The following is a 120,249-nucleotide window of genomic DNA, read 5'->3' on the forward strand; positions in this document are numbered from 1 at the left end:
AATCGTTCAGGCTGAATCTTCAGTTTTTCTGGCCTAGTTGAGGCCAACTAGGCTCAAGGAGGAGGCCACTCCTCCTCCTCGGAGGAGTCTGGGTGAACATGAATTTGGGGGGGATGTCGTCCAACCCAGCACACCCCGCAGCTCTCCCATGTCATTGAGTGAGTCATCACCCAGTTCACACGAGGGGTCGTCCTTGACCCTCCCTGCCTCCTCACCTCCCCCACACATCTGTCCTCCAACCTCCAGCAGCTGTGTTTCCAGCGTGGACATTGCCCTCCGTCTCCACCTCTCCCACCCAGGCCCGAGCCACCATCACCTCCAGCTGGTCCCCTGCTACCACTTGGATGCCCAGACTGTCGTCTTTATCCAGCGGCCTGGACAAGCCAACTACAGCAACCACGTCACGACACTCCCCTGCTTAAAACCCTCTGGAAGAAAATCTAAACCCCGGCTCGACTGCAAGGCCTTAACTGAGGTGCTTCCTGTCCGCTCTCCCGATTCTGGACGGTTCTCCCCCTTGCTCACACCATGCCAGCCGCACGTGCCATGCCTGCTCTTCTGTGCAGAGGGGCCATCTTCTACCCCTCTGCCTGGATCAGCCTTTTCCCGGAGTCCTCCCCCCCCCCCCCCCCGTCTCCCTCACAGAGCCAGCACCCCCCACCCCCCATCATGCCACGTGAATCTGCTGTGCTTTCGCCACAATCAGACACTCTCCTCTTCATCTGTGTCTTCACTTGTTCATTGTCCCCCGTCCCCCCCAAACCTGAACAAGAGTAAAACTTCACTTTCTCCCTTACTATATCCCTGAGACTTAACACCAGCTGGGACACAGCAAGTGTGCAGTCGACACTTGCAGACAAAAAGAGGAAAGACAGGCTTCCTCTTTGCCCTCGTGAGGCTTCTGTGTGGAACCTTCCTGTTGGACTGTTCTGGAGACTGGCTGTTCACCACACCAACCACCCCAGAGCAGGAGTTTCGTCACCTCCAGACGAACACGTGAATTTCCAGGGGAGGCCTGGAGAATCTTTATGTGCAGACCACCGTCTTGGATGACCAAGAGCTGGTTCAGGTCAGGGTCCCAGGAGAGAGGCACGTCCCCCCAGTCCTGCGGCGGACTGTATGTGCTCTCAGAAGGACATTAACAGCCGTTGGCCATCTTCATTCATCCGGTTATCAATGCCTGGCACGCAGGGTGCACTTAAGAACCATTAGTTGGAAGGAAAATGAAATGAAATCTGTACTTGGCAGTCACATCTTTCCTGGTGGGGGCTGGACACAGTCTGGGAACCTGAATAACTAGGTTTGCACCCCAACATTGCTGCTTTCTCATCTATAATCAGAGAGTCCTAGTACTTAGACCACGGGGTTGTTCTCTTTGCTCAATCATGGACTCGTTCCTTCAAACGAATGTTGGGATCATCTGCATTCCAGGACTGAGCACAGGTGACATGGAAATGAAAAGGCAGCGGCCATCACAGGGAATAATGACAGATGTGTCCCCGGCAACAGAAATGCCCCCAGCCTGTCCCTGCTGGCCGCTGCGGTCTTGCTGAGGCCCCAGAGTGACGCAGCTCAGGCACGCAGAGCTCCATGGAGCTTTATTTCAGCCGTGATGTCTCCAGCACTGCGGGAACAGGCCTGGGACTTCCCAAGCCAGCTCACTGAGGCAGCTTCCCTGGAAGCTACAGGCCAAGAAAGACCACTTTCTAGACCACAGGCCTTCACTCGCTCATCCTTACAGCAAGTGCTTGTTGGGAACCCCCCGTTACCCCTCTTGGGAGCTGTAAAGGGAGCGCAGGATACAAAACAGCCTTGAGGGGAAGTAGAAGTTCGGCTCTGAGGGTGCCGCATTGGGGGGCGCTGTGGGGGGCACGTGCCTGGAGCCAGGGGAAGTCTCTGGGGGCTCCGGGGTCTCGGGCTCCTTGCTGTGCTCACTCCCTGGCAGGGAGCTACCCAGCATGGCCGCATTCACAGGCTGAGGTACGGCTGGCAGACGTCGGCCACGGGAGGCGGGCAGCTAACTGCACGCTTGTCGCTTAGAGATCTGAGCATCGCGGGAGCTGTGCCACACGGGAAGAAACACACCCAGCACCTGCCTGCCCTGCTCGCAGCACCGTTGGAGACACAGGATCTGACTAGCGTCTAGGCCCCAGAGGCCTAGTGTCTGAAGAAGAAATGACCATCTTTGCCTGGGTGCCCAGGAACACCTGGGGGAGAGGGTGGCACGTGGGATCAGATATAAAGAATGAAATACTGAGTGAGGAGGACCGTCGGGAGCTGAGACCATAAAGACTGGGAGTAATCAGGGCAGGCTTCCTGGAGGGGACGCTGGAGGGGAGCCCTGAATGCCCAGACACGTCTGATAAACGGGAAGTGCAGAGGAGACCATTGAGGACAAAACAGGGCAGACACTTTAGACTTAAACCAAGGGTTAAAAGAGTTTGATTTCCTGCCTCCCTCAGAACTCCGAGACACAAACCCACATCATTAGTTATGACCCTGAGGGTTGAAGAAGCAAAAGTCAGGATTACTTCTTAGAAGGATAATCCAACTATTAAGCACCTACTGGGTGCCTGCAGACTATGGAAGAGACAGAGGAAAGAAGAGGGAAAAGGCTGTGTGCTGCCTTCTGAGCCCTTCACAGCCATCATGACCCCGACCAGCCCTGCAGGGAGCAGCTGTGATTATCATCCTCTGTCTACACATAGAAAAGCCAGGACCCAGAAAGATAGCTCACCCACAGCTGGTGAGCTTACCTGGGTAAGTTGCCCACCACAGCTGCTAAGTAGCCACACTGGGATCTGAACCCACGTCAGGCCGACCAAACATTCTTGCGCCTTTCCCAAGCCATAGCTGCCCCCCACCGGCCCCCCCACCCGGGCATCACTCCCGAGCACTAAGTGCCCAGTCGCTGTGCTCACCCTTGTCCTTCACACAGCTATCGGGACAGTCCTACGAGGACAGGGAGGAAGTAACCAGGAGGCAGGTAGCTCCCGAGTAGCAGAGCAGGATGGGAACCCCTGTCTGCCGACCCCACAGCCTAGCCACCACCCTACAGTCTGAAAGCCCCAGAGTCTGGGCCTGGAAGGACAATGGAGACCTGGCGAGGTGTCAGGCTAGCAGCGGGCACTGAGGTGGCACGGAGCCAGAGGCGAGCCCTCGGAGATGCCTGGGTCGGGGCGGCTGGAGGGGAAGGACCAGCAGCCGGTCCTTGTGGCTGCACATGTGAGGTCTCAGTCTGAGTCTGTGCCCCCAGGCCCGACTGTGTCCCTGAGCCCCAGCTGCAGAGCCAGGAGCATTGCTGGCTCTACCCCCCCCACACTGAACGGGGCTGCAGGAGAGAGGGAGCAGGTGGAGGGAAGAGGGAAGCGGAGAGCAGCTGGGTCAGGGAGCGGGCCGTGGGGCCCAGAGGCCAGGCATGGACGGAGATCAGGACTCCACCTCTCGCACCGGCTGTGGACACGTGGAGGGGCCATGGGCTCGTGCCTGGTAGTCCTGAGGCCACACACCAGCTCCCGAAACCACCCTCCCCTTAGTTTGCTGTAAAATGGGACAGCCAATTCTTGTGAGGACAAAACGAGAGAATTGATCGTAAAGTACCTAGCACTAGGGGGCCTGGGGGCTCAGTCGGTTGAGTGTCCGACTTCTGCTCGGGTCATGATCTCACAGTTCATGAGTTCAAGCCCCGTGTCGGGCTCTGTGCTGACAGCTCGGAGTCTGGAGCCTGTTTCGGATTCTGTGTCTCCCCCTCTCTCTCTCTGTTCCTCCCCTGCTTGTTCTCTTTCTCTCTCTCTCAAAAAAAAAATTTTTTTAATAAAGATTAAAAACAAAATAAAAAAAAAAAAAAACCAAACGTAGCACCTCACAGAGGTCTGGCACATTGTGGCTTCCTCCCCCACCTACCCCAAGAAACGAGGATCAAAGAACCCCATCTGTCTGTCCCGGAGCCCTTTCAGGCTGGTAGGGGGAACAAACAATCCCACCAAGGGGCCCTTGAAACCCACAATCCCACCAAGGGGGCCTCTGGAGCCAGTCTCCCTGTCGAGCTGCTGAGGGACAGAGGGGAGGACGGAATATTCTAGCAGAGTGCCGGCCACTTCCACCTGCCTGGAGGGAGGGTCAGGGTCCCACCAGGGAAGAAACAGGCCACCAGGAGGGATGGGCCAAGGGATTTAGGGTAGGAAGTAGACCGCACGCAGCCGTGGTAGCGCGGGGACACAGAGGTGCCGGACCATCGGAGACGAGGTCACCAAGAGGTCAGTCGGAGAAGCCAAGTCCAGCCACCCTAGTGGGAAGCCCCAAGGGAAGCCCCGAAGGGGTCTGTGGGCGGCCGTGACTCCCCACTGTGAGCTGGGGAGCTCCCACACCTGCGGGTCTGCCCCGAAGCATCTGCTGGTGGCCTGGGGCCAGCGCCCGCCAGCAGGGCCAGCAGTCAGGAAGAAGAGCTGGACGCCCAGGGCACCAGTCCGCCTACCACTGGACATCAGCACGGCCGCCTGCAGTAGTAACGACTGCCTCCTCCCCCTTCCAAACCTCATGCAGATCCCTCTCTTGGCCCGCTCCGCCCAGAGCCAAACAGGGAGGGGGATTCTGGAAAATTCAGTGCCAGCTCAGCCACGCTGACACAGGATAAACCACACAGAGGACGAGTGCACCTAACAAGTCACTTTAGTGCGTGCAATTCATGGTATTTGGTGCGTTCACAGTTCGTGCAACCATCGCCCCCACCTACCCTGCCCACTGTCCCACTGTCACCACTGTTGTCATGGTCATCACGGTCATCACTGACATCACAGTCACCACTGTCATCACTGACATCATGATCACCACTGTCACCACTGTCGTCATGGTCATCACTGTCACCACTGTCACCAATGTCATCACTGACATCACAGTCACCACTGTCATCACTGTCACCACTGTCACCACGGTCACCACTGTCACCAATGTCATCACTGATATCACGGTCACCACAGCCACCACTGTCGTCATGGTCATCACTGTCACCACTGTCGTCATGGTCATCACTGACATCACAGTCACCACAGTCACCACTGTCATCACTGTCACCACTGACATCATGATCACCACTGTCACCACTGTCGTCATGGTCATCACTGTCACCACTGTCACCAATGTCCTCACTGACATCACAGTCACCACTGTCATCACTGTCACCACTGTCACCACTGTCACCAATGTCATCACTGACATCACGGTCACCACAGCCACCACTGTCGTCATGGTCATCACTGACATCACAGTCACCACTGTCATCACTGTCACCACTGTCACCACTGTCATCATGGTCATCATGGTCACCACTGTCACCACTGTCATCACTGACATCACGGTCACCACAGTCACCACTGTCATCATGGTCACCACTGTCACCACTGTCGTCATGGTCATCACTGACATCACAGTCACCACAGTCACCACTGTCATCATGGTCATCATGGTCACCACTGTCACCACTGTCATCATTGACATCACGGTCACCACTGTCACCACTGTCATGGTCATCACGGTCATTACTGTCACTGCTGTCATTGTTATCAGTGTCATTGCTGTCACCACTGTCATCATCACCATGGTCACCACTGTCACTACTGTCATCAGTGTCACCACTGTCATCACTGACATCACAGTCACCACTGTCACCACTGACGTCATGGTCATCACGGTCACCACTGTCATCACTGACATCACGGTCACCACAGTCACCACTGTTATCATGGTCATCACTGTCACCACTGTCACCAATGTCATCACTGACATCACAGTCACCACTGTCACCACTGCATGGTCATCACTGTCACCACTGTTGTCATGGTCATCATGGTCACCACTGTCATCACTGACATCACGGTCACCACAGTCACCACTGTCATCACTGACATCACAGTCACCACTGTCACCATTGTCATGGTCACCATGGTCATCACTGTCACCACAGTCACCACTGACATCACGGTCACCACTGTCATCACGGTCACCACGATCGTCATGGTCATCATGGTCACCACTGCCATCACTGTCACTGCTGTCATTGTTATCAGTATCATTGCTGTCACCACTGTCATCATCACCATGGTCACCACGGTCACCACCGTCACTACTGTCGTCAGTGTCACCACTGTCATCACTGTCATCATTGCAGCAGAACCCCCCCCCCCCAGTAAGGAGTCCCCAGTAAGACAATTTTAAGTAGAGACAAAATACAGGTGGGGGGGGGGCGGCCTGGGCAGCTCAGTCAGCTGAGCATCCAACTCTTGGTTTCAGCTCGGGTCACGATCTCATGGTTCGAGATTTCGAGCCCCGCATGGAGCTCTGTGCTTGGGATTCTTTCTCTCTTCCTCTCTTTCTGACCCTCCCCCCACTCTCAAAATAAATAAATAGAACTTTAAAAAAATATAAAGGTGGTGTTAAATGTGCTTTATATATATTTTTTTTAACGGGCCATTACCCTGAACACCTATTCCTTTATATTCCAAAGAAGGAAATTCAAAACAACATTCTTTTTTTTAAGTTTATTTATTTGTTTTGAGAGACAGAGATAAAGAGTGAGAAGGGGAGGGGCAGAGAGAGAGAGAGAGAGAGAGAGAGAGAATCCCAAGCAGGCTCCTCATTGTCAGTGCAGCCCTGACATAGGGCTCGATCTCACGACCCCGGCATCATGACCTGAGCCAATATCAAAAGTTGAAGGTTTAACCGACTGATCCACCCAGGCACCCCCAAAATGGCACTCTTAAAATGATTTATTTAAAATTTCAGCCCCAAGCCTTTCCCCCTTGAATTTAAGAAGAGTAGGACAGGGAGGGAGGTGATTATTCATCTGACTTCTTATAAAACGAGAAGAGAATTGGGGCACCTGGGTGGCTCAGTCAGTTGAGCATCTGACTTCAGTTCAGGTCATGATCTCACAGTTTGCGGGTTCGAGCCCCGCATCAAGCTCTGTGCTGACAGCTCAGAGCCTGGAACCTACTTCGGATTCTGTGTCTCCCTCTCTTTCTGCCCCTCCCCTGCTCGCACTCTGTTTCTCTCTCTCAGAGATAAACATGAAGAAGAAGGAGGAGGAGGAGGAGGAGGAGGAGGAGGAGGAGGAGGAGGAGGAGGGAACCAAGTGTGACCTTCCTTGAGATAAGTTGTTAAATCAAATCCAGAACACCGGTCAAATCTGAGTTTCAAATGAACAATGAATAAATATGTCCCCATGCTTATATCTGGGGCATATTTTGCTAGATTTGACAACCTCACATGGGTTGTGTGGAGAATCACTCGAGATGCCAGGAAACACAGCGTTTCTAAGTTTTGGTGCTTGTGGGGAGACAGCCTCTGGATGCTGCTTCCATGCCCCAGAGCAGCACCCTCCTCCTGTCCTAAGACTGGACCAGCACTAGACCCATCCCCCTGTCCCCCACCCCACCCCTGGCCTGGGGACTGCAGAGAAGTCACAAATGCTGGAGACTGCTTTAAGACTCTGCATGGCCTTCCCAGAGTTTTGTCCTGATCTTTTCCTGCTTCCTTTCATGCATCCCCAGCAGTGGTTGATCAGGTCTGGTTTGGAGGTGGTTTTGTTTGGTTTTCTTTTCCTTAATTTGTGCTGGTTGCTTATCACCTTTTTTCCCCCAAAATTTTACTATACACAATTTCAAACAAAAGAAAAGTTGACACAACTTGCAGTTTCAAAAGAAGACAGTACCCATCCATATCCTATCACGAATGCAGCCAAAACCCCTTGACCAAAGACAGAGAGAAGGCAGGCTGGCCAGGACCCTGCGTTTTCCTTCTGCCTGCTACACGCCCAGCTTGGAGCTAGAGAGGCCGGCAACTCGGAAACACCACTGGGCACAGACAGAAAAGTCTAACCATAAGGCTGTTCTCTGTAAGCACACGATGGGGAAAGGCATAGCCCTGCAAGACAGAAAGATTAACAGTGTCTGTGTTCTAGCCTCACACACCTGCCATTAGCAAACACCTCCATCCTTGCACCCCCACTGGGGAGGGTGACGGCTGGGGTCACTGAGGAAGAGTCTCCTCTCCCCCTCCCACCTTCCCAGCCAGACTGAGGTCAACCCTGCAGGCGGGCACCTGGGCGTCCACCCACCTAGCACGAAGATGCGCACTGAAATAAACTCCAGTTTCAAAACAACGCATGCGAATGTCCAGAACAAACCTAACACTCCCCCCCACCCCCCTGCCGTTGTACAAGCACCAGGAAGAATACAGTGTGAATGACAGAGACCAAAGGTGCCGGGGCACCGAGCTGACACGGACGCTACCACTCTCTCATCACGACTATCAAACAGCCTCACAAAATGTTTCAACCAGTGTTTCGACTGTGCTTGAAGCAAATATAAAAGTTAAAGCATGGGGCGCCTGGGTGGCGCAGTCGGTTGAGCGTCCGACTTCAGCCGGGTCACGATCTCGCGGTCCGTGAGTTCGAGCCCCGCGTCAGGCTCTGGGCTGATGGCTCGGAGCCTGGAGCCTGTTTCCGATTCTGTGTCTCCCTCTCTCTCTGCCCCTCCCCCGTTCATGCTCTGTCTCTCTCTCTGTCCCAAAAATAAATAAAAAACGTTGAAAAAAAAATTTAAAAAAAAAAAAAAGCAACTGATCTATGTTTAAAAAAAATAAATAAATAAATAAAATAAAATAAAATAAAAATAAAAGTTAAAGCATTTCACGGTGAACTGCAAACTACCCATCACTAGATTCACGATTAACCTCTCACGGCTCTTACTCGCTCGCCTCTCAATCCATCTGTCTGTCTGTCCAGCACGTCTCTGTGTCCCACCCGGAGCCTCGGGGGCAGGGAGACTTACAAGCCTCCACAGATGAGCTCTCCTTGGAGTGGGGATGGGCGAGCAGGCCTCTCGTGGCTGGATGGTACCCAAGAACACGTGTGCGCGAGTGTATGTGCACGCGTGTGTCCTGATGTGCACGTGTGCGGGCGGGCGTGTGCAGGTGTTCTGCGTGTGCATGCTTGTGCGCAGTGTTTCTTTCTCCATAAGGAGGAAAGGCTCCTCCACGTGGGGACCAGCACTGATGGGAAAGGCAGTGCAGGACGGGGGTGAAAAGGCAGGAGTTTGGAGCCCAGCCAGCTCACCACTATGACCTGGGGCTGGGGCCCACACCAGCAGCCACAGGCCTCGGGACCGACCCCAGACCCAGGGAGACTCGGCTGGAAGAATCCGCGCAGACCACGAAACCCACCACGTCACTGCAGATGGAGGAACCAGCCCTGGGTCTTGCTACAGGTTCGCGGCAGATCCCGCGCTGCTACGCTGTCGCTCTGGCCACAGCCTCCGCAGCCGGGCCTCAGCTGTGAGCCACCCAACCTCACCCACTGCCAAGGCGACTGCAGAGGGAGCACGTGGCGGTCGTGGGCAGAGTCCTGGCTAGGACGTCAGCCTGTCTGGACCATGGACGACTGCTCAGCCTGCAGCTGGGGCCAGGCCGTCCGAGGGACCAGGCATTCAGCAGGAGGGCCCTGCCATGTCCACGAGTCATTGTTCTCCTGGGCCCCACTCACCAAAAGCCACTCCTTTGACAAAAGACTTCAAACATACATAAATCTGTAGGAAATCCTATAATGAACACCTGGGTACCACTATCTGGCTTTATCAGAACTTACTAACATTTAGCCATAATTGCCATAGACCTTCTTTTCTTAAAGAGATAAAGCATTTTCTTTTTTTTTTTTCTTTCCATATTAAATTTTTTTTTAATTCCGGGGCACCTGGGTGGCTCAATTGGTTAAGCGTCCGACTTCGGCTCAGGTCATGATCTCGTGGTTCATGGGTTCAAGCCCTGCCCTTGGGCTCTATGCTGACAGCTCGGAGCCTGGAGCCTGTTTCAGATTCTGTGTCTCCCTCTCTCTCTCTGCCCCTCCCCCACTCATGCTTTCTCTCTCTCTCTCTCTCTCAAAAATAAATAAAAATAAATAAAATTTTAAAAATAATTCCAATATAGTTAACATACAGTATTCTATTACTTTCAGGTGTACAAGATAGTGATTTAAGAATTCTGTACATCGGGGTCAGTCGGACAAGCATCTGACTCTTGATTTAGGCTCAGGTCACGATCTCAGGGTTGTGAGATGAAGCCCCATGTCAAGAATTCCCTCTCTCTCCCTCTGCCCCTCTCCCCAGCTCGCTCATTCTCGCTCTTGCTCCCTCTCTCTCTCTCTCTCAAATAAATTTTTAAAAAGGAATTAATTATGTTATTAACATAACTCTAGATCAGGAGTCAGCAAACATTTTTGTAGAAAGGTAGATAGTAAGTATTTTAGGCTTTGCTACATTTGGTCTCTTGCTGCATATTCTTTGTTTTGCTTGTATTGTTGTTATTTTGATTTTTACAGCCCTTTAATAACGTAAAACCCATTCTTCTCAGCTCGGGCCTGTGCAAAACCAGGCCATGGGCCAGCCTGGGCTCTAGGTCCTATTCTAATGTATGAATATCCCACAGTTCATGCCTCCATGTTCCTACAGATGAACATTCCAGAGGCTCCCAACTTTTCACCATCACACACAGGACCATGTTCCCTTCTAAAAGTTTTTAGTTTTTCATTTCACAGCTAGATCTTTAAACAACCTGGCCATTTATCTTTGATATGATGTGAGCTAGGGATCTAACTGTATTTACTTTTCACATGGATAATCCCCTGTCCCAATACTATTCACGACGATTCCATCCTTCCCCACTGATCTACAAGGCAACCCCTGTCCATTTCAAGTGTCCGCATGTCCTGCGTCCATTGCTGTGTTCTCATTCTCTTTCCGTGGTCTATTTGTTCATCCCCTTGACAACACTTCACTGTCTTCACTTCTGTGGCGTTGTATCTAACTACTAACCACGTCTTAATAAGCTCCATTACCCACGGCCCCCATGTCACCTTTATTGCTTAAAAATGGATTCATTTGCGTTCCCCTAGATGCCGAGCCTGAGACAAGGATTTGGCTGCAAGGATTTTCTGTAGAAAGTGATCCAGGTGGACACACAAGAAGGTGGGGTCGTGAGACAGTGGAGGGCTGGGTGCCAGGGTGGGCCACGGGCTACAGGAATCACCCGAGGCCCTTTTAGATCCCGGACTCAGGCACCAATTCTGGCCAAGTCCACTGGTAGGGTTGGCTGCCCTGGTGGTCATGCCTGTCCCGTGAAGTCCCGAACCCCCAGGAAGGATCCCAACACCTGATGAGGACCACCAGGCTGGAGGAGAGAGTGTTTGCCCCCTTGAGTCACCTGAGCTGCCTCAGGTCAGGTCAGGTTGCAAGGCCGAGGCGGGAAGGGGAGGGGACACAGGCAGCCCACCCCGGGCTTTCCCAGCTCCCCAAGCTAGGTCAGGGGGCCCTGAGCTATTTCACCCTCCCCAATGGCACACACTTTTCCTGAGCGCCCCTTCGCCCCCGCCCCCTCGCCCGCGTCTGCAGAGAGCTGAGCCCCACTCCAGCCAGCTCATCTCTACTCCCTGCAACGCTCCTTCCTTCCGGCAAACCCCAGGGGTAGGACCCTCCTGGACCACAACCACATTCCCCAACAACGCAGGGGCCCCGCGCAAACGTCCCCTGGTCTCCCCACCGCACGAGCGGCGCGGGCGGAGTCCGACCCGCCTCGTGCGGGGAAGGCTACGCCGCCGGCGCTGCGGGGAGCCGGGTGGGGGCGACCACCCGCGGCCGCAGGTCCCGGAGCGCGAGCCGGCCCCGCCCCTCCCGGGTGGGCGGGGCTCGGCCGGGCTCTCCGCTGGGTCCTAGTGCCCGCCGGCGGCGCCGTCAGACTCCGAGGCCGGCACCCGCGCTCCCTCGCTGCTTGCGGCTCTCCCGCGCCCCGGTGGTCCGACAGCTGGGCTCGCCGAGGCTGCCTCTCCGGCCCCCGCCCGCCATGAGGAGTGCGCAGCCCCTGGTCCTTTTCTCCCTGGTTGCCCTTTGCCGGCGCGGTGAGTCTTTTTCGGGAAAGGAGGGAGGGGCGCCCGGGTCCGATGGCCACAGGTGGGAGGAAGGGGAGGGTGCCGGCGCCCGGGGGAGCGGCCGGAGGTCGTCCCGGCCGGACGGGAGCCTGGGCGGGGTGAGCCCACTGGCCGAGGCCTCGGGGGCGGGCCAGGGCGGTGGGTCTGTGAGGTTTGGGGCGGGGCGGGGGGGGGGGGTGGTGTGCACCTGCCCGGGCAGCCTCCACGGCGAGTACCTTTGGGCTGAGCCGGGACCGAGTGGCACGGGCCCCGCACCAGCGCGAGGGGAGGCTGCGGGCCACCGATTTCAGGTCCCAGCAGGCTTGTCGCCTGCCAGGTGTAGACGCCAGGGAGCACACCCCACTGCTCGGCCTTGAGAGGGGCTCCCTGCCGTTAGGGTAGAAACCAGGGAAACTCAGCCCAGGCGGGAAGGGACTTGCCCAAAATCTCCAGTTTTGCAGTTGCGGGGAGGGTCTCCCAAGAAACACACTTTTAAAACATCACTGTTCCTGGTCACTGACCCTTGGGGCTGGGCTGGCTTGGATTGCACAGGGTCAGACTGGGTCAGGCTGGCAAAGTGGACCCTCTCCAGTCTCTGAGGGCTGAAGGGGAGACCCAAACAGCCCTTCCCAGGCAGAGTCCAGATGTGATTTGGACTGCCTTCTCTGGGCCTCAGTTTCCCCGAGTTCCAACGACTCTTCCAGCTCCTATCGCCCCACCCAAGCTTGTCCTCTGAGCCCTAGTTAGCCTAGAAAACCAGGACTACACCTTCCTCGGACAGAGACACCCCACTGGGTGGAGGTAGGAGAGGACACATAAGCTCCTACAAGGAAACGAAGTTCTCGCCAAAGGTGGTGTCGCCACTCAATGTGTCTGTCTGGGCTCCGTCACCACTTGCTGGGTGATCCCATGCCATTCCCTTCTCTGGGCCTCAGTTTCCCCATCTGTTCTATAGGGATAATACACCTTGCCTACATACTTGAGGACTCGGGTGTGTCAGCTGCTTCTTAAGCATGGTCCTGGGGCCACCTGCATCAGAATTACCCCGTGCAGATTCTTGGGCCCCACCCTAGCCTCACAGCATCAGAGTCTCTGGAAATGGAGGCAGGGAACCTGCCTTTATACAAGCATCCAGGTGATTCATACACATGACTGGAGAAGCTACTGATAATATATGGTGAGCTTTTTGTAAAAGGTAAAAACTTCGATCTTTTTTTAAAAATCTATAGCCACGTTTTAAAAATACAAATCTCTCGTTCCTTTCGTCACTTAAGACCACACGCCCCAAACTGAAAATCACTCTGCCTTTTGGATGCCAACATGCCAAGGGTATGCTGTTGGTCTTTTCTTCCTTCCCTAGTTTGTATCCAAACGGTAGGTGTTATCTTTTCAGTTTTCCTATGTTAGATTTTTAAATCATGCTTTTTCGACCTGTATACGCATTCAACACAGTCTGGAATTCTAGCTATGGCTTCCTCTCAGACTTTAAGTCCCTTTCTGCTCTGGAGCAGTGTTTCCAGGAAAGGCCTCGGAAGGCCAGGCCCTGGACAGAGACAGGTCAGGCCTGGACTCATCAGAATCATTGGGTCATGACCGACCCCTAGTGGTGGCTTCTCTGGTTAACAGGGTATGCCCCAGGGCTGGGAGGTGACCCCCCACTGGTGCCCTGGAGGCTTCCACTCATTCTGGACCACCATTGTCATGTAGGGATGAGAGGTCAGTCCCTTGTCCTTTGAACTCAGAGGCAGAAAAGAACAGAGTGGAAAACCTAAATATGTGTTGTTCTGGGCTCCCACAGACTTTTGGGGAGTACAGTCCAGCCCACAGCAGCCCTGCTGGTCATTCCCACCCCCTCCTACACACTCACACATACAAGCGCAAACACAGGCATGGGCATGAACACACACTCGGCTTTGGTTACCAATAGGGCCTCTGCAGGGGCAGTCTCCTTTGGGGGGAACTAGCGAGGGCAGGAAGGAAGGCACTGGGGGCAGGGAGGCCCCCTTCTCTGAAAGAGGCTCTGAGACCTGGCTCTGCCTCTAACTTGCTGGGGCTTCCCCTCCGTGGTCTTAGTTTCCCCAGCTGAGAACCAGGGAATTGGACTGAACGGTCTAAGCTTTTCAAAACCTTTAGCCCATCCTCAAGACTGGGGAGGGTCTTTCAGGCCAGCTGAATGCCCAGGAGGCAACACAGCCCCAAAGCGGAGCAGCCGGAACGTCCCAACTGGGCTCAGAGCTGGAACACAAGCCCCCACGGCCCACAGAGCAGCGCCGGCCTGTCAGGAACCCGGTGGACCAGCCTCCTGGGGCTGCAGAGATGTGGGTTCCAGCGTCCCCCTCCTGTAGGGCCCGGAGCTGCAGATTCTGGCCCCAGAACTGCCTCAGAAATGCCAGATGGGCTTAAGCAAGTGATACTCCCCCACTGTCTGAAATGACAGGTCAGCCCAAAGATACAGACTAAAGAGGGGCTCTGGGAAGGACCGAGCTTTAGCCTGGGGCTACAGACGGGCTTCCAGGGTATTCAAACAGCTGGCCTCTGGGAGGGGTCAAGGGTTTGAGAGGCAGAGCTCAGAATCTAGGCCGAGCATCCAGAGGACCCCCTCTGGACAGCCCCAGGCAGTCGGGGGGAGGGATGGCGGGTAGCAGGTGCACCCGGGAGCATCTTTCACGAGGCACTAAGTATTGCATGTGTTCCAGATAGGCAGCGACTTGGAAAGTGCACAGAGCAGACCGGAGAGGCCGCTGCTCCCCAGGCCACGTGTCCAGCCCAGCCCCCACCCAGGAGCCCACCTCAGACTTGCTTAGCGGGCAATTCACACCACGGGCCCACCGGCCCCACCCAGAGGGAGAGATTTGGCAAAAAGCGAGCAGGCCCTGCAGAGAAGGATGTCATCTGAATCCCACCCTGAGGAGACCCAGCCCCTCCGGGCAGCCTCCCTATTCCCCGGTCCTCCTCCCACCTGCCCTCCAGCCCCCACTCTGCTTCCTCTGCACAACTCCTCCTCTTTCCCTGCTGCTCTCCTGCTCCAGTGTCCTCGACCTTCCTCAGAGTCTCTTTCCAGGGCACCACCCCCACCTCGGCCCATTGCTGACACATTCTCCCAGATGCCACAGTAAACAAGACCAAGTCCTGGAACCTCACCTTCACCCCCAGACGTGTGAAGGAGTTGGGACAAAGACCCACATACCGCTTGGCAAGAGATCTAGGGCCGCGGGGGCTCAGGGGGGCCCGTGGATAGGCCAGGCTTCCTGCAGGAGGCTGTATTCCCCGCGTCTTAATTACGGCTCTGAACCCAGGCCTCTCCTTTAAGCTCCAGACCAGGAGCCAAAGGGACCCCGACATTCGCTGTTTTAAAGGCACTTTGCACCCTGAAGGTCTGAACCCAGGAAATATCCCGTAGTCAGCCCTGCTCTCTCCTTGCGAAGGCACCACCATCCACCACACTCTGCACATAGAGCCCATAGTAACATCTCCCCACCACTGTGCTGGAAGCTGAGGCGGGAGTCATTTCTGGCTTTCTGCTTGGTGTTACCGAGGCACGTAACACGGTACCTGGCACAAGACAGGAGGGGCGGACGGGGAGGATGGACGCTTGGAGGCACCCAGTTTCTGGACTAACCATCTGCGTGCGGGCTGCCATTCATCCCAGAGGGAGGTGGGAGAGGAAGAGGCAGCTCACGGGGGACAGAGCTGAGCTCCACCTTGGATGCACGGGGTCCCGTGGAGGGGCGGGCCTGCCAGCACCTTGCTGCTTTGGCCAGCCCGGAGGGCGCCTGCACGCCCTGGCCAAGAGCTGGCCCCTTCACCGCCAGGACAGGCATCAACAGCTCAGGGCCCAGCAGGGCTGACTGTGTGTCTTCCCAGGGGACTGCCGCGTGGCCAATGCAGAGGAGAAGCTCGTGGACGACCTTCTGAACAAGACCCGCTACAATAACCTGATCCGCCCGGCCACCAGCTCTGCCCAGCTCATCTCCATCCAGCTCCAGCTCTCCCTGGCCCAGCTCATCAGCGTGGTAGGTGCCCGCAGCGATGGCTCCGCAGCCCCGGCTCCAGGCACAGGAGGGGGGTGGGGGGCAGAGCCGAGCCAGAGGGTGCAGGGTTTCACCTCCAGCTTTCCCAGACTCGTACACAAGCTCAGATTATTCATCCGCTCCTATTCCACATGCATAAATTAAGGAATCTGCCTAAACTCAGAAGGTCCCGACTGCCTCTAAGTCATGACTTTTTTGTTCCAGTCTGTGCCTTTGTGTGTGTTCTTTCTGCTGGGCGTGCCCTGCCCGTCTGTGCACACTAGTCCACAGCTTGGAGCCACCTGCTAGCCCATGATCTCTATATTGATGACAGTGCCTTAACTCCCCAGTCACAGGACATCCGAGTACAAGTGGCTAAAACAGTAAGGACAACCCAAGAAAAGAGCAGGCCAATGGTGTCAATGTCAGTGCCAGAACCCGAGGCTGCTGTCCGTGATGGCAGGATTCTGTGATTCTGTTTCTCCCCCATGATCGTAAGACTGTGGCCACCGCTCCAAACAGAAGATCCTCACATGATAACATCTGTGGCGGATCCTTTCTTGGGTGTCGCTTTCAGTCTGAGGAAAACAGTCCCAGAGACCTGCCCTGTAGGCACCCGGGGCTACAGCTCACGCCTGGGCCTTACCCGGAGTTGGCTGAGACTTGTGGATACATGGCAAGGAGGCTGGAGAAGGGTCCGTGAAGCTCATGAGTGTCCGACATCTAACAAAGTCATGGTTTTGTTAACAAAGGAGATGTGGAGGGGGAACGACCGTTGGGTAGACAGCCAACGGGCTTGCCATTAGCAGATGGGCCTCCAGCATGGCCAGAAACTCCTCCTCGTCCTCGAAGCTCTACCCTATTATCGCCTCCCCTGGCCTGTTCAATAGATGACCTCACATTCCCCCACTTGTTGGGGGAGGTGGGTGCTGGGCTGTGGGAACTGCCTGCAGAGGCCCAGGTGGGACAGGACCAGCTGCTGTATGGGCCCAGCCAAGTGGGTGAGAGTCCGGACAGAGGAGGGCAGCTGTGCAGCCCTGGAAAGGAGGAACGGGTTGCAGAGTTCACACGTAGGTTGTCAGCTCTTGATGTGTGGGTGTGGGGCAGGTGTAGGGGTGCTGAGGAGGCTGAGATATCAGGGAGCTCCCCTTCCCCCCCTGGCCTCTGAGCTGGGGGTGTCCAAAGGAACCATGGTCCACAGTTAACCTTCCCTGTGTGGGTGCGTCCCCACCCACGGGCTTGGACCCTGTCCCGAGCAGTAGCTCTGAGGGGAGCATTGTAAGGCGCTGTGTCTCATGGGAAGGAGATAATCGAGGGGCTGAACCTCCTGGGGACAGGTGGCTGCCTTCTCTCTCCCAAGCATAACCGGCCCCCACAAACCCGGCCCCTCCAAGCAGAGCCCTGGGAGGAAGCAGAGCCCGAGAATGGGGGAAGGACAGAAAGCCTCTCTGTCCTCCTTCCCTCTGCAGGCCGACTGAAAAGAATAAGGGCTTCAGGCCAGGCCCAGGCTCGTGTCTGTTACCGTCCAGCCAAGGGCTTTTTGCTTAATGGGGTGAGCCCAGCTGCCACCATGCAGCTGTTGCCCTGGTTAGGGGAAGCAGGCAGGTGGCTCTGGTCATGCTTTCAGGCTAAGGCTGCCCCCTGCCAGATCTACTCTGTGGGCCCCGTGACATAACAGAAGTTACCAGAAGGAGGGGACACAGCCTCCAGCCCTACGCCTGGGAGTGTCCCCCTGTGTGCTGTTATCACCCTGAAAGCTGTGCACAGAACGAATATTCAGTTCTAGGGGTTTTACCTTCTGTATTCCAGGGTCTGGCTTTCGAGGAGGGAGGATTATGGGCATGACCAGTTTAAAGATGGCAGTTTCTAGAGGGAAAGCAAGGAGTATGTGTTGGGTGAGGCGGGCAGGTCCTCAGAAGCAGCTCCCTGGGGTGGCTGGGGTCTTGAGCTGGTATCCTCAGGTGTGTTCAGCAGCCACTGGGGAGTGAACGGGAGTGAGGGACAGGAAGAGGTCCACGACAACTTTCTGAGTGATACGTCTTGAAAGGAGACGGGCTGTGTGGGTAATATGTTTGTTAAAAGTCATCAAACTGTACAGTTAAGACCTGTGCGTTTCACGGTGTGTAAATTATGCCTCAACTTCAAACAAAAATGTTTTAAAAGACACCTTGTCCATGAGAACAACTAGAAAAGCTGTGCAAAAATGCCTCCCCCTGCAAAAAACCGTCTGAAGTTCTTGAGAGCTCAGCCAGGACTTGAGGAACCAGGTTCTGGGAGGGGATCCTTCGGTCTCTGGTACTTTTCCCCACATACGAAGAGCGGTAAACAGCCCAGGGCTGAGGGGCTAAGAGGTTGGAAGCCAAGTTGAATGTCTGGTGCTCTCACAGGGCTGGGGGACACATGCCAGAGTTTGAGCCCCATGAGATGGGGAGATGGGGCCTTGGTGGAGACCCTGCAAAGACCACCCATAAGAGTACAAATGAATCAAAAATAGACCAGACCTCGCAAAAACTAACCCTGCTTTGAACCAGCTCAGTCACAAACTAGATTAAGATGATCTACTCCTCCTGTAACTGCCTGCCAATAAGCCAAAGTCAGTACTCCCTGGAGGCATATAAAGTCAGATAAAAATGGACCAGGTACACAAAAAGACAAGATGAAATAAGAAAAGACAGAAAAAAGAAGATAATGGAAACAGACCCACAGACGATTCAGATATTGGGCTGATCAGGCACACACTTTGAAACAACTCCCATTAGCACGGCAAATTTTATGTTATGTGTATTTTACCACTATTAAAAATAAATAAATAGTAAAGAAATTTAATAATAGGTTAATTTTTCTAAGTAAATAAATATTCTTAAAAGGAAAATAATACTTATACCTTCAAGAAAATTATAATATGGAGAATTTAAAATTCATTACGTGTTTTTTTTTCTTAAAGATTTTGTTATCTTTAAGTAATCTCTACACCCAACGTGTAGAATTACTTAATCTGAAACTTACAACTCCAAGATCAGGAGTCGCACACTCCACCGACTGAGAGCCAGGCACCCCCATTGGATGAGTTTAATAGCAGATTGGTAATGTAGCACAGGAGAAGGTTAATGAACTGGAGGAGAGGCAAATAGCAAATAAATCAACAAGTGACAGAAAAAAAGGATGGCAAACACAGAAAAGAATATAATGTAGTACACGACAAAAGGGTCAGTTCTGTCACATGTATTTGGAGTTACAGGAGAAGTGAAAATAAAGAATAAGACAGAAACAGTGTGTGAGTGACGCTGGCAGAATTTTCCAAAACTGGCCAAGGACATGAGGCTACAGATTCAAGAGTCTCTGTGAACCCCATGGGGGATAAATGTAAAGAAAACCATGCCCAGGTTCATCTTACTCCAACTCCCAACAACCAAAGACAAAGAGAAAAACATAAAAGTGGTCCCCGCAGGGAGGATGGGGGCAGGGTGGGGGCAATAATAACACCAACAGATAAAAACGGAAGCCAGGAAACTGAATGACATCTTAAAAGTGTTGCAAGAAAAAAAACTGCATGCCTAGAAGTGGATACCCAGTAAGAACTTCAAAAATGAGGGTTAAGTAAAGATGTTTTCTGAGCAAAAAATAGAGAATTTAACATAAGAAGACCCAGTATAAAGGAGGTATTAACCATAAAGGAAAATGACCCCAGAAGGAAACACAGAAATGTAGGAAAGGATGAGCACAACAGAAAGTGTAAATGTATGGGCGAATTTAAATTAATATTGACAGTATAAAACAATAACTCACAAGGTTGTAATTAAATACAGAAATTAAATAATGACAACATTAACCCACAAGTCAGGAGGGGACAGATGGAGCTGAAATGTTCTAAAGTTCTTGCCCCTGTTCTGGAAGTGGTAATCACTAATCTATATTAGATTCTAACACATCAGGTATATGTGTATTGTAGTCACCAGGGTAACTACTAAGAGTCATGGAGTGCCTGGGTGGCTCAGTCGGTTGAGCATCCGACTTCGGCTCAGGTCAGGATCTTGTGGTTCATGAGTTCGAGCCCCACGTCAGGCTGTGTGCCAACAGCTCAGAGCCTGGAGCCTGCCTAGGATTCTGTGTCTCCCTCTCTCTCTGCCCCTCCCCTGCTCGCACTCTGTCTCTCTCTCAAAAATAAATAAAAACATATACAAAATTAAAAAAAAAATAAGAGTCATGTTAATATACAGAGAAAATGGGGCGCCTGGGTGGCTCAGTCGGTTGAGCGTCCGACTTCGGCTCAGGTCACCATCTCGCGGTCCACGGGTTCGAGCCCCGCGTCGGGCTCTGGGCTGATGGCTCAGAGCCTGGAGCCTGCTTCCAATTCTGTGTCTCCCTCTCTCTCTGCCCCTCCCCCGTCCATGCTGTGTCTCTCTCTGTCTCAAAAATAAATAAACGTTAAAAAAAATTTTAAAAAAATATACAGAGAAAATGGCATAAAATAATTAAAATACAGCAAGAAAAAGAAAAGGGAATGTACAGGAAATAGATGGTAGGTTTAAACCCAAATATAATCAGCACTACATTAAACGTAAATGGTCTAAATACTCTAACTAAAACAAGACAACTGGCACGCATCCTTCTCTTGCTTCTTCCCACCTACCCCTGGAATGTGGACACAATGGTTGGAGCTCTAGCAGCCATCCTGAACCATGCACTCTAGGTGTGGTAGAGAAGAGAGTTGGAAGGAACATGGGTATCTAAGGGTTCCGTAGAGCAAAACCACTATATATGTCCAAACTGTAAACTTTCTCTAAGCTGGTGTTACCCTGGGTCTCTGTTAGTCACAGTTGAAACTCATCCTACTGATATCTTTACCCAGGTGGGGGTTCAGGAAAGGCTCTTTGTGGAAGTGACTCCCAAGCTGAGATCAAGGTGCTAGAAGTTATCTCGGTGAAGAGAAGGCAGGGAAAATGGTATAGACTGTAAACACATTCACAGGGAGAAGGAAGGCCAGGGGGTGGGCAGAGCACAGAATAAAGGGGCATGGGGAGGCGAAATGGGGCCGAGACAGTTGGCAAGGCCTTGCAGACCCTCTGAGGGAGTTAGATTCTTATTATGTATGTGAAGGAAGCCACAGAAGTGACTCGAGCAGGGACAGGATTGAGAGGGAAAGTTTACCTGGCTACACAGGGAGGACGGATGTTGGGAGTGCGGGGTGCAGAACAGACACAGACCACTTGGGAGGGTCTTACGGTGGTCTAGGTGAGAGATGGATTATGGTGGTCTGAATGACTGTGGTAGGACTCTTATGCCCTTCAGAAAATATTCATCAAGTATCTGACACATCCCAGGTAGCCCTCCAGGTGCCCTCTGTCCTCAAGGAACTTAAATTCTATGGCAGAGAGCACACACATAGATGGCATCCAGCAGCCATGGTGTCCAGAGCCATGAAGAAAAATAAAGCAGAGTAAGGGGGAGAGAGACAAGGTTCTGTGTTGTGCAGGAAGGTCAGGGAGGACCTGAAGAAAGTGAAGACATTAGCTGCCTGGGTTTCCAGAAAGAGGGAACGGCAGGAGCAAAGAAAGAAGCTGAAGCAGGATGAGCAGATGGGAGGGCATGAGGTTCTAGAGCTGAGGGAGGAGGGCGGGGAGGCAGACGGAGAAGGGCCATGGGGCCCTGAGCAGGACGTTGGCTTTTACTTTGGGTGGGATGGGAGGGAGTGCAGGGTTTCAGTGGAGCAACATAGTCTGAGACGTCGAGAAGAACCTTTTAAAAGCATCACCCTGGGGGCACCTGGGTGGCTCACTCAGTTAAGTGTCCGACTCTTGATCTCTGCTCAGGTTGTAGTCTCGGGGCCATGAGTTCAAGCCCCGCGTTGGGCTCCATGCTGGGCGTGAAGCCTACTTAAAGAAGAATAAAAATAAGAATAAAAATAAGAAAAAAAAGGATCGCCCCTGCTGCTGAGTAGAGGCTAAAGGCAGGCTGGGGCAGAGCAGGAGGACCAGAGGGAGGCCACTAGAGTAGTCCAGGTGACAGATGGTGGTGGCAGCCAAGACAGGAAGAAGCAGACCAGTCTGGCTTGTGGGGGTCATGGCTGGGGGTGCCGTTCACGGGGAAGGCAATGCCAGTGGACGACCGGATCTGGGTGACCGTCACAAGCTTTGTCTCAGACGCGCTGGGTGTGAAACCCTTCTGAGCCACCCGGGAGGTGGTGTCGCTCAGGGGGAGGGGGGGGTGCTCACACAGCCCTGGAGCGAGCGTGAGGCCCCTACCTGCGAACTCATAGCCCCATTTCCCTCCCCAGAACGAGCGGGAACAGATCATGACCACCAACGTCTGGCTGAAACAGGTAAGTGTCCTCCGGGCCCCGCAGCGCGGGGGACGTTTCCTCCAGGGCCGCCGCTCGGTGGCTCCGGACCTCCAAGTGACAGGGCCTTGCCTGTCTGCCCAGGAGTGGACCGACTACCGCCTGGCCTGGAACAGCTCCCGCTACGAAGGCGTGAACATCCTGAGGATCCCTGCAAAGCGCATCTGGCTGCCTGACATTGTGCTTTACAACAAGTGAGTGGCAGGGTTGCCGAGGCGGCGAGGGCCAGGCCGGGGCAGCAGCCCCAGCCCCTGGGGGTCGGCAGGTCGTGAGTCAGCCCCGGCCTCCGCTGTGCTCCCCTCGCTCCTCTAGGCTGTGAGGCTGGAAGAGGAATCAGAACGAGCAGAGCCGGCACCCTCTGTCGCCAGCGGGGAATTGGAGGCCCCGAGAAGCGGAGGGCCTCGCTCGCTCATCCAGCACAGCTGGGGGGCCAGGGCTGGCATCTGCACCCCACCGCAGGGCTCTCCCTGCCCTCCGTACTGTCTCGTTGACCCTCAGTTGCTTTGTCAACGTTGGGCGTTGGGAGCGTTGGCTGACGATGCGTAAATAGCATACAGGGAGCAAGAGACTCTTGTGAGGTCAGCGTTACCAGTGGACGCACGAAACACGTTTGTGGTCTGGGGACGACAGACCTGAGTTGGGATCCTAGCTGGTAGTCTCACTTCACTTCCCCGAGCCTCGGTTTTCCCATCTGTAAAATGGGGTAACCACAAAACCCAGCTCCTTGCTGTGAGGCTCACTAAGCTCATGCACGTGAAGACCCCAGCCTGGGGTGGGGAGTGAGGGGGGTGGGGGGGGGTGGGGAGTGTCGGGGGTGGGGAGTGACGGGGGTGGGGGGGGTGGGGAGTGACAGGGGTGGGGAGTGACGGGGGTGGGGAGTGACGGGGGTGGGGGGTGGGGGGGTGGGGGGGTGGGGAGTGACGGGGGTGGGGAGTGACGGGGGTGCGGGGGGTGGGGAGTGACGGGGGTGCGGGGGGTGGGGAGTGACGGGGGTGCGGGGGGTGGGGAGTGACGGGGGTGGGGGGGTGGGGAGTGTCGGGGGTGGGGAGTGACGGGGGTGGGTGGGTGGGGAGTGACGGGGGTGGGGGGGTGGGGAGTGATGGGGGGGAGTGACGGGGGTGGGGGGGTGGGGGGGGGGGTGGGGTGGGGGGGTGGGGAGTGACGGGGGTGGGGGGGGTGGGGAGTGACGGGGGTGGGGGGGGTGGGGAGTGACGGGGGTGCGGGGGGTGGGGAGTGACGGGGGTGGGGAGTGATGGGGGTGGGGGGGTGGGGAGTGACGGGGGTGGGGGGGTGGGGAGTGTCGGGGGTGGGGAGTGACGGGGGTGGGGGGGTGGGGGGCGTGGGGAGTGACGGGGGTGGGGGTGGGGAGTGACGGGGGTGGGGGGGGGGGGGGGAGGGCCTTCTGGAAGGCGGCCTTTTCGGGGAGGGCACCAGAGGCTGGAAGGAAGGATGGCCGGCCCGTGAGAAACGATCCTCAGGGCCAGTGGGCGAGTTCTGAGAGAAGGCCAGGCCTGCGGACTTCACGCCGTTCTCCTGTCCACGCCTCTAGCGCCGACGGGACCTACGAGGTGTCCCTGTACACCAACGTGGTGGTCCGCTCCAACGGCAGCATCTTCTGGCTGCCGCCCGCCATCTACAAGAGCGCCTGCAAGATCGAGGTGAAGCACTTCCCCTTCGACCAGCAGAACTGCACCCTCAAGTTCCGTTCCTGGACCTACGACCACACGGAGATCGACATGGTTCTCAAGTCGCCCACGGCCAGCATGGACGACTTCACGCCCAGCGGCGAGTGGGACATCGTGGCACTGCCGGGGCGAAGGACGGTGAACCCGCGGGACCCCAGCTACGTGGACGTCACGTACGACTTCATCATCCGGCGCAAGCCCCTCTTCTACACCATCAACCTCATCGTCCCCTGCGTGCTCATCACCTCGCTGGCCATCCTCGTCTTCTACCTGCCGTCCGACTGCGGCGAGAAGATGACGCTGTGCATCTCCGTGCTGCTGGCGCTCACCGTCTTCCTGCTGCTCATCTCCAAGATCGTGCCGCCCACCTCGCTGGACGTGCCGCTCATCGGCAAGTACCTCATGTTCACCATGGTGCTGGTCACCTTCTCCATCGTCACCAGCGTGTGCGTGCTCAACGTGCACCACCGCTCGCCCGGCACCCACACCATGGCGCCCTGGGTCCGCCGCTGCTTCCTGCGCCGGCTGCCCACCTTCCTGTTCATGAAGCGCCCGGACAGCAGCCCTGCGAGGGCCCCCCGGCCCGGCCAGCTTCGCCCGGCCAGGCTCGAGGCCGCCAGCACCTCCAGCCTCTGCGGGAGCTCCATGTGCTCTGCGGCCCCCCAGTCCCCGGGCGGCTCGGGCTCCCGCACCGCAGGCCTCCAGGATTTCCGGCCAAGGTCCTCCGGGAGGTTCCAGCAGGATGTGCAGGAGGCCTTGGAGGGCGTCAGCTTTATTGCCCAGCATATGAAGAGTGATGACCGAGACCAGAGTGTAAGTCCCTAGCCCGGTCCCTGTCCCCGCCCGTCCCCCGCTCCCCGCGGCGCAGTCACAGGGGACGAGAGAGCCCCATCTCTGGGCTGGAGTACGGAGTCCCAAACTGGCCTGAGTTTTATCGCAGCTCCGTGCATTGGGAAAGAGGAAGGAAGTACCGGGGCTCCCTTTTTGTTTCGGGTCCCCAAAAGCAGACACTGAGGTGAGGGCCTGGACACACGTTACCTGAGAAGCGAGCTCAGGAAGCACAGTGAGGAGGAGAGAGACTGCGGAGGGCGGGCCGGTCGCTGGTTACCGCCCCGGGCTCCGGGGGGCTCAGTCCACGGGAGGCCCTCTGAGGGGGGGCATCAGCACCCACCCCTAGGGCCGAGGGTGGCCCCAGGGCATCAACTGCCCATCGCTTCCAGGCTGTGCAGCCAGCAGCCCCGCGCTGGAGAAAGCCCCGGGACGGAGGAGAGGCAGGAGCCCCAGGTCAGCCCCTTAGGGACGAGGGCGGGACGGACACCAAGGGCACCGGCTCCCATCCTCGTCTGGCTTGCCCAGAACCCCTGCAAACACGAGGGCTTTCAGGAGTACAGAAACATCGATTAGAACGTTATCATCGCTACGTTAATAACGTAACGGTGTCAGGTAGGGCGATGACAATTACAGACTTTAAAAGGAGGTGGAGTTGGCTTTCCCAGGGCGAAGCAACAGGCGCTAACGCGTAGGCGTCTCGAGCGATTTTGCTCTGAGCCAACGACACTTCACAGGATGACCCTGTGATCACCGAACGCAGAACGCGATGGCGACGGCCGGAGGCCGTCGCACATCCCCACACATCCCACGGTGCCGGGAACATTCTCACTTCAACACCTCCTCAGACCAGGCTCTGAACAGGTCTGCACAACGGGCACACGGCTGCACAGACACAGAGGGCACATCCTAGTCTCAGCCCCCACTGGCCGCACGCTCGAGGGGCACGCTGGTCTCCAGTAGCACGAGGAGACAGGAGCAGGCCGGAAAACCCCAAAATCACACCGTGACACAGGAAGGAGAGAATCGTAAGCAACAGAAAGCGGGACGTGAGCGTGAGCGGCTCGCCCTGGGGTCCTGGGCGTGAGAAACGCAGCCCCGGCCCCGCTGACACAGAGCTGCGTGTTCACCGGATCCCACGAGGCCACGAGCCCACGAGGCCACGAGCCCACGAGGCGCACAGCCCGGTGCCTAAAGCCCCAGAGGAGCATCAGATTCCACCTTCTCAAACATTAATTTGATTGTGCTCCCTTTAAGACCACTGGGTGGCTCAGCATCACCTGATTTATTGGGTCCCAGATGTTAATACACAGCATGGGGCCCTGCTGGCTGAGTGAGAACCTCTGGGTGACTTTTCACTATTCGGGGCCCCCCCCCACCCGGAGCCACGCTCTGAGTGGGCCAGGGCCTGTGCAGGAGGCACCCAGAGCCGGCATTTTAAAGCAGACCCCCAGGGGTCCCGGTGTACGTGCAGGTCAAGCAGCACTGGTCTCCCGTGCACCCGCCCTGAGTGCTCTCTTCTGAAGCTCTCGCCACCTGTGACACTCAGGGCCCTCTGGCCATTTCTAATTCAATTAATTAAAAGCCTCTTGTGGGGAGCAGCCAGGCAGGACCCCCCCCCCCCCCATCATCATCGCGGGTCACTGAGCTGCAAGCACACACGAGGGGCCCTGCCAGGACCTGCCAGGATCCCTTGGAAGTGGCACGTACTCCGACCTCATTTCACAAGGGGGAAAGCCGGGTTCAGAGAGGCTCACTGACTTGCCCAGGGTCACACAGCCGGCACAGGGCGGAGCCAGGCTCCACATGCAGATCTTTCTGACGTCCTTCAACTTCCCTCCCCTGCACTGAGCACACGTGCACTTACTGGGTGGTCCACCACGTTCTCATGCTGGGCTTTCTTCCGCCCCCCCCCCCCCTCCCCGAGCACGGCCACCCCAAAGCCGGCCCAGGCTGCACAGCTCGTGCTCAGCACTTCTACCCGCCTGGTAACCAACTGGTCACTATAAATAGCACACAAATATAGAAAGAGGGGAAAACACGCACACACTGAAAAGGAAGTCATCCGAAATTGGGGCTGTCAAAACGAAACCCAAGAAAGCCAGAGAGAGCCCGCCTGGAGAGCCGCTGCTGTTGGGGACAGGCGGCGTGAGCGTGGCTGGGGTGTGGGGGCTGCCTGACACAGGACTATTCTGCAGGGCAGACGCACACCCCTGAGGCACCTGGACAAACTGGGTCACTGACGTCAGCTTGTCCGCTGCTGCCCACATCTCCAATCCCAGAGCCTCTGCTGGGTTCTGATCAGGCCGCTTTCCAGCGGGGAAGACAGGCAGAGTGGCCACACGGGCAAGGCTGTGAGCCTGGGGCCTGGGGGGGGAGGGCGTTCCGGGGGGACAGAGCAGGCCCCGGGTCCCCCAGGCAAAGGTGGCGGTGCCTCTGGAGGCCAGCAGGGTTCACAGCAGGCCCCACACCCCACAGCGGCCTGAGAAGATTCCGTGGAGGCAGAGGCTGGGCCCCAGTCACAGGAACTAGTGAGCAGATTGAGCAGCAGGGCATCCAGGGGTCCTGCAGGCCCCACTGCCTGCCCCCCACACGGCTCAGGGTGAACGTAAGAGAGGGGGCCTTGCGTTCCCGGGCCGCGTCCCTCTTATTTACAACAGATTTGGGCTCTCGAGTCACAACGTGTGGTATTAATAACCTTTCTAGCCCAGGCTTCCTGGACGGTCGGGGGCCCTGCCATGCTGGGGGGAGGGCATTGAGGACCTGAGAGGCACAGAGGTGACGCCGGCTGCGGGGGAGGGGGGGCGGGGCCTTGCCCAATAGTGAGGGCCCAACTTGAACGAAGGAGTGGAAGCAGGGAGGTCTGGGCACCTGTAACCAGCCCCTCTGTCCGCCCACAGGTCGTTGAGGACTGGAAGTACGTGGCCATGGTGGTGGACCGGCTGTTCCTGTGGGTCTTTGTGGTGGTGTGTGTGCTCGGCACAGTGGGGCTCTTCCTACCGCCCCTCTTCCAGACCCACACACCTTCTGAGGGGCCCTAAGCTGCCCTGCGCGCCCCAGGGCCCCGGGGTCGTGGGGTGAGAGGACATGAGCGGCCACGTGGGCAGTTTCCCGCTTCCTCCTGAGTGACGGCTGAGGAGGCCCCAAGTACCTGAGTCCATCAGCCATCAGCCCCTTCAAACAGCCACGGCCGGGGGAGGACAGATGGGAGCCCTGGACTGTCCTCTCCGAAGGCCTTGGAAGAGCTCTTGCCACATCCCGCCCACCTCTCACCCCATCACCCTCCACTCCCCCAGCCCGCGAGGCTCGCTGGTCTTCTCTCAGACCCTCCCAGCTCAAAGCCCTTGCATCTGCTGGACCTTCTACCCAGACCTTCTTCCCCCGGTGCCTCCCAAGCTCCGGCGGTGGCTGCCCCGTCCAGGGCCCTGCTCCGATCCACGCTTTGTGCCCCAGTCACCCCAGCTGCCTCGAGCCCTCCTCAGCTCATTGTCCACACGTCACCCACTAGAGCCTGAGCTCTGTCAGAGCAGGAACCTGGACCTTCGTTCGCGTGCACCGTCCCCAGGGCCTCGGACGCGGCTCCGCACGCAGCAGGTGCTTAATAAATGTCTGTTGAGTGAATGGATGACTCCTATTCCTCCTTCAAGCTCCGATGCCCCTCCCCTGAGCAGCCACCCCTGGCTCCCCTCCTGGAACAATGGCCCTCCGCACAGCTCTGGTCACGTTCCGCTTTCTATCAAGGCCAGGTTCAGGGGTCTCGCTCCCAGATGCTCTGACTGGTCCTTCCACCTACTGCTTTTGCCCAGTGCCTGGCACGTGACAGGCTCTTAAAGTATCCGTGGAATAGAGGAGGGCTTTTAAAGATTCCATTTCTTAAATTACATAATAAAAGTGGCTTTCTATGTGTCGTTCTCTGAATGTTAACACGTGTGTAGATTCGTGTAATCAGGACGCAGGAGGGCCCCATCACCCAGACGCCTCCCTCCCCGCCAAGCCCCTAGCGACCACTGACGCCTCTCCATCCCTGTGGCTTGGTCCTTCCGAGAATGCCATGCCGATGAGTCGGACGTGTGTAACCTCTAGAGAGTAAGCAGCTTCTGTCCCTCGGCACCATGGCCTCTTTGAGACTCAACCACGCTGCTGAGGGTAGCAAGGGTTTGTCCCTTCGTCTTGCGGAGCAGCACTCCGTCCCGCGAGGGCCGAAGCTCCAGCTTTCGGCAGCTACGAAAAGAGCCGCTTCAAACATTCACACGTGTGGGAGTTTGTGTGAAGCGGCGTTCTCATTCCTCAAGATAAATACCCAGGAGTGCGATCGCTGGGTTATACGGGGACGTACGCCTAACTGTCACTCTGTCACACTACCTGCTGTTGCAGCCGCGCCAGTTTGCACCCCCACCAGCAAGGTGTGAGAGAGACGGCTGCTCTGGCCCCTGGTCTGCCCTCCGTTTTGATTTGTTTTCGCCATCGCAGTGGCCGCACGGTGGTGCATCAGCCAGGTTTCCATTTGCTTTTCCCTAATGGCTGATACTGAACGCTTTTCATGTGATCTATTTTATTTATTTAGCCTATGTATATCCTCTCCGGTGAAGTGTCCAATTCTCTTTTTGCTTATGGGCTTTAGTTATTTTAGTGTTGAGATTTTAAAAACAACTTTATCAAGGTATAACGTACATATTATAAAACTTGCCCATTTTAAGTGGACAATTCAATGAGTTTTAGTAAGTTGATCACCATGATCCAGTTTTAGAACATTTGCACCCCCACCAAGACCCTCATACCTATCTATTCTTACTTCTGAGTTTTGAGGACTCTTTATATCTACTGGGTACAAATCCCTGGTTGTATATCTGATTTGCAATCTTTTCCAAATGAAGGGGATTTTGCCCTGAGAATGAGAACGCTCCAAATGGGGGCCTGAGACATTGGCCCCAATTCTTATATTCTGAGTCCCGTACGATGTCTCCTTCTGTTTGGTTTTAATGGGGGTAAGCAACCCATTCTGGACTCACCTGCAGGCGCCGGAGGTGGTCCGGCCCTGGGGGGGGGGGGGGTCCGGAGGCCTGCTCACCGCAAGCCCTGGGGCAGCGCAGTGTCGACACCGAGGAGGCTCTGCAAGCCCCGCGCGCAGTGTAGACGCGGAGAAGGAGGCTCTGCAGGGAGCGGGGCGGGAGCGCAGGCGCCGCTCTGATGGCTCCATTTCGAAGCCTCATTTTTTTCTGTGTGTCTCTCTCCTTTCTCTTTACCGTTCATCAAGGAACATTCCAAACGTATTCGAAAACAGCGTGGCCTAAGAACCCGCAGGTGCTCCGCGTCGAGCCTCCACTGTTACCAACTCAGGGCCGACACTGCTTCCGACGCCCCCGCCCCCGCCCCCTCCTAAACTACCGGCGAAACACGAACCCCAGTATCGCACCCAATACACCTGGCACTTACTGAACGGCGGCGTCGGAGCGCGGAGGCCTCGTTCGGGGGGCGTGTCCGCGCGCAGCTCCGGGAGGGGGTGGGGGCGCGACCCCGCGGGAGGCGGACCGAGCCCGCCCCCCGCGCGCGCGCGCGCGCCCCGTCCCCCGCCCCCCGCCCGCCTCCTCCGCGGAGCGCAGCCCGCGGGCCTCGGGCGCCCACGCCGGCGGGAGGGGCCAGGGCCGCGCCCCGCGCCCCGCGTCCGCGTCCGCGTCCGCGTCCGGCTCCGAGCGGGCGGGCTGCGCCGGGAGCCGCCGGGGAGTCCGCCTCCGCCTGGCCGCGCCCGCCCCCCGCGAGCATGGGCGCCCACCCGCGCGCTGCCGTGGTCGCGGGGCTCCCGCCGCCCCGAGCGCTGCCGCTGCCGCTGCTCCTGCTCCTGCTGCTGTCGCCGCCAGGTACGGGCGCGGGGCCGGAGGGCCGGAGGGCCGGAGGGGCGAGGCTGCGGGGGGGACGGGAGGGAGGGCAGAGAAGGGGCGCAGGCCGGGCGGTGCGGGGTCGGGGAGGCCCGTCTCCCCTCCGGCCACCCCTCCCCGGGTCGTCTGGGTGCGAGCCGGGAGGGCCGTCGGTTCAGCTGTCTGCATCCCGCCCACCCCCTCGTCCTGTGAATAGATGGCGAAACTGAGGCCGGAGAGGGCTGAAGACTGGGCGGGTGTCACCGTCGGGAGAGGGGCGTCGCTTCGCGGCTGGGGGGCCGGCGCGCCCGCCTCTCCGCGCCCCCGGCGGCGCCTCCCTCCGGCTGTCGGGTCTCGGAGAGGGGCGCGTCCCGGACGAGCCTGCCCTGACCCCGCCGGAAGGCCTGCTGGCGGTCTGGGAGGGCGGCAGACACCGAGGGGCCCGGGATTTGGCTGCAAGGGGAGCCTGTCGGGAGCGCGCGGTTTCTGACCCCTGGACGCTGAGGACCCCACCACCGCTCGCGCAGCTTCTGTGGCCTCTCCCGGGTGTGGGAGGGGGGAGCGGGCAAGACCCCATTTCAAGATTAACCCGACTTCCCTGAGGATTCCCCTCGTCCCTCCCCCCCCCCCCCGCCCCAGTTTATCCTCAGTTCTGTAACTGGGAAGGCACACAGCTGACTCACGTGGCCTGGGGTGTGGCTAATGAACAAAGGGGGTCCCCAAGGTTTCAGAGAGGTAAGGTCTTTGCTCAGCCTGTAAAGACACACTCAGCAGGAACCACGGGTCTCAGTTCAAGATCATGGGGGCCATGCAGACACCCAGTTTCTCAGAGAGTTGGTGGCCAAACGTCCATGGGGTCCTGGGCAGATGAAGGACAGCCCCAGACCTGGGCTGCAGAACATCTGGCCCCGGGTGACCCTGGGCGGCCCTGGCGTGCGGAGTGGACTGGCCATCTCTCCATCATGGAGGTAGCAAGTGGCCGGGCCTAAGCTGGCTGCGTTTGCATCCCACCATGCCCGTAGTGACGTTGAAGGTAAGGGTGGTGCTTGAGCTCTTACGGCGTGCTAGCACTGAGAACTTCACTTAGAACGACCCTGTGAGGTGGATGCGTTTTTACAGGCAAAGACAGCGAGGCTCAGAGAGGTTAAACCCCTTGCCTGAGCTCACACAGCTTTCAAGTAGTTTGGCAGGATTCGCACCAGATCTTTCCAAATTCCAGCCCAGGCTTGTGACCACAGTTTCTCCCTGGAGGAGTGTGACCTCATGTGTCTTTTGGCCTCAGTTTCCCAGCCCGTAACTTGAGGGAGTGGGGCTCGTCTGGGAGTCCGGAGCTCCACAGAGTACCCCCAGCACGTGGTAAGGAGGCTGTAGGTGGGTGGTGTCCCTGGTGAGGGGAAAAGTGACCATTACTTCCTGCAGTGGCCATCGCCTCCGAGGCTGAGCACCGTCTGTTTGAGAGGCTGTTCGAAGATTACAACGAGATCATCCGACCTGTAGCCAACGTGTCTGACCCCGTCATCATCCAGTTTGAGGTGTCCATGTCTCAGCTGGTGAAGGTGGTGAGTGCTGGCACCGCAGGCCATGGCCATGGGGTGCGGGGCTTCTGGAAGAGGCTTCCCCAGAACCAGCCTCCTGTTTGAATTCACTGTGCACTTTTTCTCTCTCCTTCTAGGACGAAGTAAACCAGATCATGGAGACCAACCTGTGGCTCAAACAAGTAAGTGAGCGGACCCTGGGCGCTGCTGCCCCCTGGTGGTGTCTTTTGTATTTGCTGTGCGGGACCCACAAAGAGCCCAAACAGCCAGCTTCACTCTGGTGAACCCAGGTCGGGGTGACTGCCTAGTATGTCTCTTCCTGGGCTTGGAGTCACGTGCACTACTCCACGCTCCTCCTGGAAGTCAGCCCCCCAAGTCACAGATGACAGATCGCAGCTTGGAGGGAGAGACCTCCTCAGCAACACAGCAAACTAGGACAGACCTGGGCCTGGAGCCCAGCCCCTGACTTTGGGCTGGTGCCTGAGGCCACCTCCTTCCCTTCTTCTTGCCAAAAATTTGCCCTTCAGTTCAAATCAGATGCTGTTGCTTTCTTTGGTAGAGTGGGAGCAGGGGCTCTGGATTTTCCTGTCCAGATTGAGGCCAAAGAAACAGGCTTCCACATGCCCCCCCCCCCCCCCCCCCACCCCGCCAGGAAGACTTTGCCCAGATCTAGGCAGATACCTCCCTGGACCAGTGTGACCCTTCGACAGCCCACACAGCCTTTCCACACCCAGAAGGCTGGAAAGCCAGGAGGGCATGGTGCCCGTTCAGCACTCTGTCCACAGGCTCACCTGTCTCTCCTCCCATCTCCCAGCCTCTATTCCCACACACTTCTCAGGCCCCGGTGGGACCATGGCTCCTTCCCCAGAACCCTTCAGACACCAGCCCCACTTAACCTGGAGGTGGAAGAGGGCTGTGTCATTAGCACCCTGCTCCTGCCAGTGGGGAACACGTCTGAAAAAGCTCCCGGAGAGCTGTTTCAGGGACGTAAATGGCAGGTGCTTACGGCACGGACCTGGCCAGCACCAGCACTGACTGGAGGAAGCACTAGTGACCCTCGCTGGTTGGTGAGGGGCTGGGCTTGCCCAGCCACGGAGGCAGTGTCTCCGGGTAGCCGGGAAGCAGCTCGCACACCCAGCCCAGTGCCATCTCCCCCACAGGCGCCCACGTGAGAAGTGGGGCTCCTGGGGTCTGCAGCGTGGAGGTGGGGGCTTCCCCAGAACAGCCGGTTTCCAGGAAGGGGACCGTGCTGTCCTTCCGCTGCTGCCTCCTCTCTCCCTGCCTGCTCCCCGCAGATTTGGAATGACTACAAGCTGAAGTGGGACCCCTCTGAGTATGATGGGGCAGAGTTCATGCGTGTCCCCGCACAGAAGATCTGGAAGCCGGACATTGTGCTGTATAACAAGTAAGGGACTGCCTGGCCTTCCTGGGACCTTTCCCAAGAGGGCTTCGTTGATGTGTTAATTCCACAGGTGTTTACTGAGCACCTGCTATAGGCCAGATGCCGGAGAGAGCCACCCTGACTCCAGGACTTCACCACACACCGGGGGACAGGCATGAACTGTGATATCCAAATGTGCAGTAACAGACCAGATTGGGGCGGGGGGGGAGGAAGGGCGGTCTGCTGCCAGGGCCCTCACTGGCACTTGCCCTTCCCTGTAGGTCAGGACCACGGACCACTGGGTTCCTCTGCCCCCGCTGACTGAGCCCGCAGTTTCAGGAAGCCTCTCCGCTGTATCTCACAGCGTCTTCCTCTCCAGGCGCAGCCTGCCCATCATGGTGCCCCCTAAACTGGCCTCTTTCCACATTTAAGCGTTGTTATTCGGCAAACATAAAATTTAATGGATGTTTTACAGTATGTACTAGTTTGTTCTCTGGGTATTGAAAAACATCATTTTTATACCTGTGCTTTATCTCTAAGGTTATGTTTTAACCATTAAGCACTTATCAGCAGAGCACTTCCTATAGAATTAATCTGATTTTAACGATTGAAAGCATTTCCATGTTTAGGTTTTTATGCCATATTAGTACAAACTCATATGCTTTAACTATTAGGACTGCAGAAGCTATGTTTTTGGCTGAGTCCCACTTTCTGGTCACTGACTAAAAGAAGGGTCTTTAGCCACTCCAAAGATGGGCCGTGTTTTATTTATTGGCTTTCCAAGGAAATACATCATTCACAAATGTTTCTTTCAGGCAACTTGTATTTATAAATTTAGTCCTCACAGAACTGGGACAAGGTAAACTCAAGTGGTTTGCAAAACATGAGCAGTCTTACCAGTCTTCTGATCCACAGGCTCTTAGGGAACTGGGCAGAGTGTTGAGAATTTTAGCTAAGCTAGAATTAAGAAAATGTGCAAAAATTTTAATGTCATGATTTGAATTTTTTTTTTAACGTTTATTTTTGAGACAGAGAGAGACAGAACATGAACAGGGGAGGGTCAGAGAGAGAGGGAGACACAGAATCGGAAGCAGGCTCCAGGCTCCGAGCCATCAGCCCAGAGCCCGACGCGGGGCTCGAACTCACGGACCGCGAGATCGTGACCTGAGCCGAAGTCGGATGCCTAACCGACTGAGCCACCCAGGCTCCCCGTGTCATGATTTGAATTTTGTAGCTGTTTCCTAGCCGGCAATCTTGAGTGAACAGCTGGAGGACTTCAGGCTGTGAGTTTAACGCTGCTGCGTCACAGTGAAATGATTCAAATTGAATGTGGTGAGGAGCAAATAGCGTAAGGAATTTCCTTTGAGTCTGAAACTGAAGATAGGTTGTAAAGAAAGTCACCCAACCCCTCCAAGTTAGAAGTCGTTTCTCGGGACCGATCCTCCGTTGAGAGCCTCTTCGTGTTGACAGGAGAAACACCTTTTACGTCCTCGTGCCAAAGCTTCCCCTATGGTTTGTTTTCTCAAGTTCATTCTCTACCAGGATCCTCAGAAAGTGCTCATGGGCACAAGATGCCTTATGTTCTTACATGTTTATAATTCACTGCAGCCTTTTTAGAGAATATGTTCAGGTTACTTAGCTGGATAGAGAAACTCCTTGGCTGAAATCTTCCTTCATGAAAATCTTCTAAAAATGCCGACTGCTCCAGTATGAAGTGTCGCTGTCAAAATCTGATGCCAGTCAAATTGGGTGACATTGGAAGACAAGGGGGACTCTGCCGATCAGCATGTGGGGACCACAAAGTGAACCAGCTCTGTCCTGGGCGAACCGGGAGGCACAATCCTGGCAGGGGGTGTTCTTTCAGCTCAGGCACCCAAAGGCTTCTTCCTTCATCTGGAAAGTCAGCTGTTTGACTCTGTGCCACAGATGTGACACGTCTTTACTCCAGGAAAGCTGGTTTCAGGTTCTGGGTCTTAGGATTTGTTCTTTTGCTTTGGCTTTTCTCTCCAGGAACTCCATCTTTGTGTACGTCAGAACTTCACCCACATTCTCTGTTCTTGCTCAAGTTCTTGTTTCTGTTTGATGTAAAACTTGCTCTCTCTCTCTCTGGTTTCATTCCTGTGACTGCGCTTTCTCTGGCACCTTGTTTCTTTTAGCCGTTGCTTCTAAGATGGTTTTTGACTCTTTCCTAAGTTGCCGGCTCTTGATACACCTGCTGTTGTCTGGCCAGGTTATTTAACATTTTCTGATTATGCTGCTCCTTCATGGCTTCCAGAGATCACTTAGCACTTCTTAATCTGTAATCCCAGGTAGGTTGTCACTGTCACCTGTTCTGGGCCTGTCCTGTTGGGGTATGGCTTCTCTGCTTGTGATTCAGATATTCATCTTCACGCATTTCTCACAATATTTCTTACAATACAACCTAATCCTTTTCCACTGCTCTTGTTGAAATAGGTGGCCTTTGCTAAACGTTTAGGACAGGCTCCCAGACGGAACAGGGTGGGTGGGGGTCTCTTTTCATCAGCTTGAGGGCCCCTGGGAAGGCAGGCTTCTGGGCCTGAGCCCAGCCGCTGCTGGATGCCTGCTTCTCTAGCTTGTAACCCATATTTCTCTTCTCAGCCTGTTTCTGACCTGGTTTAACTTGGGTCCTACCCTAAGCAGTGTTTTTCTGGGCGGGTCTCAGTCCTTCCAGAAGGGAGTCTGGGCGGGGCGGGGGGGGGAACCCTCGAGCCCACACCAGCCCCCGAAGGCCTTCCCTGCAGACCGCCAGTGGGCCCCACCACCTTTTTGGTTCCCTCCCCAAAACTGGAAGCTGTAAGGCCTGTGTTTCACTGTTCCCCTTGCTGAGGAGTCAACGCAGACTGAGGTCCTCTTTTCTGAGGGACAGATGCTTCTTGGTGGCTTCTGTGCCTGGGGCTCTTTCCCTGGCGGCCACCACCTCCAGCTGATCCTGCGTGGTCCAGGCAGGCTGCCCTGGGGTTGCTCACTGGACCCCACCCGCTCGTGGGAGGCTGCATGTAACCTGGCTGTGATGACATGGTCACAGGCTCTTCTTTGCTGGGAACTTGGAGAATGTTCACACCACTCACCACCCTTGCCTGCCCCGAAGCCCAGTCTCCCTTAGAATGAGCCCTCAGCTGGTTGTGTGCACCCTCCTGGGCGTCTCTTTTTTGACAGCCTCGCACATGGGCTCCTGGACCCCTCCCACACCCGCTGGCTCTTACTGCCGACCATCCCCTGGACACCCCAAGGGCGAGACCATGGATTTTCTGGTCATTCTTTTTAGTCCACGAGACCCACCAGGTGCCCTGTCTGTGGCTGAGGCTGTGCCGCACCCCAGGGCCCAGCAGGGTCTTGGCCTTGCCCGTCTACCAGTGGCAGAGAGCAGAGGCCCTGCGCTCTGACCTTTTGATCCCCGGTCAGTAAAGCGAGGGGCTGGACTAAGGCAGGTGCTGGCATGGGGCTCCTGTGAAGGACTGGGTCAGTGTTTTACATCTGTGGGCTGGCCTCTGCCTCTGAAAGCAGCCTCCCTGTAAATGTCTTCACAGAAGGGGCAGGCCTGCGGGCCGCACTAAGAGGTCCCCTTCTGTCCTGACGTTTTGTTGACCCAGGACACTGTCTTCCAAGGCAGTGAGGGCTGCGTGGGCCCTCCCCGCACCCCTCCCCTTACCATGTGAGGACGGAGGGCACAGCAGGACTGTTGTCAGGACCAAACATGAACAAAGCCAGCAGGGCCCCTCTGGACGAACCGGCCGACCAGACAAGAGGGAGGCGGCAGCCTGGGGTCTTAACTGGTAGCATCTGTCCTCCACGGAGGCACAGGAAGGGGAGGGCCAGACAGCAGATGGAGGACATGGGCAGGACACGTCCCCTCCTGTCTCCACGTGTTACTAAATCACGGCAGGAACACACGGAGATCCCTGCATGTTTGGGTCTGTCACGCGCGTCAGCTCTTCAGGCAGATGGGTGGTGGCTCCTTCTAAAGGGTCTGAACTCTATGCCGCCAGCAGAGCTGACCCAGGGACATGTGTGGAGCCTGCCCCGGGCAAGGCCACCACTTGAGGGCCGGCTGCTCTGACTCTCAGATGCAGGACTTGGTACATCGGTCTCTGCATAAAAGGAGAGTGTGGGTATTGCAGGGAGACGAGACCTGGAGAGAAACCAGGGAAAGATCAGGAAACTGAAGGCACGGGAGCCCGTTGTGCTGGATTTGAAAGACAAGGCATCAGAAAACATGATTGTTCAACCCGGGGGGGGGGGGGGGGGGGGGGGGACACAGGGTCACAGTTCAGGTCTGGTGGGAGCCCATCTGCCAGGGCTCAGTATGGTGGGAGTGGGCTCCCCACAGCTGGGCCTCACGCACGTGTGTGCACATACACAGGAGGTGCCCACGCGGAGACTGAACGAGGCTTTAACGGGATCCAAACTGCAGCAGAAGGAGGGCCAGATATCCCCAAAGGTTTCCTGCCTCGAGGACAACATTCATCTCATTTCTTTAAAGGGGGAAAAATCCCTTTCTGGCACTTGAGACGGTCTCTGTCGATATCAAGGCCAAGTTATATTGAAAACAAACCAGTGACCTGCCAGGGGTGGGGGAAGCATGTCCGATTGTTGCAGGAATGGAGCCTCGGGCCTCAGTGTCCCCGTCGGTCAGTGGGGAGGTGAACCGGGTGACCGTGCATGGCACATGGGGCTCTCCCGTTCTGTGGTTTTATAAGCCACCACTTGCTGCCTACTGCGGGTGGTGTGAGAAGCTGGCCCGGGCGACCGCACGGTAACGACTGTGTGTCATTTGCCACCTGTCTCTGCAGTGCTGTTGGGGACTTCCAGGTGGACGACAAGACCAAAGCTTTACTCAAGTACACAGGGGAGGTGACTTGGATGCCCCCCGCCATCTTTAAGAGCTCGTGCAAAATCGACGTGACCTACTTTCCATTTGATTACCAGAACTGCACCATGAAGTTCGGCTCCTGGTCCTACGACAAGGCAAAAATCGACCTGGTCTTGATCGGCTCTTCCATGAACCTCAAGGAGTACTGGGAGAGCGGCGAGTGGGCAGTCATCAAAGCCCCGGGCTACAAGCACGACATCAAGTACAACTGCTGTGAGGAGATCTACCCCGACATCACGTACTCGCTCTACATCCGACGCCTGCCCCTCTTCTACACCATCAACCTCATCATCCCCTGCCTGCTCATCTCCTTCCTGACCGTGCTGGTCTTCTACCTGCCTTCCGACTGCGGCGAGAAGGTGACCCTCTGCATCTCGGTCCTCCTCTCGCTGACCGTGTTTCTCCTGGTCATCACCGAGACGATCCCTTCCACCTCGCTGGTGATTCCCCTCATTGGCGAGTACCTCCTGTTCACCATGATTTTCGTGACCCTGTCCATCGTCATCACCGTCTTCGTGCTCAACGTGCACTACAGAACCCCGACCACGCACACCATGCCCGCATGGGTGAAGACTGTTTTTCTGCACGTGCTTCCCAGGGTCATGTTCATGACCAGGCCCGCGAGCAGCGAAGGCCACACCCAGAGGCCAAGGCCCTCCTACAGTGCTGAGCTCTCAAATCTGAACTGCTTCAGCCGCACGGAGTCCAGAGGCTGCAAGGAAGGCTGTCCCTGCCAGGACGGGATGTGTGGCCACTGCCACCACCGCAGAATAAAAATCTCAAACTTCAGTGCCAACCTCCCGAGAAGCTCCAGTTCTGAGACTGTCAACGCTGTGCTGTCCCTATCTGCTCTGTCACCGGAAATCAAAGACGCCATCCAGAGCGTCAAGTATATTGCCGAAAACATGAAAGCACAAAATGAAGCCAAAGAGGTAAGGATGTGTTATTACATCAGTCGTTTGTTCATTCGACAAACATCTGAGGTGGGTCAGGAGTCAGCAGCCTGTGCTTGGACCGGCCCCTCCATTTACCAGGTAGGGGTCCCTGGACGTGTGCCTCACTTACCGGAGCCAGTCCCCTCGTGCGCACAGTGGGACAACAGAGCCCGTCAGTGTGCCCTGGCGTTGGCCCCTGAGCTGCCAGCCGTCTGGGCCATCAGGACAGTGCCAACACACTCGGTCAGGAGATGAGCCGGAAAAGGGCACGAGACCAGCCGGTTTGACAGCTTTTACTTTCTGATTGTGTTTTTTCCCTTACTGAGGTATAAAGTGTATGCCTGTTAAGTGTACACGTCTTCACATTAGGTGTCCTCCCATGTAACCCTGAGTGCAGCAAGCACATGGGATGTGTCCCGTGCCCCTTCCCAGGCAGCAGCCCCTCCCCCTTGCTAACCACTGATCTGACCTCCTCGATTGGTTAGTTTTACCTCTTCTTGAACCTCATGTAGATGGAACTCCATAGTACAGACCCTTTCACATCTGACCTCTTTCATTCAACAAAATGCCTTGAGGCTTATCATCTTCGTGGTTTTTACTGGTGGATAGTATTCTACGCTAGGGCTGCGCCACCTTCTGTTTGTTTATTCTACAGTTGTTGGACATGGGCTATTTCTAGCTTGGGGCTGTTGTGAGGGAAGCTTCCATAAATATTCTTACACGTCTTTTGGTGAACACGTATACTCATTTCCCCCGAATGTACACCTAGGGGTGGGATTGCTGGATCACTGGAGATGTATTTTTAACTTCAGCGGCTACTGTAAGGTTTCCGAAGCGTCTGATGCATTGATACCCCACCCTGGGCAACGTTTGAGAGTCCACTTGCCGCACATCCTCACCCACATGTGTGAAGGGGTCCCTCATCGCCGTTTAATTAGCTTTTCCCTGTTGAGTAACGATTAGGAATCTTCTTCCTATGCTTACTGGCCATTTGTACATCTTCTTTTGTGAATTATCTAGTCAAACTCTTTTGCTCATTTATTTTAATTGGGTGAACTTCGATTTCCTCCGAAGATCTTATGCTAGAATTAATGTCAAGTATTAGGAATAGCGAAGTTTTACACTTAATAATATCAAATGTCTGGCTGCTCCCTGACCCTGTTTACCCCCAAGGTTATCAGAATCAGATCTGATAATTTTATGAGAAGTTTTGCTTTAAAATTAGTTGGCTCTGCCTTAAGCTGCTTATTAGCAAAGAGCTAATTAACTGATCATTTCAGCTCCTCACACACTGTAGGTGATTACCGTTGACAGGGAATGACTGGGGCCTCTTATTATACCCTGAATGGCACATGAAAGTGAAGGAAACAGGAGGGAGAGAGCAACAGCTGTCTGTCCATGCACCCCCCCCACCGGCACAGTTGTGAGCCCACCATGTGACTCTACAAAGGCAGAGCCTCCTGCTGAGCCTGTAATTTAGCCAACAGGTCAGGCACACCTTTAACTTCAGCTGAAGCAACCGCTGGAGCGTAAGTAAATGATCCGTGAACATCTCTCGTTTGTGTAACACTGACAACGTTTGCAGGTGCTCTCTACCCCTTTCTTTGTCCATCTTGAAAAGAATCATTCCAGGTAGCAAAAATTTAATAAAGATTGAGATCTAAATACTGAAGACTCCATCAAGTTACTAGAAATTAACTCTATTTCAAAAATTACTTACTAGGCACCTGACAAAGTGTTAGTTTCACGAGGGTCTAAGACCTATTGTACAAAAGGACATTTTAAAGATCGTTACTAAAAGGGAAGTCACAACCAAATGCCAAGAAGATACATTAGTGGCAAACTGTGGCAAGTGGTTCATCTCAAGGGGCAACCACAGCTCATCTCTGGTCATCTGTCACCACAGGGGACTTGGGCCCAGTCATAGCTCTCCCATTTTTCCAGAAATAGAAATTGGCCCACAGGCCAGCAGAGCGCAGTCTGTCCATGCTGAGAAGACTCGAGCTATCGGAAGAAGGTCTTCTTTGCCTGTGTTGTGTGACTGCCACGCCACCAACACGGTTTTCCAGAGAGGCTTTACCTTCCTGGGTCTACAGCTCAGCATGGCTGGTTCGCACTGTGCGTGGCCCCCAGGAACCTCACTGAAGGGCTGCTTTCCCAGGCCGCCTCCTGAGGGTGTGGGGAGCCCGTGTGTGACTGCCATGGCCCTCCCGGCAGGGGAACACCATGGTGGCTGCCTGCCTTGGCTGTTCCCTTCTCCGGGCTGTTCGTGTGGGTCACTGCTTGCTCACGTTTGGCCGTATTAGTAAGAAGTTTAATTACTGTTAATACGCAAACTGGGGTCGCACGGAAGCGCTCTTTGTTGGCGGTGTGTCTTTCACCCTGGGGCGGGCTCCACCATGTGAGCAGTTCTCTCAGTCTTGGAGGTGTGCCCAGGCCAGAGCCACGGTCTTCTGAGCTGACATTCTGAGATAGCTGGCTTCCTGTTGGGCTGAGACACACATGCAGACACACACAGATACGCCTCTGCGTGTCTACATCTGTATACAGGTGTGCACGTGTATCTCTACGCGCATATTTTCATTCCTTCCAGAGTCTGACTTTTGATCAGTGATTTGGGAGTTCCCATTTGTTGTAACTACTGTTTGATCAAGGCTGAATTTCTGTCATCTTACTGCATGTTTCCCACTCATTTTTCTTCTTTGCCTCAGTTCGTGCTGAGCACTGGGAAGTCTGAATTGTTTCTGCTGGCTGGAAAGCCATGTGTTCCGTTTCTGTTCTGGAAGCTGTGCCTCAGAGACTTAGACCCACGTGCGAGCTCTTCCAGATCAGTCTCCTCACTCCTTTGCATCTTGCCCCTGACCCCACTGTCCTCCCCTCTGGTCTTCCTACTGCCCGGCCACACTGGATATGACCAGAGCTTCAGTTGTGGATTTGGGGGAATACAGCTTTGGGTTTTGCCAACCCTTTCTCTAGTCTATATCATTTTTTTTTTTTTTTACGTCATCTTCACTAAACCACTGACTTACCCCCCTGCCCTCCTGGCTTTCTCTCCGCACTGACCCACCTTGATCCCAAGTGTTCATGGTTAAACCTTCTGAGGCCTGTAGGCTTAAAAGTGTAAAAACTCATTTTTAAGGGAGTTTAGCTGGATACAAAATTCTAGAAGTTCTTTTTCTTAAATACTTAAAAAACCCTCCTCCGTTGCCTTTTTGCTTCAGTATCACTAATGAAGTTTTAAGTTAATCTGAATGCTGTTTCTTTGCGATGAATCGATTCTATCTGGAAGCTACTGGAATTTGTAGAGAAATCCAGTGACCTCAAACACAGTCTGTTGGTGTGGATCTCTCCTAAACTGTTCGGCATCCTTAGGAGCCATTTTATCCTGAGGTTTTTCATCTTTGGTTCTGAGGGAATCGAGGTTTCCTCCGTGAAGATTTCCCATCCCCCATGTCTCTCCCTGAACTGCACACGTCTGCTTCCAGCCCCCCACCTCTTCCTTCCTGCCACCCTCACCCCTCCTCACGGGTTCCTTTCTGCCAGCTGTCCCCATCCTGAGTCTTTTCCTCCACTTTTCTGTCACATTTTTACTTGGTTCTTCTGTGACATTGCTTCATGTTCCCTATGCTCTCTCTGATCTCTGGGGTGTCCTCTGTAGTTTAAACCCTTAACCTGTCTGTCCTGTGAATTTCCTTCCAGATAGTTATGTTTGTATTCTGAGGCCTGTAAACTCACTTTTTCAGGGGCATCAGCCTTGCTGGATGGTATTTGGGGAGGCTCCACAAGGCAGGAGGCCCATGTGGCCAGACTGGACTAGGCCTCCCTTCAAAGGTGCTTCCTTCCCTCCAGGTGACCTTGTCCCTCAAGGGATGTCTCTCAACCTCCCAGCTTTTCACCTCAGCCAGGCTGTCCTCACTCACACATTACCTGCGTCTCTGGGCTGGGACCAGGCAGGGAGCAAAGAGGCAGAGCCCAAATCTCCCCGACCCCCGCCCTGTCCCTGAGGCCCTCCTCTGGCCCCCCCTAGTGGAACCCGGCGGGTGCCACAGCCTCTAACATATGGGCTCCCCTTGCTTCTGGGACATCTCTAGGGCCAGGCGAGGAGAAGGAGCCAAGAGCTTGCACTAGTTCACCGTTTTGCCTGACGCTTCTCTGTTATCATTAGTCCCAAAGTTTCCGGGCCCATAGGATGCCTTCAGGACTTTCAGAGTTAGACACAAATTGTCACCCAGCTGTGTTTGTGCAGTACATTTGTGCTCACGTGCAAAACTCGAGTCCCGTCTGTGTTCGCCAGGCAAAGCCGTGCAAATTGCTGTCAGAGGAAGATCTGTGGTTGGATGAGGGTCATCTTTTTTTTTTTTTTTTTAAATCAGTGTGACTATCGATAGGTACTATTCATTAAGGACTCTGTGCCAGAACATTATTTCACTTAATCCTCATCATAACCCTCTGAGGGGAGTACTGTTCTTATCTGCATTTCACAGATGGGGAAACTGAGGCAAAGAGAGGTCACATAACTTACCCAGGTTCTCAGACGCTGCGATGAAAATCAAAGCCTACCTGCTACAGCCTTAGGAGGGTTAGCTGGTAGGGGTGGGTGGGAACCACAGGTTCATTGTGTGTTTGAGGCACTTCGAAACCAGTCTTAGGAATTCACACAAAGTACTAGCGTTATAATTCTAATTTTAGCCAAATTCCTTAGTATCTTCAGGAGGACACATCTCCAGTTCGTGGCAGTAAAAGAAAATCCTTGTCTCCCGGTCCCACTTCAGTGTATTTAATTAAATCACTAAATCACATGCTGCCTCTTTTTTATGTGATTATTTCTTCAAAATCAGTTGATTCATTGGTTCTCTCTTCCTCAATTCAATTACAGTTTCCTTGTCTTCCCAGTTGTCTAGGAGTGTAATTAACATACAATTCTCCTTCCTATTTCAAGCCTGAATTAGGGCTGTATTATAGACAATTAGTCTTGCTCTTTCTACCGTCTTTTACTTTATTGTCAGCAATTATTTCTGATTTTCAGCCTGTCCTCTCACTGTTCAGAGTTCCACGATACTTTGGCCTTAGTGTTGAAGAAGATATTTGGTTAGCTGGGCAGGGCCAGGGGGCAGAGGGAGAGAGATGATGGCCTTGCCCTGCTTTACTTATTTCCTTTTGGAACAGATGTTAAATGGAAATTAGTATCTAACACTGGATAAGAACCAGCACTTTGAAGCAATGGTAAACGATGGTTGGATTGTATTAGTTATTCTAACAAAGTCCAGGAGTCCACAAGTCAAGTAACTGGTTTTCCTAACTTTATAAATTAGAATACAGTTTAGAAAAAAATAGGTTATGTATACATGAAGACATTTCTGGTTGTTTCATTTTTTGTTTATTTTTAAGTAAGCTGTATGCCCAACTCAGGGCTTGAACTCACAGCCCTGAGATCAAGAGCTGTTACACCCTACCGCCTGAGCCAGCCAGGCGCCCCAAGAAATTTCTGATTCAAAACAGACCGAATGTGAATATTTTATACCTGCCTCTTGTAATGCATAAAGGGGGACTTGAGAACAGTGTTTCCTCAGACTCCATTAGGAAACAGGGTTTCTTGCAGAATGGCTTCCGCTGCCACCACATATTTATTCGCTATTCAGTTCTGAAAATGTGTCCACTCTGCCCTTCCCTTCCTGCTTTACGTTTTCCTCTTTCACAATTTTTGCTTTTGTTTTTGTTTTCCAGATTCAAGATGATTGGAAGTATGTCGCCATGGTTATTGATCGAATTTTTCTGTGGGTTTTCATCCTGGTGTGCATTCTAGGGACAGCAGGATTGTTTCTGCAACCTTTGATGGCAAGGGATGACGCTTAAGCACCAAACTGTGTTTGCCAGAGGCCTCCTGGCATGCAGAGGGGCACTCGTTTGTTTTTATTGTGTAAAATACACTTGGCCATAAAATGTACCATCTTCACCGTGTTCAGGCCCACAGCTCGGTGGTGTTAAATAGTCATCGTTGTGCAGCCGCCACCGCCATCTCCAGGACTCTTCGTCTTGTAAGACCGCATCTCCGCACCCACTGAACACTAACTCCCTGTCCCCTCTCCCCCTGAAACCCACATTATACTGTTTTGACTACTTTAAGTACCATATAAGCAGAAGTGCACACTATTTGTCTTTCTGTGATCGGCCAGTTTCATTCAGCATCATGTCCTCCGGGCTCACCCATGTTGGAGCAGGCGTCAGAATCTCCTTTCTTTTTAAGGCTCAGCCGTGTTCCATTGCACGTCTATTCATGTTGCTTATCCGCTCATCTGGCAGGGGACACTGGGGCGGCCCCCACATTTTGGCTGTTACAGATACGTGTGCATCCATGTTCACAGCAACATTATCTGTTTGAGACCCTGCCCTCGATTCATTAGGATATATGCCCAGAGGCGGAATTGTTGGGTCCTGTAGTAATTCTATTTTCAACTTTCTGAGGAACAACGTTTCCAGGATGGCTGCACCAGTTTGCATTCCCACAGGGGCTCCAATTCTCCGCATCCTCATCAACATTTGTATTCTGTTTTTTTTTTTACAATAGTCATCCTAACGTGTGTGAGGTGGTATCTCACTGTGGTTTTGATGTGCATTTATGTAACGATTAGTGATGCGAAGCATCTTCTCCTGTGCTTATTGGCCGTTTGTGTGTCTCTTTGGAGAGGTGTCTGTTCAGGTCCTTTTCCACTTTTTTTTTTTTTTTTTAAGCTTATTTTAAAGAGCACAAGCAGGTGAGGGGCAGAGAGGGAGGAGACAGGATTTGAAGCCAGCTCTGCGCTGACAGCAGAGAGCTCAATGCGGGGCTCAAACTCACAAGCCAAGCTATTGAGATCACAACCTGAGCTGAAGTCAGACGCTCAACTGACTGAGCCACCCAGGCGCCCTTTCTTTTCCACTTCTCAATTGGGTTGATTGTGGTTTTTAGTTAAGTTTTAGGAGTTCTCTATATGTTCCAGATATTAATCTCCTATCAGAAATAAGATTTGCAAATATTTTCTCCCACTCTATGGGGTGCCTTTTCACTCTGTTGATAGTGTCTTCTGATGCACACAATTTTTAACTTTTCATTAAGTCCAGTTTATCAACTTTTTGTTAGCTGTGTTCTTCTGTGTCATATCCGAGAAATCACTACCAAATCCAGTCTTGTAAAGAATCTGTCCTGTTTTCTTCCAGGAGTTTTACTGTTTAACTCTTACATTTAGGCTCTTTCTCACACTTTCTATCATCAAGTTACTGGCACTGTTTTTAGCTTTCAAGGTTTACTTATTTATCCATTTGTCTTGGTTTTTATCAAAAGAGATTCGTGCAAGAAAAAAGTCGAGAGTATTTATTATAGATAACTGAACATTTAACCAGCCTTTTTGGTAAGGTAGAGAAACATCAAAATATAGTTCTGCAGTGTGAAGTAATATACTCTACTAAGGAATATGTAAATATGGGCTAAATATGAAAACTGTTTCCCCTTTGTGCTGGTTGAGGCATAATTGGACAGGAAAACTTGCTGCTCACAAATGTGGAAATCCATCTGGTTCAGTATCACAACAGATTTCCCAAGGGTTTTCTCACTTGGCCTGTGATCTCCTTGAAGTTTTGTACCATTTCAGCAATGCCCCACCCACTACCATTTCCTCCCATGCACTCCTTGTTCATCATTGGTTTCCAAGAGTGTGAGGGCCGTGCCTCCTTCACAGAACGCCTCAGCCTTTATCTCGCATCATCCTAAGGAACTATGCTATGAAAAGGTATGCCCAGTCACACATTCATTGCCAGTAAACCTTTGGAGCAGCATTTCTCAACCGTGGCACTATTGGCATTTGTGGCCAGATAACTCTGTGCTGGAGAGACATTGTAGGATTTTTAGCCTCCATCTGGCCTCTACCCACTAGATGCCAAGAACATACCCCCGGGTCCCTTGCCAGTTATAACAACCAAAAATGTCTCCAAAAATTAAGTGGTCCCTCAAGCACAAAACTGTGCCCGATTGAGAACCACTGCTGTAGACAGATTATTAAGAAGACAGTATTCCAGTATGGAGTACTGCAGTTCTGAATCTGAATAGGTAGGAGATGAGGGTTTGCAGAGACCATTTTAATCTTCTCACTAGTCATTTTGATGTTTTGGCTTTGCGAAAATAAAACTGACAAAATTGCAGCCAACTGTGACTCATGTTTTGGTAAGTCAAAGGAAGATTTCTACAAAATTTACTCACCTATAGAAATTTTAAGTAACAGTAACAGAGGTAGAAGAATCAGGGATATATACGTGCTAAGAGATCTAACAGGCATTTAAACTCATCAAACCAGACTTTCACTCATTAAATGACATTACACATGTACCTACAATAAAATACAAATGAGACAGGATCCCCTCTGCCTTCCAAAGAGTTTTGACCTGACCTTAGATGGGTTACTTACTATAAATAAGGCATTTGTTCTCTCAAGGGCTAAGAGTTCCAGATAAAATGCAGAGCTTCAACAGTGTTTTATTCCTGATCGTAGCTGAATCAGGGCATTCAGAGATGGAATCTCACTTGTTTACCTGTGACGCGTGCCACTACGGTCCTGAATGAGCAGTAATCAGTGAGACTGCACCACACCTAGAGGCCCTGCAACTCTATGGCTCCAGTACTGTGACTGCTGGAAAGAAGGAGATGAACCTATACGTGACAGCCATGTGACAATGAGCTTCCACCTAATTAGAAACCATCTTCAATCTTGGAAGATGGTTTTTCACAGTATGATTTGGTGGCATCCATGGACGTGTTTTTAAAATGGGATTCACTTAATTGTAGAGGACGCCTTCTAAGATGAAGGGTACAGAAATGCTACGGTTTATATAGAAGATGGTTAATTGTGGAAAATGTGGATAAGGGGGTTGAAGTTAATGTTAAGAAGATACTAGTGCATGTCCACAAGTTACCTATTGTGTGATTTTACAATTGAAGGTAAGCTACAAAAACAGGTAATACAATAATTGTTCAGTTTAAGCATCTAAGAAATAAAGTAAGCTTTAAAGGAATTCCCATGTTTCATTTTTTACAAGGTTGGCTATAGAAAAGCAGCATCACATTAAATTGTTATCATACCAAGGAGTTAGCTTATTTAACATAGCAGTATAATATTATGCAGAGATTGGCAGTTACTCCGTGGATACAGGACAGAAAGAAAGAAATTTAAAATGTGTACCTTTACCAAATGCAGAAAAAGTCCTGAAATCAGTCTTCAAATACAACAGGAACTTTCCAATACAATCAAAAGATGAGCTTCACCGTTGATTACGAATTGGTACTGTTTGCCGGGACACCAACATTAGGTTTTCACTAGTACAGTTCAGATAACATTTTGCTGCTATTTTTAGCTCAAATGCTGAGTCAGCTATCACTTCAGTCATGCGGGTAAAATGTTCTCAGGGCAGTCTATTAAGATAAACCAAAGTTAGCAACTGTTAATCTGACAAAGCTTGCTTCAAATTTTAAACACAATTTCCATTTTCTAATTTTAAGGGTGCCAGAGGCATAGGTGCCTTTGGTAACTAAATTCCTACTAGGACACCACTACGGAAGGATCACTTATTTGCATCTCCAATATGAACTGGTACTATTATATTTGCCCACTTATAAATAACAGGAACGAAAAGCCCAAGAGATCCAACAATTGAAACCAGAAGAAAAGTCCATAGAAACATCCGATCAAGCACCTGTGCTATGAATTTCCAATCTTCAACCACCTGTTGCAATAAAAAAAAAAAAAAAAATTTTAAATACATAATTTAAAATTGTGTAATTACTTTAAGATATCACACACTGAGTCAGAGGCCAGATCACTTTCTGCCTCCCGCTACTGCCTCACAACGTAAGTGACCTTGTACTCGGAGCTCAGGGACAGACACTCCCCTGACAATCTAGAACATAGAGCCTCCACAAGCTTTCAGAGACGCTACACAATCTATTAATGTAATTCTTGACTTGTAATATATTACAAGTGACATTTTTTATAGACTTTTAATAAAATTAGAATATTTATACTACTTGGATATTTTATAATAAACTAAAAAAATCACTTTTATTCATATTACATACAGTTATTTCTGTCATTTTTTCTTGTCCAGCAGTGCTTACTTATTTTAATTTCCAAAAGAGAATCCAGCCTGGGATTAATCTCAAGCCAAATTAACAACTGGTTGAGAATGATTAGAGGGCGCCTGGGTGGCTCAGTCGGTTAAGTGTCCGGCTCTTGATTTCGGCTCATGATCTCACAGTTCATGAAATCTGACAGTGGAAAGCCTGCTTGGGATTCTCCCTCTCTCTCCCCCCCAAAATAAATAAACTTAAAAAAAAAAAAAAAAAAGGATAATAGGCATTAGCTATTAATCTTCTCACCCCACCATGTGCATCATTTAGTTTTGGATTCCCCAGGGGCTATTTTAATCTAGGCTCGAGAATCCAGATCTGCTGGCTGGACCTCATTTCGCCCCCGCTTTGCAGCCTAAGCAGGGAGCCGGCTCAGCAGTTCCAAGTGACCTCGAAGGAAGGGCTGAGACAGGCCCTGAACGCCAGAGGCTCCCCTCACAGGGCCTTCCCTGGCCCCTGCCTTTACGGAGCACGAGGTCCCCCACAACAACGCTGCCCCCTCAGCTATGAGAGAACGTGGACTCTAGGTAGCCGTCGACACTCTACTGCTTTTCTAAGTACCCCCTGAAGACAAATGCCATTTGCTGGCCCTAGGGGGATGAGCCCTGGCCCTTCGGCACAATACTTTGCAGACATTTATTAACCCAGATATTATATAATCCGGATCATTATTTAACTAATATCTATATTTTAAAGACTCCATCGATAGCTTCAGACCTTATATACTAATCGTACTACCATGAAATAGAAATTTTACAAATCCACAAACATTTAAAGTCTTTCAGAAATCGGTTATATGTTCTTTCTGTGAGGAGGACTGTAATTTTACCAGATTCACTTTGCTTCCCAAACCTGCTAGAAATTTTTCCATTTAAAAAAGGTTTGGAAATGAGAATTCATACAATTGTAATGGGGACTATTCAGAGCAAATTCAATTATGAAAATACTACTATAGTCCTAGCTTTAAAAATATCACACAGTAGGGGGCGTGTGGGTGGCTCAGTGGGTGAAGCCTCAAACTTCAGCTCAAGTCATGACCTCACAGTTCATGGGTTCAAGCCCCGTGTTGGGCTCTGTGCTGACAGCTCAGAGCCTGCTTCAGATCCTCTGTCCCATTCTCTCTCTGTCCCTCCTTGCTCTCTCTCTCACACTCTCAAAAATAAACATTTTAAAAAATTTTTAATAAAAATATTACGCAATAGAAATATAGTGACGAGATTAAAATTTGACATGTTTTGAAAGAAAATTTAACATCACATTAGTAAAATGTATTCATGTTCAATTCTTACATTGTAAATATTGATCTTAAGCCAATGAGAGTTATTTTTCTATAATAAAGTTTTAAGCAAATTTTTGGTTTTAAGCAAATTAAGCATATTACTAAGCACTATTTCTAACTTTCACATGAACACTTTGACATATGATATATAACATCCAAGAATATCTTACTGCTTTCAAGTTCACTGACATTCTCTTATAAATGAACAAGAAAAAGACATATTCTAGAAAAAATACCTTGGCTGAAATTTATAGAGCCTACATTAGGCTCATTTTTTAAAAAATAAAATAGCTTTTGATAAATTATAATGCCCATCGTGCCTACAGATTACAACAGAATTCAGAAACAAAGTTACAGAAGATAGAATTAAAATAATAATGTCAGAGTCAAAAAAACAAATGGCAGTATTACCACTCTTTAGAATAGAGTAACAACAGTCGGCACAAGGCAAAGTTGCTAAGGGGAATGGAGAGGTGAGATCTGCATAGATGCCCACTGGCAGATGTTTTAACTGAAACAGATTTTGGTAAAGATCTTCCACCAAACAACGTGTCAGCATTTCTGGCCCTCAACCTACACTGAGTCTCAAGGGCCACGCTGATTACTCCCAAACTCAGAATGGAAGCGGATGAGCATCTGTAAACACAACATGTCACAAACCTCACGGACGTCATTCTCCTTCATGACGTGTCTTGTAATGTAGCGGATGGAATCAAGCGCAGCTTCCAATGCGTTTCTAGAAGACTCTGGTCTACTACCGCCCTCAGTTTCCTCTTTCTGAGCGAAGTACCTGTCTACGTGACTCCTCATGCACAGCAGTTTGGGAAGCTTGTGGAGAAACACCTTGCGGACCCAAGGTGCCATTGCATCGTGTGTTGAGGAAGAACGATGATGGATATTGATAGCGAAGACAGTCACCATGATTGACAGCGTCACAAAAATCATGGTGAACACCAGATACTCTCCGATCAGAGGTATTACTTTGGAAGACGAGGGTATGATCTCTTCAATAACCAGAAGGAAGACAGTCAGAGAGACCAGGACTGACGTGCAGAGACTGAGCTTCTCACCTTCGTTTGAGGGGAGATAGAAGACAAGCACGGTTAAAAACGAGAGCCCGATACAGGGTATAATAAGGAACAAGGTGTAAAAGAGAGGCAGACGCTTAATTACAAATGAGTAGGTGACATAAGGGTACCAGCAGGAGCCATCCGTTCTGTTTCCTTTGCTTCCCGTTGCACTCACAATCTCCCATTCTCCATTGTCAAAAAAATCTCTCTTGTCCACATCTTGGTCCTCTAAAATTAGATCAACCTGTGATCCATCGTAAGTCCAAGAACCAAATTTCATGGAGCAGTTTTGGAGATCGAATGGGAAAAACGTGACATCTATGGTGCAAGAACTTTTGTAGTTTGCCGGTGGAGTCCAGGTGACCGTGCCATCATACCTGATGACCGCTTTCGTGCTGGCCCCTTCAAAACGTCCATCTGCACTGAAATAAACACACGCACGTGACAATGCAGAGACTGCACAACGCAGGCCTTCACAAGCCTGAGATGAGAGAAAGTCGACACCATGGTGTGAGATACTTTTTAAACTATTATGCTTGAGATATACCTGCTATGTGCAGGGGACTCTGTTTTAGGGACATCTTATGTAAATATCCGACTTTACTAGAACTGAACTCCTTCCACATCTACTCCAGGACTGACAGTCGATCTCTATCTCACAGAATCCTGAGATTTTAGAGGCCGAAAGATTTCCGTTTACATACAAAATATAATTAGGCTATTGAAACAATAAAATATTGGCCAGAACCTGAATCCACATTTCTAGGCTCTCCACACAGTGCTCTTCTCCTCCATCACAAATACTGGACAGTTACTACAGGGGCAGGAAGGAACATTAGCTCTAAGCTGTGCCTCTCGAGTTCTGCCCCCATGTGAGCTCCTATACTGGAAAAGTCTAGTAGGAACATAAGATTTCTATAAAATACTGTTTTTTATCTTAACACTCATGTGACTTTCGCACACTACTGTTTTATACACTCATGTTTATGTAAAAATGTTTTTCAGAGACTGGGGCGCCTCAATGGCTCAAGTCAGTTAAGCGTTGGGCTCTTGATTTCAGCTCAGGTCAGGATCTCCCAATGCGCAAGTTCAAGCCCTGCATCAGGCTCTGCACTGACAGTGCAAAGCCTGCTTGGGATTCTCTCTCTCCCTCTCTCTCTGCCCCTGCCCCACTCACATGTGTGCGCTCTCTCAGAATAAATAAATCAACTTAAAAAAAAATGTTTACTAAGACCTAGAGTAAAATGGTGCTCTGGGAAGCTATATCCTGCTACCTTATAGTTTTGTTTCCTCTTTACCTATTGAGAAACATGGAGGAAAAAGGTGTTTAGAGACTAATATTTTTCACACAGCATTTGCTCTGTCTTCATGCCAAATGCCTGCTTGCAAATAATACACGATGCTTTAGGATAAGCACAAATTCCCAAGATTTACCCTGGGGTTGTCCTAGAAAAAAATGAAACTCACACCCAGAATCATCCTTTCCCCAAGTTAAAAACCATCCTCAAAGTACACCTAGGTAGGGTGCCTTTAAGATGAGTTCACTCAACATTCCTCATCATGGCATAATCATAATACAGAATTTGAGCAAAATTAGAAGGATGCACATTTGAACATAAAGTATGACTTCAACTATTTTTTCAACGCCCCAAAATCTTGAAGGCAATCTGCCAAATATATAGTCTATTAAATAGGAGGATAAATAGGGATGCCAGGCCGCCCTAGTGTGAACCCCACCCTGCCACATGCAAACGGTGCGACCTTGGACAAGGTTATAATGCCCTCACCTGTTGGACAAGGTTATAATGCCCTCACCTGTTTCCTCCTCTGTCAGAAATGCCATTTTAAAGGTACTGTTGGGGATCAAATGAATGAAGCAGAAAGGTACCGCACATGCGGCCAGGCACAGAGTAAGTTCTATGTGTGAGCTCGTGCAAATGGCTGCCTCTAATGCTGGAATGAATAATGCGACCGATTATAGGTGACACCCCTCCCCCAATTTTACACCTTTCTAGACTTCCCAAACGTTTTACACATTTTGGAAAGCAAAGAACACTTTAATGATCAGGAAAAAGACACCAAAAACAGGAGAGGACCCAAAGAACCTATCTGGAGGTTCACAACAGAACACAGATCAAGTCTTTTGATTTTATACGTAAACAATTTTCAGAAGGAAGAAAAATTACTAGTGGCTAATATATAAGCGTTTTCTTTTGAAAACATCAAGTAATATTCAGTAAATAAAAACCTACTTATCAAACAAAACAATGTCTGGGGTCCAGAGAGAGTCTGAAGGGACGCGTGTAACTTTTATTCCGCCATAGTCGCCAGGGCGCCATCTTAACTTTACATCTCTCCACTCCTGCAGAGCAAAGACAACAGGCTCAGTTTCGATGAAATTGATAGTCATGAGTCATAAAAACTTTACTCTTTGTGCCAAGTCCAGAAATCCTAGACATAAAACCATCTCTACTCGCCACAGAGAAAATTCACCTCCACGTCCTCCTTAAGAGTACAGAAGCATAGCCCTGCCCCCGTGTGGTGACTCCAGCCCCGGTCCTCCTGAGACACAGGTGTGCGCCGTGGGTGTGTTCACAGCTCTGGTCAGCACCTCCTCTCACACCAACTGGCCACACCCAGGAGCCGCAGCCATGGGCATCTAAGGTCCAGGTTTAAGGCCTTAAACCTTTTCCGTTGTCTTTTCCAGGTGCATCGTCGTGGGCTGGACTGGTGCACGCCAGGGGAACTGGATTTATTACATAGCCCACGTTTCAACACCTTGTCCACGCTCCACATGGTGACAATTCTGTGATCACGTCAAGTTAGGACTCGCACACCAAGAAAAGCATACGTGCCTCGTAGGAGTTAGAGTCAGGGAACTGGTAGCAGGTACTAAAATTAGGGATGATAAAGAAAGAGCAAAGGGAAGCACATAACAGCAGCTGAGGACAAAGCTATGATGGCATCGAAGAAAAAGCAGTCTTTTCTAAAAAGGGGCTACGTACGTAGAACTCATTCATCGCCCATTCCCATCCAGCTCCAAGTAAACACCACAATCCTCACAGAGGCCTAGACGCTGCCTACACCGCTGGCTTGCCACTGCTTCTCTGACCTCATCTACACACCCCTGCTCACCTCTACCCACAGCGAACGTGTTCTTCTCCAAGCCTGTCTACTTCCGAGGCACTGTAACAGCTTACCCGTTCCTCTTCCCCAACTCGAATGGAGTTCTTGCCAGCCGGGACTTCTGTCCATTTTGTTGCCCGTTTCCCCAGTGCCCAGAACGGCGTCGGGCAGACGGCAGCCACTCCAGTATCGCCTGAACGAATACGAGAACCCCACCCACCCTCCACCCTCTGCATCCTGCCGATCCACCAAGACCACACGCTCGTGTTTCTCTGTGCTGCAAACCCTACAGGCACAACAGCACCCGTGATCAGTCAAGTGCCTTCTGAGCTTCATACACACCTGTTTCAACCAGACATTCGTTGTCATTAACTGATTTTTCTCATCCTGTGAAACAAAAATTTAAATAAGGCTGATTATCTCAAGGACAGAAGCAATACTTCTTCAAATACGAATTTTCACAGTTTTACACAAACATGCCTGTCCATATAGTACCTATATCCTGTTCATTGGTGCGGCTGTCTGGAAACGCAGGATCGTTTTTCCAGCCTAATTTCACATTATCCCTTTCCAGATGCTCTGAATTTCAGCTGAACCGCCCTGCAGTACACACCGCTGGCATTAGATTTAACATTCATACACTCCACCACTCTACATCCTGAAATCTAAGATACAATCTAAGAAACAGGCGCGCACATTAGTTTATGTACTTGGCACTAAGAAAGGAAAAGGCTGACAATGAATTTTAAGTTGCCATTAATTATAATACACATCCTGATTTCAGAAGTGCTGAAATGTGGAAGAGTGTGCACATCAGAATGAGAGATACAGTGTTTCTGTGCCTTCCTGCGGGACTGTAACTTGCAGTTATGTTCCTCTGCTGAGGCAGGGATTTGAATCTCTGAGGAGCTGCTATGTAGAAAAAAAATACTGGGGCCACTGTCCGGAGTGGCAGCTTCATAAGCTTTCACAGCCTGCTTTTCTAGAAAACTGGGGTCTTTGATATTTGCTACTTACACCTTTCTGCCATTGTATCTTTGCTAAGACCAGTTTTTCACTGAATTCTCAAGGCCTAATTAAAGAGATAGCTCAGGACGCCTGGGGGGCTCAGTCGGTGAAGCGTCCGACTTCGGCTCAGGTCATGATCTCACATTTCGTGGGTTCGAGACCCGCATCGGGCTCTGTGCTGACAGCTCAGAGCCTGGAGCCTGCTTCAGACTCTGTGTCTCCCTCTCTCTCTGCCCCTCCCCTGCTCATACTCACTCTCTCTCTCTCTCTCTCTCTCTCTCTCAAAAATAAACATTAAAAAATAAAAATTAAAAAAAAAAAAGATAGCTCTTCCATTACATTTTACTGAAATATCATGGAGCCAACTGGACCAGTACAAGACCATCATGATGACCAAACACAATTCCACCGTGGGCAGGACAGACCCACAGAAGGATAAGGCAATCCCCATGGCCGGGGACAGAGGACAGAGGTTTAGATGGCTCATTCCAAAACACATGAGTGGCCCAGGAGAAAGAAGGAAGACGGAGGAAGCACATCCCTTGAGATAAAGACATCTGTGACGTCCCTACATGGGAACAATTACTAGGAAATACAGCATGGCCATCACTCTTACACTGTGGTTCCAAAGGGCAATTGTCCTTGAGTAAAACACTAGAGCTGAAAAGGACCTATAGATCTCATCTACTTAAATCATTCATTCTGCAAAAAGAAACTAGCCCAATGAGGCAACTTGCCTAAAATCACTCCACCAATTGGTAGTAGAACTAATGTTAGACTTCAAAGCTCCTGAGTTTAAACTCTGTGCCACCAGCTCTACTGTCTATCCCAAAGGCACACACCATCCAGAGAAAGTGCTGACCTCTGCATCAGAATATTCCTAGTAGGCAAAAGTTCTAAACAGAGGCATTAACAATTAGGAAAGTTCCGGTATACTTATTACCTGTGACGCTGTAAGGCAATAGGTCATCTTTGAGAAGCTAATGAAAATTATACACCTTTTCCCCAGAAAAATGTGAACACACATAAATTTTGCACTATAGAGTAGGACCCAGTCAATACTTAGTATCCTCAACAGGAACACAGATACAAGAACAATACCTAAGTTCACAACTGGCCCCAGATGTGAGGGTTAGCCACTACCTTAGGGGATACAGCCTAACTTAAGGTGACCTCAGGTATCTCCCAAACACCTATAATGTGCTCAGCACAATGCAGGATGCAAAAAAACAAAACCAAAACAAAACCTAGGACGAAGGACAAACGCAGGACTGCACCCAAGAGGACGAGGCACATTAACACAGAGATGTGCCCACACGTAAGTAGAGCAGAAAAGTTTTAGGGGTTTTTTTAAACCCCGAATAGATTTTTTAACCTGACCATAAAACTAACATCCAACAAGCAAGCCGGCGTGGGGATTTGAGAGACAGAGAGAGTTCGAACATGTAGGAAATAAGGCAGGAATCTGAGCGAACTTTGAGGAGGAGCCCCCAAACATGACCACAAGCCAGAGGGGTAAGAGCTTCTCAGTTAAAGGGACATAAAGCTTCTACTCTCCATGTCCAGGGCCCTCGCCTCCTCTCCCTCTGCTCTTGTCCTCTTTCTCTCTCATCGTCACTGACCTTACACGTCCTGGGCTCTTCTCACAGGAAGCAACCCATCCCCGACTTCTGTTCTGGGCTCATCCTGCCTTCGCCACCTTCTATGAATGTTCCTCAGGGATCAACTTGCCTGCATTCCCTGCTCACTTTAAAACTCCTCAGTCCAATGTTTTCGATGCTCAGCTGGGCCAGGGTCTCCACACTGACACCCTCAGCTCCTCTCTGCCCACAGAGCCAGCATTGACTTTCCAAGGGCCTCAGGAATGTGGCACAATCACCTGCCATCACAGCGGAGAGCATCATCTTCCCTGTCCTACCCCACAGCAACTGATTCCATCTTCCAGATCCGTCACTCTTCTCTTCTAACCACTCAGGCTTCAAAATCTGATGCCTCCCTCGGTGCTCATTGGTCACGACCTGCTCTTGCTTCTGCCTGGCCTTCTAACCAGCCTCCGAAGCTCCTCTCTCTCTCACTCCTCAAAACCACGTATTTAACTGACCTGCAGCCCTTCCCAAAGCACTGCTGTGACCACATCTGTTGCCTGTCACATCTGCCACTCACTCAGCAACTGCCATGTGCCAGGAACCACTCTGGGCTCTGGGACAGAAGCAAGGGATGAAGCTTAGCCTGCTCTGAGGGTGCCGTGCCAGGGCACACAGGTGCCAGCAGTGCAAAGGGCTACGTGAACAGAGGAGACTGTCTTAGGAACTCTGGAAAGATTTCACAAAGAGTCAGACACATAAATTGGGTCTTGAAGGATAAGTGACTTCTTCCAAGAGGTAAAACTCTCCAGTCGAAAAATGGCAGGAGAGAAAGCACAGTGCAGGCCCCTCCACCACCCATCAGATGATCCCAGGGAGTGGCCTCCAACAGTGACCTTCTGATCCGAACAGCTGAACAGAAAGGCTCCGTCTCACTGCTCAGCCTAGATCATACTGCTCCTTGTTACCCTCCTCTCCGCGTGTCCGATCCTACACTCCAGACAAGGCCGGCTGGAGGGCCTCCGCCTGTGTTCTTTAGTGACCTAAATAATCGAAGTCTGAATCCCCAGACTTTTGTGGTATCACAATTTAGTCCTGCAATGTCCTATAGTCACTCCACTTACTTGCTGATAGTCCCAACTGGAAAGACAGGTCTTTGAGAGGGAGCCCCACTCATCCTCCTACTTCTCTATTTGTACTTATATTGAAAATCTCCCAGCAGAGGGTGAAGGACACAACACAGTCCATATTCACGGATCTTTCTGGAGGCAATTAAGGTGACATCATCAACACACTAGACTTTTTAAAATGTATATCCTTTGGGGTGCCTGGCTGGCTCCTTGGTCAGAGCAGATGACTCCAAGCCTCATGTTGGGCATGGAGCTTACTTTAAAAAATAAAAATAAATAAAAAAGTATATCTTTTGATTCATTAACTGGCTTTCTTAAAGAAAGGAGAAAACCAGACATTTGTGTACAAATATATTCATCATTGTCATTTATAATAGGAAATCCTGGGAATTAACTTCTGCCAACAAGAGAATATTTAAATAAATTATAAATGGGATATCATATAGCCATTAAAATTATATTTGAAGATTATGTAATGACATAGGGAAACGTTCTTCATTTAACAACAAGAGAGAAAACGAGCACTAATACATAGAAGTGTTGGATCACTAGATATTGCATACCTGAAACTAGCACTGTATGTTAACTAACTGGAATTAAAATTTTTCAATTTTGGAAAAGAAATTGAAGGGAAAAGATTCTTCATTACGTCTAAATTAATACTCCAATTTTAAAACATACACACAAAGAAAAAAACGGCAAGAGAAACAGCAGAATGTTATCATTAGGCATCTTTGGGTGGTAGAATTGCAGTCAATTTTTATTTCCTTATTTGTATTTATTCGCACTTTCCAAATTCTCTACAAAAATTATGTAGAAAATAAAGGCATGCCTATAAGTATTATTGTACAATCTCTCTCTCTCTCTCTCTCTCTCTCTCTCTCTCTCACACACACACACACACACACACACACACACACACACTGTTTTGGGAACTCAGCAGGGAAATAACTATTGACTGACATGATCAGAACAAGAAGGAACTAATTTAACAATTAGCATGAACTTTTTAGTTTAAATAGAAAGGATCTCTTGACAGTCAGAACGAGTTACAAGGGAACTGATACTCCCTGGAGGATGTCATACTGAAAAATCTCTGGTATAGTTTAAGTGTGATATTGAAACAATGATCTGAGATACTGTTTGGTCCTAAAAATCTACAAATCTACTCTTGGACTTTTTCTCTTTAAAATGTTGACTTTTTATCATATCTTTAAACAAATTTAATAAGAAACTTCCATATAAAATGTTTAATATCAGGGCGTCTGGGTGGCTCAGTCGGTTGAGTGACCAACTTCAGCTCAGGTCATGATCTCTCACGGTTTGTGAGTTCGAGCCCCACGTCGGGCTCTGTGCTGACTCTGTGTCTCCCTCTCTCTCTCTGCCCCTCCCCCACTCATGCTCTGTCTCTCTCTCTCAGAAATAAACGTTAAAAAAAATTAAAAAAAATAAAATGCTTAATATATTTCAACTTATTAAAAATAAACTTATTACTTGGGGCACCTGGGTGGTTCAGTTGGTTGAGCATCCAACTCCAGCTCAGGTTGTGATCTCACGGTTTGTGGGCTTGAGCCCCACATCAGGCTTTGCAATGACAGTGCAGAGCCTACTTGGGATTCTCTGTCTCCCTCTCTCTCTGCCCCTCCCCTGCTTGTGTGAGCTCTCTCTCAAAAATACATAAATATTTTTTGAAAAATTTTTTAAATTGACCTATTACCAAGTAAATGATTTCTAATATACAATATTATATAAAAAGTGTATTTCTATGTCTATTGAGTAATAATTATCCTTCCCTGCTGAGTTCCTTTAGGAAAATGACTACGTCTCGTTCTCCTTTGTAATCCGTGCCTCCCAACACAGTGCCTAGACACCCGTGATGCTCTCAGGAAGCCTGTATGAAATTGAGTATGTAATGATATGCACACCTACCACATCCACTAATTGAGATATTGCCAGGCCAAACTTTATTTTTATTTTGTCATTCAGGTGTTCCACAGGACGAACCCATCTTTCGTAGTCTTGAAATAAATCCTTTAACAAACTATCTTCATGTTTTGCAACAAAGGATGGTTCAGCTAACCCTGTACAACAAATTTTGAAAAGTTAGTGTATCAACTTCTCTCCCACCAAATACCTCTACTTTAAAAAATGTTTGGCTTTATCAATGAACCAAACTATTATTTAGGTTATTAATGGAGCTCTTAAAATAAAACATTGATACAAATGTTTATGACCAATAAGGGACGCTGTGGTTCAGATACATTTCTTAGTTAAATCAGATGACTCACATGGAAGTACACTGAGTTCCTCAGGAAACATTCAGTACTTAATACAGAGTACTGTAATAAAAGATTTTAAGCTTTTAAATAAGTTACCAGGGCTGGAGGGGTTGCTTGTCATAAAATTCCAAACCTAGAAAATAGATGTTCCAGTAAAGTATCAACTGTAAATATAAAATACATAAGCTTTAATTTACATGATTTTAATATACAAACATACAAATACTGAATGAATTATTCAGATTCGTCATACCTTTGTTTGCTTTCCATTTGTATAAAATTACCTTAGGACCTAACACTTAAAAGAGAGAGAAACAAAATTTTAAAAATTTTAGATGCCATAGCCAAAGACTGGTTAGATTTATGGGTCACAGTTATGTTCAGACTTCTATGGAGCTTAGTTAAACATCTCTGAAGAAATGAGAGTTTCAGTGTTGAATGGGTTGGAGTCTCTGTTAGGATACCTGAAATGTGTGAAATTCAAGCTTGACATTGACTCAAGACCCATGATTTTACAGAGAAAAAACATTTACTTGAACCAAAATATCATTGGCTTATTTATCATAAAGTCCACATGCAGGGATTTATAGCTCATTACGGTCCTTCCCCAACCTCAACAAAATGGTCTGACAGAGAATTAGCACTTTCACAGAATCTTCTCTCTTTATTCTAACAGACCATGTTTTCTATGTGCAGCTATCAAAGAGCATCTCACTCCTCCAGCCAGAGGAAATGCCTATTTCTCCATCAGGAATGCAGCTTATTCCTAGAGCTTATGTCTTGCTCCCCTGGGCAATTTAGGATACTTGATTTAATCCCTAAATACCATAGATTTTGCACCATGCCTCCCATAAAAGACTCCTTATGTTAAAATGCACAGCGTTGGTGGGGTGCCTGGGTGACTCAGTTGGTTAAGCGTCCGACTTTAACTCCGGTCATGATCTTGCGGTTCATGGGTTCGAGCCCCTCCTCAGTGTCAGGCTCTGTGCTGACAGCTCAGAGCCCGGAACCTGCTTCAGATTCTGTGTCCCCCTTTCTCCCTGCCCCTCCTCTGCTCTCTGTCTCTCTCTGTCTCTCAAAAATGAATAAACGTTAAAAAAAAATTTTTTTTAATGCACAGTGTTGAAGAGATTTCAATTCAACTAGAATGTTTGTATTAGAGAGTCATTCTTTTTAATGTTTAAAAGCCATTAATTTTAGACCTTCATGTTAAAATACCATCACTGGGGTACCTGGCTGGCTCAGTGGGTACAGCATGTGACTCTTGATCTTGGGGTTCTGAGTTCAAACCCCACGTTGGGTGTGGAGCCTACTTAAAATTTTTAAAAATTTTAAATCAAATAGAATTACTGAAACATTTCTCCTTTCCTAATCCTATTTAAAAATTTTATGGACTCTGAAAAAAAAAATTATAGCCTCTGAAACACCAAAAGTTTGAGGTTGTTTGAAGGATAAAAATAACAAATAATATGTATTTTCATACCACCTAAGAACCTTTTGCCTTAGGGGAAAAGATACTAGCTTGAATAGCCACTTCAAATCTTCTTTGGAAGAAAGAAGATAGGACATAAATAAATTGATAAATTAATCCCAACATTCTACTAATGATAACCCTTAAGATACTGCCTTGTAAATATCTTCTTAGTACATTCAATATTATAAATACCATTTTTTAACACAGTTTTACACAAATGGCAGATACTAATGTCTGTGGTATTTTAGCACAAAACCTTAATCATGCATTCAATTCTTAGAGAATTTTCAGCTGGCTCTAAATGTTTTAGGTTTATGCTGCTCATAAACCTCAGAATGTTAAAAAGGAGAAGATCCAGTTCATTCCCCTCACTTCAAAACAAGGATATATGACCAAAGATGCCAGGACTAGACAGCTGGTTAATGGCGGAGCTGTGAAGGGTACGCAGGGCTCCCCTCCGCCTCTTGCTCCTTCCGCCCTAACCTTTTCCACCTGTGACAACTCTGTCAAAGTGCTTAGTTGGCGCTGCACTCTCTGAGAGCTCCAGCCCATACTAATTTTTGCTCATTCAACAAATATTTATTGGACATGTGCCTCATATTAGGCACTATGCCAAGTGCTGGGAACACATGGACAAACAAAGACAGTAGGAAAGACTGACAAAGTATGTGTGATACTGTATGTAAGCTGCATTCTATAGAAACCGAATCAGGGGCCTGGGTGGCTCAGTCAGTTAAGCATCCAACTTTTGGTTTCAGCTCAGGTCATTATCTCACAGTACGTGCTTGGAATTCTCTCTCCCTCTCTTTCTCTGCCCCTGTCCCACTCACTCTCTCTCTCTCTCTCTCTCAAAATAAATAAACTTAAAAAAAATTTTTTAAAGAAACTGAATCAAACGGAAATATTCTTTTTAAAAACTTGTTTTGAATAGTTAACATTTGCTCATTCTACTCAAAATAAATGGCTTAAATCAATTACTTTTGAACCTCGCTTCCTCAGAGTCCCAGGGCATTTCTTTTTCATACTATTTTTGACCAAGATTGTATACTATTTAGCATATACCGTTCTATGCTGTTTTCCAATTATATCACATAAGTCTTGGATCTCCAAAGAAACCAATGTCCTAAAAGGTAAAAATCATTTCTATACTTTAGCATTTCTACAGCCCTAAGTATAATGCTGATCACAATAGTTCCCTTAATACATTTTAGTTTTCCTTCCCTTACTGACTTAAAAAGAGAACTAGGAGAAAGTATTTGCAATCATTTATATAAGGGGCGTATATCTAGAATACATAAAGGACCATTACAAACCAATAATAAAAAGGCGAAATAACCCAATTTTAAAATGAGTAAGGGGTCTGAATAGACATTTTTCCAAAGAGGAACAGCCAGTAAGTATCTGAAAAGATATCCAACACCTTTACCATCAGAAAAATGCAAATCAAAGCTACCATTTCCCACCCAGTAGGAGGGCTGCAGTCAAACACGGAGACAGCAACAAGTGTTGGAGAGGGTGTGGAGACACTGGGACCCTTATACACTCCTGATGGGAATGTAAAATGGTGCAGTTGCTTTGGAAAACATTTGGCAGTTCCTTAAAAAGTTAAATATAGGGTCACAACACCTAGCAATTCCATTCCTGGTACCCACCCCACAGAAATGAAAACAGCTGTCCACACAAAACTTGCACCCGACTGTTCACAGCATTATTCATAAGAGCCAAAAAGTGGAAACAACCCAAACGTCCATCAAATGACAAATGGATAAAATGTGGAATATCCAATGGAATATTAATTTGCCATTAAAATTAATGAATTAATGATACATGATACAGGTGAACTTTTTAAGTATTAAGTATTATGCTAAGTAAAAGAAGCCAGTCACAAAGACTATATATTATATTATATGATTCCATTTACATGAACTATCCAGAATAGGCAAAGAGGATGGTCTGGGGGAAGAGGGAGGAAAAAAATGTTCAAATGTCAATTTTGGTGACAGTCACACTAGCCTGAATATACTAAAAATCAGTGAATCATGCACTTTAAATAGGTGAACTAAATGCTGTGGGAATTATATATGGATAATGCTGTTACTAAAAAGAGAAACTTACAGCACTTTGGTGGCTCAGCCAGTTAAGCAGCCTACTCTTGATTTTGGCTCAGGTTGTGATCTCACGGTTTGTGAGTTCAAGCCCCACGCTGGGCTCTGCACTGATAACGCAGAACTTGCTTTGGATTCTCTCTCTCTGCCCTTTCCCTGCTTGTATTCTCTCTAAATAAATAAATAAACTTTAAAAAAAAAAAAAAAAAAAAAATATATATATATATATATATATATATATATATATATATATATATATATATATAAATAAAAAGAGAACCTCTTTATGACTGAATTATGACTGGGAAATACATGTACAATACAGCAGTGAATCACAGTTGAGAACATGTAACAAGCAATATAACTATAACCTTTGGAAAATTTTTATTTGAATAGTTATTCCACAAGTTTTCCTTTGCAAATAATAAAAATAAAACCAAATGTGCAATGCCACTGCACTTATTTTCTTTATTTCTTTCTAATATTTTACACCTTTCCTAGTAATAGTCTATTTTTTTTTTAAATTAAGACTTTATTCCTCTAAACAAACACTGGTGAATTCTACCAAACATTCAAAGAAGAATTAACACTAACCCTTCTCAAATTCTTTCAAAATACAGAAGAGGAATAAACACTTTCAAATTCATTTTCCCAGGCCAGCATCACCCTGATACCAAAACCAGACAAGGACTCCACAGAAAAGAAAATCCAATCCAATCCAAAGATCAATATCCCTGATAAACACATATGCAATAATCCTCAACAAAACACATTAGCAAATTGAATCAACAACACATTAAAAGGATCATACACCATGAATGGGTGGGATTTATTCTAGGGATGCTACATGGTTCAATATCAACAATATCCACAAATCAATATGATAAACCACACTTAAAAAATGAAAGATAAAAACCATCCGATCATCTCAACAGATGCAAAAAAAGAATCTTTTTTTTCAACATCCATTCATGATAAAAAAAAAAAAAACCTTTCAACAAAGTGAGTAGAGAGGAAGCATACTCAATATAAGAAAGGTCATATAAAGGAGAGCCTGGGTGGGTCAGTCAGTTAGGCATCTGACTCCTGATTTTGGCTCAGGTTATAATCTCATGGTGAGTTCGAGCCCCATGTCAGGCTCTGTACTGACAGTGTAGAGCCTGCTTGGGATTCTCTCTCTCTCCCCTTCTCTCTCTGCCCCTCCCCTGCTCGCTCGCTCGCTCTCTCTCTCTCTCTCTCTCTCTCTCAAAATAAGCTTTTAAAAGTGAAAGTCCATATATGACAAGCCTACAGTTAACACCATACTCAAAAGTGAAAAGCTGAAAGTTTTCTTCTCTAGGATCAGGAAAAAGACAAGGATGTCCACTCTCACCACTTCTATCCAAAACAGTACTGGAAGTCCTAGCCACAGCGATGAGGCAACAATAAGGAATAAAATGTATGTAAATCAGGAAGAAGTAAAACTGTCACTATTTACAGATGACATGATGCTATATATAGAAAACCCTAAAGACTCCATCAAAAAAATGGTTAGGGGGCACGTGGGTGGTTCAGTTGGTTAGGCATCCGACTCTTGGTTGCAGCTCAGGTCAGGATCTCAACAGTTTGTGGGTTCAAGCACCACATTGGGTTCTGCACTGACAGCACAAAGCCAGCTTGGGATTCTGTCTCTCTCCCTCTCTTTCCACCTCCCTTTCTCACTTTCTCCCTTAAAATAAATAAATAAACATTTTTTTAAAAATGGTTAGAACAAATTCAATAAATCAATATACAAAAATCTGTTGCATTTCAATACTGAACTGATAATGAACTATCAGAAAGAGAAACAAGTAAATAATCCCACTTACAACTGCATTAAATTATAGTTATAAACTTAATCAAGGAAGTGAAAGATGTGTACACTGAAAACTATAAGATATTAATGGAAGAAGTTGAAGATGATACAAATAAATGGAAAGATATTCCATGCTCATGGATTGTAAGAATCAGTATTGTTAAAATGTCCAAACTATCCAAAGCAACCTACAGGTTCAATGTAATCCCTATCAAAATTCCAATGGTCTTTTTCCACAGAAATAGAATAAATAATCCTAAAATTTGTATGAAACTACAAAATACTCTGAATAGCCAAATCAATCTTGAGAAAGAACAAAAAAGCTGGAGGCATCATGCTCCTTGATTCCAAACTATATTACAAAGCTACAGTAAAATATAATCAAAACAGTGTGGTCTAGGTATATAAACAAACATAGATATCAATGGGACGGAATAAAAAGCACAGAAATAAATACATGCAAATATGATCAATTAATTTATGACAAAGAAGCCAAGCCAAAAATATACAATGGGAAAAGCACAATCCTTCAGAAATTGTGTTTGGAGAACTGGACAGCCACATGCATAAGAATGCTACTCGACCACTATGTTACACCATACACAAAATTAACTCAAAATGTATTAAAGATTTGAATGTAAGACTTGAAACCATAAAACTCCTAGAAGAAAACATAGGTAATAAGCTCCTTGTCATTGATCTTGGCGATGATTTTATGACCTCAACACCAAAAGCAAAGGCAACAAAAGCAAAAATAAATAAGTGGAACTACATTAAACCAAAATTCTTCTGCTCAGCAAGGGAAACCATTAACAAAATGAAAAGGCAACTACCGAATGGGAGAAAATATTTGCAAATCATATATCTGTAAAGGGGTTAATATCCAAAATTTAATTTAAGGAACTCCTACAGCTCACTAGCAAGACAAACAATCCAATTTAAAAATGGGCAGAGAATATGAATAGACATTTTTCCCAAGAAGACATACGGATCACCAACAGCTACGTGAAAAGGTGCTCAACATCACTGACGATCAGGGAAACGCAAATCAGAACAATGAGATACCACCTCACACCTGTTAGAATGGCTATCATTAAAAAAGTCAAGAAAAAGACAAGCGTTGGCAAGGATGTGGAGAAAGAGAAACCCTCATGCAGTTGGTGTGAATGTAAATTAGTGCGGCCATTCTGGAAACCAGTATACAGATTCCTCAAAAAATTAATAATAGAACCACCACATGATCCAGCAATCCCACTTCTAGGTATTGATCCGAAGAAAATGAAAACACTGATTCAACACTAACCCAACCCAACTCCGAAGAAGGAAATCTTGCCATTTCTGACATCATGAATGGACCTTGAGGGAATTACACTAACTGAAATAAGTCAAAGACAATGTATGACCTCACTTCTATATGGAATATTTATTTTTAAAAGGTCACAAATGCAGAAAACAGATTGATGGTTAACAGAGGCGGGGGTGGAACGGCTGGACAAAATGCATAAAGGGGATCGAAAGTACAAGGCTTCGGATATAAAGTAAAATGTCATAGTGATACAATACGCAGCACGGTGACTGTAGGTAATAATACTGTGTTGCATATTTGAAAGATGCTGAGAGGGTAGACCTTGAAAATTCTCATCAGAAGAAAAAAAATTGAAAGTGTGCGTGGTGAAGGATGTTAGTTAGACTTATTGTGGAGATCATAAAAAATAATTTAAAAACTGTTTTTAAGAGATTATTTTGTAGAGCAGTTTAAGGTTCATAGCAAATTTGAGGGAAAGGGATAGAGATTTCCTACATATTCCCTGCCCCCCAACACGCACAGCCTTCCCGTTACCAACATCCCCCACCCGAGTGGCACATTTGTTACAAATGATGAACAACACTCATACATCATTATCGCCCAAAGTCCGTGATTCACATTATGATTCAGCCTTAGTCTTATATATTCTGTGGGTCTGGACAATGTATAATGGCATGTATCCATCATTACCACATCAGAGTGAGTATTTTCACCGCCTTAAAAATCCTGTGTTCTGCCTATTTGGCCATCCTCGCCACAACCCCTGGCAACCACTGATCTTTTTTACTGTCTCCATAGTTTCATCTTTAACAGTCTATTTTTGAGGACTGTTTTGACAAATAGAAAATGACATTTGCTATGGTCTGAATGTTTGTGTCCCTCCCCCTCCCCCCACATTCAGGTTCAAATCATCACCCTCAAAGGTGATGGTATGAGCAGGCAGGGCCTCTGAGAGGTGCTTAAGTCATGAGGGTGCAGCTCCCATGACTGGAATTAGTGCCTCATAAAAAAGTCTCCAGAGAGCTTCCCAGCCCCTTCTGCCACGTGAGGGCACAAGACGTGTCCTGGAAGAGGACCCTCATCTCGGACTCCCAGCCTTCGGAAGTGTGAGAGATACATCCCTGTAGTTTACAAGCTGCCCAGTCTGTTACACTGTGTTACAGCAGAGCCAACCGGGACAGCACAGGAGTCCCGAAAATGTCATCTGCACACTCAACGTCAACAGCAAAAGCGCAGACACCCTTCACAGGTGAACAGGCTGAAGTGTGAGAGGTTGCCCAGGATCGTACACCAAAAGGCTGGGAGGCTGACTTGTCATCAGGCTGTGAGGCCGGATTTGTCACCAAAGCCCATGTTTTCCCACATCAACTGATTGCACCTGCTTAGGTTAAGTGCCAGTTAATAGAACTCTGCCACTCAGGTCAGTCCTCTTTCCTCTTAGGTTTCCTGAGATGATAGAAATTTGAGAATAGGGATTCTTTATGCATTTAAATGTTAAGCACTAACATATATAATGATATAGAGAAATATCTTTATGTTTTTTAGTCATAGATGTGATCCCTCCCCTGGGAGGGGATCCTGATGCCTTCCCGATGCCAATTGTCCCAGAATTACATAAAGAAGAATACTATCGCTCTCTCAAACATTACTGGTACAAACGACAGTGTTACTGCCTCTTTGAAAAAATAATCTTGTAATATTTCAATCTTGCAAAATGTATCAGAAAGTATATATCCCTCTGATCCAGCAACCCCACACCTGACTCCCAAAGCAATAAAAGCACCGATACATTGGGACACGCTTACACCAAAGTTTACCTCCGTGAACATTACAGCAAATACCTGGAAACAACACAACCAAAGAGAGTGGGGTTTGTCCATGACATACATGATGCAGTTGTTAAAAGGCTTACAATGGTGTCAAGACCACTCATAATGGGGAAAGGACAGTTTCTTCAACAAATAGTATTGGGAAAACTGATATCCACACACAAAAGAAGCTGGACCCTTACCTTACACCATATATAAAAATCAAAATGGATTTAGTTACATTTAAATGTAAGAACTAAAACCATAAAACTCCCAGAAGAGGGGCACCCAGGTGGTTGGTTAAGCCTGATTTCAGCACAAGTCATCCACCACCATGAGACTGAGCCCCATATGAGCTCCGCGCTGAGTATGGAGCCTGCCTGGGATTCATTCTCTCTCTCCCTCCCTCTCTCTCTCCCTCTCTCTCTCTCTCTCCCTCTCTGTCTCTCTCCTTCTCTCTCTCCCTCTCTCCCTCTCTCTCCCTGTCTCTCCCTCTCTCTCTCTCCCTCTCTCTCCCTGTCTCTCTCTCTCTTTACCCCTCCCACACTCTCTCTCTCTGCCCCTCCCCTGCTGGTGCATGCGCTCTCGCTCTCAATCAATCAATAAATTTTTTTTAATTTATTAAAAAAAAAAAAAAACTCCTGGAAGAAAACACAGGGCAAAAGCTTCATGACACTGGACTTTGTGATGATTTCTTGGTTATGACAACAAAAGCACAAGCAACAAAAACAAAAATAGACAAATGGGACACCTCTAACTCAAAAACTTGTGCACATCAGTGGGGGGATAAGACTGATAGTGCTCAAGGGTACAAACTTGTAACAAGCAGTAAATAAGCCATAGAGATCCAAAGTAAGGTATGACACATATAGAGGATAGTACTACACAGTAATTTTGTCATGTGATAAATATTGCTTATTACAACATATAAATGTATCATAGTAACATCTGTACATCCTCAGTTTATACAATGTTAAATGTCAAACTCAGTTAAAATAAATATCTTTTTTAAAGTTTCAAAATAAAACTACATCAAAGGACACATTCAACAGAGTGAAAAGGCAACCTACGGGATGGGAGAAAATGTTTGCAAATCATGTATCCACTAAAGGATTAATATCTAGACTACAAAAAAAACTCCAACTCAACAACCAAAAAAACCCACAAATAATCTAATTTAAAGATGAGCAAATAGACATTTGAACAGACACCTCTCCAAAGATGACATTAAAAAGGGAAACAAGGGGTGCCTGGGTGACTCAGTCGGTTACGTGTCCAACTTCAACTCAGGTCATTTTCTCACGGTCCGTGGGTCTGAGCCCCAGGTCCTGCTCTGTGTTGACAGCTCAGAGCCTGCTTTGGATTCTGTCTCCCTCTCTCTCCCCCTCCCCCTTCTCAAAAATAAACATTACAATTTTTTTAAATGGTGGGCAAGCATGTGAACAGATGCTCAATATCACTGATCATTAGAGAATGCAAATCGAAATCACAAGGTATCACCTCTATCAAAAAATAAGGAAAGAAAAAAAGAAAGAAAAACATGTGTGGGAGAGAACTGGAGAAGTTGGAGCCCCAGTGCCCCGTTAGTGGGAAAGTGAAATGATGCAACAATGTGGAAAATAGTATGGAAGTTTCTCAAAAAATTAAAAACGAATTACAATAGCATCCACAAATCCCACTTGGGCATATATATCCCAAAGAACTGAAAGCCAGTCTTGAGATAACTTGCACACCCACGTGTAGGCAGCACTAGTCACAAGAGCCACGTGACGGAAGCCCCCCAAATGTCCATCTGCAGATGAAGAGATGCACAGAATGTGGGGCACACAGCACACTGGAATATCATTCAGCCTTAAAAAGGAAGGAAATACGGACACCTGCCACAATGCGGATGAATCCTGAGGACATTATGCTCAGTGAAACAGGCCAGTCACAAAAAGACAAATACTGCATGATTCTACTTTTATATGAGGCATCTGAAGCAGTCAAACTCATAGACACAGAAAGTAGGATGTGGTCACCGGGGGCAAGGAGCGGGAGAAACGGAGACTTTTTGTTCAGTAAGTACAGAGCTTCCATTTTGCAAGAGAAAAAAGTTCTGGAGATCCATAGCACAATGTGAGTATACCTAACACGCAGTACTGAACCATATATTTAAAAATGGTTATGATGATAAATCTTATGCTATATGGGTTTTTTTTTTACAAGTAAATACTTTTTTAAACTCTTTTTTAAAAACTCTAATTGAAACTATCACCCACACAAAAGACATCTCAAAATTCAAATGCAAAAGAAGTTTGTAATAAGCCGCAAAAAATAAAAAAATGACAAAGCGCAACAAAAGGCCGAGATGAATTTCCATGAGGCACTGCTACAGAGAAAAAGGTACAGAAAAGACTTGTAAAGCCATCCGTGATTAAAATCCACCTAGCTCTATGATTCTACATGCCTGAAGAAAAAGGAGGGAGACAGAAGAGGTGGGGAGGGGGGAATACAGACAAGAAAGGGGGAAAATACTGCACTAAATTAAAAACATAATTCTCAAGCAGTCACTCTTCACATAAGCTACAAGTTTCTTAAACCTTCCCACACCTTCATATGTGCTCGGCACACAGGCAAAGTGCTAAGTTTAGGTAAATTTTAGGTATCAGTTATTAGGAGAAAAGTGAAGCAGAATTTCTACGTAAGAACTGGACTTTAGGACTGAGCGGATGGCCCCTTCCTCTCACATGCCCAGCTTTATAATGGTGGTTTGAGCCACGGCTCAGGCTTCTGCTTAATGAATACCCTTTCCTACATTGCATTTCTACTAAGAAACTTCTAACTCATAACTATGTGTTATCAGGAACAGAAGCAAGTGGTGGTAGATGTGGAAATTCAACTCAGGTCCCTGAAGAGTACTCTGAGCCCGCGTGACGCTTAGATTGGCTGTCATCCCAGCGTCCCCTCGGCCCAGGGCCTGCACACTCCGGTGCCAGCATGTATCCTCTCGCTCTCTTCTCTCCTCGGTCTTTTCCTCCGCTCAGCAAGGGAATTATTTTCTCCTGTCAAGTAGCAGCTTTGTTCTGATGAGTAGTGAAAGGGTTAACAGCACGCAGGGACAGACAGGGGCCCCGGGGAGGGGGACTGGCTGTGGCTGTGGGTGGGGGGCTGCAGGGCAGCAGGTTTGGGGGAAGGAAAAAAAAAGGATAAATTCCACAGACCTGCCTGTGCTGTCTGCCATGAGCAGTCTCACAAACTGTTATCCAGTTCCTGATAAGGTCCCCAAAAAAAAGGGACAAAAATCCTTGGCATCAACCCAGTGGGGACCCCTGTAACTCTCAGAGTTTTGTGCTTTCGCTCAATAAACTGCCGCTTTGCTCACTCTCTGCTGTCCCAACATTCACTCCTCGACCCCAGAGACAGGGACCAGCGTCTCTCCCACCCTCCTGTAACACTGCCATTATAGCGTGTGTACCAAGTCCCTTCTGTTCCCCATGGCAGACTAGGTTTTAGAAACTAAAAAAAAAAAAAAAAAAAAAAAAAAAAAAGGCAAATTTTAACTCCTTATGTCTGTTTGCTGTCACATCCTGCTTCATCTCAAGTATGAGCACAGTACTACCTGACTGGAGCAGGTAGGAGGAAGGGCCAAAGCGTAAAAACAAACAAACAAACAAACAAACAAACAAACAAACCAGGAACAACATAAAAGGGGCATTTCATATTTCAAAAATATTATCTGGTCACACTGATCTCCTCAAAACTAAAAATCACATTTTGCCCCTCGAATACCCAACTCTACCTATCAAGAAATGACTGGATCAGTGAGCTATGCTACTTCCAACATTTGAAACCAGAAAAACGGCTTTGTCAGTGTCATGAAGAAATGTCTCTCTCAAATCCCCCAAGTTTAAGAACTGGCGTGTGCACTTTCCCCTGGAGAGTCGGGGTACCTCCGTGTGGAAAAGCAGAGGCTTGCATACAGCGCCCGCCTCTTCCTGCAGCAGTGACGGACACACTTGGTGCCTGTGACTTGACCTTATTTTCAGTTCCTTATTGTCTCCGACACGGTCAAAATCAGGAAGCACACTGTTTCCACCAGCTGCTACCTGCGAGTGACGGCACACGACGGGCATTCCCGCGCAGCCACCTCCTCGTCCAACAACGCCCTTCCCTGCTGCCCACAGAGCCATTCTCAACACCTTTCCAGTCTACACCAGCGATCACAAACAATCCTAACTAAAATCAAAATCTCTTATTCTAGGAGTTCTTACTGATAAAAATAAAATGCTGTCAGGCACACCTCCTTCGTGTACCATGAACAAGCCAGAAGGTGATTCACACTCTACATTAGTGGTTTTGTCTGACCAAAAAGTAAAAAACTAGAACACACACACGCGTGACAGTAATAGCTCTCAGTCATAGCGTGCTAATATGATATCCAACATGTCACTTAATAGAGGAATTTTGTCATTAGTCACTCCTGCTTTCTTTTCAAGGAGAATAACTTTGTGCCTGGGTTTATGACCTTCTTACCTACAGTAGGCCTTAAACCCAATTTTGTCACATAGAATTCATTCTACTTTGAATGATGTCTCTGGGATCTTGGTCTCTCTTCTTGCTTTGGTAACAAAATTCATCAATTTTATATTATTTATTCAAGAAAAGAATTGGTTCACCGGAGAGGGCACGGTCTTTTGCAAACATCATAAATGCTTTCTGGGCTGCCATTATTTGACAAAGTTTCACAGTAAAATAGCCCTAGGGTACTGGGGAATGGATTACTGATATGGTTAAATCTGATTTTCAGATAAGCATGGTTTTGCTTTCCTTTTTGGGGAGTACACGTGACATCGCTATATTTGCAGACTGATTTATCTGACCACATACAGACTTACACTCTGTATGCACACTGCATTTATGGCAAAATTATGAATTGTACATTACTATTTATTTTCACTGTGTTAGCCACAGATCCTTCTCATAAAAGGGGATATATGCAAAACGATAGTAACAAAAAAAGCAAACTAAGCTAACGTCAATAATAATCTTTAAATTACATGAAGTCTAGCTAAACTCCACACCATTAACGTGTTAGGTAAGACAGTCAATTCACTCAACGCACATTCCTTAAGAAGGCAAATACTAAGAACACAAAAAGGGAAAAACCATAGCTAATCTTACATTTCAAGTTTGTGAGTGGTTTGCAAAAAACTCTAATTCCAGTGCTGACCATCGGACAGACCTCAGAAACGCCGATCCAGCTACAGTCTCCCGGAAGCTGCTGGCACGGGTGCCTCCAACCCTTACTTACAGAGACTTTTGTTTCAAGGTACCCAACAATTACTTGCAGAAACGTTTTAGGAGGCCTGTAAAATCGCACTCAGCAATGGAGATCCTAAGAATTCTACTCTAGCTCTCCATTTATTTATAACAGACAATCCCAAAAGGTCATTTCCAAGGGTACTGCAACTAAAATGAACTTAAGGAAAGACCACTCGTGAGGCACCTGTGTCTCCGACACAGAGCGCTCCTCTGAGTCCACACCTGAATGTCCATTTCTCATTCAAGATAGTGAAACCACATACAGTTTCAAAGAAATGTAACCTTGCTCCCTCATTTTAGCGTGCTCAAGAGGGAGGGATGCTGCAAAGCCAAAAACCTTAATCTGCACACTCGGCACCGCTAAACCCCCCGTTAACCTCCATTTGCCACAATTCTCTAATCTGTGTGAAACAGGCACACGGTAAAGGGACCACAGACTCAATGTGCACATAACCAAATACACGACCTTCCCTGTCCTGCCCGTTGCAGTGAATGCTTCCACCATCTGCCGAGTTACAACTTTAAAACCTAGGAGTCGTCCTTTACATGACCTTCTCCTCACGTGCATATCCAACCCATCAGGAAACCGTTGGTTTCACCTCTAAACGTTTCTCAGATCCGTGCATGTCTTCTCACCCCACTGCCGCTGTCCTAGCACGAGCTGTCTGCGTCTCTCATCAGGGCCAGAGCAAGCCTACTGCCCGAAGCAGGCTCCTCAGCCCCCGCAGTCAGTTCTCCATGCAGACAGCCAAGCCATCTTTCCAAACACAGATCTGACGGTACCTCCTTGCTTAAAACCCTTCCGTGGTTTTCATTAAGGCAGACCAAATCCTTAAGGCCACATCCCACCCGGTCTGTCCCCACCAGCCTCTCCTGGCGTGACTCTCCCCTGTGCTCTCTGCTCGAACTCACCACGGGCTTCCCTCCAGCAAGCAGTGTGCTTCTTCCCTGTCAGAGACACTCTCCCTCCCCCTCACCTACCCAACTCCCACTGGGCCTGCAGGTGTCAGCCCAGGCATCACTTCCTCAGGGATCTTCCCTGCCCCCAAAGTCTCCATTAGGATCCTCTGCATAAACCATGTTCCTTACCTGGGGTGCACTTACACAATCCTGCATGTGTTTGATCAATGTCTGTCCTCCCCACTATGGTGTAAATTGATGGCAATGGGTGGTTTATTCATCATATCCCCAGCACCTGACAACATAGTGGCACATAATAGGTGCTCAGTGTGTTGAATATATGAATGAATAAATGAATCAGCACCATCTGACAATTCCCATTTATCTCTAATGATTCAGCAACGATTACACAGCTACACAAATTTGCTCTTAACCACCGAGTCCCTAGACATAGCTTCTTGAAGTTAGAGATCCCACAATCACTGATTTCTACCTAAAACTTCCTCAATACCCCAACAAAGATGATCTTCCTGCAGACTACTCTAGGCAGTAAAACCTTGCAAAAGCAGAAGGAAGCAGTTTTCTGTGCATTGAGCACTCTAGACACAGTGCAATGACAGTTCAGTTAGAAGCTTTCCTCAAATCTATATGCTGTAAAGCTAATAATAATAATTAGAAAATCAGGGGCACCTGGGTGGCTCAGTCGGTTGAACATCCAACTTGATTTCAGCTCATGTCATGATTTCACAGTACATGGGTTCGAGCCCCATGTTGGGCTCCTGGACAGAGCCTGCTTGGGATTCACTCTGTCTCCATCTCTCTCTCTCTCTCTCTCTCTCTCTCTCTGTCTCTGTCTCTGTCTCAAAATAAATAAATAAACTTAAAAAACAAAACAAAAAGAATCTTCTCCCCCCCCCCAGGAAAAAAAAAAGAAAAGAAAAGAAAAGAAAGGAAATCAACCTATGTAAAGATCCTAAGTCACATCTCAGAAAAACAAAAGGAACCAAGGAGTGAAGCACACTAAAAATAAGATAAGAACAACAACAAAAAACAAATGGAGCGACCCTTCCAAAGTAAAGATACAACTAGTAAGGGAAAAACTAAATTGAATACCTGAAAAGTACAAATATGGATAATGTAACATTCTGAAGGATTTAAATTTGGGTTTTACAAATTCAGTTTTAACTCTGAACATCATTACTCCAGTATTGTCTCAAGTTGGAGGAATTATGAGAATGTCTTACCAAAAGAATTTCACTTTCAAGTTACCCAACGAAACCACATACATTTTCAAAAAAACGTAACCTTTCTCCTTAATTTTTAGTCGGATGAATAGGAGAGGACACAGAACTTCAAAGCTGAAAGACTCAGTCTACATACTTGACACTAATTATCTGTTAACCTCCATATGTCACCATTTTCTAAAATAAGGATATCCGTTGGCAAAATGTCAATAATTGTTAAAAGTGTATGGTGGCATGCCTGGGGCTCAGTCAGTTGAGCGCCTGACTTGGTTTGGGATCAGGTCACGATACCACAGTTTGTGAATTTGAGACCTGTGTTGGGCTCCATGCTGATGGCACGGAGCCTGCTTGGGATTCTCTCTCTCCTCCTCTCTCTCTCACTCCGCCCCTCCCCTGCTCACATGCTCTCTCTCAAAATAAATAAATAAACTTAAGAAAAGAAAGTCTACGGCAAAAACTCTTCAATCCATTATTCTTGAATATTCTTGTGTATTTTTCAGCTTTTCCACTATAAAACATTATAAAAAGAATACCTTCCGCTTTGCTGCCTCACTGTTACGCAAAGTAAAGTAATGTACATTATTTTTTTTTTTTTTTTAATTTTTTTTTTTTTTCAACATTTTTTTTTATTTATTTTTGGGACAGAGAGAGACAGAGCATGAACGGGGGAGGGGCAGAGAGAGAGGGAGACACAGAATCGGAAACAGGCTCCAGGTTCCGAGCCATCAGCCCAGAGCCTGACGCGGGGCTCGAACTCACGGACCGCGAGATCGTGACCTGGCTGAAGTCGGACGCTTAACCGACTGCGCCACCCAGGCGCCCCAGTAATGTACATTATTTTACAAAGTCAGGCAGTGTCTACAGTTTAAAATGTTTTTAAGGGGCACCTGACTCACTCAGTTGGAAGAGCATGCAACTCTTGATCTTGAAGTCATGAGTTTGAGCCCCATATCGGGTGTGGAGATTACTTTAAAAATAAAAATAAATTAAAAATAAATTAAAATAAAATGATTTTAAAAAGTCTTCACTAAATTCAGTATGCAGCCCAAAGATATCTAAGGCTAATGATTAAAAAAAATTTTTTTTGGCAGGGGGTCGGGTGGGGCGCCTGGGTGGCTCAGTCGGTTGAGCAACTGACTTCGGCTCAGGTCATGATCTCACGGTTTGTGAGTTCGAGCCCCACGTCAGGGTCTGTGCTGATAGCTCGGAGCCTGGAGCCTGCTTCGGATTCTGTGTCTCCCTCTCTCTCTCTCTGCCCCTCCCCTACTCGCACTCTGTCTCAGAAATAAACAAACATTAAAAAAAATTTTTTTTAATATTTTCTAAGTTTATTTTGAGAGAGTGCAAGCTTGAGAGGGGGAGTGGTGGGGTGGGGGAGAAGTTCGAACTCATGAACCTCGAGATCATGACCTGCGCCAAAATCAAGAGTTGGACACAACCGAGCCACCCAGACGACCCTAGATAGCTAGGGATTTTTAAAACCGATTCTAGGGGCGCCTGGGTCCGAATTCAGCTCAGGTCACGATCTCACTGTCTGTGAGTTCGAGCCCCATGTTGGGCTCTGTGCTGACTGCTCAGAGCCTGGAGCCTGTTTCAGATTCTGTGTCTCCCTCCCCCGTTCATGCTCTGTCTCTCGCTGTCTCAAAAATAAATAAAAATAAACGTTAAAAAAATTTTTTAAAAAAATTAAACCGATTCTAGAAAGATAAGACACAATAGTGTCCTTTACTGACATTCTTTCATGAGGAAACATGATTTTCTTATCAAAAGGCGTTGAGAAAAGTGAACCAAGGTGTTCTACAGCTACATATGTATATCAGCAGTATTTGTCAATCCTCAACTGAAGATAAATTAGCAGACATCATCTGCTATAATTTTAAGTTTCTCCTTAAATTCTTAAATCTTCAGCATCTGCTCCAACCTGAGTATAATAGAGCCTATGTGGGATATCTAGTTAAATTCCTTCATTCGTGTGGCTGCTTAGTGTGCCAGCCTCTGGGCAAGGTGCTAACGATAAAGCAGAAAACTCCAGTGCCTGCCCCCTGGGGTACAAATTTGCATGTTTATTTTTCATTTGATAATAACTACAACGTTGCATGGTGTGCAGAGATTTCCTCACAGTGTGAATGGCATTCCCTGAAACGGTCAGAGGCACAATCTGCATACCTGAACATGGCTGTAACCCTGCAGTCTGACACAGGATTTCTTAACTCAGTACCTCCCACATTTGGAGCTGGGTAATTCTTCGTTACGGAGGGGCCGTCCTCTGCACTGCTGCACTGCGGGAGGTTTGGCAGCATCCCTGGCTTCTACCCGCTACATATCCCTCTTGACAACGTGACAACCAGAAATGTCTCCAGACGATGCCAAATGTCGGATGAATGGCGAAGGGGTGTTGCGAAACTACCCCAGATGAGAATCGTTGGTCAAACACAAGTAGCAGGGGTAGAACTAGGACCCAGTTTGTTTTCGATTTTCTCAAAATAGTCCTTTAATTACAAAAGTAATATATGATCATTGTCAAGATTCAAACCTGAAGCACATAACAAGTAGGAATTCTCATCCTCCTCCCCATATCCCTTCTTCCAAGGGTAAACACTGTTAAGTTTGATGTGTACACTTTAAAAAAAAAATTTTAATGTTTATTTTTGAGAGAGAATGAGAAAGAGAGAGGGGAAGAGAGAGAGAGAGAGACAGTATGAGTGGAGGAGGGGCAAACAGAGCGGGAGACACAGATTCCAAAGCAGACTCCAGGTTCTGAGTTGTTAGCACAGAGCGTGGCACGGAGCTCGAACTCACAAACCTAGAGACCATGACCTGAGCCAAAGTCGCACACCCAACCGAGTGAGCCACCCAGGCGCCCCTATGTACACACATTTTTAAATACACACGCAAAAGAGCAAATGTTTTCCTCTTTTTAAGTCCTGTGACTTGCTGTTTTCATCCAGTATTATACATCAATATAATCCTTCTCCACTCTTCCTTCTCCACTCCACTCTTCTCCACTCTTCTCCACTCTTCCTTCATAAGCTGCAAAGCAGTGTGCATTGTGAGTGTATCATAATTTATTTAAGCTTTTACCATTGATGGGCATCTGTGTAGTCTTCAATTTCCGGTTATTTCTAATAACACTCCAATGGGAAAAATGCTGTGTTGGCATCCTTGTACATCTATTTTTCCACACTTATACAAGGGTTTCTATGGCATTGACTTCTTAGAAGTAGAACTGCTGAGTCAGGGGTATACACATTTTAAATTTTGCGGAGTACTGCCAACGGCATCCCTTTCTTCTTCACAGGCAGCCACAAGAATGAAATACGATAATGCCCCTAAAGAGGCTTATAGAAGTGACGTACAATGTATTTACACATCCCTAGTTCATGGTTAAACCATTGCTGGGGCAGTTAATCCACTTTTTCAGGCTCCTTGTACTGTTTAACTTAACAAAAAGTGACTTGTATTCCTTTAAAAAAAAACAAAACAATAAACCTCTTTACAGCAGTCCTAGGAGGGTTATTTTAAGCAATAGCAAGATAAAGCAGTGAACATAATCAATCATTTTGTAAATGAGAAGAAATGTGTGCTGTATCCAACATTCTCAATGTGACAAGTAAGTATGCTTACCAATCACTATTTTAAGGATTACAGATGAAATGCAGAGGATTTTTTTCACTCCAGGAATTTCATTACATTTTCTATTGATTCTTATAACAGAATTATAGGATAAAGTTTCTCTGTAACTGGTAAGCTTTAATAAACCTAATTTAACATATTTCCCTGACTCTCGGAAAACCTGCAGTAAGAAAATGACCTTAGACAGTGTTAAATTTAGGTCCAGTCAATAGTTCTCAAGGAGAGAACACACTTTCACACAAAAAAGAAAGTTTGAACATCATCAGATCAGGTAAATGCAGAGTTCACTGTCTTAATTTGACACCCTAAACCTCTCAACAGGCAAAGATGTGTATTATGAGCTAGTGTGTTTACAGTATTATAAATTATAGCACCTGGTGGTATATGAGTTGCCTCAGTTTGCTACAGTCTAGATGACCTTGATTTGATTCTTGCAAATCTCCTCCTCAGAGCTCTCTAATTGTGAATGAACATTGAGGGCTAGAAGGAAGCAGGGAAAAGTGAAGGCAGCTGCTATTTGTTAGGATGGAGGGATAGTGCTTGTTTTCTTGGTTTCCATTGGTCTCATGTTGTTTGGGCTATAGTTTACTCTAAATTCACTATTTCCATAATTATTGTCATCGGATCCTCTTGAAAATTCACTCAATTGAGATGATGGAAAGCTATCGGCGAGCTTGCTAATCGGTGTGGAAATCTGACCAGCAGCACCCACAGCCCGAGTGCTCGTTAGAGATGCGATTCTCGGGCCTGCCTCCACCTACCGAACCAGCATCTGCATTCTCTCTTCTTTTGTTTGTTTTTGTTTCAGTTTTTATTTAAATTCTAGTTAGTTAATATATGGTGTAATATTGGTTTCAGGAGTAGAACTTAGTGATTCATCACTTACATACAACACCCAGTGCTCATCCCAACAGTGCCCTCCTTATTGCCCATCTCCCACCTAGCCCATCCCCCACCCATCTCTCTCCCTCAACCCTCAGTTTGTTCTCTATTGTTAGAGTCTCTTACGGTTTGCTTCCCTATTTTTAGTTTCTTCCCCTATGTTCACCTGTTTTGTTTCTTAAATTCCATGAGTGAAATTACATAGCGTGTCTTTAACTTATTTCACTTAGCATAATACACTCTAGTTCCATCCATTTCATTGCAAATGGCAAGCTTTCACTCTTTTTTATGGAGATATATATACGTTTATACACACACACACACACACACACACACATATATATGTATATAATCACATCTTCTTTATCCATTCATCAGTCAGTGGACATAGGGGATTCCAGTGCACATTGTTTGGGAAGCCATAGTCTGCAAGACTTACAGCAGTGATTCTCAAAGGGTAGGGGTGAGGTGAACAATTTTGTCCCTTAAGGCACATTTAACTATATCTGGAGACATTTTTTGGTGGGTGCTACAAGCATCTTGTGGATAGAGGCCAGAAATGCCACCTCACAATTTACAATGCACAAGATTATCTCCCATAAAAAAGAGACTCTGACTTAAGAAAAAAAAGGTCTTGCCCAATTCCATTTGTACACTGTTGATCGTAAAATAAAGAGAAGTAAAAACATCAAGGGTTCATACTGTGAGGTTCCAGTTCACAATAGTGATGTAGGAAGATCCTGCACTCACCTCCTCCCACAGACACACTGAGTCTACAGCTGGATATGGGACAATTTCTTCCTAAATAAACCTAAAGGCTGGCTGAGTTATGACTATACATAAGGCAAATGAGAAGAAAACCACATCCAAGAAGGCAAGACAGCCTGGGACACGATCTTGCCATCAACCCCAACCCTGCAGAGCAACCCATAACCAGGAGAAAACTCAAAACCCAGAGCTTCCCCACAAGGAGCAAAGGATTCAAATCCCACATCGAGCACCTTAACATTTAGACCCTGCAACTGAGAAATGAGCCCCCAAACATCTAACTGAAAACCAAAAGGCCTCACACGCTGAGACCCACAAGACTAACAATTTGGAAGACAGCTCTCATCAGGGCCTGTGCAAGCAGACTTACCCACTCCAGGGAGCAGCTCAGAGGCAGCCCATTGCCCAGACTTAAAGTGAAGGAGCCTCACTGGCTTAAAGCACTGTTCTGATGGGTAGGCATCTGATGTAACACAAGCACCCGGAGGCTACTGGAATAGTCTCCAGGGATGCAGACTGCCGGGGGCCATCTTTGAGCTCTCCTGTTGTCGTGATGCAGAGCAACAGTACCGTGGTGCGTGCACGCATCTGGTCTCCCCGTCTCTGTGGCTGCCACCCAGGGGACGCTTCTTGACTGCCTGGCTCTAAAGGCCAGTGGAGCCTGCTCTCCTGGTCCCGTGGGGCTGTAACAATTGGTGCCACCCAAAAAGTAGTTCATACTCCTGTCTGATAACCCTGATTTTTGCAGCTACTGACAAGGGACATCTGTTCATCACCTGGCTCTGGTGGCCAGTGGGGCTTGTGCTGGTGGGTCCTGCAGGACTGTAAACGCTTGAAAAAGAGTTCTCAAACAGCTACCGCCCCCAAGCCATAGCAAGAGGCGACAGAACCGTGAGCTTAGTCTTCCTGTGAAAGAGGCCTACTAGCTAACCACCATGGCTATGGCCTGAGAGGCAGATTTCTCATTAAACACTCATCTAAGGGCTGACTGTGAACTCTTCCAGAGACCTCAGAGGGGAGGCACTATCTTTGCTCTCTCCCTCTGTTGCACTCCAGAGGACCAGTGTCTCATCTCCTGGAAGGAGGCTCTACACATGGCCGGTGACCTTTTACAGCTGGTGCCCAGTTTTTGCAGCTGCTGCCCAGAGGATGCCCCATGATCACATGGCTCTGGGCGAGGGAAGAGGTGAAGAGTGTTGCATTCCTGGGTCTCATGGGACCATGGCAATGGAAGAGACAGTTCTTGGCAGACCACCACCCCTAGGGCACTGCCCAGACAGCAGACAGACAGAAAGACAACATGTTCCCCCAGTCTTTCCGTGAAGGAGGCCTCTTTGCCTCTCCCAGAGCTTTACCGTAAAAGACAGGCTTCAGGTTTAGCATACACCTAGTGGACTATGGATGCTCTTAAGGAACACTGGCTATGTACAACATCTTGGTTCTCTCCCTCTGCCTTGCTCCAGATGGCCAACATCTCCCAGAAAAGAGCTGGTACACTCATACGGAGCCCTGGTTTTTACAACTGTCACCCAGGGGACACTGCCAGATCACCTGGCTAAAGGGGCTAACTCTTGTGGTCCCACAGGACTATATATATTAGCATGCTTTTAAAAGCTGCTACCTGAGAGGCACTTGGCTGGCTCAATTGGTAGAGCATGTGACTCTTGATCATGAGTTCAAACCCCACAATGGGCATATAGCTTACTTTAAATAACTGAATAAACAAATTAGTTAAATTATTAAATTAAGTTAAGTTAAGTTAAGTTAAGTTAAATTAAATTAAATTAAATTAAATTAAATTAAATTAAATTAAATTAAATTAAATTCTGCTACCTGAGGGTCTGGCTACCAAACACTCTGAATGTAGGTACTAAGATCCTCCCCTTAGGTATGCTGACAGGTCTTGGGCACATCTTCACCTACTGGAAGCTATTAAAAATATAACAGGCTGCTGGGGCACCTAGGTGGCTCAGTCAGTTAAGTGTCCAACTCTCAATCTTGGCTCAGGTCTTGACCTCAGGGTCGTGAGTTCAAGCCCCATGTTGGGCTCCCCACTGGGCATGAAGCCTACTGAAAAATAAAAAACAGTGGCTCTAAACTCCCCTAACCTGGGGAAGGAAAGAGACATCCCAATCCAGGAAGCCCAGAGAGTCCCAAACAAGCTCTAGCAGATTTTTCAGCAGAAACTTTGCAGGCCAGAAGGGAATGGCATGATATATTCCAAGTGCTGAAAGGGAAAATTTTCCAACCAAGAATATGCTACCCAGGAGATTTATCATTCAGAATTAAAGGAGAGATAAAGAGTTTTCCTGACAAGCAAAAGCTAAAGAAGTTCATGACCACTATATCAGCCTTACAAGAAATGTTAAAGGGACCTCTTTAAGCTGAAAAGAAAGAGCACTAATCAGTAACAAAAAAATATATGGAAGAATAAATCTCACTGGAAAGATAAATATGTAGTAAAAACAGTGGATTTACTTATAAAGCTAGTATGAAAGTTACAAGACAAAAATAGTAAAAATAGCAATGTTTACAATAACTAATTAAGGGAAACCCAACATAAAAAATCGTAAAATGTAACACATGGGCCAGGGAAAGAGTGAAAATATTGAGCTTTGGAATGGGATCAAACTTAAGTTGTTATCAGTTTAAAATAGACTGTTATACACATAAGTTGTTTTATGTAAGCCTCATGGTAACCACAAAGCAAAAACCTATTATAAATATATAAATGCTAAAGAGAAAGGAATATAATATACCACTAAAGAAAATCATCAAACCACAGAGGAAGACAGCAAAAACAGAGAGGAACTACAAAACAATCAAATACGATTGTTACATAATGATAAAGAGTACAATCCAAAAAAGGATGTAACATTTATTAATATTTATTCACCCAACTTTGGAGGACCTAAATATATAAAGCTAATATTAACAGATCTAAAGGGAGAAATAGATAGCAACACAATAATAGTAAGAGATTTTAATATCCCACTTACATAAATGGATACATCATCTAGACAGAAACCAAGAAAATATCAGCATTAAAGGATTCATTAGCTCAGATTGACTTAGATATGTACAGAACATTCCATCCAGAGCAACAGAATACATATTCTTCTTAAATGCACATGGAACATTTTCCAGGATAGATCATATATATGGTAGACCACAAATCAAGTCTTAATAAATTTAAGAGGATTAAAATCACCTCAAGCATCTTTACCAATACAACGGCATGAAACTAGAAATTAATTACATGAGTAAAACTGGAAAATTCACAGATATGCGGATATTAAACAGCATGCTACCAAAAAGCCAATGAGTCAAAGAAGCAATCAAAAGAGAAATCAAAAAATACCCTGAGACAAATGAAAATGGAAATATAAATATCAAAATTTATGGGATGCAGCAAAAACAGTTTTAAAAGGGAAGTTCATAGCTATAAATGTCTACCTCAAGAAACAAGAAAAGTCTAAAAAAAACAACCTAACTTTACACTTCAAGGAGCTAGACAGGGCGCCTAGTTGGCTCAGGCAGTTGAGCATCAATCAGACTCTTGACTTCCTCTCAGGTCATGAAATCAGGGTTGTGGGATCAAGCCCTGCATTGGGCTCCATGCTGAGCATGGAACCTGTTTAAGATTCTCCCTCTCTCTTCTTTCTCTCTTTCTCTCTTTCTCTCTCTCCCTCTGCCCCTCTCCCGTTTGTGCTCTTTCTCTCTAAAATAAAAAATAAAAATAATAAAAAATTAAAAATTAAAAAAATGAGCTAGAAAAAGATGAACAAAGCCCAATAATGAAGCTTAGAGAAGAAATAAATGAAATAGACTAAAAAATAAAACAAAGACCAATGAAACTAGGAGCTGATTCTCTGTAAGATAAAACTGACAAACTCTTAGCTAGACTCACCAAGAAAAAAAAGGGAACCCAAATAAATAAAATCAGAATTAAACAAGAAATGTTACAAATGATACCACAGAAATACAAAGGATCACAAAAGACTGTTGTGAACAGTTATATGCCAACAAATTGGACAACCTAGAATAGATAAATTCCTACCAACATACAATTTACCAAGACCGAATCATGATGAAATAGAAAATCTGAGCTGACTGATAACCAGTAAGGAGATTGAATCAGTAATTAAAAGCTTCCCAAAGAAGAAAAACCCAGAACCAGATGGCTTCACTGGTGAATTCTACCAAATATTCAAAGAAGAATTAATACCAATTGTTCTCAAACTCTTCAAAAAAAAAAAAATAGAAGGAGAAGGAACACTTTCAAATTCATCCTATGAGGCCAGTATTACCCCAATACCAAAACCATACAAGGATGACACAGAAAGGAAAATTACAGGCCAATATTCCTAATAAACATAGATGCAATAACCCTCAACAAAATATGTGAGCAAACTGAATCACTAACACCTTAAAAGGATCACTCAACATGATCAAGTGGGATTTATTCCATGGGTGCAAGGATAATTTAAAATCCACAAACCAGGGGTGCCTGGGTGGCTCAGTCAGTTAAGCACCCAAGCTCTTGATTTCAGTTCAGGTCATGATCTAGTGGTTTTCAAGACTGACCCCCATCAGGCTCTGTGCTGATGGCATGGAGCCTACTTGGGATTCTCATTCTCTCTCTCTCTCTCTCTCTCTCTCTCTCTTTCTCTCTCTCTGCCTCTCCCCTGCTCATGCTCTCTCACTCAAAATAAATAAATAAACTGTTTTTAAAAACCCACAATCCAGTAAGGGTGCCTGGGTGGCTCAGTTGGTTGAGCATCCGACTTCAGCATAGGTCATGATATCATTGTTCATGGGTTCCAGCCCCACATCAGGTTCTGCACTGTTGGTGCAGAGCCTGCTTGGGATTCTCGCTCTCTTCTCTCTCTGACCCTCCCCCACTAGTGCTTTCTCTCTCTCTCTCTCAAAATAAATTTAAAAAAATCCACAATCTAGTCAACGTGATATACCACATTAACAAATTAAAGGATAAAAAATCACATGATCATCTGAATACAGAAAAGCACTTGACAAAATTCAATGTTCATTCATGATAAAAACTCGTACAAAGTGGACACTGAGAAAATCTACCTCAACATCATAAAGGCCATATATGACAAGCTCACAGCTAACACAAAACTCAATAATGAAAAGCTGAAAGCTTTTCCTAAGATCAAAAACAAGACAAGGATGCCCACTCTCACCACTTTTATTCAACATAGTATTGAAAGTCCTAGCCAGAGCAATAAAGCAAGAATAAGAAATAATGGGTGCCTAGGTGGCTCAGTCAGTTAAGCACTGAACTTCGGCTCAGGACATGATCTCACAGTTTATGAGTTCAAGCCCCACATCGGATGAGTTTGAGCCCTGCACTGGGTGAGCTTAAGCCCCACACTGGGTGAGCACAAGCCCTGATGCGGGTGAGCCCCACTTCTCCCTCTCTTTCTACGCCTCACTCATTTGCACCCTCTCTCTCTCCCTCTCTCTCTGTCTCTCAAAAAAAAAAAAAAAAAAGAATAAGAAATAAAAGGTATCCACATTGGTAAGGAAGAAGTAAAACTGTCACTATTTGCAGATGACAGGATGTTATATATAAAGACTCCACCAAAAAAAACTGTTAAAGTTAAGATTTAAAATCAGTTAGATTTAGTTAAGCTGCAGGATACAAAATCAACACACACAAAAACATGTGCTGCATTTCTACATACTAACAGCAAACTATCAGAAAGAGAATTTTTTTAAAAAGTCTCATTTACAACTGCATCAAAAAGAATAAAATACCCAGGAATAGATTTAACCAAGGAGATGAAACACCCATATTGAAAACTACATGACATTAAAGAAATTGAAGACAATAGAAATAAACGGAAAGATATTCCATGCTCATGGATTGAACACATTGTCAAAATGTCTATACTACTCAAAACAATCTGCAGATTCAACACAATCCCTATCAAAATTCTAATGGCATTTTTCAAAGAAATAGAACAAATAATACTAAAAAAACATTAAAAAAAAACCCGGATAGCCAACGCAACCTTGAGAAAGAAGAACAAAGCTGGAGTCATCATGTTCCCTGGATTCAAACTATATTACAAATCTATAGTAATTAAAACAGTATGGAATTGGCATAAAAACAGACACACAGATCAATGGAACAGAATAAAGAGCTCAAAAATAAACTCATGCTTACATGGTCAATTAATTTATGACAAAAAAGCCAAGAATATACAAGGAGGAAAGGACAGTCTAATAAATGATGTTGGTAACGGGCACCTGGGTGTCTCAGTCTGTTGAGTGTCTGACTCTTGATTTCCACTCAGGTCATGCTCCCAGGTTCTTGCGATCCAGCCCCATGTCAGGCTCTACACAGAGAGCGTAGAGCCTGCTTAAGATTTTCTTTCTCCCTCTGTCTCTGCCCTTCTCCCATGCCTGTGTTCATGCATGTGCTTGCTCGCTCTCTCTCTCTCTCTCAAAATACATAAACATCTGGGGGGTGGGAGGGGGTGTGGGTGATGGGTACCGAGGAGGGCACCTGTTGGGATAAGCACTGTGTGTTGTATAGAAACCAACTTGAGGGGCACCTGGGTGGCTCAGTCGGTTAAGCGTCCGACTTCGGCTCAGGTCACGATCTCGCGGTCCGCGGGTTCGTGCCCCACGTCGGGCTCTGAGCTGATGGCTCGGAGCCTGGAGCCTGCTTCCGATTCTGTGTTTCCCTCTCTCTCTGCCCCTCCCCCGTTCATGCTGTGTCTCTCTCTGTCTGAAAAATAAATAAACGTTAAAAAAAAAAATTAAAAAAAAAAAAAAAAAAGAAACCAACTCGACAATAAATTTCATTTAAAAAAATACATAAACATCTAAAAATAAATAAATAAATGGTGTTGGGAAAACTAGACAACTAGATGCAAAGGAATGAAACTGGACCACTTCCTTATACCATGCACAAAAACTACCTCAAAATGGTTTAAAGACTTGAACATAAAAGCTGAAAACCATGGGGCGCCTGGGTGGCTCAGTCGGTTGGGTGTTGGACTTCGGCTCAGGTCATGATCTCACAGCTCGTGGGTTTCAGCCCCACATCACGCTCTGTGCTGACAGCTCAGAGCCTGGAGCCTGCTTTGGATTCTGTGTCTCCCTCTCTCTCTCTGCCCCTCCCCTGCTCACATTCTGTCTCTCTCTCAAAAATAAATAAATGTTAAAAAAAATTTTAAATAAATGTTAAGAAAAAAAATTGGGGGGCATCCAGGTGGCTCAGTTGGTTAAGGCTCCAACTTCGGCTCAGGTTATGATCTCACAGCTCGTGGGTTCGAGCCCCACGTCGGGCTCTGTGTTGACAGCTCAGAGTCTGGAGCCTGCTTTGGATTCTGTGTCTCCCTCCCTCTCTGCCCCTCTCCCATTCGTGCTCTGTCTCTCTCTCTCAAAAATAAATAAACATTAAAAATAATTTTTTTTAATCTGAAACCACAAAACTCCTAGAAGAAAATGTTGGTGGTAAGCTCCCTGACACAGGTCTTGGTGATAATTTTCTGAATCTGACAGCAAAAGCAAAATTAACATAAGCAAAAATACATAGAACTACACAATACTTGAAAGCTTGTGCACAGCATAGGGAACCACACATGCATAGAGAAAAATATGAATGGACTAATACCAAATTGTTAGCAGTTACTAGCTGGCACTTGCAGGTGTTGGTGTACGAGGGCAAACTCTCCAATTTCTTTTTTTTTGCATTAAACATGTTAAACTCCTTGGGAATGCAAGCTGGTGCAGCCATTCTGGAAAACAGTATGGAGGTTCCTCAAAAAACTAAAAATAGAACTACCCTACAACCCAGCAACTGCACGACTAGGTATTTATCCAAGGGATACAGGTGTGCTGTTTCAAAAGGACACATGCCCCCCAATGTTTATAGCAGCACTATCAACAGTAGCCAAAGTATGGAAAGAGCCCAGTGTCCATTGATGGATGAATGGATAAAGATGTGGGGGGTGTGTGTGTGTGTGTGTGTACACACACACACACACACACACACACACACACACACACACACTGGAATATTACTCGGCGATCAAAAAGAATGAAATCTTGCCATCTGCAACTACGTGGATGGAACTAGAGGGCATTATGCTAAGTGAAATTAGAGAAAAACAAATATCATATGACTTCACTCACATGAGGACTTTAAGATACAAAAGAGATGAACATAAGGGAAAAAAATAATATAAAAACAGGGAAGGGGACAAAACAGAAGAGACTCATAAATATGGAGAACAAACAGAGGGTTACTAGAGGGGGTGTGGGAGGGGGGATGGGCTAAATGGGGAAGGGGCATTAAGGAATCTATTCCTGAAATCATTGCTGCACTATATGCTAACTAATTTGGATGTAAATTTTTAAAAAATAAAATTTAAAAAATAAAATAATATAAAAGGTTGTTTGGAATCAAAATGTAAAATGAACTGTAGCATGCTTTGGATTTATCCTATAGACATGAACTTTAAATAAACAAAAAGAAGAAGGGGAAGAAAGGGAAGAAGACGAAGACAAAGAAGAAGAGAAGGAAAAGGAGGAGGAGGAGGAGGGGAGAGGGAGGAGGAGGGGGAGGAGAAAGGGAAGAAGGAGGAGAAAAAGAAGGAGAAGAAACAGAAGAAGAGATAAAAGGAGAAGGGGAGGAGGGGGGAGGTGGAAGGAGGAGGAAGAAGGAGGAGGAGGATGACAACAAGAAAAACCAGAAGAAGAAGAAGAAGAAGAAGAAGAAGAAGAAGAAGAAGAAGAAGAAGAAAGGAAGAAGGAAAGAATACTAAGAGTTCTGCTAATATTGTTAAAACTATTAAGTACTAATTTCAAAGAGGTTTGAAAATTTGCAATTTATCATTTTAATTCTGTTCACTTGAATATTTCATGTGTATTTGAGATTTTATGTTGTATAAATTTGTATTTTCAAATTCAAAAACTTTCACACTTTCTATGTTATATGTTCTGGTTCTAAAATAAGTCAATGCTGATTCAAAGAGTAAAAAGTCCATACTATGCCTTAGGAAAAAAAAAAAAACATGTAAACTCCTACTAGAAAAGAATACTCTTTTCAAAAGTGAGAAAAACAAGAGGTAATGGTGTGGATGTAGCAATAGAGTACTAGCATACCTACATTCCAGGCTCCACCATATATAAAAATGGGGCAAAAAGCAGCATTTGAGAGGGCTACAGAGAAATCTGTTTGAGGTGAGCCAGGCTGCTAAGACCTAGAGGTGGAGAGAATGTTTTGTAGAATCCTGACCTCACTTTCCTTTGAGACTGTTATGCCTGGCATGTTTCTACTAAAGCCCCTACCACACTTCGGTGCAAATGTTTGTTTATGTAACTGTCAAAACATATTAGATTACACTCCTCAAAAAAAAAATCCACGCTATGCTTTTTGTCAGAATTCAAATATTCATACTTAATTCCTATTTTTACTGGTAAAAGGCTTTATTTTATAATTCTACTTAAGAAAAAAAGAGTACACATTTTCTGAATTAAACACAGGAGAGATAAGATCATGCTTCCCTAAAATGGAAACTGACCATTTAAATTAAAATTTTAGTTAAAGACAGAAAAGGATCATTAAAATAACCTCTTCTATCCTACTGTCATTATAAAACTATACCTATCCTATTCTGGGGAGCAAACTTCTAATCAAACAAGTTATAAGCTTTTTTTTTCAGAAACTATTCCAATATTTACCAACTCACATTGTCAAGACATGCTTACTTACTATTAAATTTAAAATTACATCTGAAAAAAATTAATTTCAATTCTTAAGGGAGAAGAATAATATTATTAGAAGAAAAATGTTCTGAACTAAAATTACTATACTAAAAACCCATATCCTAATTATAAAAAATTACCTGCTAGATCTAATTTGTAGATTATAAATGGAAAAAAGCCCATTCTGACAAATGACCGAAAACCTTTCAAAGCAACATTCATAGACTACATTAATAAACTCAGCTACATCAGGAAATGTACAGACAACCCTACCTTCCAGGTGTTCGCACTCTAGCTCATAGAGCATGTTCAGTATTTGCAAGGAAACCAAAATAATTTTTAATTGTAAACAGTATGAAAAGTTTGCCTAACGACCTGAGGCACCTAGAGACTCTTTTGGATGTAATCACAAAAGCAGAGATGACAGCCACTCTGTGTGTTTCTGTCAGCTTCTGAAAATATTAATGAAAATAACTACAGATGAGAAGAAAAAAAATCTTTCCTAGCTCTCATTTTCTACTAAATAGTTATTTTAGTTCCCTCTTAATGACAGAACTCAGTGACCATGCACACTAAAAATAAAGTTTCAACCATTTAAAATGTCACACAGCTAAGAAATATAACTAATGACTATTTTCCATAAATCACTGTCCCGACGATGGTCAGGTCAGTTTAAAAGGCTTGTATTACCTTAATGCATAATTATTCTTTTTTTTTTTTTAAGTTTTTTTATTTTTAGTAATCTCTACTCCCAAAATGGGGGGCTCGAACTCATGACCCCAAAAGCAAGAGTTGCATGCTCTTCTGACTGAGCCAGCCAGGCGCCCCACTAATTATTCTTTAATATAGACAAAATTGCCTCTTGAGCCACTTTCAAACTCTGCAATCTTCCATTACCCATGTAAGTATGGCTGCTGGCAGACAAGACATTTTTTTTCCCCCGAGGACTGGCTCACATAAAACCATAAGAAAGAGTGACTGCTAAAACTCTAAGATAAATATAAAAACAACAAAATGTAATTGCAAAACTAATTACGACTGAAAGGACATACGCGTCTACTACCACCTTCTCATTTTAAAGAGGGAGAAATAAAACATCAGCAAGGTCAAGTTATCTGCCCAAGGAAACAGCAAGCTAGTGGGCAGGTCTCCAGATAGTACTTTCTGCCACCCTACATTCAGAGGCGGTTACACACACATCCTATCAACTTTTAGGAGCAAGTGTGCAATTCCGTCATCCACTTAATATCACTGTGTCCACAAATGATCACTGACTAAGAGCACGCGGAGTCTCGGAATGTTAGAGCTAGTGCTGGGGAGCCATTAACGGTCCCTCATCTTACACATGAGTAAACTAATACCCAGAGAGAGATTTTTACTGCTGCGTTTTCATCCACAAGCATTTACGGGACTCCTACAATAAGCCAGCCCTTAGAGACACGAAGATAAACAGGGTAAGATCCCAGTTCGCACTCTTAACTATAGAGAACAAACTGATGGTGACCGGAGGGAGGTGGGGGGAACAGGTGAAACAGGGGCAGGGGATGAAGGGTATACTTATCATGAGCACCGACTGACGTTCATAATTCTTGAATCGCTCTATTGTGCATCTGAAGCTAATGTCGTATGGTACGTCAACTGTACTGGAATGAAAACTGAAAAAGAAAGATCCCAGCTCTTAAGGAGCTCGTGTGGGGAAAAGGGAAAAGAGAACATAAGAGTGATACCGCATGAAAGCTATTTTATTTTATTTTTTATTTTTTTTATTTTTTATTTTTTAATATATGAAATTTACTGTCAAATTGGTTTCCATACAACACCCAGTGCTCATCCCAAAAGGTGCCCTCCTCAATACCCATCACCCACCCTGCCCTCCCTCCCACCCCCCATCAACCCTCAGTTTGTTCTCAGTTTTTAACAGTCTCTTATGTGAAAGCTATTTTAAAAGAGACGTTTGCTAAGTAGCGTGGGGGCAGAAAGGAGGACCTGATCAGCCCTGATTGTTTGACGGTAACACTGAACACCAGGCAGGAACGCACAGCCACTGGCCCTCGCTAATGCTTGGCTGCAATGGTTTATATTAAAAGAGGTAAGGGGCGCCTGGGCGGCTCAGCCGGTTAAGCGGGGGACTTCGGCTCAGGTCCTGGTCTCGTGCTTCCTGGGTTCCAGCCCCGCGTGGGGCTCTGTGCTGACAGCTCAGAGTCTGGGGCCTGCTTTGGGTTCTGTGTCTCCCTCTCTCTCTGCCCCTCCCCTGCTCGAGCTCTGTCTCTTAAAAATAAATAAACATTATTTAAAAAAAAAAAAAAAAAAAACCATAGGAAAAGTTCCACTTTCAGCAAAAGATGCAGGGAAGCACCATTTTCCGGAACTGTCAGGCACAGCACCTGGCATTTCACACATTATTACTTACTTCTGACGATGACTCAGAGGTAAGCGATATTATCCCCATTTCTGCAAAGGAAGCCAACCAAAACAAACAATACACCGGTCATAGTTTGAGCCCAGGTGTGTCTGGCTCCAAAATCTTTGTATTTTTTTTTTAATGTTTATTTATTTATTTGGAGGGACAGCCTGGGCAAGCAGGGGAGGGGCAGAGAGCGAGAGGGAGAGAGCGAGACAGAGAGAGAGAGAGAGTCCCAAGCAGGCTCCGCACTGTCCGCGCAGCGCCCAACGCGGCCGAACCGACAGACGGGAGACGGTGACTGACCGGAAACCAAGAGCCAGACGCTTAACGCCCTGAGCCCCGCGGGCGCCCCCGCCCCGGAGTTTCTCCAAATGTCTCAATCACCTCCACGTTCTCTCTCGTCAGTCTGGGGAGGCGGTACGTCCTGCAGCAAACAATTCTCACCTTCCAGATCATTACTTCCTAGAACCGGAAATCAGCTTAAAAAGCTGGAGACAAGAGAAGCCTCTCCCCACACCCGAGTAACGTCTCCTCTAAGAAACTAACGCCTAAAAACTGAAACACTGATGTGACCGTCGGCGTTCACCTCCCCCGGGGCATTCTGACCTTTCCTGTGTTTAGACCACATCACAGGTGCTGCACCGACGGTCGAAGTTTTCCCGAAGACACTGGGAGGACCCTGAAACGTGCCAAAGCACTGGGAATCTGAACAAGCATTTTCTTTTGCCGTTTCTACTGCCCAAAGGGTCTGAACACGCACGACGCTCTAAGGGGCTAAGAAGACCTCGGGGTGCGGGGGGAGTGGGGGCGGCGGGGGCCGGCCGCCCCGCCGTCCACAACTGACACCTGCCACCCTCGTGCGAGCTGCCGGGACGAGCGCGGGAGGAGGCCGGCGGCGAGGGGACGAAGACCACATCTCAACGCCTGGGGCCAAGCCGCAGACCGGCCGTGAACAAAGTCACAACGTGCGAAGCCCGGCTGAGAGCCCGAGGGGAACAATGGCATCCGTCCCCGAGAAAGTTGTACCGAGGTGTACGCTCTGCACCCCGCAGTCCGCCGTGATGCAGGTCAGGGAACAAAACCCCAAGTGGCCTTCTCGGCATTTAAGTGAACGCATCTGGCCATTTAAACCGAAACTGCACTCAAGCCCCAGCAGAAAACCGCGCTCCGCGACAACGTCTTTCGGCCCCGAGCCGCCCCGCGACCCCCGGCCGCCCCCACCCCCCCCCGACACCCAGGCTCACCTCCAGGCGCGCCGCCCCCCGCGCCGGCCGGGCCCCAGCGCCCCGCGACCAGCTGAAACAGGAGGAGGAGGCGGAGCGGGCGGGACGCGAGACCCAGGACCGCGGGCGAAGAGCCCCACGCCGACATCGCCGGGACCCACGCGGGAACGCGGGCACACGCCTCACGACGGCCGCGCGGGAAAGGAACGCGGGCTCCGGAGGGTCGGAGCCGGGAGGCGGGCGGGAGCCGAGGGAGAGCGGACGCCGCCGAGGAGGGGCCGCTCGGCTCCTCAGACCCCGGCCGGCGAGGCCACCTCGGCGGGGAAGATTCCGGCGGGCTCGGGGCGCGTGAGGAGGCTCGCGCGCCTGGCCCCGCCCCTTCGCCCTGGCCCCGCCCCGTCTGCTCGGAGTCCCGCCTCCCTCCTCCCGGTCCCGCCTTTGGCCTCGCTCAGCTTCGAGCTAGAGCCCCGCCTTTTCCGCCCCTGGCCCCGCCCCCGGCTGGCTCCGCCCCCGGGCCCGAAAGCCCGCCGAGACGGTCCTGCGTTCGGGCCCAGGAAACAGAAGACGAGAGGACGGTGCGGCTGGTCGGCCGGCCGGTGAGACGTCCGGCCTCCGGCGACCCGGGCAGGCCCCCGCCTCCCTGTGTTCACCACCATCAACTAACGTCTGCGTTGTGCTCACCACCCGGGGAAAGCAGACGAACAGACTGCGCCCAGCGGACTGGAGGAAGTTTCTGCCCCAGAACAGAGCTCTTGGCTGAAGCTCTTGGGGGGGGGGGGGGGGGGGGAGGAGAGGTTGGCTCTCCCCCTGCCCGCTCCCTCGTCTCTGAAGCGAGGCGGGGGGACCAGAGGGCCCAGCCCAGACCCTCCTTCAGACGTCCCAAAAAATGAAGTGCAGCTCCTCAGCACAGGCCGTGCCCACCACCCCCACCCCCGTGTGGCCAGCAGTGAACGTCTGTAACCAGTGCCCCACCCCACGTGGCCAGCAGTGAACACCTGTAACCACTGCCCCCCCCCCCCCCCCGTGGCCAGCAGTGAACGTCTGTAACCAGTGCTCCCCAGCCGTGTGGCCAGCAGTGAACATCTATAACCAATGCTCCCCACCCATGTGGCCAGCAATGAACGTCTGTAACCACTGCCCCACCCCATGTGGCCAGCAGTGAACATCTGTAACCATTGCCCGCCCCCCAGCCCCCGCAGTGTGGCCAGCAGTGAAGGTCTATAAAGATTGGTGGCTCCATCCACCAGACACGAAGCCACTTGGAAGGTGATTGGGGCTGACGGCTGGAGGACTGTCTCTAATCTCTGCAGACCCAACGTTTCATCCTCTCTGTTCGTAATTGATTCGAAAGCTTCATTTGGCTGAAGAGATTCAGGCAAATTAACTTTAAACTTCCATGGCAGAGCGTTTCACTGATTCTTCACAGAAAGATTTATGGAGCTGACACCTCTAACACTCCTTGTGAGCAGGAATTTGACACCAAGCTCCAGACTCAGTAAATCTGTTTAAAAACCTGGTTGTAAAGAATGCAAATGATAAAATTTAGGTAGGACTTTTTTCCTATGTCTAAGTACAACCAGGAACAGGGAAACCATATCCAATGAAGCAACTCTGCCTAAGCCAAAGGGGCCACAGAAAAGGGATCCATAAGATGATAAGCAGGTTAGTCATTAATTACACTCCTGCATAGGAAGGAAGGAAGTCGTCCCCTCACTGCAACTTTCTCTTTTGCTATGAACAATATATGGGGCATACAGACACTTATGCAATTCATCCTAACAGTGTTTGAGAAAGTCAAGTGTTATTCTACTTTTACAGCTGGGGGACTTGAAACAGAGTGGTTGAATAATTGCTGAAGGTCACAGTACCTGCCAGTGGAAAAACCAGATTTAAAAGGTTGTTGGCTCAGCCACAGCAAGCATAATTGCAACTCCTGGACCTCCCTGGGGTATCCTATCAATAACCACAAGAACAATGGTTATTTACATAATCTGTGAAAAGGACTACTAGTTGTGAAAGCAAAGTGAGTAATTTGTTGGGCGCTTTACAATCCAAGCAAATAATTATGGAATATAAAGTATGCTTTTTGGATGGCTTTTTCTAGAAGGATATGCCAACTACCCCCAGTTGCCGGACGCAGTGGCTGCACCTGACTCGGATGAGAGGCATCTTCACACTGCTAGGAGACGTGGCTGACAAAAGGCATTAATACCGCAGCTACTGCAGCCACTAAGTCCCCTGACGTGGCATCTGTCTGCCAGCTTTCTGAGCTTTGACCCAAGGGACTGCTGCACAGTCATCACAGTGCACCTGCCTCCCAGACACACTTCCTCTGATTGGTGTGGGATTTGTATTACACTTCCCTGCCTTCGTCCATCCTCCTCCTCCCCTTCTCTGAACATCCACACCCACCCTTTCCTCCAGACCCACCTCAAACGCCGCTCACCCCATAAAGCACAGCCGGGTCCCCCAGCCACAGCCACGTCCATCAAGTCCCTAAACACTTCACTTTTATTTCTCTGACAACACTTCCTACTTCCCATCTTCTTCTCTATTTCTCCATAAATCTTCTGTCCTCTACTAGGTAATGAGCTCCTGGGACTAGAATCTAGGTTTATTCATGGTTACAATATGCACTACCAGTCAGTGCCTTGCCATAGAAAGTGGAGTTTAATCATTGTCCTATTAACCTCGCCAAGCAGCAGGGAAATGTAATAATTGAAGCACTTTTTAAATACACTTGCGCACTCGTTCTCAGGCAGGACAACAAGGGCAGTGTGTGTATTACCCTTGTCTGCCCTCTCCTCAGTCCTCTTAGCAGGCTCCCTCTCTTTCACTGCATGCTGGGAACTCCACACTCGCGCATCTGGGACCAATTTTCTTGTGTGCACACCCCACTCCCTGTGATCTTATGCATGTAGATATCTTCCACATGCTGACAATAACCAGATGCACAGGTGCTGATCTCACCGCTGAGCTCCAGCATGTCCTGCTGGGTATGCGACAAACATGTCACTTAGTGTGTCCCAAACCACTGTCTCTTCTTTGTCTTCCTATCTCACTCAGTGCCATCACCATCCAACTAGTGACTCAAGCTGAAAACCTGGACAGCATCCTTGGCTCACGGCCCTGCTTCACTCAGCACGTCTAACCCCCTTTCCTTTCGTGCTGCTCACCTTGGCTACACCTTGACTCATGCCCGACTCCTCCTTCCTACTACTGTGGTAATGTCCATGCTTGATCTCCAGCTGAGACTGCTGCCCTGCACTCTCTAGCACATTCTGCAGATGGCGGCCCGAGTGATCGTCCCAACACAGAAGCCAAAGCCCAAATCCATGCCAGTGTCCACGAGTAGCCCCCGCTGCCCTCACCAGCTTCACACCACACTCCTCCCCCTTGCAGGAACCACCCAGCAGTGTCCCCTCAAGGCCCTTCCCATACCTGCTCTCTCTGCCTGCCCTTCTCTCCCTACCCCCCACCTCCCCTGCTCTGCCTAATTCCTATTCCTCCAAGAGTGAGCAGAACTGTCACCACTTGAGAGACAAAAGCAGCCTATGTAAGTTGGGTCCTCCACTCCCTCTGCCTGTTACTCTCTACACTTCCCCTCAGCACCCAGCACAGTTTGTAATTACACACCCTTCAGTATGCGATTTCTCCAATAGAAAATACGTTCCCAAAGGGCAGCGGCTATGTCTGTGGTGTTCACTAGTGTGTACCCCGTACATAGAGCACACATAGATGCTCAAGATGTTTACTGGTTTAATAAATGAACGTTGGGTAGTTTGCCCAAGATCTCAGAGCAGGGACTCAAGCCCAGGCGACTGGCTTCAGAGACAACCATTCTACATGAAATTTCTCTTTCTGGGCCCCACCTTTTAAGCAGTGCCTTAAAACCTGGAGGCAGAAGAGGAAGCCTGTAGGGGCTCAGCCACTGGCCCAGTGTCCAGTAGCTGGCAGCCGTTGCCTTTTATGGGGCAATTATTCTCTGATGTGCTTTTGCACTCACAAAACCCCTAAGCAAAGGGCTGTTGGTGCTTTGCAGGGAAAAAAGAGCACCCAGGAAGGGAACCAGGAGTCAGACAGGCCTTGTCATCTGCAAGTGGACTGACCCGATGAGTCGTCTTGCACACCGATGTTGTTGTTGACTTCCTTTCTTATAATGGGGTCAACTGAGCTAAATGCAAGGCCAGGCAGATTCTCTAAATCTCCCATTCAGCATTTCCACTGCAGTTTGGTGATAAATTCTGCTATGAGCCTTTAAGATGAAAGCCAAACTGAAAAGTTAATTAAAGATAAAAATGGATGCTGTCAATTTTCCTGCTGAAATTAAATGTTTTCACAGATTAAAGCAAAAAAAGCAAGTATTGATAGGGTATTAATATTCAATCCTTCAAAAGAAATGATACAAAAATAAAAGTTCCTTTTCAGGGGCTATTTCAATGGCTGTAATCAAAATGTAAAAGGGCAGACATATTTTAATATATGGAGCTTTAAGAAAGAAAAGTAATTGGCCATATTTTATTAGATTGTAATAGCTGAATAGTAGTGCATAAAATCACATATCACAAAAATATAAACCATATATATAACTGAGCTGTCTCAATAGACTTTAATAATAGCGTGCACACACACACACACACACACATATTAAGGTACCCTGGACAACTATCAGCTCTTGTTACAAATAAAGATACTGTTTTCCACCTACAGAAAGTGCAGTACAATTACCCATGCCCCCTAAATGTCATAACTTTTACATGTGAGAGTGATGAATCACATCATGAAAGAATTTTTCATTTAAAACAAACATAAACAAGGGGCGCCTGGGGGGCTCAGTCGGTTGAGTGTCTGACTTTGGCTCAGGTCATGATCTCACGGTTCGTGAGTTCGAGCCCTGCGTCAGGCTCTGTGCTGACAGCTCAGAGCCTGGGTCATGCTTGGGATTCTGTGTCTCCCTCTCTCTCTCTGCCCTTCCTTGCTTGTACTCTGTCTCTGTCTCTCTCTTTCAGAAATAAATAAACATTTAAAAAATTTAAAAACATAAATACAAAAGGATATATCTTAATTAAATCCTCTCAACACACACAATGGTAACCACGTAGAGGTTCTAGATAGGTTACTTAGCTTCACCGTGGTGATCATTTCACAATGTATACATTTATTAAACATCAAGTTGGGTGCCATAGATACTATTATTATATGTCAATGCTATGTCAATAAAGCTGCTAAAAAATAAAAATTTCTACAGTGAAAAAATACAAATATGGATTTCTGTAGATAAATTTCTTCAGCAGATTTGCAATTACTTAAATATACCTAAGCTCAACATTTGTATACTAAATAAGCACAACCCATTATATATAAATATTTATTGCATTAAGTGACCTCTTCTTCATAGGTGGCATATTAGTATAAATTTATAAAATAAAATAAATAAATTTATAAATATATAAAATTTATATATAAATAAATTTATAAAATAAATAAATTTATGCCCTACTTTATTTTTATTTTTTAGGACAGTGTATTTATTTATTTTTATTAAAAAAAAATTTTTTTTAACGTTTATTTATTTTTGAGACAGAGAGAGACAGACCATGAACAGGGGATGAGCAGAGAGAGAGGGAGACAAAGACTCTGAAACAGGCTCCAGGCTCTGAGCTGTCAGCACAGAGCCCGACGCGGGGCTCGAACTCACGGACCGTGAGATCATGACCTGAGCCGAAGTCGGACGCTTAACCGACCAAGCCACCCAGGCGCCCCTGTCTTTATTTTTTTTAATGTTTATTTATTTTTGAGAGAGAGAGCAAGTGGGGGAGGGGCAGAGGTAAAGGGAGAGAGAGAGAGAGAGAGAGAGAGAGAGAGAGAGAGAATCCCAAGCAGGCTTCATACTGTCAGCGCAGAGTCTGACACGGGGCTCAAACCCACGAACTGCGAGATCATGACCTGAGCCGAAATCAAGAGTCGGACGCTCAACCGGACTGAGCCACCCAGGTGCCCCTATGCCCCTATTTTAATGTCTGCAAGATACAATTGTAAATGTTCAATTCTGTGCAAAAGGTAGAATTTAACTATTCTTACCAAACATACAACCTGTATGCCACTCACTTTCTATTCAGGAACTGAGAGATCTTTATAGACACTGCTACATATATCAAAAATAAGTTCACAGGACAAATTATACTGCAGGTATAGACCACAAATGCTCCAGAAATTTGTGGCTACAACACCAACCAGGAGAACTGCCATCTTAGAATTTAGTTTAATGCTTGCCAATTTAATTGTTCCAGATTATTCCCACTCCAATCAAGGGATATTATGACATTCTGAAACTCAAAAGCACACAAAAAAATTCAAAATTAAATAGATTTCACTTTCATTTGTAATTTGCAAACTGCCATATCAGGCTTTTAGGGAAATGAGGATAAAAGGAAACCAAAATGGAGCAGTTTCTAGAATATGTCTGGGGATCTGCTCTAATTATGCACCCATATTTATTTAGCAAGGGTGGACTTTCCCATCCAGCTTCATTTCCCAGACAAAGCCAACTGATGTCAAGTTTTTGTATATGGAGGAGAAGCAAGAGCAGATGAGCATCTTTTGGCAATTCAAAAAGCTCCCTCTGAAGGTTAGAGTAATGTATGACATGATTGTCCCAGAGAATTGATTATCTTTAACCTAATTCTAAGCCACCTGATCCAAGTCTCCAACAATCGGTTATCATTTGGTAACTTCCAGTTCCACAGCTGTCTCACCTGAGATGCAATCTTTCCTTGTCCTTCTAGAACATGCCCGATTAAATTTAGGTGTTTTCAATTTTTTGAAAACTAAAGAATACTTGAAGCCACCTGCATGCCAAAGGAAATTTGGATCCTTGGTTACATATGATCTTCTCAGTCACTCCCCAGTGCTCTGGGATAACAGACAGGAAACACAGAAAAATGGTGACGTATTGGGAAATGCACAGCCTTTGATCTTTGATATCAAATAAACATGAGTTTGGATTCTCGCCCTGTCACTTCCTAGCTACTTTTTCAACAGATATTTGGGAATCAACCACATGCCCAGTTTTGGGGATGATGTAGTAAACAAGACAGATACGTCCCTGCTTTCAGGGAACTTACTGCTGAGGGGAGGAAGGCAGAAAATAAACAAAATAATTTCGGAATTTGCTAAGAATTCTTGAGGGAATAAATAGAAAGTGATGCGGTTGGGGTGAGGGTTCTGGGGAGATGGCCTGAGCTAGGAGACAGAGAAAACATCAGTCATGTCCGGTGCGTGTCGGGCGGGGGGGCATTCCAGATGAAGGGGCAGCTTGGGCGAGGCCCTAAGGTAGAAGAGAACTTGGTGTGAGGGCAGGACAGAGGTGAATCATCCAGATGGGGGAGTGAGGAGAGGTCAGAATGAAGAGAATGGGTTTCCTTCTTGGGACAACGGAGAGCAGTGGTGACCCAGGTTCATACTGAAAATTATCATATTATTTGGGTGGGAGTCCTCTTAAGCAAAAGAACACAATAGTAGAAATATAAACTCGGGCATGAAATCGGATATTTAATTAGAATTTTAAAAGACTCAATAAACTACACATCTTTAAAAAGTTGGCAAATATTGCAGTGCCTGGAAAGCTACTGGGTTTGATGAACTGACACACCTATATTGTAATTTTTCTTCTGTTTTGCATTGAGAACTGAATCCTCAGCCTATAGTTCTGCACATCTGAACACCGGAAGACTTTGCCGTGCACTAGATTCTGACGCCAGCCATCCAGCCTTGTTTCTCTCCCCCTGTCCAGACACTTCCAATGACGGACATCACAGAAGAGGCTGTTCATGTGGCGACATCTTCCCGTCGTGATGCTGAGTAGGCTGGCGTAGAGGTTGGAAGGAAATGCCCTGGAGCCATTTCTACAGTGGGATGATTAGCAAAAGTGAGAATAAATAGATTCCTTTATGGCCTTGACCACTGCAAAGACTGCAAAAAAGGAGGGGAAGTCTGGAAATAGACAGTGGCACTCATCAATTGCACTTAAAAGATCTCACTTTGGCAAACTTCATAAGCAGGTCAGCATGAGAACACATTGTTAGGGTCCTTCCCTGGGGCCTTGGAAGGGGCACACAAGTGAGGGGCTCCAAAGCTTAAGCTTCATTTGTATCCCTGTAAATTTGTGAAGTTCTCTGATGGGAAACCAGTGAAAGGGTCATGGCATGCGCTCTGTGCTCTGACTGTCACATGAAGGTCACTCTAGCAGTGAAGGGGGACAGGTGTGAGAGGCACCACGGAAGCCCAGGCCAGGATGGCAGGGACAGCCTGGGGGCACTGGAGCTGTGTGGGGGCACAAGTCACTGTCCTTTTCCGAGCTTTGGTTTTCTCAGCTGTATAATAGAAAGACTGCTCCTAAATCACCAAGCATGTCGTGGGCCCTCAATAACTGAGTGCTGTAATTATAATAAATGTTTTATAAGGTTATTATGAGAATTAGCAAATATAAGGTAACTGACACATACTGTTTACTTCACAAACGATACTTTCTGCTGTGGTATACAGAAAGGGTTTTCCGAGGTAAGACGAGATCGGGCGCGTTCAGGATGGTATGTCCGTAGACCAGAAAGGGTTTTCTAAGACTTCAAAATACTTTCGAAGACCAGTGAGAAGGAAAAAAAACATATTTTAATTTCTTCTTTGAGACTGTTTTTTTGGAGACTATTTTTTTTTTTTTTTTGGAGACTATTTTTAAATAGATGGCCGGTAATTTGCCACAGTCCACCATCTAAAGTCAGCATCTAAACTGGACCAGTGAGAGAGTTAACAGTGGCTAACCCTAAGGAAGATCATACGGGCGATTTCTATTTAATCTGTTGTGCATTTTCCAAAGCGAGCATATTATAATTAGAAAAGTAAGTCATTAGATTGCTCAGGACTCAGAAGACAATTTACCCTGGATTCTCTCATTCTGTATGATTCAGAATTTTTCAGAGAATGCTATTACATAAGGCTCTCGGTACAGAATCAAAGACTTGGCCTTTCCTAGTGTTAGGTATAAAGGAACTTAGAGAAGAAATTCTTCCTGCCAACATGAAAGGAATCAAAAGTCCTCTCCAACCGTGAGACCTACTTCAACAGTAACTAACAAATTCATATACATTCACTCAAGAGTCAGTCCAGCTTCCATTTATATGGGGCTCTTATAGGTGAAAATAGGGGAAGGCAGACTCCTTTTAAAATGTGAATCACTAATGTGAATGTCTGGTACAAAGATGGATTAAAAATAAACCAAGATATGACCCAGCAATTCCACTTGGGTACATACTCAAGAAAAAGGAAAGCATAAGTCCCCACAAAACTTGTACATGAGTGTTCACAGCAGCCCTCAATCGGAGGCAACCCCAACGTCCGCCACCCGATGAATGAACAAGATGCGGTGTAATCACACGAGGGACATTTATTCGGCAATAACAAACACAGACTCCCGCTATTATTTCCCTTATCTAGTAAGCTGTGGATTTCCAACATTTGCCGCAGCATCGGTGAGCCTGGCAGCACTACAGCACGTGGAAGACGCCAGAAGCCCGCAGACCGGCTTCTAGAGCTGCATCACATGAAACGTCCCGGACAGGCCGATGTGCACACACAGAGAGCAGACCAGCGGCTGCCTGGGGCTGGAGGACTGGGGTGACCACAAAGCGGCGTGGGGCTTGTTTGGGTTCGCAAAAGTGTTCTGAAACTGACCGGTGCTGGCTGCACGGCTCTGTAAGATAACGAAACCCACTGCAGTGAGCACTTCAGATGGGCGAGTTGCATGGGATATAATAACTACCTCTCAATAAAGCTGAGGTGACTGTTATTTATTAGCGTCCCTATAAATGTGTGAAAGAAAGGTAAGTATTCATCTAATTCTGAGTTAACTCAAGAAAATTAGTCTGAACAAGAGAATTAAAGTTGCATAATTTAAATAATGACTTATTTAATTATGTATTTGTTCTGAGAGAGAGAGCACAAGCCAGGGAGGAGGGGCAGAGAGGGACAGAGAATCCCGAGCAGGTTCCACACTGTCAGTGCAGAGCCCGACGCGGGGCTCCATCCCACAAACCACAAGACCGTGACCCGAGCTCAAATCAAGAGTCAGATGCTTAACCAACTGAGCCACCCAGACCCAGGTGCCCCTAAATACTGACTTTTAAAAAGATACCAATTATATTTTTCAAATTATGATAAAGGTGGTAAGACCACAAATTTACTAGAGGAACGTGTACATACTTAAACTTTTTTAAGAATTTTAATTCCAGTGTAGTTAAAATAGTGTTTTATGTTCCAGGTATGCAATATAGAGATTCAATTACTCAGTGTATCAAGGTAAGTATACTTTTTTTTTAACGTTTATTTATTATTGAGAGACAGAGAGACACAGAGTGTGAGCAGGGGAGGGGAAGAGAGAGGGGGAGACATAGAATCTGAAGTAGGCTCCAGGCTCTGAGCTGTCAGCACAGACCCTGATGCAGGGCTCGAACTCACAGACCACGAGATCATGACCTGAGCCAAAGTCAGTGGCTCAACCAACTGAGCCACCCGGGCACCCCAAGGTAAGCATATTCTAAATCTCCTTCACCTATCTCACCTGTCCCCCCACCTCCCTCTGGTGCCATCATTGTGTTCTCTGTAGTGAAGAGTCTGTTTCTTGGTTTCTCTTTTTTGCTCATTTGTTTTGTTTCTTAAATTCCCCCATACAAGTGAGATCATATGGTATTTGTCTTTCTCTGACAGATTTATTTCACTTCGCCCCATCCATGCTGTTGTAAATGGCACGGTTTCATTCTTTTTCATCACCGAGGACTATTTCATTGTACGTGTACACCGTATCTTCTTTATCCATTCCTCAGTCGATGGACATTTGGGCTGCTTCCATAATTTGGCTACTGTCGATAGTGATACTGTAAACATTGGGGTGCATGTATTCCTTTAAATTAGTGTTTTTGGGGTGGACAATATCTTTATGTGTATCATACTAGCAAGAAATATACACGATTAAGAGCTTTGCCTACCTAAACACAAAAAACCCTTCGGTTATCAGCATTAAAAATAAAACTGTAAACACTAAAATGAGAAGGTGCTGTAACGCGGATGAGCTTCTAAGTTAAGTGCCGGGACAGGAAACGGGACAAGGAGATGGGCAGAGCTCGGAAGAAGAAAAAAAAATTTTCTGGAAGAGAAAGGGGGCAAAGCTGACATGGGTTCACTCGCTGTTTAGGGTTCTTTTCTACCAGCCTCCTCCGTCTCAGGCCGAAGCAACAACAAAAATGGAAGCAAGGTTAGGGACAGGTCGCCGTGTTCTCGATGCCTTTTTAGCTCAGGGTGTAACTACTTTCGGGAGTCGGAGGCCTGGATCACGCTCTCCTCCTCCTCTCTCATCCTTCATTCCTGGGGCACTCCCCTCCTCTGTCCCCTTTACCACCGAGACCCTCATCCTTCCCCCCATTTCTGAAGCCTCCCAGCTGGTCTCCCTCCTTGTCTCTTGCCACTTAATCCAGCTCCCGGACTCGAGTTAGAGCGTAACCTGGGTCCCTGATTCACTCAAATCTCTCACAGGATCTGCGAAGCTCTCTGGTCTCTTTGGTGTACGTTTGTCCAACCTCATCTCTGGTCATTGATCATCTTCCCCCGACCAGCTCTGCTCTAGCTCTGCTCAGCTACAGGCTTTCCATAAACATGGGAAGCTGTCCCCTGCCAGGCCTTCACGCCCTCGCCGCAGTTCACAGCCACCAGGGGTCGAGCACGTGTCCACATTAGCAAGCGCTTGATTACAGCCCTGCCTGTCCTGCAAACGGCACATTAATAACTGAGGACGTGTCTTACTCAGCCACAAATTGCCATCACCTAAAATTACCAGGAACATGGTAAATAGGAATACAAATGAAACTACTTTGTGATTTTTTTTTTCAGAATGTGGAATATTTTTGCACTGCTAAGACAAATACTTTCATGGAGCTTTCAAAGTGCCAGACTGTAGAAATTTGAGTCTTTCTTATTTTCTGATTAAGAAAAACACAGAAGCCAAATTATACACAGGAACACATTCCCCCCCCACACACACACATGATTTATTTTTAAAAACACGATTTGTAACTCACCCAAATGAAATCAAGATTTTAAACCTTTAGCTCTTTGGTTTTCTACTTATTCCTATCAAGACTCTCCTGCATTGGTCGTGCCTGTGAGAAAGAGCCCATGTTCTCCCGATGGTTGCTAAGCTACATTCGGGATGCACCAGGCAAGGCCCTGGAAACCAGAGCTAAAAATACGCCACAGAGCGGAGGGAGAGAAGAAGGTGGGAGAGATTCTAGGCTAGTCAGCCTTGGTGCAGGAAAAAACCAGTTAGGGCAGCCCCCGCCCTGCCCCCATCTTTTACTTTTCCCCCAGCATGAAATTACTTCAACAAAAGGGTGCATCCGTTAAGGTCTTTCCGTCATTAGGATAAAGTTCTGAAGACTTACTCCAGACGTGGTGGTAAACAGGGTGGGCTCTCGTCCGCTACAGCCTCTGCAGGGGCCACAACTATAGGAAGTGTTGGCGGGGCGGTCAGAGTATAGAAAACCCACCACTTCTACTGACCTGGATGGAAAAGGAGTGCATTTTAGGATTTCACTCCAGCGAACCAAGGGCCACCACTCATTCGTCAATCCTTATTTGAAGCCTAACAGTTACGTGCCCATTTCCCTTCCAGGTACCGGAACGCAGCTGCCAAAGCCCCTGCTCCAGAAGCTTGTATTCCAGCGGCGCAGACGGACGGTAAGCAGTCGCTCCAGACGGTGACGAGGGCGTGGGGAACACCCAGGAGGGTGAGAGAGGAGCGCGTGGGGGAGTGGCTGCTCCTGACATAGCCCAAGACCCAAGAAGAGGACGTTCGGACAGGAGGGAGCAGGCTATGCGGACGTTCCCAGGGAAGGGTGTCCTCAAGGCAGAGGGACTGACAAGAACAGAGGCCCTGGGGCAGACGACGCTTGGTCTCTCAGGGAACAGCCAGGCTCACCCAGACGCACACAGTGTGAGGAGGGCGCACTGGTGGAGGAGAGGGCAGCAGTGGGGCCGGACACAGGACACCTGAGCAGGAAGGGCGGCCACCGCGGCATCTCGAGCAAAGCGGTATCACAGTGGCTGCCATCCCGGGAACTGAAGGACAGGAAGGAAACGGAAGCAGACCAGTCACAAGGCTGCCGAAACTGTCAGCGTGGGACTGTGGCCACAGGGTCCCTGCCGGGCAAACCATCTACCTGCGTCTGTGCACAGCGGGACTGAAAGGGTCGATTTACATCACACAGCGGATCCTCATTAGATTCTGCATTTGCAAATTTGCTTGTGACCCCAAACCCACGTCACCGCAGACGTGCAATGATCTGAATTGTCTGACGTGCATGTTCCCAGCTGAGATCAAAAGAGGGGACACTGCCTCCGCGCCTCAGCTCTGGCACTGTAAACCAGTGTTTTTCTTTAGCTCTATTTTGAGCCACAGTTTTCCCATCTTTGTGCTGTCGGTGATTGTGCTGAAATGCCCCTAAGCATAGTGCTGAAGTGCTGGCTAGTGTTAAGTGCAGGAAGGCTGCTAAGCCTTACAGAGGAAATGCACTAGACAAGCTTCACTTAAGTGTTGCAGCTGTTGGCCCTGAGTTCAAGATTAATGAATTACCAACATGTATTAAGAGGTCTTTAAAAGAGAGACATAAAACAAAGTTACGTATCGATTGGTTGACGCAAGTGTTGCGGCCAGAGACTCACAGGCACCTTCCGTGGGATCTCCCCAGGAGCCACGGTTCAGCACTTGCTGATTCAGTGTTCATAATGAACTTCTAGAACAAAGCTACTATGAGTAACAGCATCCCACTGTATAAATCAGAGTAAAAGGAAACCTAGGGGAGCCTGGGGGGGGGGGGGGGGGTTCATTTGTTCAGGCATCGACTCGGTTTCAGTTCATGTTCTCACATTTCATGGGATGGAGCCCAACGGGCTCAGCGCCGACAGCATGGAGCCTGCTTGGGATTCTCTGTCCCTCTCTCTGCCCCTCCCCCAGTTGCACATGATCTCTAAAAACAAAAACAAAAGGCAATTTAGATTTAAAAAGCACTACGTCGAGGCACCTGGGGGGCTCAGTCGGTTAGGCGTTGACTCTTGGTTTCGGCTCAGGTCATGGTCTCACGGTTCATGGGTTCAAGCCCCGCATCAGGCTCTCTGCTGATAGCACAGAGCCTGCTTTGGATCCTTGGTCTCCCTCTCTCTGCCCCTCCTCCACTCACATTCTCTCTCTCAAAATAAACATTAAAAAAAAAAAAAAAAAAAACACTGTCAAAGGTGGGTTGAAAAAACACCTTAGCATGAACACGAGGTTAGTGTGCACAAAGCACCCAAAATGGCTATTCCGTAAGAGCAGTGGTAGGGATTCGGCTGAGATTCCACGTCTGATTGCCTGACAACAGGCGAGATGGGTTAGCTATGGCCGGGTGCGCTGGTTCTCATCCCTGGCAGAAGCCCCTGGTGGGAGTGGAGTGGAGGGTGGTATTTAAAAAACTGCTACTGTCAGGGTCCCACCCCAGAGGTTGGTTCCATGGATATGGAGTACAGCCTGGGCACAGGAGGCATAAAAGCTCTCCCAGGGATTCTCAAACTTTAGTATGTGCAGAACACACAGTTTGTTAACACTGACTGCTGGGCTCTACTCCGAGATTTTTACTCAGTCGTTCTGGGATGGGATGCCAGAATTTGCACTTCTAGTCAATTCCCAGGTGATGCTGACATGGTCCGCACAAGGACGTTTTACATAGCACTGCCCCACAGTACTTCCGTCAAAGAACGTTATCGTAAATGACAGCAAAACTCGGCAATGAGAATCCCTTCTGTCAAATCTAAACTATTCTCTTTGGTTTCACTTTTCTCTGTGGCCCTAATTTCCCTTGCACAAACCTTCCACGTGGCTTTGGGCAGCCTGCCCATCACAGGGTCCTCAGCGTTCCCTCCTTGTGCGCCCAACATCAATTCTGGCTTGGCCTGGCCTCACGTGCTTCCTCAGGACAGTCGTGGAGAGGAGACAGGCCGTCCAGCCAGCCAGAGAAGTGTGCGCCCCTCTGTGAAAGGACAGCTCTGACTGACAGACCTGCTGAGCCCACCTGGAGTGGAGGGGCGAAAAGCCAGAACACAAACCCCACAGATGAGAGGAAGGATAAACTGAACAGAATGTATCTCGGGTACAGGGGTGAGATCTGAAAGGCACACCCAGGGGCTTCACGGGGACTGTTTCTGAGGCTGCTTAGTAGGGACACAGGGTTTCCTTTAATTATGCCTTTCATACTTTGTTAACTATGCGCACGCACGTGTGTATGTGTGTGCACGTGCGCCCACACGATTTTACGCCCAGGATGATTACCCACCAACAGCACAGGCTGGCAACACCAAGGGGAAGAAGATGACTCTTGCATCACCGGATCTTGCTCTATTGGAGGCCAAGAGAGGGCTGGCTCGACTTTGCTCAAGTTGGGCTACAGGGTCTCCAAATAGCAGGGGGACAACTAAGGAAATCCTGAGTGCACAATCCCGCCTTTCTCTTTGCGTCAAGTTTACACGCCGTCACTTGTGACATCTCACTAGAAGGGACTGCAAAGGCCGCCAGAGTACATCTCACTCGTGATCCCCGGACCTTCAGGGATCACGGCTACGGAGAATATCTTCCTTCACCATTTCCATTCTTTCCAAGTTTTATTCCCCAAAACAAGGGTGGAGGGACTGGGGCGTCCGTGACGAGTGATCGTCAATACAAGATCTGAGTGGACAGAGACAGCAAGGACCCACGCGAGCCGGTGCCATCCTGGTCTCCCACCACACAAGCCGAAACAAGTCAGAGCTTTCGCAGGGTGAAAAGGACAGCACGGACACTGAAATGGCCCCAGGTGAGTTACAAAACCCATGGTCCTTCCTTCTATTTTTCCTTTTCTTTCTGTTCTTTTTCCTTCTTCTCACGCTCAGCTTTAGCTTCTTCTTCTTCATGGTTTTTGATCAACTGCTCCACCTCTTTCTGTTTGAGGACTCTGATGACCGTCTTCCCATTCTCTCTTGTTAGGGTGGCGATTTCCACTGGAAGTGAGCACACGCACTCGTGTTACAGGCGGGCACACTCGGCAAACAAACTCAACAGTCCCAGCTCTTCCCTGGAGCCGAGGCCCCCACTCTCCATGCCGTGCGCTGTGTACGATTCACGGGTACTCTGACAGCAATAAAATACCTCCCATCTTGCGAAGTTCCTATCAACCCTTTCACTTAAGTGTCCCCCTCTGGCCTATTAGCTGTGACGACCAGATGGAACCACAGCCTCCCTGTTGGAACCTCTGAAGGTGCAGAGAATCTCTAACCAGTGATTATACTCATTTTTCATGGACTTTTGAAACCTCTTTTTAAAACAAAGGCATGAAAAGCAGTTTCCGTGACCACAGATGAGAAAAGTAAACTGATACCAAAGAAGGAATTTTGAGAGCAGAGGAAATGGAGTACGACCTCCTTGAAATTGGTAGAACTAGACAAAAAGGGGGCAGCCTGCAAGTAAATTGCATTTTCTAAGGAACGAGAGGAGCTAAATTATCCTAAACAGAATCAATACATTAATTCACCATAGTTTTTGAAAAACATTACTTAGAAATATTGTCTTCTGTGATTATATGATTTAAGCTACATAAAGTATTTAAAATTGCAAATATGGCATCACATGAGAGATCAGGAGATTCAAAAGAGCAGAGGATACCACAGCTCCTGCAAAAGTCATCCCTTGGATAAAGCATAAGATACATTTAAAAAAAAAAAAAAGCATAAGATACATATGTATAAATACCTAATCACATGCATGTTCTTCATCATATGTACGCACACACAGGTATCACCGTCAAAAAGCTGGTAAGACAATTATCAACTAAAAGTAGCACAACTCAGATCTCTAGCTATGAACACTGAGAACATTCAGGCTCAGGATGTACTGTGGGATTACGGCCCCACAACTTCCCAGTGGTCTTGACCTTGGTCAAGTCACTTAACCCCACTAAGCCCTAGTGTCCTCCCTTAGGACACAGGTATAAGGCCACCCAATTCGTAAGGTTGAGGTTTCAAAGAACTCTGACAAGGTGGCCTAACACAGGAGCTGCTCAACTGCTTCTCTCACACAAGCGAACCAATCAGAGGAGTGGACATCGATTACCTTTTTCAGCAGAGAGTTTACTCACATCCATGGTCTTATTTAGGACTTTGATAGCTAAAGCAAGTGCTGACTTCAAAGTCATTTCTCCTTCTTTGTAGTCTTGTTTTAACATTGACACAGCTGCCTATAAAACATAATGGAAAATCAACAAAGAATTTTCTTTAAATTCTCACATTTTTTAGGAGTAATAATGGCTAATTATTGGCTAATAATGGCTAGTCAGAATAATAATGGCTGAATTATTACAGGCGTTATAAGCAACACACACAATTTCAATGGCAGGAGGGCAGACCCGGAACAGGTGAACAGGGCTGTTGGTGCTGTATGAATGGGATCTTTAGCCAGGACTCCCAGGACCTCCAAGGGACTTGTGATAGAATTCAAGGATCTGAGAACTAGGACGTGGAAAAAATTACACCTTATTTTCACGACTTCTAACTGAAAATTAGCATTTCCAGGCACCTGGGTGGCTCAGCTGGTTAAGCGTCTGATTCTTGATTTCGGCTCAGGTCTTGGTCTCACAGTTTGAGATCGAGCCCCGCATCGGGCTGCTTGCTGACAGCACAGAGCCTGCTTGGGATTCTCCCTCCCTCCCTCCTTATCCGCGCCTCCCCCGTGCGTGCCCCCTCTCTCTCAGAACAATAAACTTAAGAAAAAAATTAGCATTTCCTTCCATTATAAACGTAGACAGTAAGTCCCAGTAGTAGCACTACCTGCGACTTCATTACCAATAGAAAGTGAAGGTATCTGCATATCACATAAGGTTGTGGCAACTATTTTCAAATAGATTATGTTCACTGCTACTTCAAAATTGTGGTGGTTATTAGATCTTTTGCTAGATTTTACAGCAACACAAAAATACTCACAGCACTATTATTTCCAATGCATGTGGCTTTCCATCCTCCGTAATTCCCGCTGGGGTCACTCTGGTAGAGCTGAAAACCGTAGTGCTTATCCCAGCCGATGTAAAGCAGGGACACGCCGAAGGGACGTTTTCCTTTAACAGCACAACAAACAGCATCTAGATCAGCACTGCTGCTACCTGAGCCCAGCAAGTGGCACTGGCCCTGCTCTGGGAAGTTAAGCGTTCATAAACTGCTTTGTTTTCTGAATGCTGGTGATAAGCTCTGTCCAAACTTCCACTTTCGTTTCCGGGATTTGGACACAGCCAAGAAAGGGAATAAAGAACAGAGGAGCGATGCTGAATTTCATTATTATGTAAAAAGAATTTGTTTCCAGGTTTGAAAATGGCATCACGGCCTTTCAGTGGTCTATTAACAAAACATATAACAATCTACATAGTGGAAGCCAATTAGTTCATGAAGCAGGGATGTATGAAAAGTGTTTTCTTATTTCAATTTCTTTTTACTACCTCAGAAAGGTCATTACTCATAAAATGGTTTAACTTCCTGGAACACGACTTCCAAAAAGTCCAGTACCTCCAAACTGTGTATAAGCTTGTTTGATATCACAAAGTGCCGTGACCAACTGCTCACAAGGAATTGGCTCCTGATACTGTAACAAATACCTAGAATAAAGAAATTGGCATATTAACAACCTTCCCTAAAACACAGATACTAAGAGTCCATGTAATTTGAAGCAGGGAGGAGAGCATGGTAAGTAACGTTTTACACCCTTGCTTTAAAAATTTTGTAATTTTTGGGGCGCCAGGGTGGCTCAGTCAGTCAAGCATCCGACTTCGGCTCAGGTCATGATCTCGCAGTTCACGGGTTTGAGTCCCACATCAGATTCTGCGCTGACAGAGCCTGGAACCTGCCTCAGATTCTGTGTCTCCCTCTCTCTCTGCCCCTCCCCGACTCGTGCTGTCTCTCTCTCTCAAAAATAAAGAAACGTTAAAAATTTTTTTTTGTAATTTTCAGTTAATAGATTTTTTAACGTCTTCCACCTTTGCAAATAAGAGTTCTCCTTGCAAACATCAAGACTAATTTACGTACCATCAATTACGCTATTTATGACCATACCTCTGTGCAATGAGCCTCAGTTCGTTAGTCAGAACATTAGCATCAGAAGTTATGCCTGCCACACTGCAAGCCATGTCCCTTGAGGAAAAGAAAGACATTGATGAGTGAGCAGGGAAATGTCTGGGAGGGGTATTCACAAGTACTGAGAAGTGAAGTTCTGTTAGAAATTCACCATGCTGGCTCCACAGCCACTACACTTTCCAACAAAAGCCACTTACGTTTCATCTTTATAGACTTTCAACTGATGTCATTCAACATAAAAAATAAATACGCCTTTAAATTTTTCTACAGACGTAGTTACCATCACTGCTCCGTGAACAGGGCAAGAGTAACACTAAGAAGCTGAAGTAAATCTCAAGAAGACTCATCCACAAAGACAACAAAGGTTTGGCCAACAGGAAGACAGGCTACTTCACGCCCTCGGGTAGCAGTGTGCTTTCCTCTAGGCCTGGCTTGATGGAGGTGAAGGAGAGGGGACCGGCGGGAAGGGTATTTTATAAGCCTGCCTAGGAGACCCAGGACTATGCTGCAGCCTCCCTGACTCTCCTGCAGCCTCCACACCCTCGGTCATACCCGGCAAACCTGCAGACAGTGACTCCGCGGAGGGAGAACACTCCTTCGATGAGCGTATCAGAAAGGCCTTGCACCAGCGATCATCTGGCCCATCACCGAAGGGAAGGTCTGCTCTCTGCCAGCTGCAAAGCCCCGCACACCCAAGTGTACCGGAATCTCACTAATGTACAGGGCTTGGCTAAACTGTTCCCAGACCTCCAGGAGGGCTGCTGTTTGGTAACAGTCCATATAACTCAACAAAACTCCTGAGCAGTCACTCTGAACAACGCTTTGAGGGTCTGCTATAAGCCAGACACTCTGCTAGTTTACTTAGATTTATTTTATTCACTCAACGGCCATAACCACTCTAGTGGGCTGAGACCTAGAGAAGTTAAACATCAGTGTAGGGTCACACAGAGTTTAACGAAAATTTGGGGCGCATGGGTGGCTCAGTCAGTTAAATGCCCAACTTCGTCTCAGGACATGATATCACTGTTCATGGGTTCAAGCCCCATGTCAGGCTCTGTGTTGACAGCTCAGAGCCTGGAACCTGCTTCGGATTCTGTGCCTCCCTCTCCTCTCACTGCCCCTTCCCCACTCACGCTCTGTCTCTCTCTCTTTCTCAAAAAATAAACAAACGAAAGGAGAAGAGAAGAGAAGAGAAGAGAAGAGAAGAATAAATTAACTAATTAACCCAAATTTGTGTGACTACCAAGCCTGTGCTCTTATCACTACACAATGTGGTTTCTCCACTAAGGGCTTGGTTCTGCATTTAAAAAGAATAACACATCGTCCTGGGCCTCAAGGAGGTTTTAAACAAGGTAAATTAAAAACAAAAATTCTCAGAGATAAAAACAACTGTTCAATTTTACTATGTCACATGGAATGCCTCCCAAAATATGTGCAATGTCACTTAAGTGAGAAAGGGACACATTTTACATTCCCTTCCCGAAGATCTCACTTACTCATTTAGTTTGTAAATTTTTTCAGAGAAAAAAACTTCATCCAGAAGCTTGTGGATGTTGCGTCTCTCTGCAGCAAGCAAAACACCATCGTTGGCTAAAATCCCCAAGCAGGTGCCTGCATGTCCAATAGCCTCCATGGCATACTCAACTTGGTACAAGCGACCTACAAGACATAGGCAGTGAGTAGCGAAGCACCACTGGTCCCAGAGAATCAGCAACAACCCTGGCAGGCTGCAAACGAGGCCCACTGTGACCCCTATGTGAGGCACGAAGCCAACCTGGTGGCCATAATCAGTCCAAAGCACAAAAAGGACAAACAACTTAGCAAGGATTTAAAAAAAGTTTGTAGGGGCCCCTGGCTGGCTCAGTCGGAAAAGCATGCAACTCCTGATCTCAGGGTGGTGGGTTCGAGCCCCACGTGGGTTGTAGAAAGCACTTAAATAAAAAAAAATAAAAAAAAAAAAAAAGTCTGTAGATTTTTTTTCTCCTTTCAGGTCAAACTCTTTAAAGACATTTTTTATTTGAAATAGATTAAACAATTCCCATTTTTACCTTCCGGAGAAAATATAGTGGTCCGGGAGTCATATCTTCGAGACTGCAAAGGAAAAACATACAGTTGACTCCTACCGCCGAAAGTAAGCCGATCCCTGCAAGCCCACAAACCATCTTATGAAACAGATGCTGGCAGGCAGGGCTCAGGGTACGGGAAGAAAGCGATAAGGAAGAAGACACCACTCCAGCTCTTTTTCCTTCCATTCCAATTTTCTCATGCGCGTCTACGGGTGCAAGCACTAGGATTTATGAGGCAACAACTTGCTGGCATGTGTATCAACTTACCATGTTTTCTGAACTTTGTAAAATTCCTGTAAAAAGAAAATAAGATCATTATTAAAAATGAAGTTTACAATTTAAAGAGCATTTTGTAACTTAAAAAAAAAATCTGTTTTGTTCACTCCCTTCCATCATCTAACATTTTCAGTGTACCAGGCACTATGCTAGATGCATACCAAATTTTGGAATACCAAAAAGGGTGAGACCAACCCCTTTCCTGAAGAGTTTACAGTCTGGTATTCAGGTGAGGGAGGCAGACACAGACAATTATAAGGCAATGAGGAAACAGGTGCTAAGAGCACAGTAGGAAGCAGGATGGGGAGAAAAAAATCAAGAAAGTATACTTTGAGGAACAAATACAAAAAAAATGAACCCAAGTTAGAGAGACATGGGAGAGGCAGAAATAAGGCTAAGAACCATTAGGCCTAAGAGAAAAAGTAGGAGAAGGGAGAAGGGAAGAGCAGTCCAGGCAGAGGAGAAAGCCTGCTCTAAGGGCACCGAGGCAGGACAGCTCCATGGGCAAGAGACAAACTGCTCAAGTTAAAAGAATCTGAAGAAGCTAGAGAGCTAAGTATACAGATGCAGAGCCTTGAATGCCAAGGTAAGAGGCTGACGCTTTCTCCAGAGTGATTCAGAGCCCCAACTTAGAGCAGGTGGGGGTGGTAATCTTAGATTCCCCATTACTATTCCTGCAAAAGTCAAAATTGGGGCTCGGCGCGAGTTAATGGAAATGCCAAACTTGAGACTGCAAAGTCCATTTTCCTAAATCCCGGAGCATCGGGAATCGAGACTGGCAAAATATGCTGGGATCAAGTCCTGAAGGGTCCACGGGCCCAAGTAAAAACTGTGAATTTTATCTCCCAAGCAATGGGGCTCAACTAAAGACTGTGGGCTTAAGAGGCACAGGAGCTGACTGGCATTTAGAAATATCACGGCGGCTGAAGAGAGACTGAAGAAAAGGTAACCAGTTACGAGGCTGTTAACAACAGGCAGGTGAAAGGTAAGGACGGCCCTGAACACAGCCTCCAGGCGCGACAACTTTCGAGTACCGACCCTCCCAAGCGACACCTCCATCCCGCCTGCGCGACTACGACCCCAGCCCGGACCCCGGCCCCGACGTGCGCGTGAGATCCAAGTATGGACCCCAGCAGGGCCCCTGCCCGGACGCGCGCCCCCCCGCAGCCGAGCCCCACGGCGGCCGGCCGGTCGCCGAGGAGGAGGCGGGTGCAGAGTCATGGCACCAGGGCGCCTCGGTGCCGGCTGCAGGCCGAGAGCGCTCCGCCGCGTCGCTCGTGGTCCCTGCCCGCAGGGAGAGCGGCCAGGCTTCCGCGGACAAAGGCTCACCCAGGGGCAAAGGCTCACCAGAGGGACACGCGGAAGAGTGGAGACCTACAAGGACACTCTCCTCGCGGGACACAACCCGCCGCCGCCGCCACTACCAACTCCGAGTGGCCGCTGCCAATATGGCGCCCGCGCGTGCGCAGAGCGCCCCGAGACCCGGAAGTCCCGGGAGCGGGGCGGGCGCTGGCGGCGGGGGCGGGAGCGGGGTCCAGGCGGCAGGGCGCGCGGCCGGGCGGGGCGCCGCGGTCCCGACAGGAGGAAGCGTGGTCGTCGCGAATTCCCCTCTCTGAGCCCGGCGCCCTGTTTGCCGTGTGACCGTGGGTTCCAGTTCCGCGAGATCCGCCGCAGGCCTGGGACGTGCGCTGAACGGCGCCGGGAGCCCCGGGGAGCGCCCCTCCCGGGCGGCCGCGCACCCTCGGGACGGAGAGGTCGCGGGGCGGGGTGGGGGGCTCTGCTCGGGGCGTGGGGGGCCCGGGGCGGACTCGCCCGTCCTGCCGGCTTCCTCGGTCTCTGTGACTCTGTGCTGGTTCCCTAACTAACAGCGTGTTGGGAAAATAACTGGCTGTTTTGCTTTTAAGGTCACAGTAGCAATCGTGCGGACCTGTTAATTGCTTAACTATTCCTGCCCTGTTCTCAAATGGTGCCACGCTCGTAAGACTTGACCCTGCGTCCCACCTCCCGGTCTTCCTTCCTGAATCTGTCGTCTTACTGCTGGCACAGGTGTTTCTGGACACAGAGCAAGTTCTGATGGGATTCACACCTTTCGGGAGAACTTTACCTTGGTCTCCTCAACCTTCTTCCTCGTCGAAAAGGATCCGCTGGACCACCCTAGTTAAGGCAATACCTACATCAACATGCATTTGTCTTTACTGACGCTGTCCTGTCCGTGTGTTCGTTACCCGTCTCTCCTCCCTGCCCTTTTCCCCATCCAGCTTCATTTCAGCCCCTCTGTGAACCACTGCTTCACGCTTTAAGTTTCTTTGTGTTACCGGGTTGACCAGACCTGGGTTCACATGTAGTCATGTGCTCTTAGTCTCCTCCAGGAAGAGGCCCAGAGGACAGCGATTTTGTCCTCTTCCTGTTGGGTGAAAAGTTATTACTGGGGGGGGGGGGGGGGGGTCTTCACTTTTTTTTTTTTTTTTTTTAACATTTATTTATTTTTGAGACAGGAAGAGACAGAGCATGAACAGGGGAGGGTCAGAGAGACGGAGACACAGAATCTGAAACAGGCTCCAGGCTCCGAGCTGTCAGCACAGAGCCCGACACGGGGCTCGAACTCAGGGACCACAAGATCATGACCTGAGCCGAAGTCAGCCGCTTAACCGACTGAGCCACCCAGGCGCCCCTGGGGGGATCTGCACTTTGAAGAGGAGGCTGCCTGGGAATGAGTTGTATTTTGAGGCCTTTCCTGTCATTTCTGCTTCCTGGGCACACGAGGACAGGAGCCAAAATGACAAAAGGCCCCACCCAGACCGCTGGTGCTCTGAGGGCATCCTCAGGTGATGTTAACTAACTCAGAACCACCGAGGATTCCTGCCACCTTAGTTCATTCTGTGGAATTAAGCAAGTGTTAGCTCAGAGTTTTCAGTGAGAGGCAGAATCTCAGGTCAACAGAAGACAGATCGGTTGAGATAAAAAGGCAGAAGAAAGGATGAGCCTGACAAGTTTGGGATGGACCAGTTCAGTCTGGCCAGAATAAATA

General features: G+C 47.7%; 4 protein-coding genes and 1 long non-coding RNA gene across 18 annotated transcripts; 3 read left to right on the forward strand and 2 right to left on the reverse strand.

Annotated features, from left to right (window-relative positions):
* Nucleotides 1–11,883: 11,883 nt before the first annotated feature.
* CHRNB4 (cholinergic receptor nicotinic beta 4 subunit) lies at nt 11,884–28,369 on the forward strand. Its single transcript, XM_042940454.1, has 6 exons — nt 11,884–11,938; nt 15,812–15,960; nt 22,232–22,276; nt 22,379–22,488; nt 23,844–24,792; nt 27,708–28,369. The coding sequence occupies exons 1-6, from the start codon at nt 11,884–11,886 to the stop codon at nt 27,846–27,848; spliced, it is 1,449 nt and encodes a 482-aa protein (XP_042796388.1). The 3' UTR covers nt 27,849–28,369.
* A 2,158-nt stretch (nt 28,370–30,527) lies between these two features.
* On the forward strand, nt 30,528–45,914 carry CHRNA3 (cholinergic receptor nicotinic alpha 3 subunit). 2 transcript variants are annotated; one of them, XM_042940735.1, is made up of 6 exons: nt 30,528–30,662; nt 32,079–32,218; nt 32,332–32,376; nt 33,490–33,599; nt 38,387–39,398; nt 45,126–45,914. In XM_042940735.1, the coding sequence occupies exons 1-6, from the start codon at nt 30,566–30,568 to the stop codon at nt 45,252–45,254; spliced, it is 1,533 nt and encodes a 510-aa protein (XP_042796669.1). In that variant the 5' UTR covers nt 30,528–30,565; the 3' UTR covers nt 45,255–45,914. The 2 variants fall into 2 exon arrangements, with proteins under 2 accessions (XP_042796669.1, XP_042796670.1); XM_042940736.1 differs by lacking the exon at nt 30,528–30,662 and adding an exon at nt 31,661–31,692 and having other exon boundaries at nt 45,126–45,913.
* CHRNA5 (cholinergic receptor nicotinic alpha 5 subunit) lies at nt 36,818–96,137 on the reverse strand. Of its 12 annotated transcripts, XM_042940741.1 has the most exons (9): nt 95,045–95,644; nt 94,823–94,900; nt 93,613–93,689; nt 80,083–80,464; nt 60,677–60,828; nt 55,369–55,413; nt 54,153–54,262; nt 51,491–52,322; nt 48,431–49,148 (listed from the first exon to the last, which is right to left on the reverse strand). In XM_042940741.1, exons 4-9 carry the CDS (start codon nt 80,159–80,161, stop codon nt 48,987–48,989), a joined length of 1,380 nt encoding a protein of 459 aa, XP_042796675.1. In that variant the 5' UTR covers nt 80,162–80,464; nt 93,613–93,689; nt 94,823–94,900; nt 95,045–95,644; the 3' UTR covers nt 48,431–48,986. The 12 variants fall into 12 exon arrangements, 10 of the variants coding, with proteins under 10 accessions (XP_042796675.1, XP_042796672.1, XP_042796673.1 ...); XM_042940738.1 differs by lacking the exon at nt 94,823–94,900; XM_042940739.1 differs by having other exon boundaries at nt 94,823–95,644.
* On the forward strand, nt 93,403–115,749 carry LOC122221486. Its single transcript, XR_006203248.1, has 5 exons — nt 93,403–93,488; nt 105,974–106,011; nt 108,377–108,441; nt 115,150–115,243; nt 115,411–115,749. It is a non-coding gene; the product is annotated as an uncharacterized LOC122221486 (long non-coding RNA).
* Nucleotides 105,083–118,668, reverse strand: PSMA4 (proteasome 20S subunit alpha 4). 2 transcript variants are annotated; one of them, XM_042940747.1, is made up of 9 exons: nt 118,569–118,668; nt 117,213–117,238; nt 116,928–116,970; nt 116,376–116,538; nt 114,859–114,936; nt 114,316–114,404; nt 113,743–113,873; nt 112,877–113,000; nt 105,083–105,406 (listed from the first exon to the last, which is right to left on the reverse strand). In XM_042940747.1, exons 2-9 carry the CDS (start codon nt 117,213–117,215, stop codon nt 105,201–105,203), a joined length of 837 nt encoding a protein of 278 aa, XP_042796681.1. In that variant the 5' UTR covers nt 117,216–117,238; nt 118,569–118,668; the 3' UTR covers nt 105,083–105,200. The 2 variants fall into 2 exon arrangements, with proteins under 2 accessions (XP_042796681.1, XP_042796682.1); XM_042940748.1 differs by lacking the exon at nt 105,083–105,406 and adding an exon at nt 111,375–111,768.
* Nucleotides 118,669–120,249: the final 1,581 nt, after the last annotated feature.

This window comes from Panthera leo, chromosome B3, assembly GCF_018350215.1.
Source record: "Panthera leo isolate Ple1 chromosome B3, P.leo_Ple1_pat1.1, whole genome shotgun sequence".
In the NCBI taxonomy this organism is placed as follows: domain Eukaryota; kingdom Metazoa; phylum Chordata; class Mammalia; order Carnivora; family Felidae; genus Panthera; species Panthera leo.

Bases quoted from the DNA above. Each gene is read 5' to 3' on its own strand.
- CHRNB4 (XM_042940454.1), top strand. From the start codon at position 11,884: ATGAGGAGTGCGCAGCCCCTGGTCCTTTTCTCCCTGGTTGCCCTTTGC. The intron at 15,961-22,231 runs GTAGGTGCCCGC...TTCCCTCCCCAG, and splicing joins TGGCCCAGCTCATCAGCGTG to AACGAGCGGGAACAGATCAT. The intron at 22,277-22,378 runs GTAAGTGTCCTC...CTGTCTGCCCAG, and splicing joins CCAACGTCTGGCTGAAACAG to GAGTGGACCGACTACCGCCT.
- CHRNA3 (XM_042940735.1), top strand. From the start codon at position 30,566: ATGGGCGCCCACCCGCGCGCTGCCGTGGTCGCGGGGCTCCCGCCGCCC. The intron at 30,663-32,078 runs GTACGGGCGCGG...TACTTCCTGCAG, and splicing joins CCTGCTGCTGTCGCCGCCAG to TGGCCATCGCCTCCGAGGCT. The intron at 32,219-32,331 runs GTGAGTGCTGGC...CTCTCCTTCTAG, and splicing joins TGTCTCAGCTGGTGAAGGTG to GACGAAGTAAACCAGATCAT.
- CHRNA5 (XM_042940737.1), bottom strand. From the start codon at position 95,809: ATGTCGGCGTGGGGCTCTTCGCCCGCGGTCCTGGGTCTCGCGTCCCGC. The intron at 55,414-60,676 runs GTAGGTGTGCAT...TTTGTTTCACAG, and splicing joins TATCTCAATTAGTGGATGTG to GATGAGAAAAATCAGTTAAT. The intron at 52,323-54,152 runs GTAGGTTTTTAT...TGTTTATTTCAG, and splicing joins GACATTGTTTTGTTTGATAA to TGCAGATGGACGTTTTGAAG.
- PSMA4 (XM_042940747.1), bottom strand. The intron at 114,937-116,375 runs GTAAGTGAGATC...CTTTTCCTCAAG, and splicing joins AAAATTTACAAACTAAATGA to GGACATGGCTTGCAGTGTGG. The intron at 113,874-114,315 runs GTACTGGACTTT...GTGCTGTTAAAG, and splicing joins AGCTTATACACAGTTTGGAG to GAAAACGTCCCTTCGGCGTG.